At 35.2% G+C, this 144,179-nt stretch overlaps 1 protein-coding gene across 1 annotated transcript; it reads left to right on the top strand.

The window, feature by feature from the left end:
• The first annotated feature begins 37,290 nt into the window (after positions 1-37,290).
• On the top strand, positions 37,291-89,860 carry CYN (cyanase). The gene is made up of 4 exons (XM_089810366.1): positions 37,291-37,585; positions 38,471-38,542; positions 89,152-89,260; positions 89,459-89,860. The coding sequence occupies exons 1-4, from the start codon at positions 37,320-37,322 to the stop codon at positions 89,492-89,494; spliced, it is 483 nt and encodes a 160-aa protein (XP_089666492.1). The 5' UTR covers positions 37,291-37,319; the 3' UTR covers positions 89,495-89,860.
• The last annotated feature ends 54,319 nt before the right edge of the window (positions 89,861-144,179 follow it).

Here is a 144,179-nt window from a genome sequence, read left to right on the forward strand (position 1 = left end):
TACAGTAGCTTACTTGGTGAGTCATCTACTTACAACTAAGGTTTCAAGTCCATGTCACTCGTTATGATGCCACATCAGTATGCTTTTTGCCAAGTTGTCCAAAATAGCCCCAAAAAAAAGTGAGACCAATCGTCATCCATAAAGGGTACCCATAGTTGAACAGCTGATGTGGCATCACATCATTGGTTAATTTTTTTAACTAAGGGTACATTTTATTCAATCTTGGGTATTTAGCATTGTACTAAAAACTTTAAAGTCACAAGTATTGGTACAATGTTGTCAAAAAAATTGGACATTAAATCAATAAGTGTAGGTATTAAGTGAACAACTCCTATCACAACTATTGGAACGCGTTCAAGTATTGGGTCCTCTCCCCTAGTAGTGCCATAATATGGTGAAAAAAAACATCATTCACAATGCATCCAAATGACATAGAAAAGACTTCTCACCAATGCCAGCATAATACAAAGCATTAAGTAGAAATACCATATACATAAAAATGGAAGAAAGTTCCAAATTTGACTAGAATGGTGATATTAATGTTATGGGGATTGAAAATAACAAATAAATAAAAGCCTAGAAGCAATCAAGATCAAAGCTTAAAAGGTTAAATTAAATGTTCTATGATCAGATATGTATGAGAACCGATAATGCAATAATCTATCAAGATATCAAGAATTATCAAACATAACAAAGACATTAGCAAGTACAATATTGTGGAGCATTATTTTCAATATAGAATCATTAAGTGATGCCAAAGAGATGCAAATTCAACCATAATAGAAGAGTAATTCAGATTTTCAAAAAGAAAAATTTGTTATAGAAAAATTTAAGGAGAATATCTATATGGTATGAAAACTACAAGGCAATCTTTATTGTCTTTCTATGTTCAATCTATGATGTTGAAGTTAGTAGTCTTGAAGAAAAATAAGATGCATGGTTCTACAGGGGTAACAAGATACAATCACATAAGGAAAAACAGCTACAATAGAGGATAGAAACAATACAAGGCATATACATTTTACAATGATTATTAAAATATAGCTATAAATTCCTTTGGGGATGAGATCATATTGGAGATATAGAAGTTGAGAATAATAACCATAAGCATATCATAGAGTGTTAATTATGTTGTTTTTAGATGTATTAAAGGGAGCTAATGTTCATGATACAATGACAAGAACCATGGTCATAGTGAAATATATAAATAAAAATATTGAATATTAAGGACTTGAGGAATATTAGATATACAAGAAAAAAATCATACTGAGGTGCTACAAGATACAAATACAATCAGATATCCATATCATACTAAAGGTGGGAGTAGATCATGTCAAAGATAATCCTAGGGAGAGGAAAAAAAAATTTACAACAATAAATATCACCATTATGAGAGAACTATAATTATAACTATATGAGTTTATAAAGGAATTCACCATCTTAATAGTTCTATTGGTTCTAATGAGGGTTTATTTCATCAAGGTTTAGAGAAGGTTTGTAGTTATCATAGAAGACAAAACAATGCATCATTTTTGTTGATATTTTTTTTTAAGACAAAATAGTGATCAATTTTGTTAAAGAATTTAAAGATAAAAGACTAATAACAAAACCATAGAGTAGTCATGATCATCATGGAGATCAATCACAATGCAATCATGATCCATATAATGTTTGAAGCATGAAAATGCATAGTGAGTATCAAGTCACAATGGCATAAACAATATAGTTATGATAAGAAGGTTACTATTTGTTGAATAGTTGTGAAAATAAGGAAAAGTTGAAATGACATGAGACACAAAGTGAAAGATATCATTTCAATTCTATTCAATGCCAAAGGTACCATAAACATTTAGTTGAGTGCATCTCATAGGTAGTATTAATAATAACAACCTATAGTATTCAATGGTTTCATCACATGGTCAAATTGGCAAGGGTACAATCATAAATAATAGTCATATGTATGATTTTGTTGTAACAAGGGTCAAAATCTATTAAGAATGTCAATGTGTTCAAGACATTAAGGAAGATCTACAGTTGTAATACGAGTAGTATAAGATACTAGATGAGTCAAATGAATCCCTTAACAATGAATAATTTGGAAACATAAACACTTAGTATCTTAATCAAGGACACACATAGGTACAACAAGGATTTTGAAATGAAGTTCCAAAGAATCCATTTTCAAGGACTTTTTTTTCTAAAGATCACACTAAAATATGCATATAATTTATTCATGTAATTCTGAAATCTTCAAAGCATACTTATCTATGAATATCAAGCTAAGGGGGATTTCATAATCTTATGAAGAATACAAATCTTCTGATCAAATATTATTGTTATAATGGTATATTTTTAAGGTTTTAAATAATAAAGTTGTGTAATCTTTCTAAATATAAAGAAGCTATAGGAAATATATAAATATCCAAGATCATCAAGTAGAACTGGAACTAGGGTCTCAAGAACATCAAGAAAAGTGAAAGTTGTACTTTTTGCCAAAGAAAGAAACATTATGATTTTCTTGAAGAATACATAGAGGGATGTAATGCCCCACTCAAAGATCCTTGGAACAAGGATAAATAAAAGCCAATATTTATTTTTTAACAAGCATGGAATTAAACAACATCAACATGCAATCGATCATAAGATCGTAATGAAAGACTTAACCAACCAATCCAGGCAACCAACGAATCTCCAAGAGTCACTACTAACCAAAAATGATAATGCTACACAAGCCACAAAAAACATTTGAATCTGAAAGATCCCGAATTTGAAAAGTCAAACACTAGAATTCAAGAACTTCGTAAAGGGTAGCCAAATCACCTCTCAAAAATTTTTAGTCAAGTCAAAAAGTGGCCGTTGGTCACCAGAGAAGGTCTACTCATAGACGTAGGTGACACTTTACTATAGCCAGGTGATACTTTTTACTATAGCTAGGCGATACTTTTCACTATATCCAAGTGATACTTTTAATCTAGACGATACTTCTCATTATATCTAGGTGATGCTTCCTATTGTAGATGCTAAAAAATGGTTCACATCTACGATTTAATCACTTTTTCACACTAACTTGTCCCATTTTCTCATTTTACTAATTTTGATATTTTGGCCAATTGGATTTTCATTTGATTATATTTCAACAATATCCTCCATTATTCGTATCCCCTTTCACATCAATTGCATATCATTTCATAATCTCATCTACTCAACCCAAAACCATTTCAAAATCATTAGAATCCTTTCTAACCAACCCAGAATCATCCCAAATCAACTCAAAATCATCCCAAATCAACCCAGAATCATCCCTAATCAACCCAAAACTGTCCCAAATTAGCCATAATCAACACAAAACATGTCTAATATCTCAAATCAATCATCATATGTCAAACCCTAAGCATTGTTGTATCCCTCAGTGCCTTGGAAATCTATCAAATCTTATCAAACCCATCAAATATGACCTTAGTACTATCATGTCCCTCAACACTAGGTCAAATTGTCATTCTTATCATCTGATCATTGACATTGTCGAGTTGCTCAGTGTTAGATCGTGGCATTATCAAACTTATTTAATAACATATACAATGTATGTCGATGTTATTATGATCAACCTTATCAATCAATTTCAATCCTTTAGCATTTATAATGTTTTTTAAATGTTACATATTCGTAATCCATGTCATGTGTCCTTAGCATGTTATCAATCATAATCAGTCATTCAATTTGATCATGTCTTTGATCTACTCATCATCATCCTAGTCGATCTACATAATCACCACATTTCATCAAAGGATATTATCACATTTATCAAATCAAATTGGCCAATCATTTACTAATTTACCCTATAGGATTAGTTATCCCATAATCTAACCCTATGATAGTCCAATCATTGTCATCACACATTACTAATTATTCGTCCTAACAAAACATTCTCAATTAATTGATTCATCCATCGAAAACTATGGAAATTCTCAATTTTCTAATTCCTATTTTCCACCTCTAATTTTCATTTTACTAATTTCCATTTGTGTGGATATATGAATTTTTAATTCAAATATTCCACCTAGCCTTGACACATAGACATGACGCGTCATAGGTTCCCTATACACACTTGGCTAAAATATGTCATATTTGATATATTTTATTCCTTACATATGTCTATAATAAGCCTCCATCGTCATAGATTCTTGGCTATAAGTGGCTTTGAGGTGTCATATGCACGTCATAGATTCTCCTCCCTTTTAGCTATGTTGACTTCCATGCATCATAGAATCCTAAAAGTGGCTTTGAGGTGTCATATGTACATCACATATTCTCCTCCACTTTTAGCCATGTTGACTTTCATGTATCATAGAATCTCATATTTGTCATATTGTGTCATGATTGTCATAGATAGTCTAAGAAATATCATGCCAAGTTGTGCATTACAAATCACAAGTGTCCATCCTCTCATGTAATTCTCTCCTCTTGCAAGTTGGCTATAAATTGAGCCTTCTTTCTCCCATTTCTGGGCTTCAACATCTTTAGAATCTTTAGAGTCTTCAACCCCTATCTCTTAGATTCTTCACTCTTAGAATCCATTAGGCTCAAAATCATGCTTCTAGTACTCTCAATAGCATCATCATAGCATTAGTCTTTTCTTTCAATTGTATAGGCACTATGGGCAATTGGAGCTACATCAAATAGAGAAGAAAGGACATGGGAGCTACAACTAAAGAGGGAGTTTTACTTTATGTTGCTATCTTTATTTTATTTGTCTTTCATGGTAGATTAGAAGGGTTTTAGCATATGTTTATTGAGTTTTTGTGGTTGCTTATAGTATGCTAGGTTCCGACCCATTTTCTAGTCCTACACCTACTATCGCTAGGTGATATTTCTTACTATGGTCAAGTGACACTTTGCCATTATCATACGATATCTCTCACTACTATGGTTCAATACTTTTCTAGTATCACCCAATGCTGAACAAATATTGCCCAGGTTCAAACCCAAAAGGTAAAATGCTAAATTTATAAGGCAAACAAGGTAAGAAACTCCACATTGGGAAGTGCCAGAACCACTATAGTTGAGGATACAAGACACCATGCAACATGAAGTAGAAACCATCTATCCATCTAATCCATAATAACATATCAAAGAACATGCAAAAAACAACATCGCAATGTACATACATGGTTTATAAACCAAACATCACATGAAGGAGAGCATAAATGACTAAGCACCAAAACAACTAAGACTCGTGCTCAATTCCTCCCAACTATAATGGCATCATGGGACTGAATCCATCCTAGCCATCCTTTGAGTGTAACATCCCAAACTACCAACTAGATAGCCGAAGTTGACTTATGAGGGTGTTACTACTACAAACATAAGTAACATCATAAGAACAAGAATATCTAACATATTAATCCATCAAAGCATAGATACTCCAACTAGTAGAGAAACACATCATCTAACCATATGCTAAAACATCATCATAAAGGAATGCATCAAATGAAATTAACATCATCTAAACATGATATCCAAGCATTCCAGTTAAAGCATAAATCACAAGGAAACGTACTCTGGAAACCTGAAATACCAAGTGATCATCAAGCATTGGTCTTAACTAGAAATAGATCGTCTTTGTACATTGATCCTTAGCAGTGGTATAGGTAGCTACGCCTCCCAACCATGTGGAACCCGTAGGACCACTCTTATCATGTTGATGGCGATAATGATCCAACCACAAACACACATAAACCAAATGTCCATGGCTAACACTCACACTAGACAAAAAATAGGACTGAAACCAAGATCATGAGAAAATGCAAATACAATAGGTCCTGGTCAGACACTCTATGGGTCAACTATGTATAGACTCAGTGGAGAGTAAGTTGCTTGGCATTGTGAAGCCCCAAGCTAAATATTGTGTGGAATCAACTCCCTAGGGAGGTCATCATATTCTATCCTTGGATCAATGTTGGATGCTCAAATTTAATTATCTTAGATTTATTACCCAGTAAATTATGTAGTTATCAGTTATTTAGAAACTTCTTCACACCAACCCTCTGGGAAATAGTCACCAAGGTTATGAGAGAAGCCCCTCCCTACATACCCATACTCATCATATGATGAGTGCCTATAGGCAATGCATATTCCCAACCCAACGCCAATGAACATAACTCTATCGATGACAACTAGAAGATCAGGCCTCATAAGAAATTGAAAAACACACACGCACGTGCTCATGTGTGGGCAGACCAACAACGTAAAGATCATACAAACAAGGGCTAGATGAGAACACAAGCTAAACAACACTCAACCAAGTACAAGATTGGGAATACAGATGCGACAAGCATCTCAATACAAATATAAAAATGTAACAATGGTTGGATTAACATCCTATGGATAATCCAAATCCATGACCAACACCATGCCAAGAAAACCTAAGCAAACTGGGAGGCACACAAATCAAGGTGAAAACATCAAAAAACCCAACGGTGCTAAAAATCAATGAAAAGAAACTCATTCTACCCTTAGATGACTGAGCCACAGAAATCCAATAAAAGTTGGGTTTGAACACCATATGCAAAAATGGCTAGCATAACAGTGCAAAACCCCAAACCCCCATCCTAAAAAATAGGGAAATGTTCATACTTGCCTAATCAGGTAGAGCTAGCACTCATAAATGGAGGGAAATGCTAGTTCTCAACCTCCTAACATACAACTACCAAAAAAAAAAGTAGAAATGAAGCTGAAACAAAAAAACATGAGAGCCCTACTTGATAGCCAAAAGGGAAAATACGGGAATCTGAATAGTAAAATAAAAACCCCGCAAAAACTGCCAAAAATCACAATAATCCAAGGTCTCTCCAAGTTGGATCCAACGAGACCAATCTTGCGATGATCCCATGCCTGTAGCTCCTACAATGAACATAAATGCAATCCTATAGAAGAGGATTTGGAAATTTTCTCTCAAATTTCTATTTCCAAAAGTGAGAAGTGAGGAATAAAATTCCTTTTTGGATATTTATTCACTTTTCGAGTGAACAAAGGATTAGGGTAATTAAGAAGGTCACCTAGTTAAACCCTAAATCAACCCAAATGAAAATAGGCTATTCCAAGTAATTGGAATTCAACTATGGGATAGTTGTTAGGAATTAAATTAAATATGATAAAGCCCAAAATTCCCTTAAACCAAAATCACAAAATTCCTTAATAACTTTTGTGACAAATGCAAACCTCTAAATGCACAAACACGCTCACGGGTCTAATCACATAATGCAAATGATCTAGATTTATTAAATCACTGGACGATTTAATTTAAACAATTAAATATGATACGTAGACCATACAAGGATGACATTGGTTAAATATGAACAACTGAATCACTAACTCCATGTACCACTTCCAGGGACATAAATCTTGCACACTAAACAACAAGATAAAGTGCAATTGCATATAATAATATAGCTAAAGTGATAATGCATTAAATCACATTAAATAACCATTTATTTAATTACACTAAAATGACCTATTTACATCACTCACTTTCGCACAAAATGTCACAAGGCAAGAATGCAGTAAATAAACATAGCATCAAATCCAAGTATCCAGAATCTAATAAGTCCATCATATAAACATAAATAGAGTATATGTCCAAATATAATTAACCAGATATCATCATAAAGCATGATGTCACATCAATATGCATCATCATGTAGATATGATCAAACTGAACAACATAGCATCTAACATCTATGAATATGGCAATCAAAATATAGTATCTGACCATGAGGTCATCTCAAATGTCATCTAACATGAGTGTCAAAGTATCTCTCAAAATCAAAATATAACAAGGTACAGAATGCAAACATGGGAGTTACTACATCCTCCCCCACTGGGCATAGGCTTACTCCTGAAAGCCTACAAAAAGATAAGGGTACAAATCTCTCAACCGTGTAGCATCTTCCCAAGTAGTAGAAATATCATCGCTTGGGTCCCACTGGACCCTTACCTTCTCTATGTCCCGATCTGTAAGGGTTAGCCTCTGATGTTGAAGGATACAAATGGGCTCCAAAGAAAGTTTCCCATCCTCTACCTGCAAAGCATCCTAATCAAGAACATGGGTCACATTGAGAATATAATGCCTCAAAACATAAACATGGAAAACATCGTGGATGCATGATAGGCTAGGTAGAAATTCTAATCGATAAGAAACATGACCGATCCTCTCGAGGATCTCAAATGGTCTAACAAAACATGGCACCAAATTAGAGTCTTTCCCATAACAGATGGGGCTCTTCCGCAAATGCACTCTCAAAAACACCCAGTCACCAACTACAAAGTGACAATCCAACCTATGGGCATGTGCATACTTCTTCTGCATGTCTTGAACATTAACCAAATTCTCTCTAATATGAACAACCTGCTGCTCCATATCTTGAAGCATCTCTGGACCCAAAAGTACTCGGTCCTCCAAATGATCCCAACTCAAAGGGGTACACCATGGTCTACCATACAAGGCCTAAAAAGGTAACATGCCAAGAGAACTATGATACCCATTATTATATGCAAACTCAATGAGGTACAAATAATCCTCCCGCTTCACCTAACTATCCATCACATACATGCAAAGCATGTCTTCTAGAACTTGGTTCACTCTCTATGCCTAACCATCGGTCTTTGGGTGTTAAGCCAAACTAAAATTGAGTTGCATGCCCAAAGCATGCTGGAGAGATGTCCATAGTGCTGAAGTAAATAGTGGATCTCTATCTGATATAATCCAATGAGGGATTCCATACAATCGAACAATATCTTCCAAGAAAACATGTGTTATAGAAGAAGTTGTGTAGGATGTTCTCATGGGTGAAAAATGTGCTACCTTGGACAATGTGTCCACTGTCACCATGATACAATGATGTTGTCATGATAACATAGGAAACCCTATGATGAAATCAATGGATATAGTATCACATTTCCACTCTAGAATGGTATGTGACTGCAAAAGACCCATTGGATGCTGATGCTTTGTCTTCACTCTCTGGCACTCGAGACATCGAGCAATAGAATCAACAACATCATGCCTCATCCCTATCTAAAAGTATAATTGTCTAAGATCAACATGCATCTTCTTGACGTTGAGATGTGTGAAATATGGTGCATGACGTGCTTTCAACAAAATCAAGGTACAAAGGTCACTAGACACTAGTACATAAATAAGCTCCAAGTCCATCAAAGTCCATCAGACTCTAGCAAATAACCTAAAAACCTCCCCTCAAGGGTACATCTAGACTCAATCTCCATCCTCACCTCTTGATACCATGTGTCACTAGGAAAATCCTCCAAGATATGGCCTCGAAAATCCACTACCAATGACAAAATTGATATCTCATGTTGCCTCCTACTCAAGGCATCCACGATGACATTTTCTTTCCCCTTAATGTAGTGAACATCAAAGTCATACTCACATAGTAACTCCATCCAATGATGTCGCACATTCAAGTTTGGCTGAGTAAAGATATACTGCAAGCTCCTATGATCACTATGCAACTCAAATTTGTGTTCCAAAAGGAAATGTCTCCAACACACAAGGGCATGCACTACAACCACAAATTCCAAAACATGAGTGGGGTAGTTGAGTTCATGGTCTTTGAGTTTACTGGACTCATATGCAATAACACAACCATCTTGCATCAACACCACACCAACACCTTCCAACGAAGCATCCGTGCAAACCACAAAATTACCTACAGGATTAGGCACTACAAGGACTAGTGCACTAGTCAAATGCTCCTTAAGAGCATCAAATGTTACCTTACATTGGACTAACAAAACATAATTCTTCCTTTTCTATTGAAGAGAAGTGATGGGATGAGCCACATTGAGAAATCCTTCATGAATCAATGGTAGTAACCAGGCAATCCCATGAAACTACAAACCTCAGAAACAGTAGTGGGAACCGGCCAATCCATGATAGCTCAACTTATCTCTGGATCCACTACAATACCATAACCTATGATGATATGCCCCAAATACTTCACCTCAAATTGGAAGAATCCACATTTATCCAAGTTGCCATACAACTAATGATCTCACAAGTAGTACAACACTTGGCGTAAATGAGCCTCATGTTCCTCTACAATCTTAGAATAGATCAAGATGTCATCCAAGAATGCAATGACACACCAATCGAGGTATGTGTGAAATAATCCATTCATCAAACTCATAAACACCTATGGAGCATTGGTTAACACAAAGGGTACAACCATGAACTCATAATGCACATAACGAGTACAAAAAGTTGTCTGATGAATGTCAACCTCATGAATATGAAGCTTATGATATCTCGACTTAAGATCAATCTTCAAGAACACTCTCACTCCCTTCATTTGATCAAATAAGTTGTCTATCCTTGGAAAAGGATATCAATTCTTCACCGTCACCTTATTCAACTATCAGTAATCAATGCATAAATGCAAAGATCCATCTTTCTTCTTCACAAAGATGGCTGGTGCACCCCATGGGGATACACTAGGAAGAATATGGCCCTTAGCCAATAATTTCTCCAACTAAATCTGAGCTCACTCAACTCCTAAGTAGTCATGTGATAAGGAGCTCATGATATCAGCTCTGCTCTTGGGATGAGATCGATCTAAAAGTTAATTTCACGCTACGGTGGCATACCTGGTATCTTACTAGGAAACACGTCTGCATACTCATGAAGGAGTGGGTGATCATCAAGTGTCACCATATGGCTCTTAGCCTCCTTAAGGTCACTGATAGAGACTACAAACATATGGCATCCCTTCCACACACTCTACTTCAGTTGGTTAGCTAAGATCATCCAAAGTGAAACTAGTCCCTAGACGCCCACAAGCTCTACCTACCTACTTGTGTCATCAACACAAAGCACTGACTTACACCAACAATTTATGTTCTCCTGATGGGCGGCTAACCAATCCATGCCCAACACAATATCTTACAACCCTAGAGGTAGAATGAAAAGATCCATTGTGGTGGTGAAGGTACCCAAGTCCAATTCATAACCACTGGCCAAGGAGTCCACAACCACTTTAGATCCTGTGGCTAACTCAACTTGCCACCTATTAACCTGGTGTGCTACCACTAGCCCACATCGTTGAACAAGAGAGGGTGAAATAAAATATTTTGAAGCACCTGAGTCAAATAATACTAAAGATGAAATACCATGCAACGTACCTATAGCCTCGACTACAATACCCTGGTGCTCAGCTTGATGGTTATCAACTATTGCAAAAACTCAATGGGTTTTACCTGCATCTCCCATGGTAGGATCTAACCTGGCTGCACCTCTGCTAGGTCCTGCAAATTTCTTCAAAGGAAATTTCACTACTCTATTGCCGACCACATGAGAAACATGCTCCTTTAATACCGGAGCCCTTTCCACATCCACCCTAAGAAGCACTAGAATAGGGTGCACTTCCCTTGCTAGAGTTTTGCTGACTACTCTAAGATGGGCGATTCTGCTGAGACTATTGGCCTTAGCTCTGGTCATCCCCTTTCTTCCCTAAGGTACCTAAATTCTATCCACCCTTAGTCCAATGCTCTTACTGTCAATTTCCATGACAATGACCACCGTGTGAGGGTGCTAACTGGGTTTGACCCTTTCTTGAGGACTCCAACTAAGGGAACTATACATCCTACCCTGAAGTTCATGCACTATGGCTCTGAGAACCTTATTTGGCATTGAAACCCTTAGCCACATATCTCTCCATAATCCTTGCCTTTTCGCCAACAAAGATAAGTGTCCTAGGTTGATGCATCCGAACATCTCCAATGATGGAGTCCTTAAGACTTCGGACAAAATGCTGAGTAAGGAGTATCTCATCATGGTTATGGCATGAGTACCATCTAAGCTAAAAGAATTTCATCTTGTACTGGTCCACCGACATGTTCCCTTGTTTAATCTTATGGAACTCATCAGCTCGAGCCTTCTTGAACTGAGGGGATATGAACCTCTCTTTGAATCTCTCCTCTAAGATCTCCCAGGTGAGATCTACTATACTAATTTGGAGCTTTTGTCTCTCAATATTCCACCAAATAGATGCATGGTCTCTTAGTTGTATGACAACACAATAGGCTCTCAAGTTGGTGGCATACAAATAGATGGAAAAGAAACGTTCTGTATCAAGTAACCAAGTACCTCCCTTACAGTCATAGTATGGTGATTTAGACTATTGAAGGTATTTCATCATGTCCATATGGATGGAATTGTCACCATTATAGTCTCAACCTCTTTGATGTGCCCTCTACCACCAGGTGGTGTGTGAGAACATTCACACTCACGTTCCTCTTCCTCTCTATGATCTGACATATGGGAACCTCCATGGTGAGATCCCTCCTCCTGGCCACGGTCATATTGGTTTCCCTCTACATGAAGAAAGGGCATCAATGCCTCAATTCCACCATGGTCATCATTACCATGCTCTTCCCTACCATCCTGATGTTCCTCCTCATGGTGTTCTTCCTCATTTTTATTTCATTAGTTATTACCCCAACCACCAGGTCTATGTGTAGGAGGCATCACTAAGGAAGTAACAAGATAAGGGTAATGTGAAAATCATAAGAGTCACAAGAATAAGCTAAAATAAGATAACAATACACACAATGAAAACAATATCATAATGGGAGCATAACACAAAGATACCAATGTTGCAACATGGGCTCTGATACCAGATGTAATGCCTCAATCAGAGATCCTTGGGACAAGGATAAATAAAAGCCAATATTTTTTTTGAACAAGCATGGAATTAAATAACATCAACATGCAATCGATCATAAGATCACAAAGAAAGACTTAACAAACAAATTCAGGCAACCAACGAATCTCCAAGCGACACTACTAACCAAAAATGACAATGCTACAGAGGCCACAAAACACATTTGAATCTGAAAGATCCTAAATTTGAAAAGTCAAACACTAGAGTTAAAAAATCCCTAAAGGGTAGCTAAATCACCTCTCAAAAGTTTCAGTCAAGTCAAAAATTGCCCGTTGGTCACCCGAGCAAGTCTACTCATAGACCCAAGTGACACTTTACTACAACCAGGAGATAGTTTTTACTATAGCCAGGTGATACTTTTAATTCAGATGATACTTTTCAATATGTCCAGGTGATACTTTTAATCCAGATGATAATTTTCATTACATCCGGATGATACTTCTTACTATGGCCAAGCGATATTTCTTACTATGGCCAGGCAACACTTCACTAGTATCATATGATATTTCTCGCTACTATGGTGTGATACTTTTTTGGTATCACCTAATGCTGAACAAATATCACCCAGGTTCAAAATCAAAAGGTAAAATGCTAAGTTTAGAAGACAAACAAGGTAAGAAACTCCACACCGGGAGTGTCAAAACTACTATAGTCAAGGATACGTCACTCAAAGGCATGAAATACAAGACACCATGTAACAATAAGTAGAGAAAATCTATCCATCTAATCCATAATAACATATGAAAGAACATGCGGAAAGAAACATCGCAATGTACATGCATGGTTCATAAACCAAACATCATATGAAGGAGAGCATAAATGACTAAGTACCAAAAAAACTAAAACTCATGCTCGATTCCTCCAAAATGCAATGGCATCATGAGACTGCATGCATCCTAGCCATCCCCCGAGCGTAACATCCCAAACTACCAACTAGATAGCCAGAGTTGTCTTATGAGAATGTTACTACTACAAACGTAAGTAACATCATAAGAACAAGAAGATCTAACATGTTAATCCATCAAATCATAGATACTCCAACTAGTAGAGAAACACATCATTTAACCATATTCTAAAACATCATCATAAAGGAATGCATCAAATGGAACTAAAAAGATCTAAACATTATATCCAAGCATTCCAATTAAAGCATAAATCACAAGGAAACATGCTCCGAAAACTCGAAATGCCAAGTGATCATCAAGCATCAATCCCAACTAGAAATAGATTGTCTCTATACTTCGGTCCCTAGCAGTGGTATAGGTAGCTACACCTCCCAACCACGTGGAACTCGTATTCCCACTCTTGTCATGCTAATGGAGATAATGATCTAACCACAAACACATAAAACAAACGTCCATGGTTAACACTCACACTAGATAGAAAAGAGGACTGAAACCAAGATGGTGAGATATGCAAATATAATAGGTCCTGGTCAGACCCTCTATGGGTCAACTATGTAGGGACTCGATGGAGAGTAAGTCACTTTGTATCGTGAAGCCCAAAGCTAAATATCATGCAAAATCAACTCCCTAGGGAGGTCATTGTACTGTGTCCTCGAATCAATGTCGGGTGCTCACATTTAATTATCTTAGATTTATTACCCAGTAAATTATTTAGTTATCGCTTATTTAGAAACTTCTTCATGCAAACCCTTTGGGAAATAGTCACCAAGGTTACGAGAGAAGCCCCTCCACGATCTATCCTACATACCCATACTCATCACATGATGAGTGCCCATAGGCAATGCATATTCCCAACCCAACCCCAGTGAACATAACTCTATCAATGAAAACCAAGAGATCGGGCCTCATAAGCACCCAATAAAGGCACGTGCATGTGCTCGTGTGTGGGCACACCAACAACACGAAGATCATACAAACAAGGCTTGGACGAGAACACAAGTTAAACAACACTCAATCGAGTACAAGATCAGGAGTATAGATGTGGCACACATCCCAATGCAAACATAAAAATGCAATAGTGGTCGGGTTAACATCCTACAGATAATCCAAATCCATGACCAACACAATGCCAAGAAACCCCGAGGAAACTAGGTGGTACACAAATCAAGGCAAAACCTCAAAAAACCCAACGTTGACAAAAATCAACAAAAATAAAACCTATTCTACCCTTGGGTGAATGAGCCACAAAAATCCAATAAAAGTTAGGTTTGAACACCATATGCAAAAATGACCAGCATAATGGTGCAAAACCCTGAACCCCCATCCCGAAAAATAGAGAAATGCTCATACTCGCCCAACCAGGTAGAGCTAGCACTAAAAAATGGAGGGAAACACTAGTTCTCAACCTCCTAACATACAAATACCAAAAATGGAAGTATAAATGCAATTGAAATAGAAAAATAGGAGAGCCCTACCTGATAGCCAAAAGGGCAAATACAGGAATCTAAATAGTAAAATAAAAAATTTGCAAAAACTACCAAAAATCACAACAATCCAAGGTCTCCCTGAGTTGGATCCAACAAGACCAATCTCGTGACGATCCCACGCCTGTAGCTCCTACAATGAATAGAAACACAATCCTATAGAAGAGGATTTGGAAATTTTCTCTCAAATTTCTATTTCCAAAAGTGGGAAGTGAGGAATTAAATTCCTTTTTGGACATTTATTCACTTTTCGAGTGAATAAAGGATTAGGGTAATTAACCAAGTCACCTAGTTAAACCCTAAATCAACCCAAATGAAAATACACTATTCCAAGTAATTGGAATTCAACTATGACAAAGCTGCTAGGAATTAAATAAAATAAAATAAGATAAAGCCCAAAATTCTCTTAAACCAAAATCACAGAATTCCTTAATAATTTTCATGATAAATGCGAACCTCTAAATGCACGTACATGCTCACGGGTCTAATCACATAATGCAAATGAGTCTAGATTTATTAAATCATCAAAAGGTTTAATTTAAACAATTAAATAGGATACGTCAACCATACAAGGACGACATTGGTTAAATACGAACAACCGAATCACTAACTCCATGTGCCACTTCCAGGGACATAAATTGTGCACACTAAACACTATGATCAAGTGCAATTGCATATAATAATATAGATGAAGCGATAATGCATTAAATCACATTAAATAACCATTTATTTATGCAAATGAGTCTAGATTTATTAAATCATCAAAGGGTTTAATTTAAACAATTAAATAGGATACGTCAACCATACAAGGATGACATTGGTTAAATACGAACAATTGAATCACTAACTCCATGTGCCACTTCCAGGGACATAAATTGTGTACACTAAACACTATGATCAAGTGCAATTGCATATAATAATATAGATGAAGCGATAATGCATTAAATCACATTAAATAACCATTTATTTATGCAGATGAGTTTGGATTTATTAAATCATCAAAGGGTTTAATTTAAACAATTAAATAGGATACGTCAACCATACAAGGACGACATTGGTTAAATACGAACAGCCGAATCACTAACTCCATGTGCCACTTCCAGGGACATAAATTGTGCACACTAAACACTATGATCAAGTGCAATTTCATCTAATAATATAGATGAAGCGATAATGCATTAAATCACATTAAATAACCATTTATTTAGTTACACTAAAATAACCCATTTACATCACTCACTTTCGCATAAAATGTCACAAGGCAAGAATAAAGTAAATAACCATAGTATCAAATCCAAGTATCTAGAATCCAATAAGTCCATCATATAAACATAAATAGAGTATATGTCTGAATACAATTAACCAGATATCATCATAAAGCATAATGTCACATCAATACACATCATCATGTAGATATGATCAAACTGCACAACATAGCATCTAACATCTATGATACTGGCAATCAAAATATAGTATCTAGCCATTAGGTCATCTCAAATGTCATTTGACATGAGTGTCAAAGTATCTCTCAAAATAAAAATATAATAAGGTACATAATACAAACACATGAGGCACTACAAGGGACACCAAACTTACCCATTGAATGTGTTTATATCTTTTAAAAAATCAAATGAAGCTTCTCCGAAAAATTCTTTATTTGAACCCTAGGTTGGAAATGTTTAGATAGAAGGGCATCACAAAAACAAAATGTCAAGATTGGCTTTGAGTTAGGGTTTCTTGAATCCCTAAAAGTTGATGTAGAGTCAAAAGAGGGTTTTATGCCTTGTTTTTTCAAGAGTGATGACTAGTGGTAGAAAGGACATTTCATGTGTTAGTTTTTTTGTTTAAATGAGCCCCATATTTATAATTTATTAAAATTATATTTGTAAGTAATAATATTTTAGTTGCTTAATATATATTATTTTAATAAAATATAAGATATTATTTTCCTTTCTCATGATTATAAATTAAGAATGTGTTTAAAATTTATTAGGTGTGGTTTTTTTAAACACTTAATAATTTTTTTTATTTTTAATGTAATGAAAGGGGTGGGGGTTGTCTTTGCATGGGCATAGGTAAGGAATATATGTTTGTGTGATGAAAGGGATATTCCTTTCATTTTTGAGATAGCTTACATACACTTATGGAGAGGGAGGATATTTTATTTTTGTGGATTTACGAGATGATAGGAGGGCCTTTTCTCAACTCTTGACATAGTTTGAGTTGTGTTGGAGTATTTTTGTGGTTTATATTAGTTAAGCATGCTTTTAAAGTAGTTATCTACACGTGAGTATTAGTTTTAGAACCTATTTTTAGGGATTTTGTTTCATATATGACCTCTAGAGATATCCATGCATTATAGAGACTTTTGGGACTGATTTGGGTCTGTTTGGAGTGCCACATGGATAGTTGATGAGTTTTGAGGAATACTTAGGTGGGCAATTACATGTTTCTAGATTTTTTCCCCTTTTCTTCTCAACCTCTCTCGATATTTTGGATCTATATCTTCATTTTTCACCTCATTGTTGATGGTCCTTTTTTCCATTATTTTGCATTTTGTAATATTTGAAATTATTTGTATTTGATATTTACAAAATGTAACAAAATTTCCATGTTTATTCAATAGGATATACATTTATTCTCAATGTTTCTTTTTTTGGTATTGATTGTGAGTAATGATTAAAATATTATGTTTTACTTTTCTTTTATCAAGTTATTTTCAGTGTTGAATGCATAACTTGGAATACCAAAGTGTGGATCTATTTTTGCTATTGGAAATTGAGAAAAATATTAGTGGTTTTCCTTTCAAGGCCTTGGGATGCTAGGGCCTATCATAAGAATCTCTTTTGTGTAGTGTTTATGATTGAGATTGTGAGGTTTTGTGCTATTTTTAGAGGGTAATTTTGTGATTTTCTAGGTCCATATATTATTATCCTTTAGTGCATCACCCATTAAGTTTTAGGATTTCATTGGTCATAGGTGTTTGTTGTCATGTCAATAGTTTTTGTGCACCTTTGGAGTTTTCCTTTGAAGAGATATTTATGACTAGTGTGTAGGATGTTCTATGTATGTGACTTGAGTTATTTTATTTTAATAGTAATTCTAGTTGGAGTTCTAGTTGTTTTTCCATTTCAGGTTTAAAAGACCTTCCATACTTCTCTTGTGTTGTTTTAGTAGGTTCATGTCCTTTCCTATTCTTCTTGTGGTATAATTTTCTTGGATATGGAAAGCCTAAGCACCATCATTATTTGCAAATAACATATCTACAATGGCAAAATTTTCATATCTTCTATTCTATCTGAAAGATTTTTATATTTGAGTAAGCTTGCCAACATTATTTTTAAATGACATATAATATATGAATCCCTCACCAGGCATGAAAGATTAGTAGGTGATCCTCACTCTTTATTCTCATTCACCATGTTCTTCCCTCAAGTAGTCTGTATGAAAACATCAACCCTATCACCATACACCTGCACATCGCATATTACCATTTGTACTTCCACTCCTTTCTATGATAACTAGGAAAGTTATGAGTGCATCACAAGAGTCTAAATCGACTATATGGTCATATTGTAAAACTTGACAAAGGGGAATTACCATACATTATTTTCAATCATCGTATGACCTTTGGAAAACAATTACATTATACCCCAAGGGATATATTAGTGACCATATGATACTATTTATCAATAATACACCATCTTGTATTGTTTTACAAATATCATTCCATTATGAGAACCATTGTATGGATAACCAACACTCCATACAAATTTTGTAATCATTTTCAAGCATGATTATTCATCATGGATTTTATAGAACTGTTAGAACAACTTCCCTCGAGTCAATTGTGGGAGCCTCTTTGATGGGAGGAGCATTATAGTTGTATGAGAGCTTGTAACACTACCATCATGTGGGAAGTGAATGCAAGTTTATACTAGGAAAATAAGGTGGTATCACTTAGTTGGTAGAATGGGGGATTCCCAAGATCTCATTGTGGAATTCATGACTATGCTAAGAGAGATCACCAGGAATCAAGTCCATATCAGTGACACTCAATGACTCATGGATGAAACACTACAAGAATTGGTTGAAGGAAAAATATCAGAAGAACATGATTGGGCATAGTGATGGTTCAGTTACAGGAAGAAAAAACCCTCATCCATCATGCCCTTAGTCCTTGATTCCAACTTTTCATCCAAGGAATAAAGCATCGTACAAAGAATGAGAACCAACCTTCTAATAAATGAAAGAACATTTATGGTAAAATTTGAGAAATATGAATATAGAGGGGGATATATCCTATAGATATTATGATAACTTGAGAATGAGGTACCTTGGTGATAGCATCTGTGGTTACCTTAATAATAACCTCAAAAGGAAGTTAATTAAGGTAAATCTATCTTTATTTGATGGATCTAGACCAATCTTTGTCCAAGCATGGATGATGAAGACTGATACATACTTCCAACTCAATTTGACACCCAAAGAAGAAGTAATTGAATTTGCGACACTCCACTTGGAAGGAGTAGCACACAAATGGAGAAATCATGGTATGGTTACTCTTGGAAATGATCAAGTAAACTCTTATATTGAATTTACATAAAGGATCATAAATTATTTTGATGGAAATGGTCCATAACTTAATGAATTGACACAACAAAATAAAATTGAGTCAATTTATAGTTACATTTCTAAGTTCTAGAGACTATAGGCACTGGTAACAAATATTTTAGAGATACAATAGATTGTGCTATTCATGGATGGATTAATGGAGCCACTGAAGCGATGGGTAAAAAGGGTTCAACCCCAAAGATCTCTCAGAGGAAATAAAGATAGCATGAGGCTTGGAAAGATTATCAACTTCATCTTTGTAAAATTATTCACATTGAACCTCCCACGGTCTTTGGGGAGAAAGATCAAAAATTCCAGTTGAAGAAACCATCATTGGATGAAGTGATAAGGCGTGAAATCAAAAGGTGGATACTCTATTTTACTTACAAAGAGTCATGGGATATTAGGCACATATGCTTAGAAAAAGGGAAAATATACTATATTGAGGTAATATTGAATGAGGAGGAGGAGCATGAGGAACCGATACCCAAAGGGGATGATCAACAAGTTTCCAAGGAGGTTAACTACACTTAGAGGATCATCACATTGGTATAGTGAGGAGGAACCATCACTCTTGTTGATACTCATAAGTACTGCACTATATTTTTGGTACATGAGACTTTTCAAGGATAGAGGGCCATAATAATGCTTGATGGTGGCACCATCCTTAATTTAATTAAGTCATCACTTGTAAAGGGAAGAGGTTTACCTACAAAGGTGCATGTGGGATTCCAATTCAAGGTGGCGGGAGAAACCCTCCTATCATGTACCCATTTGGTCCCACAACTAAGCATTACCATGGGAAATCACACAATGATAGAGGATTTCTTTGTAGTAAATTTGGATGATATGGAGGTCATATGAGATATATAGTGGATAAAGAATCTTCATGAATACACAAAATGTTTCAAAAAAATAGAGTTATCATTTAAAGTCTATGGAAAAAAGGATATTTTAAGAGGAATGGAAAATGATGGATTGAAGGATATTTTGGCAGGACAGATGAAGCCCATCTTTTGACATGATGACATTTTTTTGGGTGGCACATTACTTAATATCAACCAAGCCTTTTAAGGAGATTCAAACTAACTACCAATATGATAAGCTATAAGCTATGTTTGGATAAGCATGATGTGGTCTAAGTATATATTCCACTTGACATACCTCCACACTAGGGCTTCCAACATACTATTGACCTAAAGGTTGGTGCAAAGTGCATCATCACCACACCATAAAATCATCCTAAATTTAAGGATGAGATTAAAATGATAATATAGGATATTCTTGAAAATGCATGGATCTAACCCAACTCTAGCCCTTTCATGTCATTGGTAGTGTTAGTAAACAAGAAGGATGGAATCCTATAGACATGTGTGGATTGCCATGTGTTGAATAAGAAGACCATCAAGAAAAATTATTTTGTTCCCAAGACTAATAAGTTATTGGATGCGTTAGATGATGCGGTCTATTTCTCCAAAATAGACCTTCCTTGTAGTTATCAATAAATCCAAATGAGGGAGAATTAGTATGTGGAGAAAATATCCTTTTGCTACCATTATGAGTTCCTAGTTATATCATTTGTGTTGACTAATGCTTAGACCACATTCTAATCTTGTATGAATCACATCTTCAACAAAAATTTGAGCAAGTTCCTATACTCGTTTACAATAGGGCATGGGAGGAGCACTTGAGGTATTTGGATGAAGTTCTCAACAAGGATAACTTTAGTAATGAATATTAACCAATTGGAAAATTTCACTCATCAGGGACCCCAAATTTGGCAAAAAAGTTTGCACTTTCAGGGTGTCCATGTCACCTACAGTTTATGAAAATTGGGTCCCACGCTTAGGCCAATCACCGATAATGATACAAAATAATTTTCATTTTAATGACTTCACAAATGGAATCTAATCTTTCCACACGAAAAATTAAATATTTTTTCTTGCAATTTCCAAGGCTTCTCTTAATTGATGCCCATACTCACCAATTTGTGGTAAAATTTTAAGTTAAGCTACACGTTAAGTACATATATTTGACACGTATCTCTATTCTAGAGACTTTCCATGTAATTTTTTTATCCTTTCTCAATTTGGGTCAAAATAGATTTGATTGTGGACACATACCTTTAAGGACTTTCTCTAAAACTTAGTGTCCTTTAAAAGTTTGGCCCAAATAAGGTTTAGATCATTGATTTAGGATCATCCAATGTTTATAACAAATAGGGTTACTATATGTTAGATGATAGAATATTAACCTAGGGCACTGCCCCTTGACCCCATATTAGGGGCACTGCCCCCAAATCTATAGGATTTGAGCAAATAAGCCAATCAAATCCACAAAGCCTTCGAATCCCTGCATGCAAAAACCTGTCATAGAAGAAAAAGACAAGAAGAGGCAAGGGTTTGCTAAAAAATGGAGATAGAAGAAAAGTTGCTCTCAAATGAAAAATGCATAAGAGATAATGAAGAAAGTACAATGCTCATCCTTATAAAGGTGAGATAGAAACCCTAAACTAAAAAGCTAGGTTGCACATTATTAATTAATAATTAATTAATAATGCACCTATAAGATAGCTTAAGCAAAATAGAGTAATAGGCAACTTAATTAATTAAATCAAAGTGATTTAATTAATAAGTGCAAACAAATAATTACTCTAACACCCCCCATTAAGTGAAGCTCAGGAGGTAAGCTAACCTAGCACAGCTATGAAAGTAGGAAAAATTGGGTCCCAGCAACAAGGCCTAATCAGGTACCCAATCACAACATAATCTCTATAAAGAGGAGAAATAGAGAAAACCACATGGGAAAAATCCTACTCCAAAAAGAGATAGCAAAGAATGTTCTAGAAGAAGGAACAAAGAGATCAAAAGAGAATCACTGAAGCATGAAGAACCGCAAAACTCTGTCAAAATGTTGATCTGTAGAACCTCCATGGAAATAGAAGGCACGAACCGAGCATGTCTATATGGTAGATGATCCATCTCACCGAAATGCATAGGTAGCCAGCCACTGCAATCGCCTAGTATGTAGGATCAGGTACTAAATACGTAGCTCACACCAACAAACCATCAACCAAAGAAGCATAGAACAACAATATAAATAACCTCCCCTTAAGGCAGGTGAGGTGACAGGCAGCTGAAAAGGTGGGCCAAAAAATCTCCTACAACACAGGAACCAGACACATCGAGAGTGAGGTACAGACACCAATAAAGGCACGTGTCATCGACACTGCATGAGGCAAAAGAGAGAGAGGGCCTATAAGCGGCAAACAACTATCCCCCCCATGGCACTTTATAAAATAGTGCGAGTACAACGAATCACAATGATGAAAAGGATCTCGAAACGCAAGAGTGGCACTTTATCTCAGTGCGTTGCATAAAAATGCTTACAATGAATATCAACAATGATTAGAAAAAACATAAGGCTGAAACAACAGAAGGTAGAGCCCAAAATGAAGCAACTGAAGCAACAAAATCGATCCCCGGACCTGAAACAAACAAGATATCCACCAGAATGCTAAAACAAAAAAGACTAAATAGGATGTGCTTGGAATAGAATCTGGAACAACAACTAGCATCACTGGAAAGAGCATAGAAAGAGCTTTCCAGCGATATAAAGAAGTCTAAAATCGGAGATCGGATGCTCAAGATACGCCTCTCGGAGTGCAAAATAGAACATCCAGCTTTGACTGCCAAAACAGGCAACCAAACTGCATCAAAACTCAAAAAATCCTACACAAATATCTTTGTCTCAGAACCAGCTTTCCGGCGCATTTTTCAGATCAAAAAAATACGTCCGTATGCTCAAGTTACGGAGAAAAAACCACCAGGCCCTCTGAAATGCATGAAAAATTATTTTTTTTAATAAAAAAATAATTAAAAAAAAAAACAAAAAAAACTTCATTAAAAAAAATGCCACCACTGGGTGGAGGCGGAGCTGAGGAAGGCGGCGGAGCCGCTGGTGGCCGCGGTGGTGGGTGGGCGGCGCCACCGGCGGCGGAGGCTGCAGAGCGGCAGCGGTCGCCGGGAGCCGCTGCGGTTAGCGGACCGCCGGCGGTTTACCGCAGGCGGTTACCGCTAACTGCTAGCGGTCTCGGTGACCGCAGGCAATTTTTTTAACTGCCGCGGCAAAAAGTGCAGCATTTTTTTTTTTTTTTGCAATTTCTCGCGTCTCGAATTGCGTGCAGAGTCTGTACGGCCCTGTATGGCAAAAAAATTTGCCCCCCAGATCAACGTTGTCCAAATCGGACAAATTTTATATCAAAACGGGGGTTTTGACGCCTTCTAAATCCATCCGTGAGATCTGTTTGGCCTCAAACTGCTCTAAAAATCAATGACCCCCCTATTTTCTCAGAAAAAACCCGAAAAAACACCAGATTTGATCCGCCAAACCCTTGTTCTCCCTTTTTCTTGAAACACTGAACAAGCTACAGCAGATCTGGCTCTGATACCATGTAGGATTTGAGCAAATAAGCCAATCAAATCCACAAAGCCTTCGAATCCCTGCATGCAAAAACCTGTCACAGAAGAAAAAGACAAGAAGAGGCAAGGGTTTGCTAAAAAATGGAGATAGAAGAAAAGTTGCTCTCAAATGAAAAATGCATAAGAGATAATGAAGAAAGTACAATGCTCATCCTTATAAAGGTGAGATAGAAACCCTAAACTAAAAAGCTAGGTTGCACATTATTAATTAATAATTAATTAATAATGCACCTATAAGATAGCTTAAGCAAAATAGAGTAATAGGCAACTTAATTAAATCAAAGTGATTTAATTAATAAGTGCAAACAAATAATTACTCTAACAAAATCCACATTCAATAATTTGGAGGAAACTATAATGATATTAGTGGGCTGAATTCAACCTTTAAGTCTGATAATTAATTAGGCTCCATATAATAATAATAGTGAAATGATGGTTACTAGGTAAGTGTACTTATGGCCACAATTTTTTTCAATAACGACATATTCAATAGGACTTATAGAATTTTCATACAATTGAAAAAAAACACCACCAATAAAATTAAAAAAATTCCTACTTTGAACAAAAATCACCAATAGAAAATAAATTTTTTCTCCTAAAATAATGTTAGATTCACCAAAATTTTATAGTTTTTTCCACAAAGGGGTTTCTTAAAGTTATCCTCGATGCTCATAATTGTGGAGTTGCAAACATTGTTTATCAAAAGGTCCAAATTCAAAATTGGAATGACAAGTATATTATATCTAGGACATATTGTCAGTGCTCAAGGGGCTCAAGTTCATCAAGAAAAGATTCAAGCCATTCTGGATTGGCCACTTTTGAAGACTCTCTTAGACTTGCACACATTCTTTGATTTGTGCAATTACTATGGAAGGTTCATGAAGGGGTCTTCACAACTTAGTGCACCATTGACAAATTTGAAAAAGAAGGAATCCTTCCAGTGGAATGAACAAGCACAAAAAAAGTTTGAAAAAATGAAGAAACATATGAGTTCTTGTTTATTTTTCACACTACTAGATTTCAATTGACCTTTCATTTTAGAGTAGATAAATCCAAAGAAGGCATTGGGACCATACTAATGCAAGACCATCACCAATTGAATTTGAAATTTGAAGCCCTTAGGAGCCAAGAGGCTATATTCCATCAACAACAAGGAAATGTTGGCCATCATGCACACCTTGATGATGTTTTGATATTACCTTACCAAGACCAAGTTCATTGTCCATATGTATCACAACAATGTGAGGTATTTTCTAGAGTAGAAGAGTTGAATGAAAGGCAGCACCAATGACTAAGAAAAATCAAGGCATTTGATTTTGATATTGAATATGTGAAGGGGAAAAATAATGTTGTGGCAGACACTTTATCATGGAGGCCTACCACATGCTCCTTATCTCAAATTTTAGTGGATTGGAAGGCATACCTATTGGTGAAATACTCCAAGAAAACCTTCATGTGCCAGGTGTTGGATGATAGGTACAAACTAGTTGATACCATCATTTATTACAAGGATATAATTTCTTTAGCACTGGAGTTCAATATTAAGGAGAATATTTTAAGGGAGATGCATGACTCCTTATTGGTTGGGCATCTAGGCATCTAGGGTATTTGAAGACCTACAGATAAATCAAGGAAAAGTTTTCATAGAAGGGTGTCAAGAATGAAATCACATCCTACAACATATTTAGGAATGTGCTACCCATCAATATAACATATTCAAACATACCTTACTAGCCAAGCCACTTCTACCATTGTCGATCCCTAATAGAAGTGGGATAGCGTTTCAATGGGTTTCATTATTGGACTTCCTAAGGTGAAAGGGAAGAGTTGTATCTTCATTCTAGTTGATTGACTGATGAAGTATGCAACTATCTTCATTATTCTAGTTGGGTTTTAGGCTATACAAGTGGAAGAATTACTCTTTCATGAGGTATTTTATTTTCATGGTCTCCCGTGTATTATAGTAAACAATCACAACAACCACTTCCTCAAAAAATTGTGGACGTAATTATCTCATCTTAAAGAAACAAAATTGTCACCAAGCACTAACTATCGTCTACAAACTAATGGACAAACAAAGATTGTGAATAAGTGGCTGGAAGGTTACCTCAAGAACTACATTTGAACACAACATAAGACATGGGTTAAGTGGATGCATTTGGGTGAGCACTATTACAATAAAATGCATCACATCTCCATTAGAATGATGTTATTCAAGGCATTGTACGATTATGAACCTTCATACCTTGTGGATATTGCTCTTAGAACAATCAGGCACCAAAGGCCAAGGATTGGCTATAGGAAGGCTTAGATACTTTGAGATCTCTTGAGGAAAACACTTAGAGGGCCCATAAGAAACATAAGATAAATTTTGAATTCGAAAAGGCTGCGATGAAAACTCCCACTCCTCCTACGATTTCTCTCACTCAGGCTTCTGGGTCTGCCATGTTGGCTTCTGCAATGACTCTAGCTTTTGCTAAGGCTACTACCCAAGCTGCTTCAGCCCATGCTACTTAGGCTTCCACCCTCGGTGCCCTTTTCCCTCCTGCTACGACAACTGTTGCGGCTCAGGTTATTCATCCTGCACCCGGTGTTCCAGTTGTTCGTGTCATGGATGTTTCTCCTGATCGATCTGCCCTCTCTTATGCAAATGTGGCAACTTATAAGGTAGGTATTTTTGCTCCTATGTGGAAGGGGCTTCATTCGGTTGCGCCTTTTGTTAGTCGTTTGGCTAAGCCTATTTCGGTATGTAATCTTCTTGTGCTTCATCTTGAACAAGATATTGTTGATGAGATCAATTCATATGTGGTGGATTACTCCTCTACGACTACTATTTTTTCATTTTAGGGGTTTTGGCCCTCTCTTTCAGATTTGCATGCTTGGATTTCCAAATATTGGGAACCAATCATTTCAAATGTAGTGCAAATTTACCTTGTGGCAAGGGGTTTTTTTATTGTGAAATTTGCTAATGCTAATGACAAAAATGCCATCTTGTGTCGTGGTTTCTCTTGGGAGGAAAGGTTCCCCCTGATGGCCAAACCTTGGTATCTGACATTTAATCCAAATGCTGAAACCTTTAATAAGATTCCTCTTTGGGTGCGGATGCCAAATCTTCCCCTTCACTTTTGGCAGGATTCAGTCCTGGAGGCTATAGGGGATGCCCTTGGGGATTTCATATTGGTTGATTCAATTTCTTCCAATGTCTATAATGCCATAAGACAAGCCATCTCCCTACGCGATGCTCCTCTGACAAGGTTAGATCGAAGAAATCACCTTCTTGGTGGTTGGGGGTTTCAGATGATCACTATATGGTTCATAAAGTATCCATAGAGGTGGATGGTTTAGATAACTCTTCTCATATTGATCTCACTTTAGCTAAGGATTCTATTGCTATTTTTGATGATTCAAATGTTGTCCCTACGATGGATTTGAATCAGAATGTTGTTTTTGACTTGTCGCCTGTTGATGTCTCTATTGATTCGATTGTTGTCCCTTTGACAACTTTGGGTCATAATGTTGATGTTGTCCCCTTTTCTGTTGTTGACTTTGTCTAGAACATTATTGCTGGTGCTTCTCCTGCTACGGGGGTTTTGGGGATTAGTGGGAATTGGCAGAAGGCTATTGGGAAGGTGGAGGATGGTTGGACATCAACTAAAGGAAAAAGGGGCAAATCCTCCAAACCTTCATTTGATATGTCTTTACATTCTCAAAAGACTAGACCAAAATGTAAATATTGATGGTCTGTGGCTTCTTGGGGTGTTTGCCCTCTTGTTGGGAACTTTGGTGTGTCCCTCTTTTTTGTCGGATGGTTTTCAACAATTGTTTTAAGATCCTCATTGATATATCTTTCTTGTCCTTTGTAAAAGGTTTAGGGCCCTTTCAAAACCTATTTTTACTTAATCAAAACATAAGATAAATTCTAACAGACACCAAATCAAGAGAATTTTTATAGTTGGTGATTTGGTATACCTCCAAATCTGACCTTATAAATAATTATCTTTCAAGGCATGCACCAAAAAAAAGCTGAAGGCATTCCCTACCATGTGACTTAATGAGTAGGAAAAGCTTCTTATGAATTGGAGCTACTAGAAGGAAGACAAATCCACACTGTATTCCATGTAGCTTGCCTAAAGAAGGCTATAGGTCCACATATTAGTGTGTCAAAGGATCTATTGGTCATCGACAAAGAAGGGAAGTTAGTTATGGAGCCAATTGAAATCATTGACACCCAAGAAAAGAAGTTGAGGACATATACTGTCAAGGTATTTTTTGTATTGGAAGGACTTCCCGATAGACAATGTTGCCAAGGAAGGGAAATAGATTTCAGAACATCCTAGTTTGTGATTGCTTGAGGATAAGCAATTTTTAGGATGGGAGGACTATAATATCCCCATCATTAAATAGAAATAAAATAATAATAATATTTGTATTTTGGGTCCCAATTGATTTATGTATATCTTAGACCCATCTTTTACTTTTTGGTTGTAGGTGTTTGTTGCAGTGTTGACACTTCTTGTGCACCTCTGGAGTTTCCCTCTGATGAGGCATTTATGACCAACGTGTAGGATGTTTTAGGTATGCAACATGAATTTTTTTTTGTACTATGAATTCTAATTGGAGTCTTGCTTGTTTTTATTTGGAAAGTGAAAGACCTTCCCTTCTTGGCTTGTACAATTTTGGTAGGTTTCAATCCTACCCTATTCTGCTTGTGGCATACTTTTCTTGGATATGATAAGTCTGAGCACCAACATTGTTTGCAAATAAAACATCAATGGTGGCAACAATTGTATATCTTCTATTCTATGTGAAAGATTATTATATTCGAGTAAGCTCAACAACATTATTTTGAAATGAAATATATTTTTGAAACCCTCGCCATGCGTAGAAGATCAATAGGTGATCCTTACTCTATAGCCTCACTACACATCACCACATTCTTCCCTCAAGCAATCTATATGACAACCTCAACCCTATCACTATATGCTGACACATTTCTTGTCATTGTCCATACTTCCACTCCCCCAATTATTTGTATGACATTTGAGCAACATACAAGAGTTCGAATTGACTATATGGTCATACTGTATGGCTTGAAGAAAAGGAATCACCATATGATGTTTTTAATCATTGTACGCCCCTTGGACATAGCAATGGCTAAAGCCTAAACAAAAACATATGCCATGCCTATGTCCAACCCCATACATACAACACAAACAGACCTTCTCAGTTGAGTCTATCAGCTATGAGTACAAGTGAGATTAATAAGTGTAACATAATTTTTACTTTTTATTAATAATACAATTTGATGTATTATTAGTTTTGAATAAGTTGTACATAACTTTTCTTTTGGTATATATATTAATGAAGGCCTTTTTAAATTTTTGTATGTGTATGCAAATATATTAAATAATGAATTCTTTTAGAGTATTATTAATTTGTTTACTATTTTATAATTATATTGTTAATTAGAATTATTCAATAATTATATTAGAATATTAGAATTAGAAGTTAATACTTAAAATAAATATCTTTATATTTAGTTTTTAAGATGAATTATTTTTTATTTTATACATACAAATATTATTTAAATATTTTTAATTCTTTTTATAAATTCATTAATGTATTTGTTTATTAGTTTTTTATATTTAATTTAGTATCCGAGTTATATATATTTAACTTTTTTACTTTTGAAGAATATATAAAAATATATAACTTAAAGACTAAATATTAATATATTTTGATAAATGATAGAAAATAAATCAAATACTAAATATTACTAAATAATTCAAAAACTTAGTAAGAATGCATAGCTCAAATACTAAACATTCAATAAAATAAATGATAGAAATTACACCTAAAAATTATAATAATCATAAAACACTTAAAAAATTGGGTTAACAAATAAAACAATAATATTAAAAATATGAAAGATCTTTCGAGCCTGAGTAGCACCAATATTGAAACATCTGTGCACTTTCAAAAAAAAAAAAAAGATTAAAAATATGAAAAATATTACTATGACAATCAAGAATTTTCACCTATAATAAAAAATTTGATTTTAAACTTACAATGCTTTATTATAAATATGAACTTATTTTTATTGTTCTAATAAATATTTGTTAGACATATTTTAAATAAATTTTATTTTATAATTATTTTATAATTTTAAATTTCTTAATAATATTCTTTTATCCACACTATTACATACATGATAATTTAAAATATTAAATACACTTTAGAAAATGTAAAATGAGAATAAATAAATATTATATAAAAACTGATAAATAGTCTAATATTCTCTCTCACACATATACAATTCTTTATTTATTTAATTTAAAAAAATAAACAATTCAAAATAATCATCTATATAAATCATTAAATAAAAATAAAAATAAATATAGAACAAAAAATATATTTCAAATAGAAAATAAATATTCTTGCCCTAATAAGGACAAGACATTCATATGTTCACAAATACAAATATGTACTTATTTGTTACAAATATAAATATGAAAATCAATTTATACACACACATATATAAACTAATATGTTATAAATAATCAAATTATTATAAAATGATAATATAAATTAATAACAATCTAAAGAATTCGATTTAGTAAATAATTAAATTATTATAAATAATAATACAAATTAATAACAATCAAAAGAATTCATTATTTAATATATCTCAATACACATGAATTTAAAAAATAAAATTCATTCATAGTTAATAATACACCAAATTAAATTTCTTAATAATAAAAATATAAAATTATGTAAAACTTATTCAAAGTTAATAATACAACAAATTGTATTCTTAATAATAAAAAATAAAAAATTATGTCACACATGTTAGTTACACTTGTACTGCCACCATAGACAGAGACAGAGTTGAGCAGGTTCATCTGAGTTGTACGCATGGGGGCATGTATGGGCAATGGGCATTGGACATAGGCATGTCATACATTATCATTTAGGCTTTAGCCATTGCCCTTGGACATTAACTACTCTATGCGTTAAGAGATACAGTAACGAATATACGACATTATTTGTTAGACCATACACCATCTATCGTACATACACCATTCCGCTGTGAGGACCATCGTGCAACTCACCAACACTCTGTACAAACTCTGTAATCATTCTCCGACATGATTATTTTTTCATGGGTTTCACAAAACTATCACAACAACTTGCCTTAGTCAATTTCGAGAGCCTCTATGATAGGAGGGACATTATAACCCTCTATATAATGATTTGTTCCATTATAGGACCATGGTCAAAACTCATTGTTCTATTACTCTTTTTAATAGTTAAAAGAAAATAATTGGCAAATGCAATTGGTATTGACATGATTGTGTTCATCTTGAATGCTTAAGGATGGAGGCTTGATGCAATAAAATGCAATTCAATAGATATTGAAGTGATCAAGTAAAATTTTTGATATTTGTAGATGTGGTGATATTACTATTAGGATTCAAATGTGTAGTATTTTTGAGTCAAACTCATTGACCCTATATTTCACGAGAAGTGGTTTACAATAACCCATCTCTCGCCAAAATGAATGTAACACTTAGCACTCATTGTATTTTGTTCATAGAGGTGAAACATTGAGCTTCTCGAAAGATCACTTATCCCAATACTACTTTACCTCAAGCATACTTAACCATAAAACTTTCTTAAAAATCAAGCCCACTTAAATTGCAACCCATTTACAATACCTTCAACAAATGTTGATATGATAAAACATAAAAGACTAAATAATAATAATTAATTAATTCTTTATAAATAATAATAATAAATATAAAGAAATTATATTAATAATAATAGATAGATAGATAGATAGATAAAATTTTAACGTCCACGAGGCTAAAAATAGCCTATGGGACAGCAAGACAACTCAAGCAAACTTAAGTAACAATGTTCGTTGCAATGTTCGTTGCTTGTGTAGGATGATGATGAGTCCACCCAATTGCTCAATGTACTCTTCGTTGAATAGGTTATGCCAAGAACTGTCACATATAGTGTCCGCAAATTTATCTCTACTACTCTTGTAGGCTTCACATTCTAAAATAAAGTGCTGTTCAGTTTCCACTTTCCCAGAATTGCAGAATCTGCAAATTCTTTCTTCCCAAGCCTCCTTTGGCCTCTTCCAACGTCCGGTCTCACAACGAAGTTGGTGACAGTTGGTTCTCAGCTGAGCAATAAGAATTTTAGCCCTCCAAGAAATGTTGGCTCCTATGTATGCTTTTTGGAGTTGATCACAAGCGGGGTTGAACTCATTTATATAATATAATTTCTTCCTTCCGATCTCGCTTCTCCAATTTCTCTTGTAGAATTTCTCCATGACAAAGACCTTTATTTCTTTATTATTTGTGGGGTACATATTGAATTGAATATTCCATTTACTCATCCATTTGATGTTTTGTTGCATCCATGTCCTTTTTCGCTGACATAGTGTGTCACTAAAGACCACTTTAGGCCATCTATCCTCTTCCATTTTTTCGATTCTTTTTAGATAACTTAGAAGGCGAACCATAGCAAGTGCCTCAGTAGGAGCAACCCCCATTTCACTTAGCATGATATCATATGGAACAGTGCTTTTGATTTTAAACTTGCTTGTGATCAAGCGCTTTTGGATTCCTTCGATTTGTTTCCATTGTGCTATAGTAGTGTTGCTGGCCCATAATTCACACCCGTAAAGAACAACTGGCAGCACAAGAAGACCGAACAAGGTTTGAATAGTTTTCCAATCCCACAACTCTGCTTCACGGCACCTGTTCTGAAGAGCATAAAAAGCCTTCCACCTACCTAATATCCTTTTATACCTGTAGCTAGACCAGCTTAGTTTTTTGCTGAAATCGATGCCAAGGTATTTATACTCCGCAACTTCTTCAAGAACACTTCCATTGTAATAAAATTCATGTTGGTGTTGTTTTTTATTATTAGAGAAAATCATAACCTTAGTCTTGTTGATATTGACCTGCATCCCCACCATTCCGCAAAAGTGCTCAAGAGAAGATAGATGATCTTGCAAACCATGGGCAGATTTGGCAATTAAAATGAGATCGTCCGCATATAGGAGCAGCTTTATAACAAATTCACCTAGCTGAATGCCTTCACCCTTTTGCATGTTTAACCACTCTTCCAATTTGTCAATATATAAACCAAACAAAGTAGGAGATAAAGGGCAGCCTTGTTTGACCCCGATATCGCTCCTAAAACATTCTGAAATGCCATCTGAAGTTCTGATTTTAACTTTCACCTCTTCGTACATCCTATGAATAGCAGCTCTGAGATGCATAGGAATCCCCAATTCTTCCATCCTAAACCAAAGCTTGTCTCTCGGGACGGTGTCAAAAGCCTTTTTAAAGTCGACAAAGCAACAAAATACCTCTTCCTTTTTCTCCCATTCTTTTTCAATAATGTGTCTCAAAGTGACACAGTGATCCACTGTTGAGTGCTTTGGCCTAAAACCAGCTTGCCCTTTAGCATGTTTATGGTTTTCTTCTGCCCATTTGCTGATCCTATTTTCTATCATGCTGCCAAAAAGTTTAGCAAAGAGGGGATTGATCATTATAGTCCTGTAGTTGGAGGGATTGTTAACATCACCACTCTTAAAAAGTGGTATTGCAAGGCTGATTGTCCAATCTTTCGGAAACCCTTCTTGGCAAATTTTGTTAAAAATTTTAGTGATGTGCGGTGCAAGAGTTTTCATACCCCACTTTAGATATTCTGCTTGGAGCGCAACAAGGTCTTTTGCTTTACCTCCACCTAACTTCTTAATCCCTGCCTCTATCTCTTGCACAGTGAAAAGATTTGTATCATCATTGACCAAAGGTGGTTGTCCCACTCCACCCTCTTGTTCATAAAGTTTCTTAGCATATCCAAACCATTGGGTGGCAGTAATATTATTATTTTCAGTTTGTTTTCTCCTTGGTTGGAGTTCTTTCCAAAAACGTTTGGGGTTATTTTTGCCCAAGAAAATTAACTCCTCTCTCCTTGTGAACATAAAATCAGTTTTTTTCTTCTTTAGGATCTGTTTGTAGGCCTTAATGTCAAGGTTAGTTTTATTTGACTCCCTTAGGTTTCTTCTAGCCCTCTTGCATTCCTTATCAAACCAAGCACTGGCTGGAAAACAATTAGTTTTAGATTTTCTATTTTTTGCTCTCTTGCATTTTGAAAAAGCCTCATGAATCAAATTTGATAGATCATAACTGTTAACACCATGTTTATACATAGGGTGCCCCATACAAAGTTCCTCAAGAGTAGTTCTGAAAGTGTTATTGTTTTCTGAAGTTAACAAAATTTTGCCCTCAGAAGGGGGGTATTGAGGGCCTTGGGTTTTTGCTCCAATTCGCCTATCCTTTGCCCAATACAAATTTACATACAGCGGTCTATGATCTGATTTGAGATCCCAAATGTGTTCTCCAATTGCAACTTCTTCAATATTTTCATACAATTTTTGCGAACAAATTACATAATCTACCACACTTGCTCCATTGTATGTGTTGCAAGTGAAAGTGCCTGACTTAGCCCATCTAGCCAAACCATTACAAATTATGAGATCAAATGTGCCACATAGAGTGATCAATTCTTCCCCAAAATGATTGTAGCCTTTAGCATCTTCGGATATTCTTTCCCATTGATGATTTCTTTCTTCTGTGAGCCAAATAGGGTTATCATTTACTTTGGAGCTGAAAATACTTGCTTGCCAATTTGCTGTCCTAGCATTGAAATCTCCAACAAGAAGAACATCCCCATGTTGCGAAAAAATAACATCATCTTTCTTTAACACAACATAGGGGTCATTGTGATCTAAGTCACACTTTTTATAAGTTTTAGATACTTGTGGAGCAAAGTAATAGGCTGCAATCCTGATAAGAGTGTTATTTTCCACAATTTTGAGCCATATGAATTGTTTATTAGAATCGGTCTTTTCCAACTGAATGGCACGACCTTCCCTTTCTTTTACTAGAACCATTATACCTCCATAACCTTTACCATTTTCCACTACCTCATTCCACACTGCCATCTTCCAGTAGCCTTCAAACAATGGGGTCTTACATCCCTCATGCTCATGTGTCTCTATGAGACAAATAATGTCTTTGCCTTCCGCAATAGGTCCTAACCCAGGCCCACGTCTCCATGGATAACCTCTGCAATTCCAACAAACTAAACTTAAGGACGCCTGGGTTAAGTTTGATTGCTATTTGTTTTGATGTGAAAGACTCGAAGTTGAGTTATTATCGCTAAGCGTGATTGCTGATCTTGTTGTATCGTTGCATGCTAATGTGTTTGTTGTCACACCTTTGTTGCCTTCTTGTTGCCCTTCATTGGAGCGGTAGCCAAAATGAGCAATAATTGCTTTTCCCTTGAACATCCAAGCTCTTTTGCCTTCATTTCTAGCTGTTCCGATTTTTTCCATTTCCATTCTTCTTTCTACTTGCTGTCTCATGGTTAAATCCTCCTCTATAACAAAGCGAGAACCCCTCAAGAGCTGTTTTTTGTTAAGTAAATTTTGTTTGTCGCTAATGTTGGGCATGACTACCTTGATTGGCCTATTTCTCTTAGCTTGTGGTTTGCCAACCCTCCAAGCTTGACAGATTTGTCCTTGCCACAACAACACATCTTGTAGGAAATCCCTCGTTAAGTCGAGGGTGTGTTCGCCTTCCCCATAATCTTTTATCCCTTTGATAATTATATTGGATGCCCTACGCTGCCTTTCCTTGACCTCTTCGTCTTGTGTGTTCACACGAATCTTTGCCTCTTCTCTTGCCATATTAAGGTGTTTGCTGTTTTTGTCCCAAGTTTTGGTGATTTCTGAAAAACTTCTCCTCTCCTCTTCAACCCCTGCCTTTCCCAACGAATTAGTGTGAAAAATCTGTCTCTCCTTATAATGAGATGACTCGATATTTGTTGTGACCTTGTTTGTTTCCAATGTAGCATTCAGATTTTTCCATTCATCCTTCATGTTCTACCATTCAAGCTTCCCTGCTAAAAGTGTTTCTTGCAGCGTTGAGATTTGAGCTTTTAAAATGTTGTTATTATCTGCAAGAGTTTTATTTGCTGCAATTAACACCAGCATATTACGATAACTTTCTTGTTCCTTAGCCTCTAGGAGTTCCAACCTCCTCTTGGCCCTCAATAGTTCTTGCACATAAAGATCTGGGCACCATGCGAGAGGTGTGGAGGTAGGGCTGTAAGTGACAGATTCGACAAAGTTGCTGCTACCACGCAAATGACTATCACCATCTAAGTGTGGAGGGGGGTACATTTTGGCAACATCTTTTTGTTTCTTCTCTAGTTTATGCAATCTCTGCCTGTGTTTTTGCTTTTCATGTGACCCTTTCAAGCGAGCAAGTCTACGTTTTTAAATGCCCTTGAACTGTTTAACGTTGACCCAAATATATTTCCCTGTCTTGCCGAGTGATGCCATTTTGACTTGACCTAAATGGTTAGTTTCAAAGTGCACTAGAATTTCTTGACCGTTTTTTACCAATGATATGGTTTGTTTTCCCAATGCTTGCATATCCACCGTTTGTTTTCCCATTGTTTGTGTATCCACAATTGGTTTTTCCATTGATCAAAGGAAAGAAGGACGAAACAAAACTAACAAGAGCAAATATATAAAACAAAAAAAGTCAGAAAGTGCACCTGGAAACCCCTGACTTAAAAGCCTACCCCTATCTTGCTGTGGGCTGGGCCCAGCCGTTGTTTTTCCTTTGGAAACGAGCCTGTCTGAAATCTGAACCTGTCTGCTGCCTGGTCCCACTCTGATGCTCCGGTGTGATGTCCTGGTCCCACTGTGCCCTTACCTGCTTAGTGCCGTGTCTTTTCTACCCCTTACTATAAACTTTACCATTTCATCACGTATAATAATGATGCTGGCGAATATTAAATCTCCAATTCTTAAAGTTGTAACATCATAATAAAATCTGAATGACATTCAATTGCACGACCAAACTAACTGAAATATTAATTTTATACAAAAATTAAACAAAAGGAAAAATTAAAAAGGATTACACTTCATCGCCACACAATCCAACGTGACTTATATAACATATATGGGAGGAAGTACTTTCATAAATTATTGTGATGGATAACAAAGAATGTTTAGTCGAATCGTTGCTGTCGATCAAGGAAGCAAGTGGAAAGACATGTTCAGATATAGCTGCAGAAACAGGGCTTACAAATGTTTATGTTGCCCAGCTGTTCAGACGTCAAGCGCAATTGAAGCCCAATACTGTAGAGTCTCTGCGCAAGGCTGTGCCTTCTCTCAAGGATGAACACATTGCAGCTATGATGCGCCCACCTATGCGCTCATACAATCCCAATATATTGCAGGAACCGTGTATTTACAGGTATGCCACATAATTGCCTTCTTGAATTATCTAAAACTTTGTATCCCGTTTTGTCGTTTTGAATTCGAGATATGGCTGCAGTAATATATTTCATTTACTAAAGGATTGCAAAACTGGTCGTCATTGTAATTGTAGCAGTACTTACTTTAGAACTGATTTATGTAAAATATTTAATATTTTTCTTTAATTTGGTAATTTGGAGTATGCGTTGTGGAGTAATTTTTAGTATAGTTGTTGCAAAGAGGGGTATCTGTTCTGTTACATTCGCCTGGGATTAATCCGTCTCGTCAATTTGGGTCTGCCACGAGTACTATTTAACACATTTGAGCACTTCATTCCGTGTTTTCTGTGGAAACTCTATCAATGTATTTAATTTTTGAGCTGATCGGATAACCTTGCTGGATTTTTTAGTAGCCTATTTGTATCAGGAGTGTGCACGAATAATTAACTTCTATTAGGTTTAGTTCAAAGATAAAGGGGTATTCATTTCATTTATAATTGGTGGTTTGAATAGTTACAGTTAAAAAAATGAATATCAGATGGACATTCTAACGAAATTTTCAAATAAGAAATTTTCAAAAAAATATATGATTACTATTTCAGGTCCTTCTCTAGTGGAGATATAGTGATCAATTTATTTTTCTGTAATAAGTATCGTACATTTGTCCTTTGAGGAAATTTTTTTTTGGGATTTTGGTTCGGAAAGTAGCTAATTGGTGATACACTGTTTAAAGTTATCCACTTGTATGTTGCATTTCATCATATCCTAGATACAGGGAGTTCAATGGGAAAAATAGTGTGGAATTTACTGGAATTGCTTACAGACCAAACGCATTTAGCTGGAACCATGGTTGCATTTCTTATTTGGGTTTGTTTTTGTGGCAGATTGCATGAGGCTGTCATGCATTTTGGAGAGAGCATCAAGGAGGTTATCAATGAGGATTTTGGCGATGGCATGTATGTTGTGTCCTACCTTAAACTGTTTGATGTGGTGCTTTTATGATTATGGTTTGCTTTGCATGCTATCTTTATTGTTTCTGTTTTATAATCATTAGTACAATCAATTCTAAATCTTACAGCTTCATTTATTAAAACTGGGATCATTGGGTCCAAATTCGCTCATTATGCTCCAACAAGTGCGATTTTAATGGAACTGTTGAAAGTTAATATCAATTCCTTAGTAGATTCTCCAATACAATCTCTAGTTAAAAAATGAATTATTACAGGCATTGGATTTTGGTTACATTGTCAGATGGCAAGGTAGTTTAAGTCCCCTCCTTTCATCTCTTGCCGTAGATACAAATTTACTTCTTTAAGAGTGTCCTTTTCAAGAAGTTTCTCAGGGTAGCAATTGCCTCTTTTCTCAAAATTATAAGTTATGAATTGTTAAATAACTTTAAGAGAAAGAGGAATACTGAAAGTATAAATGTTGATTTGTTAGTGACAAATTCTGTTAGTGGTATGATTAGTAAAATTCTTTGTGTTAATTTCTTAAATCCAAAATCTAGGTAAATAGATCAGATCTAGATTTACACTACTAGATTTATTTAACGAAAGCAAACAACAGTAAACTAGAAAAAAAAAACACAATCATACATAGTTGATATGCTCTTCAATCAGTTCATTATTCAAAATAACTTCAGAACTTACAAGAGTTCTCAGTACATGGGAAAATGGGTCTGGAACAAGTTGCAAACAAAATAGCCAACCTAGAATGTATATGGTATTGCTACCTTCTCCTTTGCTGTTAACAGCTGTAGTCTTTCTCCTTTCAGCCCTGCTGAAAATCAGAGTTATCTTCTCTGATTTTGTCCCTCTCTCTCAATGTCCTTCTCGAGAAAGATAAAATTGATTTCTATTTTAACTCTTAGCTTCCTTTTATAACAACAGTTGGGAAAAGTAGAGTCCTACTTGAAGTCTACTTCCGTAAAGTAGAGTCCTACTTGAAGTCTAGTTCCATAAAGTAGATTCGTGCTTGAACTCTTCTTCTTAGCTGACTGCTTTAATTAGTTAGGTGGATAAACTAGAGTCCTACTTGAACTCTACTTCTAACTTACCTTTCTGAACTACAATTATCAACACTTTAGAGGCGTAGTCTTTGGGAATTGATCTATACACCAGACTTATGACAGTAGTGAACAGTTACTTAGGGTCTGTTGATTGTTTTGAGTGTCTCTGGCGTTAGTGTCTATGATATACTACATGTATGATATCGATGCATTTATCTAGACTCAATGGTGTTGTGTGTATGAGGATGATGCGATTTGATGGGAATCGATCTTGATATTTTTAGACAGAAAGAGGCAGACACACATAGATAAGGGTTTGTGATAATAGCCAATGTGAAGCTCACAGGGAAATAGAAAGTCAACAACAAACCAGCTAACCATAGGTGATGGGTTCTGTCTCTTTTATATCTCAGCTCCTGGGGTTGGGGTGTCTATGATGGTGTGTAATAGATTGATAATAGTAAGTCTAAAGGATTGCAGTTCACATTACTAATACAAGGTCATAAGCCAAGAGATGTCCTATACAGAGAGCTTTTGTCTTCTCTAAGCCTGTAAAATTCACTTTTTGATAGAATGATAAATGCCAATTTGGTTTTAAGCATTTACTGCAGTTATGAAGTAGTGAGGCCTCATGCCATCTACATTTTTTTCCCAAATTGGGTTTCTTCTTCTGTAAAAATGGAATACTGAAACTATGCGAGGTTTTCTGGCTTTGCTTCAAAAAGCCATTCACAGACTAGCTGTACACAGCACACCAAACAGTTTTTATCCTCAGATAAATATTAGTAATGCTGTTCATAACTTCATGTGGTGGGAAATTCTGCAAAACTAGACCATGATGCTGCCACTACACAGTCAAACCTGAATGAACAAAATGTTGAAAATTGTGGTGTTTACTTATCAGAGAAGAAGTTAATAGGAGTAAGTGAAGTAAATGATAAACTCAGAATTACAAAAACAATTTGACATCTTGATGGAATTCTGTTAATATTGAGATATGCAATCAATTAAGGACAGGAAATTATAGCGTTGGCAGGAGCTTAAAGGAATCAGTGCATGGCTAATCTTCTCTAGCTTAAATTTTTTAGAAGTGTTTGGTTGCCACCCAATGGCATTGTGTGCATACAGAGTGGAACAGCTCCAATGATGAACCTTGAGTTGTCGTACAATAAAAAAGGGAAAACTACTATGTTTTAAGGAAAAATTCTGATTCAGAATTGGAATGCAACAAAAACAAGGAATACAGGATAGAGAGCATAAGTGTAAGTTATAGACACAAATTTGAGTGAGCATAAAGTAAGCTCTACAAGCATGGAAGAGAACACGAATATGTTGGTGGTATTAGGAGACCCCAAAAATATCTTTCAGTATAAAGAATGAAAGTGTACATGTGAATTGCCTTGATTTGGTGTGAGAATAGCCTCCTTTTATCCAACATTTAATTAGAGTCACCAATGGACTCAAGCCTCCGGGCTCACTTGTGAAACCAAAAGATACCTTCCACAAGAGTACATCAAGAGCAAATGATTGGCTGATCAAGGGGACAATGGATTAGTCAAAAGAACATCATTCTACTTAGATAATTTTAATCAATTTCTCCCTAAAGCAACACTAAAATCTGATTGCATCTATTGACCTTTTGGGCAAAATAAGAAGTTCAATTAAATCATTTAGTCACAAAATTCTGAGTCTACAAACTCAGATCTTCAAGTACTTGATCCTTCTAAACTTGTTTTTGGCTGTGGAAAACCTGAATTTTACATCTTAAATTTGATTGAATTTAAGGTGATTCTTCATGTTGGCTGACTTGGCTTAAAATACAAGTAGATGATTAAAAATGTTTTTCCATTTGCATTCATGTCTCGTCTTTTCTCAAGGTGGACCTATACAAGCAATTTCCATTGAATTTGGAAAGACAAATCTGACCTTAAGTCAGTCTGATCAAGTCCTATTGCTGGGTGATTTTTGAAGTCTAGTTGGAAATGGAATTCCAACTCAAGGTTCGGATTCCAACCTAGAGCTGGAATCTGAGTTCCAGCTTATGCTCGGATTCCGACCATGAGTTGGAAATCTTCAAGTTCCAGCACTTAGACTCATAATTTATTCTCTTAGCCCCTCCACTTGGAATTCATGATTTTGCCTTCATTTTTTAATCTTTAATCCATACATTTGAATGTAATTTACATTTATTGCTGATGGAAATTTCACCAAGTGTAATGTCCTCATTTTTGCCAGCATTGGAGTTTGAGGGATTTACCTATTATTGTGACCCTCATTGGTTAATTATTGTGGATATAGGGTCTTTTGAGGTAGAGGCTTGGCTATGGGAGGGTCTTGTCTTATTCACAATTCAGTCTGTTCCAGCTTGGTCTTCGTTTGATTCAGATTGGACTTCGTTTGGGCTTAGTTTCATGCATCTTCTATTTATGGAAAGTTTGGTGATGATTGAGAGGGACCCTTTCTATTTTAGGAAAGTGCATTTGGTCACATTGGGAAATAATAGGTGTGACTCCTGTTTCAGATGACATATGTAAAGGATAAGTATTTTGGGAGTTATTATTATTTTAGTGGCCAAATCATTATTAAATTATTAAATGAGAGCTTCTAATTGAGAGGTGTATTGATGAAGGCTCTTTAATGAAATGTGTGAGGAAGAAGCCAAGTTACATTATAAAAGAGACTTCATGGAGAAAAAGAAATTCATTCTCTTGGCTTTGATTTTATTATTTTGTGAAGTTGTTGAAGGTTTTCAACAGGGGTTTCTTGAGGACTGATTCCTCTCTGATTGCACTTTGAACCACTGAAATATTATGGTGAATTATGCTCTGATTATCAGGTGATTAATTCTGACTGTTCTGATGGTAATTGTGGTGCTGTTGTATACCAAAGTTATTAAGTTTTTGCTGAAGATTCATCTGGGGTTTGTAAGAGGAAATTGTGCAAGGAACTGTTTTCATATTGTGACTACATTACTGGTTTTGGGACAGCTATCAGACCTGGGGTTAAATCTGCCATTGGAAGCCATGTTGGATACCTCTATGTCTACCACGTTGACTGGTAATTGAATTGGTTGAGGCTGTGGTTTCCTGTTAGGGAGCTTAGAAGGTCTGCATTTCATCATTCCTAATCAATGCTGATTCATCACGGACCTGCAATTATTTCTAGAAGTGCCAAATACAAGTTTTAAGCCTGCAAATTGACTGTAGAAGGGTTGACTGTAGAAGGGCCACGTGCAAGCACTGAAGGCTGCAACCACATTTCTCCAGCTGGTGTTGGAATTGAAGAATGTTTATTCATTGTTTATCCATCATTTCCGAGACTTCTTTCAACCACCTTCAGTGTTACCAGGTTCAATAATAATGTTGAAAATTAAGTGTGTGCATCATTGATATTTTGGCATTGTAAACGTTGCAAATCTCACATAGTAAATAAAGTTGGCTGTTGGTGTAATGTCATAACTGAATTGCTCTAATCAGTTAATTAGATTGAATGCCAAGTGTTTGTGAAGAAGTGCACATTGTACATATAGAAATCATATGTATGCATTTGAAAGGGTGAAAAATGATTGCATTGTAACTTAGTTCTTTGACTAGACTTTTTGGTAAACTTTTGCAAGTGTCTAAAGTAAATTTGAAACCATTGCAAGCAAACAAAAGTAATCTGAAAATAAAGGACTGCGAGATAGAGGTTTCATGCAAAGTGTTTGACAAAATGTCAAACACCTAAAACTGAAGTAATTTGTTGTTGTTGGAGTTAGAACTGGTTGAGGTTCCTTACACCAAGTTTGATTTTCATCTTTTTGTTTCATTTTGAAATCTAATTTAATAAAGTATTTAATATTAATGGTCATTTAGATTTTTTAGAGATCTAGTATTTTAGGCAAGTTCTAGTTTTAGTTAGTTTCTAAATAATGTGGAAACTTTCCTGTTTTCAGCCTTTTAGAAAGGTTCTATTTCTTTTGAGTTATTCTCTATATAAGGAGGCTTTGGCCATATTGTATTTAATCTTTTATGAATATACATATTTGTAACATGGTAGCAAAGCTCAAGATGTTTTCTTTGAATTTTTAGAAAAAATTGAAGCTCTTTCTACCTGGAATTTTTCCAAAATTTTTATGAAAAATTGAAGTATTGGTTTGAGAGTTTTGGTGTTTGTAGATTTTTTTATGAAGACATTCTGAAAATTGTGGATTTCCTGCTTTACACATGTTTCTGTTTTCTGGGTTTCTATGATTAAGTTTTTTTGGAGATGTGTAAAGTTAGATGAGTTTATGTTTTAGTTAGGATTTTGGAAGAATTTTTTTTGGATGATTTTTGTATTAAATATAAAAGGTATTTAGGTTTGCAAAACGCTTTTTATAGTTTTTCCAAAAGAAAAGCGAAGTTTTGTACTTAATGCGCATCTGTCTTGGGATTTGTGCTAGCTCTTCGCTGAAGTTTTTTTTTACTGATTTTTGCATAGGAAAATGGGAGGATTGGTGCCGTTGACCAACATCATGTTGTAGGGAAATCAGTGGGTCAATGAAAAGAATTATAATACCTAGAAGTAGAGGATGCTTTCAATTTTTGAGTATTGGTGCTTGGACAAGCTTGTTTTGGATAACTCTACTCGTTCGATAGTAATGCACAAATACCAAGACAAGTTTAATGAACGTAACCAAGAAGTGGTTATGTTGCTGAAGTTATCTGTTACCAACGAGATGCTTCCAAAAGTATCATTTGGCAAGTTTGCAACAAAGCTTTGGGTGCACATGAAAAGTCTCCATGAAACATCAAATAAAAGAGAGCTTTCATTTTGAAGAATATGTTGTTTTCTCTTGTGACAAATGAGAAGATGTTGTTAGAAAGTAAAGTCCACCAAGATAACTGAGCGGGGAGGGGGGGGTGAATCAATTATACAGTCAAAACAACTTTTCTTATCCTTATTAAATCTGAAACATGTAATCAACAAGTGCAATAACCATACACATAACATTAGATTTGTTAACTAGAGAAACCCTTGATTAGAGGGAAAACCCCGACGGGGATGTTACCCACAAAATGATGTACTGATATATAAATTCCTTGTAAGAGGATGGACTTTGTTAGGAGCCAATGAAATACATTCAGTACATATCAGTCCCTGTTAGGAGACTTTGAATCCCTGTGAGGAGATTCCAACCTTGTTAGGAGTTGTGCCAACCCTGTTAGGAGTTGTGGAAGGTAGAAGTACCCACTGTCCAAATAGCTTCAGGGGCAAGACCATCAAACTCATTGTCCAACTGGCCTCTGTATTATTCCTTTCAGAACAATAGCAGATAATCAATTGTCTACTAGCATTTTCTGCCAAATATAATCACTGTGCTTATTCAACGCTCTGTTGCACCAAATGCTTCTCACATCTCAATACCAAATCCACAAACTCGCATCACATTAATCCCTTTGATCACTTATTCGCATATAGTCTGCACTTACAATTTGCTTTCTTACTTTAACTCATCACTTGCATATCCTTAATCACAAGGAAAACAACTTTCCTTTATACTAAGTCCTTGAAATAATATATTGAGTTGGCCTTGAGGCTTTCCCAAATTACAATTACAATAGGATCTCATTTAGATAAAACAATACACGTTACATTACATCTTCTCATAATTACATAACATTGTTGGCTCACAGTCTTCACAAATCTTCACACGTGCGACCTCGGATTTTGCGCACTCATTGACGTCATCATCATGTCTTTTATCTTTGTACAATTATGCATAACCGGATTTTATCCGTGTTAGGAGATATAATCGGATTACCAAAAACCACTTCTCAAGAACTCTGTTTGTATACTTTTTAATGTAAATTTCGAATAACTGTTATTAGTCTTCGACTTCCATATGCACTCTTAACCATAACATTAGGACACTGTAGAACATGTCCTCAACTTCGCTTGATCCCATCTTCAATCCTTGATCTGCACGATTTCGATCTCTATCTCCTGCTCTGTTAGTCTAAAGTATGTTGACATCAATGACAAACACTACCATGAATGCAACATATGATTACTCAAACAATCTCTCAAATTCTTCCAGCAATGCTAGGATACTCCCCCATAGGAATATCATCAACATTCACGTTAACAATCTCCCCCTTTGACATTGATGGCAACATAAATGAAAAACATCTAAGTTCCAAGAATAGCAAAAATATCGCTTTGTTGCAACTGCTCCACTAGTGTAGTCAACTCCATTGCTGTAGTCATCTTCTTTTCAAATCCTCTTCATCAATCAAATCAATCTCTCACAAAACCATCTCTCCCTTATTGATATACTTCCCCATTGACATCAATACTCTCTCCATTGAATGTTTTTCATGTAGAACTCTCCCCCATTGACATCAATGACAAAGGCATGATTATGTTAGTTTGCTTCTCAATATCTTCAATCATCTGAAGTGTCCAAAGACATTGTTCAATACCAACTACCTTAATGACTCAGCTCAATACAGATACTCCCCAATAGAGGAAGCATCAACATCCAATCCAGATAAACAATAGTGCTCTGTACCACTGGACTAATGCAATCTCTGTATCATTTATTCAGAAGTAGGCAGAGGCATAACCCCAAACATACTTCGCAAATACTCAAATGCATCCTTCGGTAAAGACTTTGTAAAGATATCTGCTATCTGCTCCTTTGTATTGCCATACTCTAGTTTGATCTCTTTCTCTACAACCTTTTCTATCAAAACATGATACTTAATAGATATGTGCTTCATCTTAGAACGCAACACAAAATTCTTAGACATACTCACTGTACTTGTGTTGTCACAATGTTTGACAACAGGCTTAGTAAACTCAACTCCAATATCCTTCAACATCTGCTTCATCCAAATAATCTGATTGCAATTATTTGCTGTTGCTACATATTCTACTTTTGCTGGACTCGGTGAAATGCATTCTTGTCTCTTGCTTAGCCAAGAAACCAATCTTAAGAAAAATGCTCCACCGCTTGTACTCTTTCTGTCATCCATACCGCTTGCTCAATCTACATCAATATATCCACATAGAGTAAAGTCATTTGATCTGTCATACCACAGTCCAAAATTAGGTGTACCCTTCAAGTATCTGAAAATCCTCTTTACTGCTACATAATGTGCTTCTTTAGGATCAGCTTGAAATCTTGCAACAATGCCAACTGCATTAGCTATGTCTGGTCTTGTATGTGTCAAATATTGCAAACCTCCAATCATGGATCTGTACTTCTTCTACTCAACAACACGTGTCTCATCTTGGCTAGATAACTTATGACTAGTTACCATAGGTGTACCAACAAGTTTACAACTCTCCAAATCAAATCTTTTCAACAAATCTTTCAAGTACTTTGTTTGTAATAAGAAAATACCTTCATTGTTCTGCACCCAAGAAATACTTCATCTCACCAATCATGCTCATCTCAAACTCATTCTTCTTTTCACTAGCAAATGCTTCACTTGCTTCAACATCTGCTCCAAAGGTTATATCATCCACAAATACTATAATAATCAACAAACCATTCTCAATTTCTTTTAAATACAGGTTACTATCTGCAGTACCTTTAACAAATCCCATTTTTGCCAAATATTTATCCAACCTCGTATATCAAGCTCTAGGTGCTTGTTTCAAATCATATAATGCTTTCTTTAATTTGTAGACCATATCTCCTTTTGTCAAAGGAAAACCTCTAGGTCGCTCAATGCAAACTCCTTCAAGTTGTCCATTCAGAAATGCTGACTTCACATCCATTTGATACAATGTGAATTTTTTGTTAGCCGCATAAGCCAAAACATTCTAACTGTTTCTAATCTGGCAATAGGTGTAAATGTTTCCTCATAATCAATACCTTCTTGTTGTGAATATCCTTTGCATATCAGTCTTGCTTTATTTCTCACAACCTCACCTTGTTCATTCATTTTATTTCTGAAAACCCACTTAGTTCCTATAATATTCTTGTTGTTGGGTCTAGGAACCAATTCCCATGTGTCATTCTTCTCAATCTGATCTAATTCCTCTCTCATAGCTTGAATCCAAAAGTCATCTTTACTAGCTTCATTTGTACTTTTAAGTTTGTTGGGTGGATATTTTGCAACTGACAATTTAGGTTAAAATCCAGTTGCAAAATAGGATGACCAGCCATAGCGTGTGAGACAGAGTCTCTCTTACCTTAAAGGGAAGGCTCCCCTTCTCACCGTTCCATGAAACAGCTCAAGATAAGCAAGAAGTTGAGAGATTTTGTAAGGGGTGTTACCAATATTCTTTCCTCTTAACTTTCAGGAAAGAATCCACTTACTCGCGGAGCGAGTAATGGGCAAGATGAAATCTCTAACTACACTTCTATCTAGTAGTTGGAAACAGTGATACCAATAAACCAACACCAACTCAAAAGCTGATTAAAAGCATACCGGTTTGGCTCTAAGTCCTGTGTATAAGAAAAATCACCACCATTGGGGCCCAAAGACTTCCAGAAGTAGATGAGCTCTATTCTATAAGAAAAGCCTCTACCATTGGGGTGCAAAGACTTCTAGAAGTAGGAAAATTCTAACTATTTTTCGTGAATTTTAGATGTTAACACAAGCTACAGTCAAAGCTTCTAGTCTATGTATTACCACAACTGCTCCCAATTAAAGCTTTGGCTCCGATTGCTTCTTAACTCACTACGCTCTATTATTGAATACACAATAATAACATGGATCAAAGACAATAGGCACAAATTACAGTCAAAACATCTAATTTGCTCTATCACAATTGCTTCCAGTCAAAGCTTTGAATCCAATTGCTTCTTTTATTCACTTTTCTCCCAAATTGGTACTACACAATCAAAGTTATGCTTTCACAAGTTTGGCAGAGCTTTCTTGCATACACCAAAAGATGAGTTTTACAATGAGGCGGCCACTCCTTATATGGGCAAAGGAGTTGAGAAAAAGATGGAGGAAAAAGTGGGAGCAACTCAACAAACTTTGACCCGGTCTAACTTAACAAGTCTAACTTAACAAGAGAAATTATTGGATTACACGTCATTACACAATTTCATGTAATTACATCATTTCATGCAATACGTCCTTTCCAACTTCAAACATGAAAGAAGAAGAAGAAGAAGAAAGAGTTGAGGCCATTGATTCTAAATGAATCAATCCTGTGGATTGTTGGCAAAAGCCTTGTACTTGATGATGATCACGGGATCGAGAATGCCTGTATTCTACACCACTACATTCACCATGATGAGTTTTCAGTTGTGATTTGAAAACTCGATGTGATCAATCTTTTCCTCATTCCAAGTTGTGAATTATCTTGTTAGACTTGCACATTTTGGATTTTCTAGCACTTTGAAGACCTTCTCAATCATGTCCAGAGGTAAAGTTGGAACAACTTTTTGACAAGCATTTGCAAATTTTTTTTTTTGAAACAAAGTGTTTGGCGCATTCCCACGACAACCATTGGGAAAATGGAGACCAAATGAATTACCGCTTCTTTGATTTGAAACACACCTTCTTTACTGGATGTCTTCATTCTTTATAGAAATCCTGACATATCTTGACTTACTGCAACATGAAAGTTTCAATGGGATTGAATTCATCATTGGAAGATATGGATTCTAACTCCATGAGAATATTGACAAAATGGATCTCTATGGAATAGTATATGTGGAGTATTGATTAGATACTCATGGAACATATGAAATGAATTGGATGTGATATGGAAAGTACACGCGAGGGCTAAAATGGGACTTAGGAAGATTGATGACATGTAAATGAGTATGGGAAAGAACGAGTTCTTATAAAGATGCCTTGAGGAATGAAGGTCAGGTGCATGGGAATGCGTGCAAATGATAACTTTTGACTTTAAAAGTGTGACCTTTAGACAAAAATGGGTTCTTTGGATGTCATTACACAAAGTGGATTACATGTAATTGTGACTTGATGCGAACATGCAATTAGGTTCGAAGGATGGAAATGTGTGTAAGCGGATTTGAAAAATAGGATGGAATCACATGTAATTGTGGATGGAAGATGAGATTATATGCAATCGTGGATGGAAGATGAGATTATATGTAATCGTGGATGGAAGTTGAGATTACATGTAAGTGCAGCTAGAGGGTGAGATTACATGTAAGTGCGGATGGAGGGTGAGATTACATATAATCGCATGTAGAAGTGTAATTGCATTTGAAAGGAATGGATGCAATGTGCCTTGGCATGTAATGGCGAATATGGAATTAAGCGATGCACTTGCACGAAGAGGTGGAAGGTGGAATGAAGTGAAACGTGCTCAAATTCTTGGGAAAGAACTTGCAACTTCTTCCAAATGAAGAAAAACAAAAAAAACGCAAACAAACAACGAAAATAAACACAAAAGAAACACATGCCTTTGGTTTTAGACTCAAACATGTCAAAAAGCAAGTTGCTTTCATGTGCAAATTCGAAATTGGAATTTGAGGAAATTCCAAACACTTAAAAATGAATGTTTTCATCCTATTTAAAGAGAATTTGCACTTTATATGGTATACATTTAGACAAATGTGCAATAACAAACCATAATATGCATGGAAATAGCAAGATAAACATGAATTGATGAGCAAGTTTGAAAATGTCTACTTACTTGGACATTAAAGAGCCAAAATAGCAAGAATCATAGACTTTGAAGAACAATTCTCCTCCAAATCCAGATTCTCAAATAATAATTTGGCTTCTTCCATACTTGCATTCAACAAATATTAATGAGCAATGAAGGGTCGAATTCAACATGAAAATGCCAAATACATGGTCTCCAAAGGCAATAGCATGCATTAAAATTAAAAAACGATCTCTATTTGAGCCAAAAAGTGATCAAAACTGCCCCAAATCTGGGCGTTTTGAAAAAAAATGTGGCTCAAAAATGCAAAAATATGAGTCATTTTTGTCTTGAACATGCAAAATCATGACCCCAAATGCATATATATGCATTAAAACTCAAAAAAGCCCCTCTTGTGATGGATTTCAAGCCATTATATGGGCAGATCTAAGCATTTTTGATGAAAAATGTGTTCTTGGAGGAGGAAAACATCAAGTTTTTAGCCCTTGAGTCTTCAATTTCGGGTTCTATGAGGGTAAATGCATGCTCTTGGAGACAAAACACACCCTTTGGATGCCATTACATGTAAACGCACCTTTTGGATGCCATTACATTTTTAAAAAACTTCAAAAATGACTTCCTTATAAAAACACACCTTTTGGGTGCAAACACATGTTTAAAAGTCTTCAAAAATGGTTCAATAGGCAAAAACACACCTTTTGGCTGCTATTGCATGTTTTAAATTGAAGTCGCAAGAAAAAACACACCTTTTAGGTGCTTATGCATGTTTAAATGTCCTTCAGGCAAAAACACACCTTTTGGGTGCTATTGCATATTTTGAAAAACACATGTAATATGCATGTCTCTCCTTTTGGGAGTCATTGCACATTTTAAAATGCATGTAATAACATGTTTTTTGTGTTTTTACATGACATTTTCATTCAAGATCGCACCTTTTGGATGCAAGTGCATATTTTGATGAAAATGTGCTTGTAGACATGTTTGCACAACTTAAGTGATGAATTAAGGACATGTCAATTTAATTTTTGAGGAAATATAACTCAAATGTGTCATAAATAATATTTACTAGGACATTTGATTTAAAATTCAAAAATTAAATCAAACTATATAGTTAATATAGTCACTTAAGTGAAAAATAAAAAAACAACTCAACTTAAAAATATAACATAAAGTGCACTATAGTTACTAAGTAAAAATTAAAAGGATAAAATAAATTAAAAACATAACATAAAGTAAATTTATGTTATATTTTTCAAAAAGTGAATGTCAATTTAAAAATATAACGTGATATTTTTAATTTGTGCAGTTGCACCTAAAAGGTCCACTTTTTGGGCACTAAAATGGTCATATCTTTTGATTGCCAACTCCGATTAAGCCCTAAGATATACCAAATCGAAGGAAAAACCAAAAGCAATAACTTGAGCAAAACCAAAGGACCAAAAGCCAACAAACACACGACAAAAAACAAGAAAAAAGATGTTGAAGGCTTAAAAAATCAAGCATAGGCTCAGCAAACAGAAAAATGAAAAAGACTTGATGAAAGCCTTTAGTAATAAGATTCATTATATCAATTAGAACTGATTGGTTGATCAATACTAACCAATTAAATAATGAACTAAACTCAGAAATAAAAAACTAAGTTGAGAAGTTTCGTACTGTTACCTGCATTTTGTGGTGACAAAATGTAGGACACAAGGCTCTACTTGAGAAATCAAACATAGTTCTTCTCTTTGTACCTTGTTTCTTGTCATCACAGCTTTGTCCTTGCTACCAATAATCTGATCAGTAGGATGGTTCTTTATCAAGTTCTTGTTATGTGTCACTGTCTCAACTCTTATTTCAGCTCTAGATTCACTGCTTAGTTCTTCTCTCTATTCCACAATCTGTATATCATTTTTCAAATCTGTGTCAGTTTCATAAAACAACACAACATTCTCTTGGTTAGCTTTTGGATTAGTTTCTTCATCAAAATCATAATCAAGTATTCTATCTTGAATTCCAAACTTCTCATCAACTTTAACATTTGTGCTCTCAACAATGTCTTAGTTCTCTAATCTAAACATCTGTATTCTTTACTCTTCAATGAATAACCAAGAAACATACCTTCATCACTTTTTGTATCAAATTTACCAATGTCATCTTCTCTCTTAATATAACACTTACTTCCAAAATTTTTGAAATACTTAACTAATGGTGCATGTCCAAACCAAAGTTCATAAGGAGTCTTACAAGTACCTTGTCTGATTTGTACTCTGTTCATTGTATATACTACTGTGTTAATTGCTTCTCTCCAAAATGTCTTTAAGACATCATTCTCAAAAATCATAGCTCTAGCTGCATCTGTCAGTGACTTGTTTCTCCTTTCTGCTACACCATTCTATTCAGGTGTCTTAGGGGATGAAAGCTGTCTTTTAATGCCATTTACCTCACAAAAACTGTTAAACTCATTCGAGGTAAATTCTCCACTTCTATCAGATCTTAAACAATTAATCTTTAATCCAGATTCATTTTCAACTTTGTTCTTAAACACTTTAAACTTCTCAAATGCTTCAGATTTCTCTCTAAGAAATGCTACCCACATCATCCTAGTAAAATCATCAACAAGAATCATAAAGTACCTTTAACCGTAGAATGCTCTTGTTTTTGTAGGACCACTCAAATCTGTGTGCACTATCTCCAACTTTGTTGATGTTGTGAACTTTCCTGGAAAATAGCTTTTCTTTTGCTTTTTCATAACACATTCCTTGCATACCATGTTAGTAGGCTTTACTATTTTAGGCAGATCTCTAGCAACAAATGTACAACTCACTTTCACAATGTTATCAAAATTTATATGACAAAACCTTTAATACCACAACCAATTGTTATCAACTTTAGCAACCAAGCATGTCATCTCTGTGGGATTCAGCTGAAAAACATTACCTCTTGATCTTGTGCTAGTACCAATCAGCTTACCTTTCTTATCCTTGATAATACATGTCTTCTCTGTGAACTGCAATTGATATTCCTTGTCAACCAACTGTCCAACACTTGGAAGATTATGTTTTAGTCCATCAACAAAATAAACATCATCAGTATTAGTTTTACCATGAAGAGTAATAGATCCTTCTCCCTTAATATGACAAGCCGCATTGTTCTCAACTCTAACAATTCCTCCATCACAACTGTTGAACTCAACAAATTTATTCATATCACCATTCATATGATGTGAACAGCTACTATCTATGATCCAATCAAATTTCTTCTTTTCAATTTGTGACACTAATGCCTTTTCTTCTCTAACTTCTCCTTTTTCAGGACTTTCCTCCTTAATTGCAACAAATCGTAGTTCATCACTATCATTATCACTTTCACTCAAGAATCTTTCCACACTAGCTTCTAGATCTTCATCATTTGCATCAAGACATTCTATAGATCTTCTAGGCTTGAAATTCCTCTTATACTTCTTTACTCTCTTAGGACATTTAGAAGCATAATGACCAAATTCATTACAAGTCCAACATTTAAAGATTTTCTTACCTTCAGCTTCTCTTTTCACAAGCAAGGCACTACCTTTTTCAATTTTTCTGTCTTCTTTAGTTCTTCCTTTGTTGCTGCTAGCATAATCTCCACTAGTGCTTGCGCTCTTTGTCAATGTAGGTCTAACACTCAATGCGTTGAATGCTGTCTCAATTCTAGGGAAATATCCACTCTGTCTCAGACTTATCTCTAGTGCTTTCAATCTTCCAAGAAGAGTTTCTCTTGTGAACTTATCTGAACATGGTATAACTTGTTCAATCATTTGCGCTATCTTCTTATATGCAGTTTTCAAGATCTTCCACACAATTTCATCGTCATCTTTCTTACCATCACATGCCTTAATTCCTGCAACAATCTCTGATATCCTACCAAAATAGCTTCTTACAGATTCATCTTCCATGATTTTAGCTTCTTGAAACAAACATATCCAATTTTGTAATCTAACCTTCTTAGCATGCTGATCACCTTCATAAGTAGATTCCGAAGCTTTCCAATCTCATTTTATAATTTAAAAGATTTTACTTGATTGTATTCATTTTTAGGAAGAGCTAACAAAAGTGCTTCTTTCGCAAACATATTACACATGAATAACTCTCTCTGCCATTCAGAACAATCTTCAAGCTTTTCTTCATCAAATTACTTCTTTCTTTCCCTTAGTAATCAACCAATATCCTGGACCCATGCATAGCAAATGTGTCTTTATCTTCTCTTTCCAACTATTATAGTTGGTTCCATCAAACTTTGGACTATCCTTTCTGAAATGACTCACCATAGATCTCCTTAAGTTGTTAAGCTTTTCCTTTAAGGACCTAATCCATTGATACCAATTGTTAGAAAGTAAAGCCCGCAAAGATAACTGAGAAGGGGGGCGTGAATCAGTTATATAGTCAAAACAACTTTTCTTTTCCTTATTAAATCTGAAACCTGTAATCAGAAAGTGCAATAACCATACACAATAGCACTAGATTTGTTAACTAGGGAAACCCTTGATCAGAGGGAAAACCCCAGTGGCGATGGTAGCCACAAAATGATTTACTAATATATAAATTCCTTGTAAGAGGATGGACTCTATTAGGAGCCAATGAAATACATTCAATACATATCAGTCCCTATTAGGAGACTTTGAATCCCTGTGAGGAGATTCCAACCTTGTTAGGAGTTGTGCCAACCTTGTTAGGAGTTGTGGAAGGCAGAAGGTCCCACTGTCCAAACAGCTCCAGGGGCAAGACTGCCGAACCCACTGTCCAATTGGTCTCTGTATTATTCCTTTCAGAACAATAGCAGATGATCAATTGTCCACTAACATTTTCTGCGAAATATAATCATTGTGCTCATTCACTATGCCTTAGCTGCACCAAATACTACCAGATCCACAAACTCGCATCACATTAATCCCATAGATCGCTTACTCGCATATAGTTTGCAGTTACAATTTGCTTTCTTACTTTAACTCATTACTTGCATATCTCCAATAACAAGGAAAACAACTTTCCTTTATACCAAGTCCTCGAAATAATTTATTGAGTGGGCCTTGAGGCTTTCCCAAATTACAATTACAACAGGACCTCATTAAGATAAAACAATACACGTTACATTACATCTTTTCATAATTAGATAGCACTGTCAGCTCACAGTCTTCACAAATCTTCACACATGCGACCTCGTACTTTGTGCACTCACTGATGTCATCATCATGATGTCTTCTATCTTTGTACAACTGCCATAACCAAATTTTATCCGTGTTAGGAGATATAATTGGATTACCAGAAACCACTTCTTAGGAACACTGTTTGTATACTGTCTTCTGTAAATTTCGAATAACTGTTACCAGTCTTCGACTTTCTGCATGTGTTCTTAACCATAGCATTAGGACACTTTGCAGAGAAAGTCCTCAACTTCGCTTGATCCCATCTTCAATCCTCGATCCGTAGGATCTCAATCTTTGTCTACTGCTGTGTCAGTCTTTAGTATGTTGACATCAATGACAAACATTGCCATGAATGCAACATATGACTACTCAAACAATCTCCCAAATTCTTCCAGCAATGCTAGAATACTCCCCCATAGGAATATCATCAACATTCATGCTAACAGATGTCTCTGCAGGAGCATCTTATGAAGTTTAAGGATATCTGCGATCAATTGGATGCTATCGGTCGCAAGATGGAAGAGGACATGGTAGTGATTATGTTGAAGAGTCTCCGACGGCCTTATGAATAGTTTTTTGAAAGCAAGGTAATGTTGACTTGAAATTTAATGAGTAGTACAATAAGCTATTGCGAAAAGATAGGTGGAGGCAATAGTTTGGTAGTACTAGTGACGTGGTTAGTGCGAAACACGTATTATCTACCACAAATAATGGTATGTCCACTCAACAAAAAGGACAACACACATCAGAGGAGGGTTCCAAGAAGAAGATCATCTGTCACTATTGTGGGAAGTTTGGTCATATCCAGAGTTTTTGCAGAAAGCAGTTGGTTGATCAGAAGACCAACCAAGGAGAGTCTCAGTAGTAGGCTCATGTGGCAGAGAAGTCTAAGGACAAGAAGGAATCAACCTTAATGCATTTTTATTTGAAAGTTTTTGGGTAGTTGGTAGAATGACCAATAAGGGAGGGTAATAAAGTATTTAATATATATGGTAATTTAGATATTTTAGAGATCTAGTCTTTAAGGCAAGTTTTAGTTTTAGTATGTTTTTAAATAATATGGAAACTTTTCTGTTGTTAGACTTTTAGAAAGTTTCCATTTCTTTTGAGTTATTCTCTATAGAAGGAGACTTTGTCTCAATATTGTAATTAATCTTTTATGAATATACATTTTTGGAACACGATAAACCACCCTTGAAAACTCGATAGATTCACCTTCTTCTCCACCCAATCTGGTTTTCTTTATTCAATTTAAGTCCTGCTTCATCTTCCACTCACCTTGGCATGCCTCCAATCTAGGGCAGAAATTAGGAAGTATTTGGAAATGAAATTTCATTCTAAGGTCGGATTCTGACCTAGAGTTGGAACTCGAATTCTAGCTCATGGACTGATTCTGACCATGAGTTGGAAACTTTCTGAGTCTTGAAAATTTAAATGTTGGTTTTCTATCTTTGAAAACTCAACCTTTCCTTTTGGTTACTTGGTAAAAATCCCTTCTTTATCCCACAATTTAGAATCTCCTCCTCTGCTTCTTCATGTTCAGATTTGTCCATTTTCACCTTGATCTGCATGCTGTATTCTTAATCCTTGGACTTCATGTTTGTTTTCTATACTTTTCAATTTGTTAACTTCAAGTTCATCATCTTCAAAATCAGTTCTTCTCATATGTTCCAAACTTTTCTCAAGTCCTGATCTTGAAATAGCAAATCATGTTGTCTTACTTCATCCTTTTCAGCCACCCTGAAGTCTTGCTTCATTCTTTAATTTCTTTCCCAAAAGTGGGAACTTGGAGTCCTAAATTAAACTCCTTGACTCCTCAAACTCAGATACAACTACTTTTGGCACTTGGATGCTTTGCTCAAGGCTTTATCTTTCTTCATGGATTGTCCCTCAAGTGGGTATAACTTCATCTTAAGGCATTCAAAACTCATGTCACAGGGACAGAGACTACCAAAACTGTTACTAAACTAAGGAAAGCTAAACACCTACTCCTGCTGCCCATCGAAAAGAGGGGGGGCCCATTTGCGATGGGGCAATGGTATGAAAAGGTTGCAACAGATACAAAGACAAAGATGATGGAACAACAGTTGTGCCTTGACTGTCATCAAAGAGGAGAGTAGACCCTTAAATTGTTCCTCCAAATATGATATGTGAGACTCCACAAACAAGGCTGAACTACCTTTCAAGAAGTCATCCCATGAGATTGAATCTAAAAGGCTTTGATTTAACCGCTGCAAAGAACATTGGAAAATCTCAGTTAAGTATCTCTGAAATTTGATGAAGCACCAAACAATGGATGTTTGATCTCAATTAGAGAAGAGGGAGCTGTAGGAGAGCTCTCTTGATCATCAATGCACTCAAGTATTGCATATTGACAACATCATCAAGTGCAAGGAAACAATCTGATGCTGGATCATCTGAGAATGGATTATGTGGATCTTCACATATCTCCCAAATTTTGGTCCAAACCATGCGTGGGCTCCTAATTCTTGAAATACAATAGTAGGTCTCCCAAAAGATTCTAGTGCTGATGGTTGTACCAATCAATCCTGTGATATGATCATTTATTACCCCAAACTGATTTCTTCCATTGTGTCTTTGGCTCAAGGATGAGTCAATAAAGATGAGGCAAAAGATTGAGCCACTTAACAATTTGTTAGGACGCCTTTTTGCCAAGATTCATAATTGTCCTTAGTGAGATTGCTTATAGGAGGACGAGTTGGATAATCCATAATTATAACAAACATATGCTTCTCAAATGAGTAAATTAGAGATCAATACATATGTAGCTGAATTAAAGTGTTTTCATCAAAACAATGCCTTCCAAAGTGCTAGCATGTCTAAGAAATCCTTCAGAATGCAATAAAATTTAATGTACTAGGGGCTAAATTTAGAGAGTGTGTGGATGGCTTGATAGAGTTCTCAAATAACTTTCCTACATCATAAGAATTCCAAAAATCTAAGATTGTGGAAAAAAGTTGTGAGCTCATGATCCAAAAAGCAAGACCAGACTTCAAATAGCAATTAACTGCACCTACAACATCATTGCGACAATATCTCATTTGCAAAACATGAATACCTTGGCGGAAAGTTATTGTGATAAAATAACCTGTTTTGCAATGTGGGGATAAACTTTTGGCACTTGGGTGCTAGCTCCAAGTCCTTCTATATGAATGGCTTAATTTAAAAAACTGTCACTGCTGAGAGGTGGGAGAATGGAGCACCATTGGTGATGGAAAAGCACGTCGCCTTCATGTTGCTTGACGTTTACCTCCACAGCCCCCACTTCCCCCTCGCAAGTGCTAATTTATGTTGAACAAGATCCCAAGATCAAAGATAAGGGAACAACATTTATGCCATGATTGTCACCAAAGAGGAGAGATAACCCCTTAAATTTGTCCTCCAAATCTATCATGGCCACGAAAAAGTCTGAAGTACCTTTCAAGAAGTCATCTCACAAGATTGAATCTAAAAGATTTTGATTTACCTGTTGCAAAGAAATGCCGGAAGCTCTCAGCAAAGTGTTATCATAATTCGATGAAGCAATAGAAGATGGATGTGTGATCTCAATTAGAGGAGTGGGAGCTCTAGGAGATGTCTCTTGATCATCAAGTCACTCAAGTGTTGCATCATATTCAAGCTTCTCTAATGTATCATCGTTGAAAGGAATATTGGCAACATCATCAAGTGGAATGAAACAATCTGATGCAGGATCATCTGAGAATGGAGGATTATGTGGATCTCCATAGATCTCCCAAATTTTGGTCCAAGCTATACGTGGATACCCAATTCTTGAAATATGATAGTAGGTCTCCCAAAAGATGCTAGGACTAATGGTTGTACCAACACTTATGACCCCAAATTGATTTCTTCTCTTGTGGCTCTGGCTCAAAGATGAGTCCATAAAGGTGAGGTAAAATATTGAATCACCTGTGATGTGTTAGGATGCCTTTTTGTTGAGACTCATAATTGTCCTTAGTCAGAGTGATTACAAAAGGATGAGTTGCATATCCCAGGATTACTATATATATATATATATATATATATATATATATATATATATATAAAACTGAAATGAAGTGTTTTGATCAAGAAATTATCTTCTTAAGTGCTAGCATGTCCAAGAAATCCTCCAGAATGCAAATATGGAGAAAACTAAAAGAATTGTACTTGGGGCTAAATTGAAATCGGAAAAATAGAAAAATAGAAAACTAAAAATTAGAAAAAAACTTTCCACTAAGGTGAATTTATTACAACTACATTTAACATTATTCTAATAGTGGTATATATCAAATCAAGACATGATCTCCATGTAGCAGCATGCACCCCAAAACCAGGCCATATTGCTTCATGCGGCAATTTACTTTCAGAACCAGCCCTGTTATTGCCAATCAACCAACGAAGTCTGGCAGTTCATCATAGTTGAATTGAGCAAGGCTGTGCTCAAGTAGAGATAGTAATTCAGGTCACTTGGGACTAACTGAAAGTATCAAGTTCCAATTACTTCACCAATTATTTTTACTGCTGCTCAGAGGCAAAAGACCCACAATTACTAAGATTGTCCAAACTTAGCCCACTCAAGACAGTGTATTCAGGAAATCTTAAAGAGTTGAAGATTGAATGTAGTAACAAGAGAAATCATGCTAGTCCTGCAAGCACCAAGGCCCGATAGCCTTATTATGAAGGTGCACAAGTGATTGATAAACTACTTGAATTTTTTTTCCTATTTGAGTGCTCTTTGAGGGTTTGCACCTTTGTATGTTAACATTTGTATTTTTCAGTTTGTAATTGATATTGAGGTTTCATGTTAGAGGCTGCCCTAGTGCATACTTATTTATTGTAACTTCAAGTTTCTCTGATTTGTTTAAGCTCGCAAATGGTTGGAAAGGCTCCAGGATAATTTGCCAAACACAGATATTATACCAAATGACTAGTTGCTGATTGCTAACTTCTACAACAATAATAAGCCAAACAACTTCTATTCTAAACCAAAGTTCTGATAAACATTAACAGAAACATATAATTCTGATTTGCATATTAGAATGGGGCTGTATTACAAGGCATTTGCGCACCAAATTGTTGTATCAGTCATAGTAGTGTTCAGTGAATGCTTCAACAGCTACTACAAACACTTGTCTTCTTACAATACCAATGTATGGTACAGTCTCAGTCAAATGCAGCAAACATCCACTGGATTTGGCTCTGTACAAAACCCTAGCAGCAGTATATTAGACTTCCTGAACAAGTTGCCAAGCCTTCCCGGCCTGTACAGCTAATTTGCAGCAAATCAAAAACCTATATGGATACTTCTGTAATTATCTTAGGCCCGTACAGCTTTTTCTTGGAGATCACAACCCCATACGACCCAGCTGTAGCTGATTAACAACCTCTATGGTACTTGAACATTCTTGTACGACCAGCAAACTTAAATAATAAGCTTCTTACACCCTCGGCCAGCATGTAGAAATAGAAATCTGTCAGTTCCAGTTTGAACACTCCCACCAATGACTTTCTTGAAATAAAGTAATACCTATATTGCATAATCAGATTCTTACCTTAGAGACCAAGCAAATCACAAATCCTCCTGACCGTGTCTTGCAACAGCAAGAAGAATGACAACATAGAGGGATTTTGTCCTCCAAGCCCACAAGAAAATCTCCACGAATTCACCAATTTTCATATAATCTCCAAGTATGGTCAATCACTCTCCTTGACAACGTGGGAAAAACAAAATCACTTTTTTGCCCTTTCCTATAATTTCGAGATTTTTGCTTTTTCACCCCTATTTTCCCGCGACTGCTTTCTCAACACCTATTTTATTGCAATTGCTTTTCTTTAATATTTCCATGCCATCTGCATGATTTTCCTACACTTATATCCTTAACAACTTTTATTTATGCTTCTAGTGTATTGTAGAACAAAGAGAGCCATTTAATTTAATATTTCCAACAAACTATAGACTATGCATGAATAAAGTCAAAAAAATTATATTTGACTTTATAAAAAAACTTTATTAAGGCATAATAAATTACATCAATGATTAATAAATGATCTTGTCAATATTGCCAATTTACCATTGACATACCACTGCAACTGAAAGTCCAACATGACCATAATGATTTACTAGAAATAATATGTCCAAATCTGCATCCGGACACCTCAAATCGACTTGCAATTGAAATTGCCTAGGCCAAATGGCCTCAGTCCTTTAAATGTCTTGGTTAGCCTATGGGATTATGGAGAATCAGGATAACAACGAACCCATGCAATTTGTACTAAAAAAGGGGGACATTACCTTGAAACTTTGAAGTTGAATTGTAATGTAATGCATCAAAAATCTCAATATTAATGAGAAAAATATATTTTGGAATTTATTTTTGTACATTCTTAACTTTTACTCTCCCACTTTATGCAATTAGAATGGATTTAAATATATAAATTAAAAAAGCAAAGTTATTTTCTCTTTTAAGAGGTTTTCTTCATTTTTTGATTTTTTCCTTGATTTTATCTTTGACAAATTGAAAATATATTTATCATTTGGTTTGCAAGACAAATTCTTGAGAAAGACATTTGCTCTTATGGTACATACAAAAAACCACATAAAGAAAACTAAATAACTGATCATTAAATAAAAACAAAGAAATGGAACTAGTCATCTCCTAGCAAAGCCTTGCACTCCTTGATGTCTTTCTTGTATCCCTCGGATACATAGGTATCTGCATCATGAACAACGTCATGAATTGTATAGTCCAAATCAATTATGTGTTCTGTTTGTGCACTGGTTCCCTCCAAATCTGGTCCATCATCATGAGCAGCATCCAATATAGTTGCTAGAATGGAATGGCATTCATTAATCCACAGGTCCATCTCCTTTAGATCACCACCTTTGTCTACCAGTTTGGGGAGTCCCTTCTTGAGTTCCATGCTAAATTCCTCATTCTCTGACTTCAAATTCTCAGAATACTCTGCATGCTTTATAATGGCATTATTCATTATTGAAAGAAATTGGGTATCTGATCCATTCATCTTCATAACAAGCATTTTGGTGTCCAGTCAGTGCTTTATCCTCTTGTGAATTATCATGTTTTCCATATTTTTGTTGTAAATAATCCAAAAATTCTCAAGAGCACTTCTCAGTTTATCAAATCTGTGTTGTAATATAATGGAGATGGTATCCGGCCTGATATTTCTGATGTTCTCACCTATTTGCTGATACTGTCTTTGTAAGTCTTCATGTTTATTTTTCAATTGTGCATCCTCTGATGCAGTCATTCTTAGTCCTGAGGAACTTACCTCTATCAATCTACCTTCATATTTTGCCTTGTAATATTCTTTTTCTCTGACCAATTTTAACACTTCGGCTTTATTGAATTTGGCCATATCAATTACTCATGTTTGCAAAAATAATGGGGTCAATTTCCCCAACCTTCAACTTCATCATGTGCCCAAATGCCTTACCAATATCAATGATTTTGCCTTTGTCTGGGGGGTATATTGCCCACAGCAACATGGCATTCTCATCTGGATTGAACCTTGATCCTATGTAGAACTCATTAACACCTTCTACATCTAATTTGAAGTCTATGTTTTCTGAATGCAAGAAATTGTCAAAGATTAAGGAAGCACTTATATCCCAACCTGGTAAGAGTATTACTCCTGATTCAATTAGCATTTGCCTTCCCCTTTGGGGAGTCATGTTCTACATTTCCCAATCTATATCGACTCTTAACTCTTTTGACTTAATAAACATGTCATCTGAACCAAATGTGGTATGTGTGTTCAACCTATCATCTCTATTATCTTGCAACTTTGTGGCAGTCTGGATATCTTTATCAGAAACATCTTCAAATTCCTTAATGTGTAACCCAGAGGTCATGTCTTGCTCCAATGGCACATTTTGATCAGACTCTTCTTCCACGGGTTGAGACCCCATCTCTCTCAACTGTTGCATTTTCATATCCAGTTCCTTGTTATATTTGTCGATGACCTCTTGGGCCTCATGATCCTCCTTGCTTTTGAATATATCCTCTGCTTGTCAGGCACATGGTGGTGATCATCTAGGTTCCATCTCATTTTACATAAGTGAATACATCCCTCAAAATCATATCCCTTTCTAGGATAGTGCTCCTTCCAATTGAACTCATTCAACAATTTTCTATGTACTACTTCATATTCTTTTGTGGATACGATAGTAAACTCTCCAAAACTCAAGGTTCCCGGCAAGAAAGTTTTGTTGTGCGAGTTAACCAAATGCAAATTTTTTGAGAGACTCAATTGTCTTACAATTTGAAGATAGGTAATCCTATCAAGCACCATCTTAGGCAATTTGTAAGGAGGCTTTCTTTGAAACCATAGAATCTAATGCAAGTAAAGTCACAATGTACATACTAGTCACCCCAATTATGCTGGACTATCTTTCTGTCATCAAAGTACTTAGGCCTTAGGAACTTCTTGGTCTCCATGGATATTGAATGATCATAGGGATGACCATACATCTAATAAGTTGTCTTCACAAAACATTCGTCAAATTTAACATAGTTTGAATTGATGTACCTGGAATCCCAAATGGATGTCTGTAACTATATTGGCTATTACTTCCTTTCTTTGTTCCTGGTGGCTAATTTCAACTGCTCTGGCCACATGCTCCTTGTATACCCATAGAATAACACCATATGCATCAATACTAAGTAGTACTTGAGTCTTGGTTGATCACCGCCCTTTTGAAGAGAAAAAAATCCTTCGTGCATCTTTTCAACAACATATTGAGCATACTCAAATGGCCTAGGTTCAAACATTTGGATATTAGGGACATCAACACCTCCAACATATCCACAAGAAAAGTATGCCTTGCGAATAAGGCCGAAATTATTCCACATTGAAAGGAGGACCATCATCATCTGTCAAAGGACCGAATTTCCCTTCTACCTTTTCTTTGTGAATGGCCAATTTCCAATCCTTGTAGGTTGTATCCAACCTGGTATATTCTTCCTCCAATTCCTCAAACAATAGAGGAAAATCATATGTCTGGTCCATGGAAAACACCTTTGCTAGGGCATTAGCCGATATATACACCCTCCTCTAGGAGAAGTAACTACTAACCAACACTTCTGATACTTCAATGTTTACAAAAACATTTGGAACAATTAGCCTCCCCAAATTCATCCTCCATGGGTGGTGATTGGTACTGGATTGTTCCTTCTCAAGTAGTGGAATAAGAACAATGCATATCCCCATGTATTTGTCCAAATATCCCCTACATATTTGAATCTTTCTTTGAGTTGGTCCTTCTTGGACAAGTGTTGTTTTGACCTTCTTGACTTAGGGCCACGCGCATGCATTTGATCCATCATGTCTTGGTTTAGCCTTCTGGTCAGGGTTTTCTCCTTTGTTTTTGCTTTCTTCCCTTTTGAATCTCTCCTCTTAGTTGGCCTCTTCCTTTTTGACACGCTGGGAGCCTCCATTTGAGCAATTTTGTTTTCAAAATGATCTTATGAGCGATGACTTTTGTGAACTCTGTTTCTGCAAATTCCATTGTGCTAGTTCTCCACAGCTTCAGTAATAAGGTATGAATGCTATGTGTATTGATTTTACCAAATCCTTAAGCAATCAAATGATTACAATGCCTTGTGTGAGCCTTTAAATTCCTTCGATCTGTGTATTTAATGGCCATCCTTTGTTGCCTTTTTGAAATTCAAACAATTGATATGACAACCATTAAAATTATTGTATGATATCTCGATTAAAACTGCCTTTACGAGCCATCGACAAGACTCCTCAAGTGTTATCTCAATGGGATTACCAATGCTCATTTATTGGCGCAAGTTATGCCACTACTTATCAGGTATCAACGTGACTAACATTTTCTTATCTCGCAGTGGAAAGTTATGCCGATGAGGCCATTGGCATAACCTTCATCGATTCGCTTTTTCATCATTATTGACATAAGTTCCATCGATAAGGTTTGTTTACAATTCCACCATCATCATGGGTTATTCTTATAGTTTCACATGGGCTATTTAGAACCTTATTCTATTGGCATAAGTTATCCCAATTCATCTTATCGAATATCGACATGATATGTTCATCGCCCTCCTAATAGTAATGGGTTACACTGATGATCGTTGTGAGTAATGTCGATGGTGTTATCAATGTAACCTCCCCGACTGTGCAAGATTTTGTATGTAAGTTATCATTCATTTATCGATATTACTCCCGCTGATGTCTTTTGATCCATCACTGCTTGTATTATTTCTATATTCATGCAACTTTTGTCACTTTTTTCGTCGGTATAACATTGCTCTGTCGGGTTGACCTTTGAAAGCTTTTGCCGATTCGTATTGTTACACTGCTCACTCCTTTGTAGCTTCTTTATCATCAGGATAGCCTTCTAAAGATTTTGTTGATAGTTGGTTTAATGGTATCAATATACGAATAAAATAGGTGATACCGATAGTTCTAACATGTTGAGTTCCTCTTGCTTATAACAAATTCTCCAATAACAATTGTTATGATTATGGAAAATATGCCTCACACATTCATACTTCAAGATAGGATAAGGGATTTGGTTTTTATAAGAATATCTTATAACTTAAATGTTTGTGGAGGGAAATCAAATACAAAAGCTTTGTGAGGACCTGTGTATAACAACTTGGGATGTTAGAGTTCCTCCAACATATAACAAATTCTCCAATAACAATTGTTATGATTATGGAAAATATGCTTCACACATTCATACTTCAAGATAGGATAAGGATTTTGGTTTTTATAAGAAAACTCTTGTAACTTCAATGTTTGTGGAGGGATATCAATTACAAAAGCTTGGTGAGGACCTGTGTATAACAACTTGGGATGATTGTTCTATGGGAATGGTGCTATGAATTTTGGAGTTGTGTTTGTATGAATTTTGGAGTTGTAACAAACACAAGATATCATTTTTGGTAATTCAATTTTTGTCATTTTGATGCTTCTCACTTTTAGACTCTAGGTGGTAATTAGAACTTTGAACTTATTTTCGTTGGATTCTGATTTTCAGCTACAATGATCATTGATATTCTAATTATTACATTTTGATATCTGAGTTGGCAATTTCGTAAGGCAATTTGGTATTGTTTACTTTGTTAGAACTTCCAATTTGCTGGGTGGATATTTTGCAACCAATAATTTTTAAGGATCAATTGTAAAACAATGGTTCTAGCCACAACTCTCCTACTTCCTAGGTGAGACTTCCCCCTGTTATTGTTACTCAAATCAACAAAACACTTGATTACTATTTACGCTAAGCTAAATCAGGGCAGGGCATTCATCCTATTTTCTTATTTCAGAATAGATGTTACTATTATATTACAATATTAAAGGAATAGTATAATTCACTTACAAAATATCTATTGGAGCAATAATTCCAACAAACAAAAGATTAGATGTAAGAATAATCTTCAGGATACCAGCATTTTGTGTAACCAAGAAACTAATGAAAGCTCAATGGCTTTCCTTGGCTCCTTATTAGATATTGAGAACAAGAATGAAACACATGTGTAGCTCAAAGTCTCAAACACATTGCACCTTGCATGCACAAACGACGAAAATGAAGCAGCACAAGTATGCAAGCTATTCCCTTGCTTGAGTGTCCCACGGTAATCTCAGACTTGAGAAGCAACTCAAAGTCTGCAAGACCAAATATGAACCTAAAATATAACTCTAAATGCAATATGGAGCTCAAATTCTGCAAGATCGAGTTCAAATACCTCTTGAACGAAAGCATAAGTCTCACAATCAACTCAAGAAAATGTCATCACATCATAGTTTGGATTGGCACAAAGTCTCAAAACAACCTGCCTCCTTTTATTGAAAGCAATTTAATTTACATCCAAACTCAAAGTCTTAGAGTGCATACACAAACTGGTAGAGTTTTCTTGCCTTGCCAAAAGATGAAAAATACAATGAGCACTCTCCTTTATTCATAGACGAGGGGTTGAGAGAACATTAAAATAATATCTCATAAGTTATTTTGTTTCTATTTAATGGTCACTTCTAGATATTGTAAATATCTTGTATATAGACTTTCTATTATTTGTGTGTTTCTTTTTAGAAACATCTCAATTGTAATCTCTATAAGAACAATTCGTTCTTGTTTAATAAATTATCCAATATTTTATCATTTGTCTAATATGGTATTAAAATGGAATGTTATAATTTTTTGAAAAATTTCTTCATTCCTAAAATTTTTCCTTTGGATTTTGGTTTAGAGATTTTTTTCAAAACTACATGGGTTTGTTCTAAAGAATTGTTTCCTACCCTTGTTTGTTCTCTGCAACCCATGCATAGCCTTTTAAGCAATCGGTTCACTTTTCTTGGGATAGTCATGTTATGTAGAGCTTTTTCCTTATTTTGGCATTCTTTTTCTGCAACTTGTGGTGCGAAGTCTCTGCAACTTCTGCATTTTCATGGTCATTTTTGCACTTGAGAAGGAAAAGGTACATTTGTTAAGGCCAAATGACCATTGCTGCTTGTTTTTTTTCTTCAAACCCGTGGCTGGTTTGTTTGGTTTAAGGGTCATCGAATATGTTGCAGACATTTTTTTGGGACATGTTTTCCTCCATATGCGATGCATTTCCACATTTTGGTTGTGTTTGAACTTGTCTCTACAACTCAACACCATCATTGTTCAACCTAGGGTCACATTCTGCTCAAAAACAACATTTTTTGCTAAAAATGACAATGTTTCTTTTTCTTCAAAGGTTTGGATCTGATACAACTTCATTTTTGAAGCTATTTCGAACCTTTTTCTACCTTTTTCAACCTTCATTGTGGTCCTGTTGTGCTCACACGATCTTAGTAAAAAAAATTCTGGTTTTTATGTCTTTTTTTAAAGTTTTTTGCCCCCAGCTAGGATTTTGTTCAAACCTATCAGTTTTCTTGCCAGATTCAAAATCTTTTTTTAGTTTCTTGGATTTTTCGATATCTCGATTAGGTTGCTTTTAGATTTTTTTGGGTGCCTTGTTTTCTCTATCTCGAATTTTGTGCTGGCTGAAATTTTATTTTGTTTACGGATTCTTGGTGGGTTCTTCGAGAGCTCGATTGGGTTGTCTTTGAATTTTTCTAGGCATCTCGGTTCCTTACCTTGAATTTTGTGCCAGCAAATTCCCATTGAAATCTATGTCTGTATATGCCTTTGTAACCAACATTTTCAAAATTGTGTATTCAACCATCTAGTCTTCTTGTTTTTCGTAGCAACATTTTTTTGTAAGGCAGTCCCAAATTTAGTGGCAAGAGCTATAATACTTGAAAGTAACACATGACAATTTTTGAGTGCAGGTGTCTTAACAAAATTGTGTTGGGCACGACTAAACGTCCTGAGGATGTAGTTAAAGAGAAAGATAAATTTGATGAGCAGAATTGAGAAGCTGTCATGCTCATCAAACTTTTTGTCACTAATGATTAGCTCTCACAAATTCCTTTTGGTAAAACAACTGCAAAAGTTTGGAGCCATCTGAAAGGTTTGCATAAAACCTCGGACAAAAGCTGTGAAGAACATGCTCTTCGTGATCATGATGGAGGATTAGGTATCTCTACACGAGCATCTCAATATGATCAAGGATACTCATGATCAATTGGAAGCCATTGAACATAAAATAGAACAAGACATGGTGGCAATCACCTTGAAGAGTCTCCCATCTTCCTATGAGCACTTTGTTGAAAACCTCAACATTGCTTCCACTCATTTTGATACTTCGTTTTTTGTTGTTTGTATCATGCTTCTACAACGGTATCATTGGAAACAACAGTTTGACAATGGTTCTAACTCATCTTCTACCACTCAAGCCTTCTCAGCTAAATCAACAAGCACCTATCAGTTCTCTCAATATTCTTTGCAGAATCCTTTTTCTCAGTCATCAAAAGGCTCGAAGAAGAATTTTTTTAGTGCAACTAATGCCATAAGTTTGGTCATATGAAGTTGGTGTGTCGGAAATGCTTAGCTTCTCAAGCCAAGTGTTCTCCTAATAGTACAAAATTTTTTCAAACTAGTTTTGCATCTCTCTAAGTTGAATTTGATATTCAATTGTTTAATGTTGATCGATCAATCAACTCCAATTCGTATATCAAATTCTTTTATTGAAGGCTTTCGTCAAGTCTTTTTCGTTTTTATGTCTATTGAACCTATGCTTGATTTTAGAGGCCTTCATCGTCTTTTTCTTTGCTTTTGAATGTGCGTTTGTTGGTTTTTAGTCCTTTAGTCTTGCTCAAGTCATGGCTTTTAGTTTCCCCTTCGATTTGATCTAACCTAGAGCGTAATCGGAGTTGTCAGTCAAGAGATATGACCATTTTAATGCCAAAAAAGTGGACTTTTTTGATGCAACAACACGAATTAAAAATATCATGTTATATTTTTATTTTGACATTCACTTTTTGAAAAATATAACTTAAATTCACTTCATGTTATGTTTTTAAGTTACTTTATCATTTAAATTTTCACTTAAAGTAACTATAATGCACTTTATGTTATATTTTTAAGTTGAGTTTACTTTTTGATTTTTTACTTAAGTGACTATATTAACTATATAGTTCAATTTAATTCTTAGCATTTAAATCAAATGCTCTAATAAATATTATTTTTTAAATGATATTTACATGTTATATTATTAATGTGATATGTAAATATAATTTATGTCCCACTTAAGTAATATTTGAATGAATTTAAATTGACATGTGTTTATTAAATCACTTAATAATCATCAAAAGTGGACATTTTATAATGTTATTACATGTAAAATCCATCAAAAGTGGACCTTTTACATGTCATTGTATATAATTTTCAACTTAGAAGTGTAAAAGTCATCAAAAGTGAACCTTTTAAATGTCATTGCATTGTGACTCATGTTTTGGTGTTTAACAACCAAAACATTTTTGTTTTATGCCTTTTATGAATCACGTTTTTGCTAAAAACGCCCAGAAAATTGAGGTTTTTATCCACTTTTATGCGTTTTGAAGTCACTTTTTTGCATTTGGATCCATGTATTAGCATTTGGGGAAGTCGTTTTTGCATTCACAAGTTAAAAATGACTCAAAAACATACATTTTTTGACCACGTTTTTGCAAAAACGGCCCAGATTTTTGCATAGAAAGTCACGTTTTTGTTCAAAAAACTCAAAAAATGGCATTTCCAACCCATACCTTTGATCAAGAGGGGTCGTTTTTGAGTTTTGATGTATGTTATTGTCTTTGGAGACCATGTATTTGACATTTTCATGTCAAATTCGACCCTTCATTGCTCATTAATATTTGTTGAATGCAAGTACGGAAAAAGTCAAATTATTGTTTGAGTTTCCGGATTTTGAGGAGAATTGGTCTTCAAAGTCTATAATTCTTGCTATTTTGGCTCTTTGATCTCCAAGTAAGTGGGCTTTCAAACTTGCTCATTAATTTATGCTTATCTTGCTATTTCCATGCGTATTATGACTTCTTATTGCACACTTATATATATGCCATGAAAAGTGCATTTTGCCTTTAAAAATGATGAAAACTCTCATTTTCACACTTTTGGAATTTCCCCAAATTCCAAATTCGAATTTGCACTTGAAAGCAACTTGCTTGTTGACATGTTTGAGTTTAAGATCAAAGGCATGTGTTTTTTTTTCGTTGTTTGCTTGCTTGTTTCTTTTTCGTTTTTCTTCTTTTGGAAGAAATTGCAAATTCTTTCCCAAGAACTTGAGCACATTTCACTTCACTCCACTTTCCATCTCATTACATTTCCATCTTTCCATGTCACAACACTTCACATCTCATTCTTCACATGAGATTACATGTATTCCCATCCATCATTTGCACATACATTTAATCTCATTTTCCATTTCCATTTCTACTCATCTCACTTTCCGCATCCAATCGCACGACATGATTACGTGAAAAGTCTTTTACATGTAATTGCATCTTGAAAACCCACTTTTGACTAAAAGTCATTTTTAAAAGGTCAAAAAATGTCATGTGCATGTTTTCTCATGTACTTTGACTTCACTTTTCTACAAAGACGACTATAAAGTTCATTTCACCTCAAGTCACATTGCATTCATTCATTCCATATGCACTTACACCTCCATGAGAAAATACATGTTATTCCACTTCTTGTGTCGTTACTATCATGCCCAAAATATTGGGGCAAAAACACATGGTTTTTTTTTAAAAAGTTAATTAATCCACTATGTTAATACATGTTTGGCTAAAGACACACAAGACGCATTAGGTTTTCTAAGGTTCCATATCTCATTTCGTGAGTTGGTTCAATCTCCTAGGTGCACTGGTTTCATCATTTCAGAACATTCGTCTAAGTACCTTATTACTTTATTTCTATTATTAAAACAAACTTTTATTTTAATTGAAAACGTTAAATATTACTCATAACATTATTCATGACATTTAGTTTCCTCTCTTACTACGCCTTCCAATCTAATGATCTTGACAATTCGGTTTATTAACAACATAATAAGGCATTATAAATTATTAAATAAAGTAATATACTATTCGTAAGTATATGACACAACAATATTCTATCATAAAAATGAAAACCAAAATCTCAAAAGCTCATTAGAATAATTGGATCACAACTAAACTCTAACCTAAAATTTCTAACCATACTCCTATCATCACTAAATCTATCCCTTATTCCTTTAAGAGAATACACCTATAATTACTTTTGCCAAAATTTAAAAAAAACTAAAAACAATATTAAATTAAATGATAAACTATCTCAAAACATTCTAATCCTAACTAACCCTTATCACCTTTATTTACATTACACTCTAACTAACCTATCCTTACATTCTACCACTTTCATTTTAAAATAATTAAATATCTAAAATGAAACCATATTTACAACTTTATTAAATAAAACCAACTTGCTTTAACTACCTAATCATAACTTATTACCTCACTTAACCTTAATTAACAAAACAACTAACATTTAACTACCTTATCCACTAACCCACCCCTAACTAACCCTACCACCTACCCTCCTCGCTACCCAAGGACATATCGGCCTCCAAGAATGTTCCCCACGTGATCCAAGACCTGCGTTTTGCAGCCAAGACAGCAGGTCTTGTCTCCTCCAAAAAGGTACGCATGGGGTCTTAAATGCAAGGTTTTAGGATATTTGCAGCAAGGGACAAAGTCTTAAGCATAAAGGTGCCATAAATTTTGAACTTAACTTTCTTCAATGTGCCATACTTCCCTTACCCAAAGGTCAACGTGACATCATGATTTTGTTGCTTAAAGATTTGCGTGGGATTTCCAACGCAGGAGTTTAGGAAGAAACAACAAAGTGATTGCCTTGGGGAAAGGAAGAAGCATGAAAATTAGGTGTGAACATATCACATGGTTCCTCCCTTTAAGCTTAACTCTGCCTAGTGGAAAGGTGACGTGTGTTCAAGGCAGGGGTATTAAAGCCTTTCAATGCATGAACAGAGAGCGACATCAGCCTAGGTGAACGGATTGACAAGGGGGAGAAGTAATGATTTAAAACTTTGTGGGTAGACTTAGGATAAGGTAAGGTGTAGTAGTTTTAAAAGTATTTTTAAAAATTTTTATTTCATTTTATAATTGTATATTCCTTATTTAAAATTGTGTCCAAATATTTTAAAAGGGAATCTTTGAAGAATATTCCCTTTTACCAAAGGGAATTAAAATTTTACAATACAAATTCCAGAGAGTATTTTTGCTTCAAAAGGAATGAAATTTTCCAAGGTCTATATTTCTCATAAGTGTTAGGTTTTCTTATAGAAATTTTAACATGACAAGATATACTAATGTTTTGTTCATTTTCTAGGATGGATTATTGGACTAGATTTTGATGTTATATTATGCATTCAAATAGGAGTATTTTTTTTCAATAGTTACTATGCAAAAATAAGTAACATTCATTTAAATCGGATTTCCTCTAACATCTAATCATAATCCAATTGCATAACTTCGTGTAACGTCATTGTATCTAATTACAATTGATCATTTGCATATGAAATGAATTATCAAGAGTACAAGGAATGCCATAAGAAATGAATTGCTCTTTTTTTTAAAAACACAAGTGGACTAGCCACTTCATATATATATTTTATTCAAAAATCTGATTCAAGGACTCAATCAGGAAAGAATCAGGGAAGAAAACCTGATATCGTTGTCATTACAAATATAAAGTTAACAATGATTAATACATTAGGATCATTTTCCCGAGGAGAAGTCGCCATAACAATGGACTCAAGAACACCAAAACTCTAAATCCAGTTTTGCTCCATATCAAAGTATCAACTAAACAAATCTGCAAATTTACAAGGGACAACCATAGAGAACTGAAACTGACCGGGTGACAATCAGATTCAAACACATAGACACATTAAACAAACTAATCTCATCTCAAGTTTGCACAACAGGTTCCATATCGAACCAAGAATAGGGAGAAGGTGGATTTTTCCAAGGTAGGAGATGTCAATCACAACACTAAAACATATACCTCTTCCGAGGCTAATAATAACAAAGAACTTCCATTCTTTCACTTCTTATCTCTCCAAACACAAAACGGTTTGTATTGACGAGTAGGGGCCCATAACACCCTACTTTCTCCCTCTCCTCATCATGAGGAGAGACTCTGCACTGACCCGGAGTCCAACTAGGGCCCTCCTCCCGTACATGGCCACTTCTGCCCTATCCGAGGGTGAGTAATGTCAACACAACCCTTATAGTTTTTCCATAAAACAAAATGTAAAACATGAAAGAAAAACAAATAAAAAACCCACAATAACCCATCCCTCACATGCAATAGGTCTACTTAAGCAAATAAAAAAAACAAAGCATGAAGAACAAGGCCATGAAGGATCCTACCTTCGCAAAGGTTATGGCAAATGAAGTTTTTGAGAAGAGCTAATCCTTCTTCCTCTTTCAATCCAAGCTTGACTCTCTCTCTAAATGTAGAGAATGGGGGAAAACCCTTCAACCCTCAAATTGACAACTAAATAGGCTTCTAAACTCACCCACCTAAAATGACAATAACTCCAGACATGACTTAAGTCTTCTAGGGTCTTCCAACTTGATCCTACCATTAAGACAACGTTTTTGGTGGATTGTAAACTTGGTAAACTCATGAAGATGTTCAATTTTCGCACTAAAGGGAAAATGAGATATTTAGGTCATAAAAGTCAATAGAAGGATGGAAAATGTCCCCAACCCATACACATACCCCCTAGGCACTTGGTTTGCATTAATTTTGGCCTCTAGGATCATTTTAGGACCTATAAAATTGGCTTGAAATATTTGAACTTTTTAAAACAATAGGAATGCAAACTTTCCACCAAACCCTAATTAGGGTAATTAATCTAGGTTACCAACTAATTAATCTGAGGTTACTAGCTAAATCAATCTCAGTTTATCAGGTTACTCTGCTAACCCTAATTAACATGCTGATACACATACGAATTACGAGTGTCAAGTGACACCATAAGATTCACTGTTATATAACATTAAACACCTTACAATTACAGAATGATACACATTCAGATTACGATACAAATAAAATACGAAACAAAAAGGTCTGCATCTCTTCATTATACTCAACTTTAGTTTCACATATTGAACACAGGGTCGATTATTGATTCTCTGTTAGATCCCATGGTTAATAATCTTGCACACTCAATTCACACATCAGTAGCTCAAGAAAAATCACATGCATATATTTAAAACTCATTTGGATAATTACAGAAATCAAAACATCAAACTTCCATTTAAATAACCTTTATCTCATTTCTACTCACATATTTAACTATTAAAAATTGCATAATTAAAGTATTAATCATATTCCTAATTCTGAATTCATTTACTGTAATACACCATCATTATGCATGCTTATAAAACATCAAATAACATGATTAAACATTTTAAAGTAAAGCATCACACGACATTGTTAATAAACGGTTTTTTTCCCCTTTAATTTTAAAGCTCAAAGAGAGTAAACTCTTGATAAACTAACAGATTGAAATTCTCAAAATGTGTAAGGAATTCTCTGCTTAGTATTATTTCACAATACTATAAGGTGCAGCAACCAGTTTGAAAAGATATTCGTTAATTCCTCTTTTGAGGGAAAACCTTCCCAACGAGTATTTTGAAGAAAATACTAAAAAAGCTTAAACAATCAATTCATAAAAATTAAAAGAATGTGCAGATTGAAAAACCATTCAAATTTAATAACCAAGATCATCCACATGATTAATCCCTATAGATGAAAATGATTTGAAGTTCACTTTTACTACTATCCTTTCGAATTCTCTCAACCTCAACAAGATTCTAAATTGTAATAAGACAATGTAAACCTTTTCACAAATGATCAATTTCCTCAAGGATACAAATCATTACAGAACAGACAATATTATCTATTCCAGAAAAGCTTCAAAATATAAAACTGTAGAATCTTATATTTCCTTATCACAACCAAAATTTTGTATCAAAGTTTTCTTTTCAAAATGTAGATACAAAATCAAAAATATTTCTGGTTTCACATCCACCGAGAGAGTCTTTTTGAAAACAGTTATTACATATATATACACCCTTCGGGGTTGGATAACAAAATCCAAAGTTACCCTGCCAGGAGTAGATAGTTATTTGGTTACTTAACCAAGCTAACTGACTAAAACAAAACAAAGAAAATAAAAACCAAAAGACACACAACTAAGAAATTCCAAGTGTCACAAGGCTTTGTCCACGCCAGCAGCAATCCTTCCAGCTTTCCAGCTTTCATACGTGGCGGTAAAGGATGAGATGACTGACTGATGTAGCAGATTGAGAAAAGAAATCCTCTGCTTCCAGACTTCTTTTTCCCTCTTCAGCTCCGCTATCTTTCCTTCGTGCAACTCTAGGTGTTTTTGGTTGATTATCAACATGGCTTCGACATGGGTGATGTTTGAAAAGTCTTGTTTCACAGGTGATTTCTTTTCTTGAAGCTCCAAGAATCTCTTTTGTATTTGTTTGATGATATCTTCTGTGGGTAAGACAAAGTCACCTTCTCCTTCTGCACACTGCTTATAAAACCACTTCAGGTCACCGAGAATTATATCATCTATGACCCAAAGCTCAGATAGCATTACTTTGATTTCAGCTACACCCTGCACAATTGCTTCATTTCTCCATTCAATGCATTCTCAGATCACGTGGAAAGTTTTATCGTCAAGACCAGCCACAGGGCATTCAGAGAGGAATTTCTACAGGCCATGCCCCTGTATTTCATCAATCCACAGTATCACTTTCGTCCAATTATTTTTCTCCTCATATCCCTCGATGTTTGATTCAACCTTCTTAGTGACGATTGAAGTTTCTTTACGAGTATCACTCAGGAGATTCACTTGTGTTACTGCTTCAGTTCGCACAGTCTGAACCCATTCTTCAAATGTCTTAGTTGTGGCTTTACACTTTTGTAAATTATCCAAGAACTATTGATTGGCTGGAGACTTGACATCAATAATGGCTGACATTTCATTGATTGGCTTCGGTTCAAGATGTAGAATTGCATTGATATATTGGGCCATGTTTCCCATAGCGTCCTTCATATTTTGCTTATCTTTAGCATCTTTCCATATCCGGTCTGCAATCTTCTTGTTAGACACCTCGAATATTTTCATGTCCACAACTCTATTGCCTTTACCCAGGTCTACTTTTGATCCCTGATAATCTTGAGGTGTGAGTTCTTCCTGAAGTTTATCCTGTGGAGTTTTGGCAATTTCTACCAACCATTGTCCTGTGTCCTTGTCAAAATCGATCCGAGACTCCGTTTTTGCTTTCTTAACCTTAGAAGACCTTCCAAGGCATTTACTCACCAAGTCATCCACTGGCATGGAGAGTGGTACCATGCTTCGTTTCTTTTCTACAGAAGTCTCCAACCACTTAGGTGTTGAAGGCTCCTTTCCAAGCGTGGCAGTGTTGTCAATCAGAGCCAAAGTACTCATTGATGCACTATCTCCTTCGACCATTTTTTGCTAGACTTCTATTGAGTCGAACATATTAGGGGCAATGATCTATTCTGTTACCGCTTCGGTTTCTGGGGAATCCAAGTTTATTGCGATCCCACTCTCTGCTTTGTTTTGCACAACCTTCTTGCTTCGGGTGTACAAACGAGTAGTTCTTTTAGTGCTCACTGTTTGAAGTTGAACCAGAGGAACAAATACTTCAACTTCAGCTTCCTTTTGACCTGCAACAGAATCACCAATAGCAACATTAGAGGGCACAATCAGCTTTCTTGAAGGCTTCTCTTTTTAAGCTCTTGAATGCTTTTTGGGCTTTTCTTGAATTAATACTTGATTCATCTTTTGAGCTAACCAATTTTCTGTTCTCTTCAAAACTCCTATCATGCGAGAATAAAAATCATTTTCTTCTCTCTTGTTCCAGTCTAGCTCAGGGATAGGGAGACATTCGATTTGTTCAATATATAGAGGATCGATCACTTCCTCATTATCATTTTCTTTTATCTCACTGATGTCAAGTTGAACTTTGAATGCTTGTATTTGGCTTATGGTCAATCTCGACCACAATCTTTTTCTCACTTCAAACTCATTAGAGCAATTGGCCCAGTAGTCTTCTAAGTGAGGAACGTGCCTGAGGGAGGACACATTTTTTAGATATTCCTTGGAAAATCCTACATAATTGAAGTTCTCTCTAGCAAGGTAGGACTGGAGGCACAATTTGGACATTGCTGAATCTATCAACATAGCCTGTTTGACATTAGGACATCTATAGTGGCTGATTTCTATAGGAAACAGGGCAGCGTGAGTTATTTTTAGACAAATTAGTGACATGCAGGAGTTGCCTATAGATTTCTGAAAGAACAATGTCATCAAGACAATAGTGTGGCAGCTTAAGAGGTTCTCCAGCGAAATACCTGACTTTGATGTGGGTGAATCTAGAGAATTGTATATAAAAACAACCATAAATCTTAATAGCTTGCATAGATTCTTCAAAGATCCTACAATTCTCTTGACCTCGGAGCTCAAAAACTAGTCTCCCTAGGAATACATCATTAATCCTCCGGAACTCTTTGCAGGGTTCTTTTGCTTGTAGACTTCTATAATACTGATATATGGTCATGTCTTCTGTCTAGGGCTCATGTGGTAGTTCCTTCCCATTCTTTTGACATAGCCAGGATGTAAACCAAAAAGGAGGACATGAAGAAAGGACCGAAGTTATTCAAACCTACGAGACCTAAGTGCAACCCTTCGGCTATCAAATTTGCCCAATCAATGAATTTTTGTCCCTCAACAATTTTTTGAATGAACAAATACATCCAGTCATCCTAGTGAAAAGCATGCTCATTTCCTTTTACTCTGTTGAGCAAAAACCTATGTCAGCAATCTTTTTAATGAAATGCTCAATAGTTAGTGGTTTGGGTAACCTTGAGCTTCCTAGTGCTGGCTTTAAAAGCCATGTTTGTGCCACAATAGAATCATAATCTTTCTTTCTCTTCTCATACAAGCATCCAAATTCTTCAAAAGTCCATGGCTCATAGGGTTCTTTATGAGGTATCTTAAGGAGGAACTGATTGTAACTCTATCAATTCTGACCAAAACTTCATTTCTGACCTTCTTTATACATCTGGTATGAGGATCATAATGATTCACACACTCAACAATCAACTTTGGATACCCTATGGCAGTTGGGAAAGTGGCGACTTCTATCAGACCACTACTGGTGAGTTTCTGGTAAATGGGTCCAGCTTGTGCATTCTTTACTCTCTCTACCAGTCGGGTTAGGTCTACATTGACTAGGAAAGTATCCCGTATCTCAGACAGAGAGCTTAACAAACAGGGTATCTTAGGTTTAGGGAGCTTAGGTCGGAAAAGAGTCATGGCCGCCTTGACAGGGAATCACAAACTTAAATGTTTAAAAAGAAAACTTTAAACAAGAGAAACAGGAGCAAGAAAGAAAAATATACGGAGGGAGCCGAAATGGGCACTCACTAGTTTCCGCTAAGTCAAGCACTTCCAGTTTTGTTCTTACTAGCTCGATGTTTTGGGCTCCGACATAGTAAGATAGGCAATTAAACCAGAAAAGGAAGGATTTTAAAACACAAGATTTCGGAAAATCGAGGACAGATATGGAGTGTGCGAAATCATTAATATCGGCTTGTGAATTTATTTGAAAAGACTTTCCAGCCGTTTATCGTTGATCATCTCCATCACATCAACATGCGATCTCATTTTAATGATGCTAGATAATCATTACTTTTACTTTCCTAGAAATAATTGGTACTTTTGACACATGCCGCTTAACTGTCACATTTATTGCCTTTTACATCTTTGACACATGGCAAGGAAGTGGGGCCTCCTTTAAGTAAAACATACATGCTTTGTTTAACTAAATCCCTGTGAGAAGAAAACAAGTGTAATCGTTAGAAATAAAAGAGATGAAGTTAAAGTTGAAGTTACATTTTCTTGCTTCAACTTCAACTCCTTTGCATGGGACCTATTGGGCTAACAGAGAAATGGGAAGAAGGATTCTGCATTTGTGCGAAAGATACCAGCTTGAAGTAGAAGTTGAAATAAATGGATACTAGGTTCAAGTTCAACTTCGATTTAGCAAAATTCTAGGTATCAGTATCTACAATCGGCAAGACAAATTTGGGGCTAACAGACATAAAATAATATAATAATGTCCAGTCCATCAGACAATGTCTCGACATTCGAGTCATAATGTGCCAAAATAAAATGTATTAGATGTGCTATAATGGATCGGGGCGAGGCCTCACAATTACGCATTTCATCTTATATGTCATCCGCACTTACATACAACTCATTCTCCATCTACATTCGCATGTCATCTCACTTTCCATTCCTCATTACATGTATTTACATGTAATCCATTTTTTGTGCAATGACATCTTGAAAGCCCAAGTCACTTTTTAAAAGTCAAAAGTTCTCATTTGCACGCATTCCCATGCGCCAAGCACTTTACTTTAAAAAAAAAGTTAAAGGTGCTGACAGAAAGTTATTCCGAGTTTACATCTAGCCATCATCAAGAAGGTTTTCAAAGTGTTAGAGAATACAGAATGTGCGAATCTACAAAGGAGAATTCACGACAACTTGAACGAGAAAAACTTGATCACATCAAGATTTTAAATGACAACGGACAATTCATCAAAGAGAGTTAAGAGGTTATCAAAAGATGCAAGACCATGGTTATCAAGGTGAATGCAGTGACACAAAATATAGGAACTCCTGATCCTGTGATCATCTGGGATAGCATTGCCAAGTACAAGGCCTTTCAGGACAAATCCCTAGGATTGTTTCAATTCTCTTCCGTCTTTCTTCTTCTTCTTCTTTCATGTTTGTAATTGAAGAGGATGTAATACGACTTACATGTGTAATTACATGTAATGCTAGTTGCACGTGCAGTTGCATGTAACTGAATAATTTCTCTTTTAGTTAGACCGGGTAAAAGTTGGTTGAGTTGCTCCCACTTTTTCCTCCACTTTTTTCTTAACTCCTTTGCCTATATAAAGGAGTGCCCCCTCATTGTAAAAATCATCTTTTTGTTGTAAGCAAGAAAGCTCTGCCACATTTGTGCAAGCATAACTTTGATTGTGTAGTATGAATTTGGGAGAAAAGTGAATAAAAAGAAGCAATTGGATTCAAAGCTTTGACTGGAAGCAATTGTGATAGAGCAAATTAGAAGCTTTTACTGTAATTTGTGTCTATTGTCTTTGATTCATGTTATTATTGTGCGTTCAGTAATAGAGCATAGTGATTTAAGAAGCAATTGGAGCTGAAGCTTTGACTGGGAGCAGTTGTGGCAATACATAGATTAGGAGCTTTAACTGTAGCTTGCATTACCATCTCAAATTCACGAAAATAGTTAGAATTCCCTACTTCTGGAAGTCTTTGTGCCCCAATGGTAGAGGTTATTCTTCTAGAATAGGTTAAAACAAGACTTAGAGCCAAACTGGTACGCTTTCAGCTAGTCTTTGAGTTAGTGTTAGTTTATCGATATCACCGTTTACAACTTTAGATAGAAGTGTAGTTTGAGGTTTCATCTTGCCCATTCCTCGCTCCGCAGGTAAGTGGATTCTTTCCTGAAGCTAAGAGGAAAGAATATTGGTAACACCCCTTACAAAATCTCTCAACTTCTTGCTTACCTTGAGTTGATCCAAGGAATGATGAGAAGGGGGAGCCTTCCCTTTAAGGTAGGAGAGACTCCGTCTCACACGTTGTGGTTGGTCATCCTATTTTGCAATTGAATTTTTACCCAAAACTGTCGGTTGCAAAATATCCACCCAACACCAAGCAATCTAGTTCGCAGCCCCAAGCGCATGCTATGGAGCACACTAAACTAGGTGAATGTGCCTTTTACGCCTTCATGGCTAAAAGACCTACAGATCATGTAAAATCCTTTGCCTGGTATATTGATTTAGGTGCCTCCCGCCACTTCACTCATCATCAGGATTGGTTCACAGACTTCCAACCATTCTCAGATTTAGTTATCTTTGGAGGAGAAGAGTACATTGTTGCTGACAAAGGCAATACCTAAATTTAGTCCAAAAGAAGGAAACTGATTTTCTTTGATCTGTAATATGTTCTAGGCATGGAACATCTTCTCTCCATCAGTCAAATTCTAAGACACTCGATTTGGTTTGATATGACCTTCAATTCACATCAGTGCAATATCATTTGATCAGGAAACTTAGTCCATGGTTGCCATTGGTGTTGAAGATCATGGTATTTTCAGACTTGTTGACTTCGGGGATTTTGAGGAGCTTGCTGTGGCAACCCATTGTTCCTCTATCAGGCCTCTCTAGCATTAGTGGTATGAGCACTTGAATGTGCACTATCCTTCTCAGCTTGTTTGGGAAGATCTTGTCATTGGACTGTCGCCGATTTAGACTCAGAATCTTGGAGTTCGTGAAGCATGTTAGGACGGGAAGCAACATCAAACTCCTTTTTCAAATGGCAATTCTTGGAGAGCTTCTAAGATATTACAATTGGTCCATGCCGATGCTTGTGGACCTATGGCGGCTACTTCTGCTACTGGGGCCAAATATTTTTCCTTTTTGTTAATGATTTCAGTCGTAAAATGTCGGTGTATTTCCTTCGTCAAAAATTAGAGGTGTTTGTTGTATTTTAAAAGTTCAAATCATTTGTAAAAAAAGAGTCTTGTCAACATATTATTGCTCTTAAAATTGACAATGGGGGCAAGTTTTGTTCTTTTGCCTTCTCCCATTTTTGTGATCAACATGACATAAAGCGCCAATTCACAACACCCTACACCCTTTCGCCCCTCCACTAGCATGGATCCTTCTCCTAGTATGGCTCTCATTGAGCGTCGGAACAACATGATCAAGGAAATGGCCCGGTCTATGCTTGAACACAAGTAGGTTCCAAAGAAGTTTTGGGATGAAGCTTTCCACACTGCCACCTATCTTCTCAACCGCTCTACTACAATGGTTGTCAAGAAGTAGACTCTAGAAGAGGCCTCGCCAGGCCATAAGCCCAAAATTAGTCATCTCAAAGTTTTTGGCTCTAGGACATTTTTTTGGATTTTGATATTGAATGCACCAAGTTAGATGCCAAGAGCCAGAAACTTATGCTAAATGGTACAATGATAATAAAAAAACCTATTGCTTGGTTGACTTCGAGACTAATCATCTCATCTTCAACCGTGATGTGGTCTTTAATGAGGAATGAAGGCCATTTCAACTCTCTCCTCCAGTTATGAATTTGGAGGATGAGTCTCTCCAAGCTCAAGACTTGGATATCCATATCCCATTAGGTATACTTGAGGGGAGGGCTTAAGCTGAGAAGGCTCCAATTGTTCATGTTCGTGCCTTTCCTCCAGTAGGCTCAAGATTCATTCGACCATTTGTTTAATGATGGTCTCATTGCACCTCTTGCTTCATATGTTGGCACTTCTACTTTGTGGCCTAAGCGGTGAGCTAAGACGATTGGCAATCTTCATGATGATGAGCTTATCAAGGGTAGAACTGCTCGAAAAAAAAGATGACCTTCTGACTCAGTAAATTTTGCTCTTCTTGCCAATATTTATAGTGTGTATGAACCTCAAACATATGTAGAGGTAAAAGGAATACATGAGTGGAAAGAAATTATGTAGATTGAGCATCATGGCCTATTGAAAAATAACACTTGGGTTCTGTCAGATCCTCCTTCAGGAAAGAAACCCATTGGTTGCAAATGGGTCTACAAAGTTGATTGTGCTTTAGATAAGTACAAGGCTCATCTTGTTTCCAAAGGCTTCTCTTAACAAGAAGGAATTGACTATGAAGACACCTTTGCTCCCACTGCAAAGATGAGCACCTTCAAATTAGTCCTTGTCATAGCATCTCAGTGTGACCGAAAGGTCTATTAAACATACGTCAAGAGTGTATTTCTGAATGGTGAGTTACAAGAAGTGTACATGATGCAACCTTTAGGATTCAAGGTTGCTAGTAAAGAACAACAGGTGCTCAAACTGGTGAAAGTACTCTCTGGGCATGGTACATGAAAATTGATAAGTACCTCACAGATTAGGGTTTCCAAAGGAGTCCTTCTGACTCAAATTTGTATGTCAATACTTCTGTGATGATATGATTATCACTTGTAGTTCTGAATCGCTAAGTCAGTGAATCAAAAAGAATCTCTATTAGTCTTTTGACATGACCAACCTTGGACTTCTTCATTACTGCCTAGGTGTTGAGGTCTTGTAGCAGTTACATGACATCTTTATCTCTCAGTCTAAGTATGGATGAGCTCTACTGGACAAATCTAGAACGCAAGATTGTAAATCTGCATCTACACCTATGGAGTTTGGTCTCAAGTTATCAACCAAGTTCAGTTCTCTAGTTGAGAATGAATTCGCATTCAAACAATTATTGGACAATTTGATTTATCTCACTGCTGCTAGACCTGATCTCAACTTTGCAATACGTTACATATATCACTTCATGACAACTCCCACTTCAAATCATTGGGCTGTAGTGAACCACATCTTGCGCTATGTCAAGGGAACTCTTGATTTTGGTCTCCTCTATGGATGAACCAAATCTCCTCTATGGACGAACCAAAGATGCCTGACTTATTAGTTACACAAACTCAGATTGGGGAGGCTCAATTGATGACAAGAAGTCTATTTCTAGGTAGGTCTTCAGTTTGGGCATAGGTGCTATTACTTGGACCAGTAAGAAGCAACAAGCCGTATCTCTTTCCTCAACATAAGCTAAATATAGGAGAACAATCAAAGTAGGTAATGAGGTGGTTTGGCTTCAGAGGATGCTTTCCGACATCCATATGCCTTAGGTAGGCCCTTCACCCCTCTTTTGCGATAATTAAGGGGTCCTCAAACTTGCCAAAATCCATGTTCAATGAATGCACTAAGCATATTGACACTCATTGTCATTTTATCCACTAGTTGGTTGAAGATGGATTCGTGGATTTGCTGTTTGTTCCAACTTCCAATAGATGGCCTGACTGCTGATATTCTCACCAAGTCCCTACTTTCATAGAAGTTTGTCAATTTAAGGGAGCAGCTTGGTGTCGTTGATAAGTTGATCATTAAGGGAGGGTATTAAAATAATATCTCCTAAGTTATTTTGTTTCTATTTTAATGGCTACTTCTAGATGTTGTAAATATCCTATATAATAGATTCTTTCTGTTATTTGCGTGTTTCTTTTAAAGAAACATCTTGATTGTAATCTCTATAAGAACAATTTGTTCCTTGTTAATAAATTATCCAATATTTGCCAACTATTTGTTTGACAAGACACAACCCCTATTACATCATCCTATATCAAAGAGGTCTTCCTGTCAGTAGATTGTTAGGTGTCAAGAAATCTTCAAATTTGTACATGGGTGGGAACATCTGCAGAAAATAACACTTCAACCTTTGCATTTGGTGCTATCAACAAATCATTGATTTTCATTCTCACCCATGACTGGAAAAAGTTCACGATTGCTCTTATTGGTTTGCTATCACTTGCTTGGAATCAATCTTGAAAGTATTCTAGGCTCTAAATCATTTTAAGTTTTAATGCTTTTTCACCTCCTTGTAGGTTCCATCATGTTCTTCATGCTTCATATCCTTCTGCAAAATAGGATCAATGAGAAAATTCAAGTTTTTTTGGTGGGCATTGTAGGTAGATAAAGCATATGCACTTGGTGTCAAAATAATAGGCTTTTATGTGCAGCACACACACACACATACATATATATAAGGGAAGGCCTTTCTTACTTGTAATTGGGGTTTTGAAATCCACTTACAAGTACATTTCAGAAGGTTTATTACTTGCAATTGGATTTTCAAAGTCTGTCTGCAAGAAGGAAAAAATCTTCATTTATACTTGGGAAACACTTGCAATCAGGTTTTTAGAGTTTGACTGCAAGTAGGGGAAGAACTTAGCCTTCTCTTGGCACAATGGGCTAACAATAGAGGTTTTGAAACCTGATTGAAAGTGGGGAAAACATGCATATTTGAAGCTCTTGTTTTGGGGAAAAATCTTGCATCTCTTCTTGCATCGTTTCTGGGAAAAACTTGTATTGTTTTGAAAACAATACACTCAAACTTTTAAAGACAAGAACCTTTACAAATCTGAAAAAGAATTACAAAAATGAGAACACAAACATATATACAAAAGAGGAAAAGGCTTCATAAAACACTCTTCAAGAATGAAGAACAAATGCAAATAAAGAAAGCCATACCTCTTTTGAGAAATAAAAATGTGAAGAGAATGATGTCTTGAACTTTGAAGAAAATTCCAAAATCCTTGCTGATTTGAATCTAGGGAAATATCTTCAAAATTTGGCTATACACGCAACAAATATTAACCAAACCCCCTCAATAATCAATGCATTTTCAGTCCTTCATAATCCTTTTACAAATGGCCAAGGATGAAAATCGAAATGCATGAATATAGCAGGTCAAAGACTTGTTCAAACTTTAAAATCGGGGTTTGAGCTTGTATTTGCAAGTCACCTATGCAATGCTGGATAAAAACGACAACTATAGGCATGGTGCTTTGCCTTTGGAAATAGAAGAGCTGGAATACAAAACACCTACCCTAGGTCAGACTTTATCCTTGCTCTTGCAAAAAACATTTTCAATAACGCCCTAGATCGGGCTTTATCCTTCACATTAGAAGTTGTATAAGACTTCAATTCAAAATGATGAAGTCCAAGAATGGTCGTGTTTTAAAATGAGACGTAACAAACACTTTGCGTTTTGAAATGGAAGAAATGCTTACAGATTAGACCTTTCTAAGTCTTTCTTTAAAAAAAATCCTTCAAAAATGTCAATGCTAGTCATAATGTTGGGCTTTCAAAACGATAAAACAAGCAATAAAGTTTTTAAATGTGAAAGAAAAATAAGGTAATTGGGTGTTAAAAGCCCGACTATATCATTAACATCCTATAAAAACTTCCTTGTTTCTTTTAAAACAGCGTACTCCTCTAGACATCAGGCTTCTGGGATGCCATTACAAGTTTGAGTGCTAAACAAAGCCAAAAATCAAGAGGAGTCACGGTTTTGACACCACATTGCATGATTTTTTAATGTTTTGAGTTCAAAGTATAGCATGTATAACATTTTCATTAGAATAATAAATTTCCCTTCAAAAATGTTATTTCAAATGCAATGGACTTTTATCTTCCCATTGCAAGTAACTGCTTTTCAAAACAATCTGCAATAACTCATAAAAAGCCTGATCAATGGCTTAAGAAAGTTTTGGACTTCTGATTTCATATTGCAAGTTTTTAAATTAAAGAATGAAGACTTGCAATCAGACTTGAAAACCCTGCTTGCAAGTTACTTGATATCCAAAATTCGAGTACTTGCAGTCAGGAAATAAAAACCTGAGTTTGCAAGAAAAACAAAGAAATTCTTGATGGAAATCTCCAAAAATGGCATCTGTAGGATGAGAAACTTAGGATTCAAGATATAATTGACTGCCTTCGAAAAACATCTTAAGAATGTTATTCTTAGAGAGTTTAAACTATGATTCTTATGGAAAATTGTGAAGCGTTACCCAATTTTGTGAGTACGAAATTGCGGGCAACACAATTGTCATTTATTATTGATCAGTTGTTCTCTATAATGTTTTATGTTCTTTATTCTGTATGTTTGTGTAAGTTATGGTATGCGTGTGTGTATATATATCTGTTCGCCTGTTGTTCCCAAAACTTTAGAAATTTTTGCCATCCCAGAAATCTGATCTCACACATCCCCACATCCTAGAAACACAGTGAAAGACCTGAAATCCATGCTATGCATATTCTCTTCTGTTACCCTGCTTTCCCAAAAAATTTAGAATTTTTTTGGTGTTCCTGAAACCTTTCCACGTGTCCCTACATCCCAGAAACTCAGCAAAACACTGGACATCCATTCAATTTTTTAAATCGTATCTATTGAATGTTATTGTCCTTGGTAAGCAACTCCCTTATAATCATGGACAGGTCTCAGCTTTGGGTAAGATGCAAGGGGTATCTATTATGTCAAAATCACCCAAGATTTACAGAGAGTGATTCTTGTTGTACTGTAAACCTAGAATGTGATGTAATACATTACTAAAATGACTTCTCCATAATTATTTTTACTTAGACACCCAAGAATTTCCCACTAGAGAAAAACATAGTGGATAATTCTCTATTGACTTTCTTTATTTCTTGTGGGCAATATCCTACATATCTCTATGATCAAAAACATGTACAGAACTACAAAAGGTGGCGATATTTGCTTTCAAATTAACCTGCCCAATAATATGCTTGAGCAACTTTCTCAAGTCTTTAGAACTACCCTAGGAACACTACATGACCTTATCTTCAATGGTTGAAGTTTTAGTGCTTGCCACATCATAATTAGCTTCATAAATAGAATAATAGTAATCTTACTTACTCTTAAACACTATCCATGTAATTAAATTTTGTGCAGTTATCTTTCTCTGTTATCAAGGCATGTTAGATTTATCTCATGCAAAACCCCATGTTTGCTATCAATGCTCTACCTAAAATAAAAGGTCTGTTCCAGGTGAGAATAAAGTTGGCTAGACTATTAACTTATTTGAACTGCTAAGTTTATGATCCATGGCAACTTTGTGCCATTAAAGAGACCCTCGTTTGATTTATATGCATTGGTGGCTAAGTTTCTAATATACATCGGTGGCCAAGTTCTTTGCTTAGCCTCATCAAATTTATAGAAGGAAATAAATTAATAAAGATCTTACGATCCCTTTCCCAGGTTTCACTTTGTTGCTATAATCAAGCTCAAAGAGTGTGTTCTCCTTATTAGTGATATTTTGCAAGCATTTTATGCTTCTTTAGTGTGGGTTTTTGTGATTGTAAGCAAATTAGCCATATATGTGATATTAGAATGCTTAATGCACTGTCTTATCTAAAATATCTATCGAGCACAACACATTTTGAAAATTTTGAAAGTCCATTTTTTTGTACTTGCTTTGTAGTATTCAAGATTTTAACTTCAGCATTTGCATCTTCTTTTATTATTAAATGTTAATTCTTCTATGCAATGTTGTTTGGTTTATATTTTATACGTTCTCCATTCTATACACCATATCCATCATCTTATAATCTTTCACAAGAATACGATGCATTTGTCTTTAGAGTCTTCTTTTCTTCCTTCTCTACTTAACCAATCTTCTGCAGCCAAATGGAGAAAGTATCCCAGTTTGCGAAGAGGGAAAATGATATAATAATGATCACTCACTAACAGGCTGACTTTTTCCTCACAATAAATAAATAAAAATTTGCAATTAACATTGTGAAGTATACATTTTGACAAAATTTCATTTCCTTGGGACTTTTAATTTTAGAATGTCAGCCATAGATTTCTACTGCTCGGTTGATAAGGCAAAAGGAATAGATGGAAAGGATCGTGTTGTTTTGACATTTGACGGGAAGTACTTGCCCCATGTTGAGCAGGTAACTTGACAAAGGGCCAGGAATAACAACTATCTACTTTTTTATTTCTTGTTTCTATTGCTAAATAAGTTTTAGCCATTTCAATAATCATGTCTAGTATGACTAGAAAAAATATTTCTAACTAAAGAATTTATTGTAATCTCATACTTGGCAAATTTTTATGTCTCATGCTAATTTCTCCTGTTTGAATCTCAACAGAAATCAGAAGAAAGTGCGGCAAAGTTGCTGAAATGATGAAATATAGAGAGTTCTTGGGCAATAGGCTATTTTTGCAGGCATAGTAGAAAGGTTCCTTATGGATGTTTGAAATTATCGTAACTAATGGAGGTTATGAACATATTCTTGAAAAGGTCACTCTTGGGTAACATTAAAAAAACATTGATAACAAGGGCGAGCAAGTTTCTCTGTGGAGAACCAAATAATTTGGTATTTTAAGCTGATGGTACTTCTGATTGAATTTCAAGTCAATAGAGATTTGATTATCAGAGCAAATAAGTATACACATAGTGTATGCAACATACCTACAATAAAGAGATGCCTGATAGCCTTTACTTGCTCTTGTGCTTTTATATGATACAAGTTGATTAAGTTTATTGGGAATATTTTTGCACTGTTTCTTGCATGCTTAAGTGGAAGTGGAACCTAATGTTTGCAAAAATCAAATTTAGTTTGCACTTCGTTCTAGGCAATGCATAAGAACTAAAAAAACCCGATTATGTCAGTTCGTAAGCACAGCTGCACAGTTTCTTAATTATAGATTATTTGTTCCTAATGACTTTAGTGACTGCTTTTGGAAGAAATTAGTTCGATAATTTCTGCACAACATGCTACGCAATCTCATAATGATAAAGTGAATTAATGGAGATCTCTAACAGTTAAGCTGTTTCATCAAATGTTAATTTGCTTTTTTTCCCTCAATTTTTTACTTAATGCAATGATGCTGTCTGCTGCAGTTTTAAATGAGAAATCTTTAGTAGGTAAGAACCATAAGGTATTCAATTAAAACTAATGGTAAAGAAGCTTCATCTGTGAGTCCATTGTTGGGGATGAGCAATGGAATGAAATGCTTTATAACCTTTATTTATTAATCAGATTTGTGATAAATATTAAACATGAGAATGAGTTTAATCATAAAAATTATGTTAGATCTAAGTAATCGTTTTGTGTTTGATGTGTATGTTTTGTCTCTTCTTAGCTTTTTGCATTTTTCTTTTCCAATCAAGTATTTCTAGTGAACTGTTTTAACCACATTCGGTATGTATCAACCGATAGGAAAGGCAAAACCTAGGCTGTTATAAATATGGTTACCTTAGAGATGATGGAAGTAGTCTGTCATTGGATTGGATAACCATTTTGACTAATGGTAAGGGTTTGACCTAGCTGTCAAAGGACATTTTTACCAACTATAATTGCCTTTCACCTAAAACCTAGGTTTATGAAGGACTTACATTGTGAAGGACCCAAAAATTAACTTGGAATGTATTTACATTTTATTAGATAAATTACTCATGAAGGAAGAAAACTAGAGGCGTGCAATTCAAAAACTGTAATCTCCATATAACTTTGGGAAGGTTAAATTGAGGATTATCATGCAATGCCCTTCCAACTAGAGGAAATGATAGAGGAAAGTTAGAAGAGCTGATGAACCATTAATGACCATGTAAAGAGGTAGGCATGAATAAACAAATTCACAAATTTAAACCCTAAAACAAGAAAAGAAAAAGAGTAGAAAAAGAGGACATAATTAAGCAATTATTTTATTCCTGCATGAGTTTGAATTGCTTAGATCTGTTTGCATGACATTGATCCATCCTTACAAACAATAGGCCACTATATACCCATCCTAGTAATGCATGGATTGTCGCTTAACCACTTAAAAGACCCACCACAAGTACTACCAAGAAAATATTCTAGGGGTACATCCTATTTCCTCATAATAAATATGGTGCATGATATTTGATCAAGACCTCTCTAGAAAGGCCCAACCATTTTACAAGGCCAGTAGTATACCATACACTTATGGATCAATAGTCTTAGCCACTTTTGGAACAAACACATGATTTATTTTGGAATTTGAGGAATCACCCAACCAAAATCACCCAAGAGTAGAAATGTCACCTATTATTCATATACATTATGACTATATAGCTATTTTTCTTGAGGAGATTTCATTTGATTATATTGATGACCTAATTGATTTTGGGATGATTTGAATGCTTGGTCTATTAACATTTGATTACAATGTTTTACTTTGATATATTCTCACATTTTTAAAAATAGTTCCATTGTTATCTTTATTAGGTATATAATATTGCGTTGAACTCTATTTAATTATAAGTAGTGACAATGTTGACCTCGGTGCAAGGACTCTTAGAAGTGAATATTGTGTTGAACTCTCTCTCTCTCTCTCTCTCTCACACACACACACACACACACACACACACACACACACACACACACACACATGTTTTCTTTTTCACAAGTTATACATCCTATCTCTCCTTCCTCTTTGCATCCCTATATATCCACATCTCCCTCTTTCTATCCCTATCTCCCCTTCTATTCCCATCACTCTCTTTTTACACGCACATGCAAACGCAAACTCGCGCACGCGCACGCACACACACATGTTTTCTTTTTCACAAGTTATATACATCCTATCTCTCCTTCCTCTTTGCATCCCTATATATCCACATCTCCCTCTTTCTATCCCTATCTCCCCTTCTATTCCCGTCACTCGCTCTTTTTACACGCACACACACACTCGTGCGCACACAAAGTATGTTTCTTTCCGCCTACCTCAAACTCCCTCTCTCTATCTTTCCCCCTTCCATATCTCTTCCTCTATCTAAACTTTTTCTCCATATTTCTTATCTATCTATCTACCTATATATATATATATATATATATATATATATATATATATATATATTGTCATCTCCACCTCTCCCCATCGTTTTCAATTCCAGCTATCTTGTACCATCTATCTATCTCTATTGCTCCTCTGTCTATTTCTTTGTATACATGTGCATATCTATCTCCCTATATCTATCTACCTATCTATATTTTTAGTTGTCTATATTACTCTCCCTCCATCCTTCTATCTATAATTTTTTTCCCTCTATCTATCTCTTTATATCCACATCTTTCCCTCCTTTTTATCTTTTTCGCTCTTCCCTCTCCTCCTTTTGTGCTCCTTTCTATTTCTTCTCATTCCCCCACTCCCTCCCTTTCATTCACTTCCAATACATGTCTATTTCTCCCTCTCTGTGGACCTACACTCACCATCTTTTCATCTTTATTTGTCTTTTCATGGTACTTTTAAAACTTTTTTATATAATTTTATCTCTCCCTCTCCCTATATCACATAATACACATCTCTACCATGTTATATTCCCTCTCCTTTATAGATCTCTCTATTAATTCCTCCATATCCTTCACCTTCTCTTCCCCCACCACATCCATGTCTAATTTTCTATCTATATCAATCTCTCCATATTTCTTCTTTCATCCATCTCTTTATCTCTATTTACTTATCTCTACATCTATCTCTACCAATATATCTCTCCCCCTCTCTATTTATCACTTCCTATCTCCATTTCTATTTTTAAAATATTTTTATCTATCCCTCTCCCTCACTTTATTCATTTTTCTCTTCCATCTTTATCTACTTTTCTATCCTCCCTATCTTTCTCTCCATCTCCTCTATCTATATTTCCATCTCTATCTCTCTCTTGGTCACCCCCTTCTATCTCTTCCTCTTTCTACCCCTAGCTCTCTCCACCTCTCTCTCTCTCTCTCTCCCTCTTATCCTATTGCAAACATAACATGAGCATGGTGCTAATGAAAGTTGAATATCTTATCATTTGAAAGATTTTTTTTTAGTTATGAATGAATCCTTGTAAGTGGATGTATAATTGATTTGTATCAATCACTTTTTCATTGAAGTCTTTATTGTACAAACAAAAGCATGGCCTACGAGTTGACCTCATTTACTACACAAACTTCTGAAAAAAAATAGACCATACTTTTCCACAATTAACATTCCATACCTCTTCGAGGCAACAACTAATTGAATATCTACTATTATAATATTGATAAATAAAATAATGCACACCAAGTTCCAACTAAATCAATAACAACATGTCAAGATAGCTACAAAATGGCACTTAATCCTTTTTCAAACTACTTTAAAATTGAATAATTGAAATGTGTGACGTTTATGTTTATTCTTAATTAATTTAAAACAAATGGAGCTTGTCGTGATTAGTCTCCATTTCTTCATAACAATTGTCTCTTGCTACCTTAAAAAAATGGCCAAACTCCCATAGAAGACGAAATCCTCCCATGCAACTTATTGATAAATAGATTCAAAAGCTTCAACTCCTTGAGGTCTTTGAATTTTGGAGTTATTTCACCGATGAGTTCCTTGATGAACAATTCCTTAAGACTTTAATCTGTGAAGGTGTTCGAGCTAAGTAATGGGGCCATTTTCTTGTAAGAATGAAGTATCCAACTTCTCAAGCCTCCCCAGTTCTGATGGAATTGGTCCCTTAGTGCCACAATTAACCATATCCAAGTGCTTAAGTTCCCAAATTGGGGAAGACTTCCTCCACCAAATTTGTAGTAGTATCCCAAATAGAGGAAGTTTAGATTTATCAAAATAAATGATTTTGCACAACAATTATGATCATCATATGTCAGGAGGGAATGTTTATAAAATCTAACAATCTAACAGTTAGCAGGTTCCCAATGGTCATCTACACTTTTTATACATTGGTAACCATTGATTTGGGAAAATTAGATCCTCCATCTCATATGTACGCTGCAATCTTGCCGATGGCACACCTCTTTGCTTGAATGTTGTGTAAAGAGATGAAAAGAGCAAGACCTCTCGAATTCTGTCAATAACAATTTTCACGTTTATTTGAAAAGAACGACAAATTTGGACTTTTCTCATCACACCTGAGAAAGAAAGAAATCCAAAGCCCTTAGCATGCTATCGGCCACCCTTAAATATCAAACACTAGGAAAAAATTAAGTTTGAAAATAAAAGTCAACTTTGACTATTTAACACTTTTAGCTTAGGAAACAAACCTTAGAGCCCATTTGGTTGCTAGAATACAACTATAATAGTAATTGATAATTAGAATATAATTTTTATTCTTTGTTTGGTGTGTGGAATAGAAATGGAGAAGAGGATTACATATTCCTATTTTAGTCCCAAAATGAGGGAATGGGCCATTTCTATTCCCAATTCGACATATCTAAAATTTATAATCTGTTCGGTCATAATTATAATTATTTTTCTTGCGTTTTACCCCCTCGATAAAAAACTCCCGCTCCTATTCGTTTTTTTGGTGATCAGTGAGCAGTGTTTCCTTCTTCTCTTCCGTTGGTGTGAGAACTTTTGTGATTGTCTTCAAAAGCGTAGGCTTCATTTCCTTCTTCTATTATGTGATTGCAGCTCTTCTGCTCATCAACTCATCCGTCAAAGGTATGTAACAAATAGGGTTTTTATGAGAATTGGTTTTTCGCTGTAATAGGGTTTTTATGAGAATCTGTTTTAAATTGGTAAATGGTTGGATGCTTTTTTATTTTTGGGTGAGAAGATTTAGTGTTCTAAAGTCTCTAGAAGCTGGCAAATGAAATTTATGTGTTTGCTCGTCAAAATTGGAAGAGATACTTGTAAGTTTTCAGCATTTAAATTTCAGCACGTTAATTATTTAATAAGTCAACATAGAGTATAGGAACTAGTTTACCATTTTTGCTTTGACAACTTCAATATTCCTAGGTCTGGATTTGAGTTTCCCTTCATGCTACCATATCAGAAGAAACATTCAATTAAAAAGATACTGATAGTGATAGATATAAGGAAAAACCCTAAATATTGAAGCCCTTAAGCATTGCTTCAGACAAAACACTCACAGATTTAGGTGTTTCACGTTTCCCGTGCTTTGATGGATCAATATGTGAGTGGTTACCCTGTTGTGGAAAATAATTATGAAAAGAAATCAAGATTACATAATTTAGAGTTTCTAAGGTCATAATTATTAGAAAATAGTTGTTTCAAACTGATTCCTCAAGTCTTTTGCAAATTTTTGAATTTCATTTTGATAGCTCTGCGAGCTGTGACAATTTTATTTGAAGTTTACTGTCATTTTGTTTGGCCACATAAACATACATTTTGATTTGCAAAGTATAATATTAGCAGTCTTTATATCAATCATGACGTGTTAAGAAATTGCCCCTGTATCTTACAATTTTCTTCTTGTATGCTAAAAAAATTAGTAGCAGTTCTAAGGTAAAATTTCAGTTCTTCAGTCTGGATGCACAAAACTTGACCAAATATGTAATAGGAAATCCTCTTGTGAATTTCAAGGATAGTCTCATGGGCTTAATTGGTATCTGGTTTCCCCCTGAGCTTGAAAACATCATGTTTTAAAAGTTTTGAAAGAAGCTACATCCATACTAGCACATCTATCATTTTGAACCCAAATTTTCCTAGAGAGTAGCTTAAACTAGTTGCATCATGAGACTATAGTCTGAAAATTTTAAAATGTCGCATTGTTTTCTTTGATGATAAAAGGTTTCATAGCGGTATTTAAAAAGGAATGATTGTCTCATGTACTCTCTAAACTGTGGGATAGTAGGCATATTCAGTTTCATTAGATATCACGATTCTATGCATTATAAGGTGAGGTTTTGAATCATTGGAGGATGTGAGATGTGTTGGGCTCAACTCTTCCCCATGATGTTGTGGATACTTTGTGAGTTCCACAGCAAATGCAGTAATTTCAGATGTAATTTGAAAAATATGAATATGTAAGGTAATAGTTTTTCATTTTAGATTGGTTATTCCTCTTAGGGCTCAATTTTAGGATCCCCCATTTGTTGTTGAGGTGCTCTTATCAATGAATTGCGAGCCCTCTCAATGACCAACCCATCTCTAATTCGTGTGTAGCTAATTTTCTGCCATCCCCCTGATCCCCTGAGCCAGGGTACAGGTGTTTGGGGGATCTACCGTGTTAAATTTTCAAAGGTCCAGTCTGGCTTGGACTAGAATGTAAGACCTCATCCTGTAGTTAAATAGGGTTTGTTAATTTAGGTCATGATACCATGTTAATTTTTTTTATGGTCCATTTTGGATTTGGATGTAAGACCCCCCATTTTTTCTACTGGACCTCTTGATAATTGATCCATATTTAATTTAGACATAGCTCATTTCTTAACAACTCTTCAACAATTATATTAAAATAAACACTTGAAATTTTCCTCTGTTCACAATTATTCTAGTAATTCTTTTAGACCCGATTTCCATTAAACTTAGCATTTTGAAAAGTTTCAACAGTTGCCTTGTTGGATTTCAGCCTTTCAACAGCTTCAATTATAGAGTATTCACAACTATAATATGGGAAAATGGATGGATAAGAGGAAAAGGTCGAATTTGAAATCTGTAGTGTATGCACAGAGCCACAAAGGGTAATACAAAATTGGAGAATGATGGAGCTCCATTAGATTGATTTACTATATAATACTGTTTAACTGCTTGTCTTGTTACTTGGAGTTCACAATTGTCGATTCTTTAGACATTTTTATTGGCAATGAAATCAGGCCAAGTACTATACATGCTTATTTAGGTACTCTATTGTCATTTCTCTTATGGGAACTAGAGATAATTCTTCCTCATACAATTTTGACAATTATCATCTTGCAGAGCAGGTTACAACATATTGAGTTGAACAAAATTGGATGCGTGATTAGTCCAAATAATTTATACTTATTTCCATGCCCTAGTCTGGGCCTTGGAATTTCAAATTTATTTTACTATAGATTTGACTCCATGTATTCAGGCACATAATTTGACTTACAATTCAAAAGTTCCAAAACAACTAATAGATCTTTTTTGCCAATATCTTCAAATATCACAAGATGAATTTCCTTCACCCTTAGAATTGGATGTTGGAATTTTGATTACATGACATTTTTTGACTACTATGCATCGAATATTTCCTTCGCCCTTAGAATTGAATATTGTTTATATAGCTCTTAATAATAATACGATTCATGTGACCTAATAGATCGACGTGTTTCCATTGTAGGTCATTCGATGGATCTTATTGATGATATAGAAGTCCAAGGAGTCATAGTTAGGAAGATCAAGGTCATGTGCATACTTGTCGTTTTGCTTGCCAGTCTTGCAGTATTAATACTAGCATCTTCCCAAGAGGCTAGAAGACATAGGCATAAGTGAAGAAGAGCTTCATGTCCTTCTTATAAGCGTATTATCCATTCTAGTAACACAGATTGTCACGACCAAATACGCATGAGTAGAGTAGCCTTCTTTTGCTTGGCCAAAATTCTAAGACACAAAGGGACCATTCAAGATACGACAAACATATCACTGGAAGAACAACTAGTGATGTTCCTCCACACCCTCAGCCACAATCTAAGGAATCAAAAGGTTGGCCATAACTTTGGTCACTTAGGAGAGACAGTGAGTTGACACTTCCACAAGGTCTTACAGGCTATAATAGCACTTCATAACGATTATACTTTACCCCCTGTTGCAACCACTCCTCCAAAAATTGCTGGAAAGGACTGTTTTGATCCATATTTCAAGGTAACTATCCTATTGGCATGTATTTCATTACTAGAGACTACATATAATAATTTTTAATAGTAATATTAATTATTATAGGATTATAGTGGTGCAATTGATGGAACTCATACGCCAGTTACCCTTAATGTGGACATGCAAGAAAAATATCACGATGGAAAGGGTAATTTGTCACATAATGTTTTGGGCATATGTTCGTTTGACCACAAGTTTCAATACATTCTTGTTGGTTGGGAAGGGTTTGCTGCAGATAGTTGGGTGCTTGCTTCAGCTCTCTTTGGAGTAGATCCACTTGTGGTTCCCCCTGGTATATTAATTCATATTTAATATGATTATATTCTGATTAAACTAAATCAAAATTTTAATGTTTTATTTTGACTATAACTTTAATTCTATTTATGTAGGAAAATTCTATTTAGTTGATGCCAGGTGATGGAGTATAAAAATTTAACCCATGATATGAATCAGTTTTGTCCATAATTAAACATCATTAAGGAGATTACGTAGTTCTTGGGATCAAGCAGTACACAGTCTACTGATTTGTTTTATGATGTATATTGGAGGTGATGTTTGCACAAGCTAATAATCAAATATTGTGGTTTGATAAATCAGAACTAGATCTGTATTAATTGATATGTGAAGATGCAGTTGTGAGTTCTTTCAATAAAGAAAAATCCACTGAGGACATACATTGCAAGTTACCAGTCATTGGGATCATACAGGAAATTAGAAGCGGCACTACCTTGAATCTTCGGACAGGACTCAGAAGAAAGTGTTGATTTCAACAAAAGTCCTGCTTTATGCCAGATTTTGTTCTGCTCCTTGTCCAAGAATTTACATACATGGCTGTATCAGCTTGCTCTGATCCTGAACGTAGATGCATCTCTGGCATGCCTATGATCTCAATCATATGCACTATAGTCATATTTTCTATCAGCAAAGCTTGGAATCGTTAAGATATAGAGAAAGGGACAGCGTCTAGATGTCCCAGATTCAACCCAAAATATTCCACAAAGCAGATTTCAAAAAGGGGGTTTGGATATTGAAGTGGGGCTGAGCATTATCGAAGATTGTCTGATTAGACTTAAAAGATGAGTAACTTCAAGATATTAAACTAGTATCAAATACAAATAGCAGTTCAGTTCAAGATTGCATAGTTCCTGAATTGGGACCTTCATCTTGCATTAATGGACAAGGTTGTTCTCCCACCTTCTCTAGGAGAAACTAAAGTAAGAGCCACATTGATGATGCAACACTTTGTGGAATTTGTTAAATCACAACTCTTGTCAGCCCTTAAACAGGCGTCAATGAATATTAGTCAGCATTTAGGAAAGGAGGGTGCGATGAGAGTCCTGGTTTCTCTCGATTTGATCCTTATATCAACAGATTTGAAGAGTACATGACATCTAGATTGAATTTACATTTATAGCAACTTGTCGTGAATAATTATATCTGGGAACTGGGTCCAAGATTGGAAATAAGATTGAAGTTCATCCCACCTAAGATTCTTGGAGTACCTACATCGAATGATAGTGAAATTATCTGAATATGATAGAAACTTGTTGAATGGAAAAATCCCAATGGTGAGTTCTTTGGGCCACACGAATGGCTAAATATTACACATGAGGAGCCGTCTGGAAGCAAAAAAAAAAAAAAAAAAAAAAAAATATATATATATATATATATGGAGATGTCTAGAGACGAACAGGGCTGAGTTCGTGGGGGGATATTAGAACCTTCCTGCAGCAGCGATGACCCTATAAGAAGATATTCTTCATTCCGCGTCTAGGGGTCATTGCATACACGAGTTTCGTTGGAGGAGGGCCATCAAAATTTGCATTTTTATTAAACGATCTGCTTCTAATATTTTCTTTCGTTTTTTGGCAGGTATATGATCATGTGAGGAAGTCTTCGCGCGCTAGGGCAGAAAGGGAGATGTCCATGTGGATTACAGCTTGGCGGATGAACAGTATAGCTTAAAAGCACTCACAATGGATTCGACAAATGAAGGACTTCGCAAGAGGCTCACGGGAGTCAAGATTATATTTGGTTCTGCAATAAGATTCAAACACACATTTCATGGGTTGATGAATTCACACCCAAAATTGATCGTTGCAGAGGTCATGTATTAACGTTAAAGAGAGTGCAACGCACAGGAGAGCCCGATTATGCTTTGGTAAAATTAAAACTGTTCTTGCCAGCATTGGATTAGTTGGTTTATGAAGGGGCGCGACTCTTGAAGTGAAATCGACACCTCTTCAGATGTATATAAATATATGTAAAGTAAGGAATGATATCATTTTTTTGATTTTAAAAAAAAGAGGGAGTTATTGTCTGTAATCAGGATACAATTTAAAATACATACAGAATGCTTGTATTGTAAAATCTTTTGTTGGCACCATTAAATATTCGGTATCTCTCTAAAGAAAGAATTGAGAATTCGAACAAAGCCAAGGAGATAGAGATTTTTGAGTTTCAAATTTGGATACGGTGAGGATTGATTTGTATTGAATTGAACATCAGAAGGCTGAGTGTCTTTGGTACAGTCTATTCTACAACCAAACCAGTAAGAGTTTCTATTTGTCATAGAGTTGAATTGTATATATTCTCGTCCTTTATGGTTTATCTATTTATTTGTCTATAGTTTATTAATTTGATAAGAACATTAAATTGTTTAACGCTATTCAAATTCGATTAATACAAATAGTACAGGAAACCATTTCTTTTCTATTATTTGTATCTATTGTGTCCATATAATGGTTAAAACATAATAGGCTAATTTGAATGCGCCGACACAACAATTTGTGACATCAAATTAATTGAAATCCTGACAAATATTATAATATTAATACTACGAAGTTGTATGTAAGAAATATATGTTGACTCTATTACCCAAATAGAATCAGGCACTGGTCACAACCTCGCTCTTAAATTTTGAATCCAATGTTGGCATTTCCTCATTTTTTTTTCTTAGAGGATCTAATTTCACGTTGTAATTCATTTTAATTTTAATTTTCAACAAAGTACAACTTAAATAAGCAGTCCAAATTTGAAGTTATTAATCATAAATATTGAAGTTTTCCTTAACGCTTGCCTGTTGAAGGAATCTATTTTGCAATCCGCTATAATACATTTTGTATCCGAGTTTTGGATTTGGGTAAACAGGCCTTGGTCCAGCGGAACCTAAAGTGCAGAGGATTTAATCCTGTCACGTTGGCCAAAATCAGTTAGATACCCAGCATCGAACAAGCAAGGCTCGTAGGTTTCTAACCTGTGATTTTGATAACCAACAGATTGATGACTCTACTGGGGAAGTCACAAGTAAAGTTTACTTACTCCATGACCAGTTTAGAGTTTCATTTAGGTAAAAGTCTAGAGGTGAGATTTTTGATTTCGTTTTCTTTCACTTAGATATAGATACATTAGTAAGTTTTCTTTTGTTTCCATTTGTCGTTTATAATTTTCAGATTCCAACATTCAGATTTTTAATCATCATTGTGATAAAATTTACAAATCTCTTCTAAAATTTCAAAGCTGTGCTCAAAAGTCTTAAAGTTTTGGCTTAAATTTTCATTTTATTTAATTCACATAAAATCAGAAACTAAAAGGAGATCTCTTTTCTTACTTTCAGCAATTTTTTTTTCAAGTTATCGGCATAAAACTTTGCTGGATAAAGAATCCAAATTTTCATTTCTTTCTGTTTAAAAGAAATTGGCGACCCTATTGTATATTTGGATCCGCATTTGTTTAATTTTGCAAGTGTATGTGGGGTAGAAGATCGGTAAACCCCCAGCCTAAAAGACTTGCACAACTCAATTTTGAGAAAAAGCTAAAGAATAAGAAAGGTAAAAATCAAAAGGCAAACATGTTTTACGCGGGGCATAGAAATTTTCAAGAAAGAGCTAGTAAACAACTTGAAGTTTATGAGTCAAGCCATAATAGCTTGGAAAAGGAAGAAGAAAACCCATTCTTTCACATTCCTAGAATTGATGAAGAGCCTCAATGTGAAATAACTCGTATAGAGGATGATGACGAACAAGAGAAAATAATGCAATGGGGCTTAATAATAAAGAAAATGGCTGAAACTACGAATGGCAATAACGCAATATTAGCAAAAGCATTAAAAATGCAGCCAGATGACATCCTAGAAAAAATAGGAATGTCAAAAGACCTTATTAACTCCCCGCATAAACCTTCTAATGAAGAAAGATCAGATAGATGGAGGGAAGAAAAATCAGATCAAAATACTCCGCTTAGGTATAACCCACCTCACAGAAAGAATTTGGAGGCACAATATGCTACTAGTCATGATAATCCGCTCTATGAGAATATAAGAGAGAGAAATCAAGATAACAATGTTAATAGAAATAATAATCAGCGAGCATGGAACAATGGTAGAGGAATTCAGCAAAATAGTGGGAATACTAGACAGCCTTATGGGGCAAATCAGAATAACAATAATCAAAACATTCAAGGATATGTGGCTCAAAATCAAGGCAATAGAAATCAAGTGATGCGACAACCAATGACAGTTGAATGCTATAGACAACTTGATTTCATTGGGATTCAAGGATATCCGAATCCTATTTCAAATGATTTGAGGAATGCCATCCCAAAATTTTCAGGAAATGGAATTGAATCAGCTGAAAGACATGTTATCAACCTGAAAAATGTGATTGAAGATTTTGAAGAAGAACATGAAGATGTGTTCATGAAATTGTTTGTTCAATCATTAACTGATGATGCTGTGGAATGGTATAGAAGTTTGCCAGATAGATCAATTTCTGGCTGGTGTAATTTTGTAGATCAATTCATTGAGCAATTCGGGGATCACACTGATACATCTTTCGCGTCACATGAATTGACTAACATTAATAAGAACTCAAATGAATTAGTGTCAGAGTTCAACAAAAGATTTAATAAAGTCCTTAACAGAATTCCAAGAGAAACTAGGCCTGTAGATTCATTCTTGATTGATTTTTATTCAAGTGCCTTTGATAGCAAAACTCACTATGAAATAAGATCTCATAGACCTTCCTCGCTACCCCAAGCTTTCAAGGTTGCCATGACTATTGAAAATGATAGGAAGGCCGCAGGAAGAGTTAATAAGAGGGATGATTCAAAATTGTATAACCCAAAAAATCCTAAGAAGGACGAATTTAAAGAAATAATGGACATGTTAAAGGAGATAAAAGTCAAACAAGGTAGAAATGAGAAGCCACCCTTTAATAAAAATGACAGAGTAAGATTACATGATATGCCTTATAACACAAACTGGAAGGACGGAAAACCAGAGAGACTAACTCATGCTAAAGATACACCTGATCCCTTGAAGAAAGTGAATATTGTTGATGATGGCCCATGGTGTGATGCATGTAGGCTGCCCCACGATCCTAATCATTGTATTGTTGCGCAAACTATTTTTGAAGAAGGAAATCAGGAAAGTGAAGAACAACCCGTGGTCAACACAATATCATCTGAACCAATATGGGGAAGAGATGAAGATGACTCTGGGGATGAAGATCAGAATGCTGATTATTATTACAGAGGCTCTAACCAGCAGTGATGTACTCAACAAGTCTTTTCAGATGAAGAAGATAATCCTACTTTTTGTAGATTAACACCAGAAGAAAGAAGAGCTTATACTATTGCAGCAGTTGAGCACGCTAAACATACATACCAAAGAAGGAACAAAGATAATAATACTGATCAAGGAACTCCTACTGGTATATTTGTAAGGAATCAAAAGCATATTGAAGCATCTAAGAAGCCTGAAAATCAAGCTCAAACCAAATAGAAGGAAGGTAACCAAACTTATAGAATGACCAAGCAACCAGTTGTGCAAACTCATGGTAAGAAAATATCCGATTGTCATAGTTTTATGAGTCATGCTTTATCTCAATTAAAGATTACTGTGCCTCTAATGGATATGATGAAATTTGTTGATTACAGGCATGAAACGGTGAAGATATTGTCTAATGTGCAAGATATTAACAATAAGGATGATGATAAAAGTAATGAAGAAACACCCATTGTATATCTAGGAACAACATTAAATAAAAGGGAAAATCAAGTAGACCTGTTCTATTTAACATTGTTGATAAACAATAAATTGGTAAAAAATTGTATGATTGATTCTGGCGTAGCAGTCAATATTATGTCTGCTGATGTAATGAAAGAAATAGGACTTAAAGTTGATACTCCCTTTGGAAAATGTTATGCCATGGATAACATATCTGTACCTGTAGTTGGAATAATTAAAAATGTTGAATTTCGTTTTCCATCATTTCCGCATATATCATACAGAACTGACATTAAAGTAGTTGAAATATCAGCAAGCTATGGCATGTTGTTATCTAGGCAATGGTCAAATTTGGTTGGAGGTCATGTGCAGTTAGATATTGTAGTGCCTGCCCCTAAGTCGCATTTCTGTCATCCTTGCCAAACTCTTTTAGGCCAATTTATGTTTGATGATTAGTATTATTATTTTAGAGATTATCAGATGTTGTTTTACACTCAGTTTATTATATGATGAGATTACTTGGTACTCTATATTTCATGCATGTATGATGATTATTCAATGTTTTCAGTTATCGATGATGATTAGTTAGATGGTTTATTATCACACGTGCTTTCTTATGGATACTTACCCCATACTGCATGTGTATGGTGTGCGTGTTTGTTTTTATTTATGTATGGTGTTTCTGATGTGGTTAAGGAAGGGAGTCGCAGTCACCTGCTAGTCGGGATCTACACGATGCACCACTTCCTGCCATTGTCTGTTTAGCTTAAAATATTGTGTTTGTACATGCGTGGATTTTATGCAGGTTGCAGGTACCGGGTATCGACTTCCTTGAATTGCCAGGATGAGCGTACCCTATCGCATTGTCTCAATGGTAAGAGAGGGGAGATAAACTCTTAAGTCCAATTCCTAAACCCTTTAGCCAATTGTCCTAATTGATAATCAGGACAAGTATCTGAGTTAAGTACCCTCCGAATGCATCAAAAGATGTAATTTCGTGATTATAACCCTTTTTGTTTTGATTTAGTATATGCTTTTCTATGTTGGGTTTTCGTATGTGGTTATATGAGTCCTTGATGTGTTTTCTAGTAATTAAGTCTAATTAAAAAGATTAATTAATGATTTAATTTAATAGAGAATTATTATGATATCTTTAATATTTAATTAATTGAGGAATTAATTAAATAAAAGAACTAAATTTGGAGATTAAAGTTCAAAGATAAATTTAGAACAGGATAATATTTATCTAATTTAATAATAATATATTTGGAGTTCATTTTTAAATAAATGCTAAATATTATTGTTATTTAAATTAATTAAATATGTTATCAATTAAGTTCTAAAATAAATTAAAAGTTGAAAGATATTAAATTATTAAGAATTCTAGATCGCATGATCTAAGCATGAGTTTAAATATGAGAAATAAATTAAAAGATTAAATAATAGAAATTAATAATGTTATTTTAATTTCATGAAGTGCACATGAGATTAAAGTAATAAATTAATCTAAAATAGAAGTAAGTAGAATATTAAATAAAGTTATTTAATAAATCAACTTAATGTGCATGAAAGATGAATGCAAAATAAAATAAAAGATAAGAAAGGTTAATTGGAGTTAACTCAGTTGTGCAAAGAGTCTTCTTGGGTGAACGCACAATTAAGTGCCCCGGTTTGAGGAGAAAATTTGCTTATCACAAACGTTGGGGGTTCATTCTTAGGGGAGGAATTGGAGACAACATTTTTAGAGACGAATTTGGACGCGAATTTTGGAGGCGAATCTTCTCACAATTCTTGGGTGTTTGTGTGTTAGCATCAGATTCAGGTAGGGTCTTGTGTTTTGATCATTGCTTGAATTATGCAATTTGATATTTCTATCTACTTCGTGATTGTAAGAACTTGTCTTCTCAAATTTCATTGTATGAATGTGTCAATTCTTCATTCTGGACCTTTTTGCTATTCATTTTCATCTATAAATCCAGGTTTAAAAATCGTTTAGAAGACCTCATTCAATAGTTGGAATAAATAAGAATTAAATTGGGTTTTGGGTTTTAATTAAAATGGAATTAAAAAAAATTAAAATTGGAAGGAGATTAAATTTGGAATTGGAAATCCTATATTGAAAATTCAAATGGATAAATGAATTTTTCCTATTAGACTATAGTTGCAATTGTTATTAATAATAATAATAATGTTTGAATTTAATTTTATTAATTTTTTTAATAAAATTTAAATTTAAATACAGATATGGAAAAGAGATATAATAAATTGATATTAAAATTTAAAATAAAGTTAAATAAGATTATTTATCTATTTAAAATATTATTATTACTGAAAATTTAAAATAAAATAAAATAATGCATATTCTCTTATGCAATTTGGAGAGGTAATGTTTAAATGCTTTAATTAAATATAAATTACAAAAATTAAAAAAAATAAATAATAATAATAAGTGGGAGGGTTTTACCCCCACCACTTACCATTTTATTTTCACCAGTACCTAGGTTGCTGGTGCGGTTCCCAATGCAAGCCTGCACTACGTTAATCGCAGTGTACTTGTACCTGCGATTTACTTTTAAAAACTGCCGCACGATTATAATAAAACTGGTTGCCCTATTTTTAATAAAGGTATATGTTTTAAGTTTTTAAACTTATTACGCATTCTTTATAAGTTATATAACATTAAGATTAGTATTATTAGATGACTTTTAATTAAAATGATTTATAAATAAATTTTATTATTATTTAATAATTTTTATTAATAGATTTTAATATTAAACAAATTATTAATTAATAATACTTTATTAATAAGTTTTATAATGTAAACTTATTATTATTTAATAATATTTAATTGATAGATTTTATTATTATTTGTCAATTTAAATATTAATGCATTTTAATATAGTTTTTGGTAATTATTAATTTATTAATAATTTTTGGTTAAATATTAATAAATTGATAAAGATATTAATACAAGTATAGAGATCAATAATTATTAATTAATTTAATTAAAAGTAGTTTAATTAAAGTTAATTAATAATAGATATTATTTGATAAGATTGTAGAATTATATTATTGATTTAAAACATGATGGGAGGGTAATTCTAGTTTCATTCGAACAAGTGAATGAGTCAACCTGTAGGGTAATCTAAAAATCTTTTGAACTTGAATCATACCTTGAAACGAAAAACTGAAAGTCTAATGTTTAACTCAATTGCATGTTTTCAAATCCAAACTGTTAGACTATTATGTTTTCTATTTATTGTCTATGCTTTGGGGTGTTTCGGGGTTGATTAGATGTTGACCAGTTATAGGTTGTTACCAGAGGCTCGGGGGTTATGCGATTGTGATATTATGATGATTTGTTCTCGATCTTTCTAAACCCAACCATGGTGATGTGTGATATGCTCTATGATGGATGAATTTACTAATTGTTATTGCTTTCCAGTCTTCTTGTGTGAAGCTGAGGTGTATGTTTATGTGATACTTGACTTAACCATTTTTGAGTCTCGATCAGTTATATTTGATAACCATTTTTGAGTCTCGATCAGTTATATTTGATAACCATTTTTGAGTCTCGATCAATTATACTTGGGTTACTTCCAGTCGCTTTGAGAGGACTGAAGTGTATGATTTGTTTTTGATGATGTCATTGTGTGACATGTTTTGACTTGACCATTTTGGAGTCTTCGATCAATATTGTGATTTATTTTGGGATACTTTCTGGTTGCTCATTAGAGAACCATTGGATATTGTGATTTATCATTGATGCCTTCAGTTGCTGATAGAGAACTATTATGATCATATGATTATTATTTGATGCTTGTTAGTTGCTCATGAGAACTGATGTGATTATTGTGGCTTATCTTTTATGATGTTTTCAGTCGCTTGTATAGGACTGAGGTGATTTTATTTTGATTCTTTGATTTGTGATTTCATGAGCCTAGGGTAGGTTATCTATGTGTAGTGTCGGGAAGTGGCTTGCAATGGGGATCGGGGCCCTAAGAGGCTGCCTGGAGTAACCCATTGTAAGTTGTTTTAATAAGTGAAAATATTTACACTAAATGGGGATTAAAATGAACCTAATAAGATAATTTTATGTTCTCTCCCATGCCTTGAGTGCTAGTACAGGCTAGGATGGGGTAGAGAGAACGCTTGGTTACGACCTTGCACTCCATAGTATGCCTCGTCAGTACGAGAGGATACTAGTGGCCGCAGGATCAGTAGGGACCCGGGATTCCTAAGGGATTGCTCGGGTAACTTCTACGTGACTTTTGCGATGACACTTTCCCGCTTGCATAGTAGATTCCTACATGTCTTTGTTGTGCCTCTGGGTCTAGATGTTGATCTATGTGTTGGAACCTTTGAGTTAGTATACTTTTAGGATTTCCTGGACTTAGAGAGTACTTGTGATTATGTGATTTGATATCCTGTTTGGGACTTGAGACTATCTCCTCAGCGCGGTGGGAGTGGACCATTTAGGTTCCACACGGTTGGGTGGTAGTGCTTTTACTCTTACCATTGAGATCCGTTCTGTGGTCACCGTGGCTGGAGTTTTCTTGATTGGCATTTACCTTCATTCTGTACTTGGATGTTTTATCATTATGGATGTATTGATGTATCATGTATGGTGGATGATTTCATTTATTTTACTGTACTTTGTAACATGGATTCGTGGAGGTTGATGCATTTCTATTTTTACGTATGTATATTCTTTTAAGCCTTTCATACCCTGTGACTTGTACAGTGGATGATTGAGCATTCCGAATTAATTTGCCAAGAGGCATTCAGAACAAATGTATATTATGGACATGGGACTTTCTGATTATTCTTTCATATGTATGTGATAGTTGTTAGACTTAGAATTAATTAAATTTAAAAGTAACTCAACGTCTTGGGATCCTTAAGAAATGTAACTTGCAATGTATGTTGGTCGATGATTACATGTTATTGCTTCCGCTACTATGTGTTTGATGTGTATGTTATACATTCTTACTTAAAAAAAATAAAAAATGTTTAGCAAACTTAGTGAAACTTTAGGTTAATTCTTTTGGATCCCTTGGCGGGGCGTTACAGATATGTCTTATGCTACCATCCCTGTGGGAGGCAAGGAAATACGAATCGAAAGGGAACCCCAGTCGTACTATTTGGTTGAAGACTACATTTTGGATCCTGAAGTTAACTTTTGCCATTCAGACATGGACAACTTTCAAGTAAGTATAACCAAACTTACTTCTAAGATTGTTGATCCAATCTCAATTTATGTAAAGGAAAATTGTAATGATATTTGGCAAATGTTTTTTGATGGCGCATGTAGTAAGGAAGGAAATGGGGTTGGCGTTATTTTTGTTTTTCCATCAGGTAAAACTTTTAAATTTTCTTTCTTACTAAATTTTGAATGCACTAATAATATTGCTGAGTATGAGGCGCTAGTCATTGGTCTTGATATTGCAAAAGCATATAGGATTAAAATGCTTACTGTTTTAGGGGATTCAGATCTAATTGTTTCACAAGTTAGGCATAAATTTTCAACTAGGAACTCGAGATTAAAACAATATCAGAACTATGTATGGGATTTGATAGAATTCTTTGATGCTTTTTCAATCAAATGGGTCGATAGATCAACCAATTACCTAGCTGAGATAATGGCTAATCTGGCTATTAGGCAAACAGATATCCCATTTGATGAAGTTATTCAGGTTGAAATGAAAAATAGACCTTCTATACCAGACAATGTTCAGAACTGGCAAGTTTTTGAGGACGATAATGATATCATTAAATTTTTGACTTGCCAAAAAGATTATGAAAATCAATTCATTGATTGGAATGGGTACATAGAAGAAGAAGATGGTAAGGAAACATTGTTCAGAAAGGAAATAATGCAATTAAAAACCAATAAAATACCAAAAGGTCTAGTTGCTTTAGAACAAATCTTTGACGAAAAGGAAAGTCCAAAAAATAGCAGATCTACCAAGATGCAAAATGAAATTGAGGAAATAAATTTGGGAAGTGAAATCTCTCCCAGAAAGGTTTACATAGGGAGGAAGTTATCATCAAAAATAAGGGCTGACCTAATTGCTTTATTAAGAAAATATAGACACGTCTTCGCTTGGAGTTATGATGAGCTTAAAGCGTATAGGGAAGATTTGTTTCAGCATGAAATACCTTTGAAACCCGATGCCAAACCATTTAGACAAAGACAATGTCCAATAAATCCAACATTAGCTCCAAAAATGAAATATGAACTCATCAAATTAAGAGACGCTGGAATTATAAAGCCTATAAGGCATTCTACATGGGTTTCGAATTTAGTCCTAGTTAGAAAGAAGAATGGAGATATACGGTTATGTATAGATTTTAGAAATTTGAATATATCCTCCCTTAAGGACAATTATGCATTACCTAACATGGAGATTTTATTACAAAAGGTAATTGGTAATGAATTACTATCCATGATGGACGGATTATCAGGTTATAATCAAGTCAAGGTTAAAGAATTCGAACAATATAAAACTGCTTTTACCACACCTTGGGGTACCTATGTTTATGCTAGGATGCCTTTTGGGCTAACAAATGCAGGGGCTACCTTTCAAAGGGCAATGGATGTTGCTTTCGATGGATTGATTGACTTAATCATGGTTGTCTACCAAGATGACCTTACTGCTTATTCAAAGAGAGTAGAAGACCATTCTAAGCACTTAGAGAAGATCTTCATAAGGGCCCTTGAATTTGGAATCTCTTTGAATCCTAAAAAATGTCAATTCGGGGTAATTGAAGGAAAATTGTTAGGTCATATCGTCTCCAAGGAAGGGGTTAGAATTGATCCTGAACGGGTAGCAGCCATCGATAACATTCAGATACCTAAAACGACTAAGGGAATCCAATCTTTCTTTGGGCAAATAAATTTTGTGAGAAGGTTCATTTCTAATTTTGCTGAAATTGTTAAACCTATTGCTAGGATGCTTAAAAAGGGTGCTAAAATTGTTTGGGATAGTGAAGCTGTAGGGGCATTCTCTAAGATAAAGCAAGCTATAAAAGAAGCCCCGGTTTTAAAATCTCCTGATTTTAAGAAGCCGTTCCAATTATTTTCATTTGCCTCTTACCATACCATAGCTGCAGTCATGCTACAAAAGAATGATGAAGGGTACGAGCAACCTATTGCGTTCTTTAGCAAGAGTTTACAAGCGGTTGAATTGAATTATGATATAAATGAAAAACAGGCTTATGCTTTGGTTAAAGCGATTAAATCTTTTCGACCTAACTTAGTAGGGGCTGAAGTTATCGCCTATGTGCCAAATGCTGCCATTAAAGACATATTCAGACAATCTGAAACTACTGGAAGACGATGTCGTTGGATAAATCAAATCTAGGAATTCAATGTGGACATTCAGATTACCAAATTAGTTAGAGGGCAGGGTCTAGCTAAGCTTATGGCAAAGTCCAATTTGGAGGCTGTGCAAGTCAACCAAATTAGTGACGAACATGCTAAAGTTAGTATTGGGAGATGCCCTTGGTACGCAGATATAGTGTATTACTTGGAACATACTAAATGTAGGGATAATTTGAATGAGAATCAAAAAAGGACCATTAAGTTACGAGCTGCAAAGTATGTTCTAATTCAAGGTGATTTGTATTGGAAAAATAAGGATGGGATTCTATTGTTTTGTCTAGACATTGCACAATCAGAGGTTATTCTCAAGGAAATGCATGAAGGGGTTTGCAGGGGTCATTTCTCAGCAAGGACTACAACACATAAGATATTGCGAGCAGGTTACTATTGGCCTCAACTTTTCAAAGATTGCCATGCTTATATTCCAAAATGCGAAGCTTGTCAGAAATTCTTTGGAAAATTAAAATATGATGGTGCTCTCCCATTAAGGACAATGTAGGTAGAAGAACCATTCCAGATGTGGGGAATTGATTTTATAGGAGAGATCAGTGAAAAGTCAAGTGGTGGACATAGCTGAATTTTAGTAGCCACCGATTATTTTACCAAATGGGTGGAAGCTATACCTATGAGACACTCAACGAGTAAAGTAGTTATTAAGTTTCTTATGGAAAATATATTGACTAGATTCGGAGTCCCACAAAAAATCATAGTAGATAATGGAATGTGTTTTAGATCTAATGAATTTGTTGAGTTTTGCAGGAAGTATGGTATTGCAGTTTCATACTCATCTCCGTATCACCCCCAGGGTAATGGACAAGCGAAATCTAGCAACAAAAATATTCTGAAGATCATCAGGAGAATGCTGGATAATAACAAATGTGCGTGGGATTCAAAGCTAAATTTGGCATTATGGGCAGACAGAATCATGATAAAGAAATCAACAGGTTTCTCTCCTTTCAACTTAGTGTATGGCAAAGAGGCCAAGCTTCCCTTGAATAACTTGTTACCTGTTTACAAATTTGTTACCGAAGAGCAATTAGAAGATGTTAATTTTATGGAAAATAGGCTAAATGCTTTAATTGAGCTAGATGAGGTAAGGAGGTTAGCACAGGAGCAAAATATAAATAAGTAGCAGCAGGTCAAGTTCCTTCATGATAAAAAATTCTCTAAGCGATCTTTTAAGGTAGGTGATTGGGTTTTGAAATGGAATGCTAAGGATCAGGACAAAGGTAAGCATGGAAAATTTGAAGCCTTATGGCTTGGACCATTTTTTATTTCTGATAAAGTAGGTGAACAATCTTACTTTTTGCAGGATACAGAGGGTCGTATGCATGATTTTCTAGTTCATGGACAGTATCTCAAAACATTCTTTCAGTAGGCTTGAAAGGGAAGTTGTTCAGTTTTTTCTTTATTTTCTTTATTCTTATTGTTCCTTTTTTCTTTTATTTTTGGATTTTTATATGTGAGTTCACAAACTGACTTCTGTTAATTTTTTGATAGGTCTACTCCTCCAGAGATAACTGAGATCTCGCTATGCTCACAGGGAGCATACGTCCCCAGAAAGAGCCATTGATGGAGTATAAAAATTTAACCCATGATATGAATCAGTTTTGTCCATAATTAAACATCATTAAGGAGATTATGTAGTTCTTGGGATCAAGCAGTACGTAGTCTACTGATTTGTTTTATGATGTATATTGGAGGTGATGTTTGCACAAGCTAATAATCAAATACTGTGGTTTGATAAATTAGAACTAGATCTGTATTAATTGATATGTGAAGATGCAGTTGTGAGTTCTTTCAATAAAGAAAAATCAGCTGAGGACATACATTGCAAGTTACCAGTCATTGGGATCATACAGGAAATTAGAAGCGGCACTACCTTGAATCTCCAGACAGGATTAGGAAGAAAGTGTTGATTTCAACAAAAGTCCTGCTTTATGCCAGATTTTGTTTTGCTCCTTGTCGAAGAAGTTACATACATGGCTGTATCAACTTGCTCTGATCCTGAACGTAGATGCATCTCTGGCATGTGTATGATCTCAGTCATATGCACTGTAGTCATATTTTCTATTAACAAAGCCTGGAATCGTTAAGGTATAGAGAAAGGGATAGCGTCCAGATGTCCCAGATTCAACCCAAAATATTCCAGAAAGAAGATTTCAAAAAGGGGGTTTGGATATTGAAGTGGGGCTGAGCATTATCGAAGATTGTCTGATTAGAGTTAAAAGATGAGTAACTTCAAGATATTAAACCAGTATCAAATACAAATAGCAGTTCAATTCAAGATTGCATAGTTCCTGAATTGGGACCTTCATCTTGCATTAATGGACAAGGTTGTTCTCCCACCTTCTCTAGGAGAAACTGAAGTAAGAGCCACATTGATGATGCAACACTTTGTGGAATTTGTTAAATCACAACTCTTGTTAGCCCTTAAACAAGTGTCAATGAATATTAGTCAGCATTTAGGAAAGGAGGGTGCGATGAGAGTCTTGGTTTCTCTCGATTTGATCCTTATATCAACAGATTTGAAGAGTACATGACATCTAGATTGAATTTACATTTATAGCAACTTGTCGTGAATAATTATATCTGGGAACCGGGTCCAAGATTGGAAATAAGATTGAAGTTCGTCCCACCTAAGATTCTTGGAGTACCTACATCGAATGATAGTGAAATTATCTGAATATGATAGAAACTTGTTGAATGGAAAAATCCCAATGGTGAGCTCTTTGGGCCACACGAATGGCTAAATATTACACATGAGGAGCCGTCTGGAAGCAAAAAAAAATTTGAAAAAAAAAAAAAAAAAAAAAAAAAATATATATATATATATATATATATATATATATATATATATATATATATATATATATATATATATATATATATATATATATATATATATATATATGGAGATGTTTGGAGACGAACAAGGCTGAGTTCGTGGGGGGATATTAGAACCTTCCTGCAGCAGCGATGACCCTATAAGAAGACATTCTTCATTTCGCGTCCAGGGGTCATTGCGTACACGGGTTTCGTTGGAGGAGGGCCATCAAAATTTGCATTTTTATTAAACGATCTGCTTCTAATATTTTCTTTTGTTTTGTGGCAGGTATATGATCATGTGAGGAAGCCTTCACGTGCGCTAGGGCAGAAAGGGAGATGTCCATGCGGATTATAGCTTGGCGGATGAACAGTATAGCTTAAAAGCACTCACAATGGATTCGACGGATGAAGGACTTCGTAGGAGGCTCACGGGAGTCGAGATTATATTTGGTTCTGCAATAAGATTCAAACACACATTTCATGGGTTGATGAATTCACACCCAAAATTGATCGTTGCAGAGGTCATGCATTAACGTTAAAGAGAGTGCAACGCACAGGAGAGCTCGATTATGCTTTGGTAAATTTAAAACTGTTATTGCCAACATTGGATTAGTTGGTTTATGAAGGGGAGCGACTCTTGAAGTGAAACCAACACCTCTTCAGATGTATATAAGTATATGTAAAGTAAAGTAAGAAATGATATCATTTTTTTGCTTTTAAAAAAAAGAGGGGGTTATTGTCTGTAATCAGGATACAATTTAAAATACATACAAAATGCTTGTATTGTAAAATCTTTTGTTGGCACCATTAAATATTCGGTATCTCTCTGAAGAAAAAATTGAGAATTTGAACAAAGCCAAGGAGACAGAGATTTTTGAGTTTCAAATCTGGATACAGTGAGGATTGATTTGTATTGAATTGAACATCAGAAGGCTGAGTGTCTTTGGTACAGTCTATTCTACAACCAAACCAGTAAGAGTTTCTATTTGTCATAGAGTTGAATTGTATATATTCTCATCCTTTATGGTTTATCTATTTATTTGTCTATAGTTTATTAATTTGATAAGAACATTAAATTGTTTAACGCTGTTCAAATTCAATTAATACAAATAGTACAGGAAACCATTTCTTTTCTATTATTTGTATCTATTGTGTCCATATAATGGTTAAAACATAATAGGCTAATTTGAATGTGTTGACACAACAATTTGTGGCACCAAATTAATTGAAATCCTGACAATATTATAATATTAATACTACGAAGTTGTATGTAAGAAATATATGTTGACTCTATTACCCAACTAGAATCAGGCACTGGTCACAACCTTGGTCTTAAATTCTGAATCCAATGCTAGCATTTCCTCATTTTTTTTCTTAGAGGATCTAATTTCACTTTGTAATTCATTTTAATTTTTATTTTCAGCAAAGTACAACTTAAATAAGCAGTCCAAATTTGAAGTTATTAATCATAAATATTGAAGTTTTCCTTAACGCTTGCCAGTTGAAGGAATCTATTTTGCAATCCGCTATAATACATTTTGTATCTGAGTTTTGGATTTGGGTAAATAGGCCTTGGTCCAGCGAAACCTAAAGCATAGAGGATTTAATCCTGTCACGTTGGCCAAAATTAGTTAGATACCCAACATCGAGCAGGCAAGGCTCGTAGGTTTCTAACCTGTGATTTTGATAAGCGACATCGGGTACCCAAATGTACCAAGATTTCTTGCTCCTTATCAGTGTACATGTTACCACCTAAAAGAGTTTTGCAGAGCAAACTCGATCAACAATCTGATGATGTCAGTTTTGTACCACTACATAACATATAGCAATTGAATACTTGATATGGAATATCAAACACTCAATTCCTCTCTTGAAAAGTTAATACTCATGAAGACATGAGAAAAACTCCAATGTTCCTTACACTTGTGGATACTAACTCGGTTATATTAATGTGATTTGTTGGTTAATCAGGTAGGCGGCCTTACGTTGTTCATTCAAGGATAACTTGGTGGTACTTCGCTTTGCTTGACTTGTTTTTTTCTCCTTGGTCACTTTCACTTTCAACTACTCCGACCACTAATTGCTTATTGCTCTACTACTACTCCTATGAATGAAGAAATTAGCAAATGGACAAGGATCAAATCTGATGAAAGCTTACCAGCGGCTCTACCTCCATAGATGTAATGATTCAAAGGAAAAATAGTAGATTACCACGCAAGGCTTCCTAATCAGTAGCTAGGATGCTAGTGGCCTAGTTTATAGATCCCTATCAAACATCCACTAATATCGCCATACAACTATCCATCTATTCTTACTCTTAACAATTTTCTTAAAATGAAATCTACTTTAACAACTTCAAAGGAATTTTAACTTTAAATATTGGAAGTAGAAACCATGCAATAACACCAAATGTTGTTAATCACCATGCAAGTCACAACAATGATAAAAAGAGGCAATTTTGGTATTATCTTAACCAACAATTTTCTTCAACCCTTTACAAATTAGAGCAAATGGCCTTATATAGGGGTCAAAATTACAACCAATGATAGAGATTAAGAGGTAAAATCAATGATCCACATTGAATCCTAGAAACCCTAATTAGGGTTGTCACCCCATCGGCCAATGAGAAGATGCCACATCATCAATGGACCAATGAAAAAAAGGGAAAGTGGCAACCAATGAAAAGGCACCAAAATGGTAGCCAGTCAGAATCAAACACCTATCCTACCCAAGAAAAAGGAGAATTTGCCACTTGGGCTTACATCAAATGATCCTCTAATATAATTCTACCCTTTTTTTTCATCTTCTTAGCCAAAGCAATGAACTTGGCTAGCCTGTCGTTGACTTCCTTCATGGGAGGGCAAAGTGTGTGCTTCATCTTGAGCTCAGTTGAATTCATCATGTTGCTCGCTGCTTGCAGTGTTTTCTCGTGATCCTTCTCATATTCTTTCGCATATCCGATAAAGGCATTGAGGGAGGCAAGGGTTCCCAAATGCTTCTTCTTGATGGAAACCTTCCCCAACTCATCCAATCTTGATCCAAATTCTATCTCATTGACGTTCTCCTCTTTGATATGTTCAAAATCAAGTGCAGCCCCAACATCGCTCATCATAGTTGAAATGGAAGAGTCAACACCTGGGCTGTGCTGTGCAATCTCATTCCATATCTCTTCTATGTTGCTCCCGCTGTCTTGTGGAAGGGCTACTTGATGCAACTGTTGGATAGGCTGGAAATCTCTCCAATATTTGTTTTTGGCCTCCAACTTTACAATCTTTTCGTTTGCCTTCCTCAATCTTTCTCTAACTGAAACCATGCCTTCCTGGATCTCCTCACATTCCATGTCATCCGTGATTCTTCCCAAGTTATGTTCTACTACTTCATATTCTTGGGCTATAATCTCATCCACTGCCTTGCTAACCTTTGGTATAGCAATTTGAACTTTTCGGTGACCCTCATCATCACTCTTGATTACCTTTGCCACCGTTTTTGCAATTTGTTTCTATTTCTCGCTATCTTCCTTTTCCACTAACCCTTGAATGTCCTCAACTATTCAGACAGTCACCACCTTGCCTCTTGGCATAAGCATTTGCCTTAACCATAGTGGTGCAGTGCATCTCCCCAAATTTGGATTCGGTTCGACTAGCAAAACATCACCAACAGCCCCGGGCGCCTGGCTTATTTCCTCAATATCAATTGGCTTATCTTCTTCTTTACTAGTGACTGTCACATCATCCCCATGTTGGTTCTCTGAGAGAGGAGAGTACTCAGTACTGTCACCGTAACTACTTGATTCTGTATCAGAGATCACCTCTACCGTGACCCCTTGTCCACTTGTATTATCCTCTTGACCTCTAGCCTCAATTATGCTCTCCCTTGAAGGTGCTACATTTTGTTTCTTTGCTGGAGGTTCCTGATGTTCTTTACTTTTCTCAACCTCCAAACTTCTCTTCTTGCTCCTAACTACTCTTTGTTACTGGCTACTGCCTTCACCTTTTTGTCCGATTGACTTTGTTGGACCTTCTTCCTCTAGTTTCATCTTCTCATAAGTAAGGCATACCTTCCAACTTTGTAATTGCCTTAACTTCTCATTGTACCATGACTCGATGTGTAGATCAACCGTCCTTGTAACTGCCTCTAAGGAAGGATCCTGATGATCATCCCAATCCACTAGGCCCAATTCTGTTCCATCTACTGTATCATAATCCTCTCTTAGCACATTTTCATCATCTTCTAGTTGATCGGGAATATCAAGGCCTCTCCATCTGATTGCCCTCATCATGCTCATTGACAATCTTGAGAAAGCTAGCTTCCTCACATGAAAGTCATCTTGTGCATTGGCCCAAAAATCTTCTATAGTAGGAATATGTTTGAATGTATTTCCGTGAGATGCCTTGATAAGGCCATTAGGATCGAATCCTTGTCTTTCTTTATACCATCCTAGATGATATCACTCTAACTCTTTCTCCACAGCTGCAAAGGCGATAGGATTGGGGCAAGTATCATTGCCTATTTCAAATGAGAAGGTAATCCTTGTCTCACCTTTGAGTTTCATCATGTTGTCATAATGCTCAAGTTGCCTAGCCAACTCCATCAAAACTACCTTGTTGGGTGGGTACCTTGGAAGTCTCTTGGGACAAACTATACTTCCTGCTACTCTAATATATGTGAATTGCGGAAATTGGATGAACCAACTCCCATACTTCTTAACTTTTACTTCTGCTTCCGCTGAGAGCCTTCTAGTAGGTGTCCTTTGCAATATCCTTACCGTCTTCATGGCAAAGGCGTCATAAAACATCTTATAATATTTGGTGTTGTGCAAATGAGTATGTGGATAGCACTCATGCACCAAACATTGCCCCGAGCCATTGCCAATCACTCCTAAGGCCTTAAGTCCAGGATTTTCATATAGTTTTGCAATTAGATAGAAAAGATAGGACCCCATGTAGAATTGCTTTTGGTTTTGCACTATCCTAAGTTGCAACTCTAAATTTTCACTTACGATTCTAGCCCAATCAAATTTTCTCTTTCCATTTTCAATTTCATCAATAAAGTAATACATTCAATTTTTGAATTGCATACCTTCAGCTACGCCCATGATTCGGCTGAGAAGCACAATAAGATCGCCGTACTCTAATTTGAAATCGGAACTAGTGAGCCTTGATGACCTGGTAACTCCCTTCTTGCCTTTGTGTAACCAATTTTGCTTTAGATGAATGAAATAAGCCTCCTAATTATCCTGAAATAACTTAGCCGCCTAATCCATCATTACTACTATCATGCTTTTATACAGGAGAATATTAAATACTTCTTTGACCACTTGTCCATCGATGTTGGCTAACACTCTTTTCCCTTCATCGAAAATGATGGACTTAGTAACAATATCAAATCGGGATGCACATTCCATTACCAATTCTTGACAAGGCAAGGTAGGAGGGAAAGCCGCTACGTGTACAATTCCGCTCTTGTAGATCTTCTTTGCCATGGGGGATTGTTAAAAACAAGGAAAGCCTACGAGATGTTAAAATTTTTATTTAACAACATTTTGGTAATTAAAAAATCATTAAAATCAAATCTAGCAAGCCAAAATCGATTTTCAATTCCAAATTACCAATTTCTTTTAACATATAAAAATCTTCTAGGCAAAATTTCAACCCAAGTGATGCAATTTTGCAATACAATTTCAATTTTTTTTAACACCAAATTAATCTTTTTCCTGGCACTCGAAATTCAAACTCCAATTTCAATTTCACTATAAAATTTTTTCCTTTTCACAAAAAAATTCAAGATTTTCCAAAACAACTAAATCCAAAATTCATTTTGAAAATGCTCAAGCTTATACAATTATTTCAAATTTTCAAAAAATTGTTTAAGTGAAAAATTTGCAATTTATCCTGCTAGATATCATTTCAACCATAAAAAAAATGTTGTTTTTGAACCCCGTTTGGCCTAAAGAAAAAATTACATGTTCTGGAAAATCTAGTTTCGCACTGGGTGGAAAAACAAATCAAAACACATCCCTCCTGGCCCGAAGGCATCCTAGGTGTAAAATTTTCAATCCAAAAACCTCTGCACCACTCCAAATTTGTTAAGGCAACCGAAAAAAGGGGGTCCCCAAGAATTTTGGGGCGATGGTGTGAAAACCTCACAACACAATCCCCAAGAGTTATTTAACCATCGACACTCCTCTCTTAGGAATGTGATAGAGTAGACATTTGGTATTTTGAAGCAATGTTTTCCTATCTTGAAGCATGCAACATCCTATAGTATATTTACCCAAACAAAGATTGTTTTGGCATGTGGCATACTACACAACTTCATTACGATGGAGAATGGTCTTCCATCCAAAGTGGAAATTGAAGAGGATGATGATTGTGTTGGGATAAATGCGCCAATTCTTGAGACTTGTGGGATGAATCAACGAGATAGAGATGACTAGGGGAGATTTAGAGATGAAATAGCCTGAAAGATGTGGGAAGACGACAATTTTCAAACTTAGTTGTAACACAAAATATAAACATTTATTTGCACTTTCTAGTGAATATGAATTGCACTTTGTATTTTCAAGGATCATTTTACACTTCACTATTCCATAATGTCTGCTATATGCATTATTTTAGGAGATGTATCAAGAAAGGATGTATTGATATGGTCGAGGGATTTTACATACCCTAATTTTCTACTTCCATTTATCCAATTAAGTTTAATATTGCAGCTATGGTCTTTGAAATATTATTAATGATATTTGATTTTAACTTGAGGCTGCAAATGTTGCTTGGCTATGGCTAATATTAGTTGTGATATTTGATTTTAACTGAACTGATATTTAATGGAATGGAACAATATAAGTGCAATGCACCTTCATTCATAGTTCCACACATAACACAGGGTTTTATTTTTTACCATTCCTTGAAGTTCATTGGTTTAGTAGTCAGGCAACTGTATAAATATATCTAGTTGAATATTCAGTTGAATAAGCATTGAGGCTCAATCAAGTAGCACTTTTTTTTTTTTCGGGGATTGAGTAGCATATTTTAAAATGGATGATTTTGCAATATAAGTGATCTTATGAATTGTATTTTTGATAGTAATATATATCCAATTTTTTGATTTAATAGCCAATCTGCTTTCTCAACAAATTAGAATGAGAAGCCTTACTCTTTGAAAAATAAAAAACATAGGATTAATATCCAATCTGCTGTCTCAACATCAATGCATAATATTTGTGATTACAATAATTTGTTCTTGTTCAAAAAATGCCTTCCAGCTCTATGTTGTAAACAAAGAAATTTATTAAACAACTTTATCTCTAGCAGTCATTTGTAATAGCAAGATTCACTCTTTTTACACATATGGACCGTATGACTTTACCAACATTGTCTTTTATCATCATTTACAATAGATGTGTCAATGAATGAACAATCAACTATTTCATGATACAAAATTGGTGGATATGAATGCACGGAATTTTGCGTTACAAACCTTTGCTCTTAAGTCTGTTGTAAATCCGCTCTAAAGTCTGCCACAAATCTGCCATAAATCACCTCTAGAAGTCTGCTATAAATCAACTCTTAAGTCTGCTATAAATCTGTCATACACCAGCTTCAAAAATATGGTGATGATCTCCTTGAAACGTCTGCTATAAATCTGGTGATGTAGAATATATTTATGCTCTAAATTTGTAAGATATTTTGTTGATTGCTTACACCTTAGACAACTAACTTCCTAATTGACCTTCCAATGAGGGGAATAGTATTACTGGACTACATCTATCCTTTGGTGCAGATCATAGTACAAGATAAATGTTTATTTCTACTTGACCAAGAATATGATTAGTATCCATGTGACAAAGTTTCTTCTTGTTTCATAATGATTAGCCATTCAAAAGCCTCTGAACAAGATTGTAACCTGGACAAAGCAATAATAGTCGTATATATAGACTCCCGTGTTTTCAGGTTCCATGAATTTGAATATGTGCATCATTAATTGTATTCTTCTTGTTTTTTGTATAATGCAGGGATGAAGCTTTATGATTTTTTAACTCTCCAATTGTATGTTCAATGAAAATATAAATTTGGAAAAAGTACAGACTTGAAACAGAATAGAATATTATGGTCTAGGTTTTCGAATATAGTTTTGAAGTGCAACAACACAATATAGTTCTTTATGTCAACCATTATAATTGAATTTGGTTGTTGCTAAAGGAGCTAGATAAACAACTTACACTATGATATCTTCATGACAAGCTGATGGTTTTTTTCAAGTTTTGTAGCTACCCATTGATAGCTGAGAATGTCATTTACCAATCTCTTGACAAGCATGGATGAGGAGGTACGTGTGACTACAGTTGCTACTTCGGCTAAAAATGCCAAAGTGGTGTGGTCGAAAGAGATGGAACATAAATTGCTAGATTTGTTCCTTGAGCAAATTCAGTTAGGAAGAAAAGGTGAATGGGGCTTTAAAAAAGAAGCGTGGACTGCAATACAAAGGAAGCTAAATGAAGAAATGCAAATGAATCTTGGAAATGATAACTTTAAGAATAAGTACAAAACATGAAAATAAGGTTATAGAATGATGAAAGAGTTGCAAAACATGAGCGGTTTCATATGGAATGAGAGTAGTCAATGTGTGGACGCAAGTGATAGTGTATGGAAAGAGTTGTTGAAGGTAATGTTCTCTAAACAATATCTTTATCTAATTTAACTATATCTTAATCAATTGAAATGAAAGTCATCTAATTCCAAAAAATTTCCATCATGCTGAGAAAAGATTTCAAAAATGCTAGTCTACAAGAGGCAACCCTTCACCTATTTCAATGACTTAGCACTAATTTTTGGCAACGAAATAGTTAATGGAAATGGAGCAGTAACAAGTCTAGAGGCTGAAGATGGACATCTCTTTGAAGAGGCTATTGATCTTGACGATGATGGGGGATTTGATACACACATGGATGATACTCCTCAATTTGATGAAGAAATCCTTCATTCAAACAATTCCATTGCATCTGTTAGACAAAATCCATCTTCACCATCAACAAGAAGGCCAAAGAGGAGGAAGCCAAGCATGGCTTCTTCTTTGGAGATCATATGTGAAAGTATCCAAAATATAGACCGGGGCATGACTAAGTCTCACAATATCAATGTTGATAAGAGGGAAGTCAAACATGATATATCAAGTGCATTTACTACCCTCAAGGGCATGCCCAAAGTTAGTAGGGAGACTTTGATTGTCGCATATGAATTTTTTTACTTCAAAACCTACAAAAGCTTGGGCGTTCGTAGAGATGACTGCAGAGGAGGGGGAATAATACGTTAGATATAAGTTTGGAGGAGTTTTTCAATACATTACATTCTTTATGAACTTATAATATTTTTTTAGACTATGTCCGACTTACAATCTTTTTCAAGCAATGGAGAACCTGTTCATGTTTGTCACACTTGGATGGATGTAAAGCATTCTCAACTCTATTGGTTCCATTTGTTGTTGAAATGGATGAACAATACATGTTTACCTTCATTTTGTTCAACATAATTATTTATAGTTCTAATGAATTAAATGTTATGGATTACTTGCAATAATTGTTTGTATTCCCCTAATTGTGATGTGTTGTTGTATGCACTGTTGTATTTACAAAGTAACTCATGTTGTTGTATGCACTGTTGTATTCAGCTAGTACTAGGAATTTGTGTGAAACATTGTATGTCTGTATGGGAAGAGTATTACTGAACTAAATTTGTCCTTTGGTGTAGATCATACTACATGATAAATGTTTTTTTCTACTTGACCAAGAATATATGAACAGTATTTATAGTTCTAATGAATTATGTTTTATGGATTACTTGCAATAGTTGTTTGTATTCCCCTAATTGTGATGTGTTGTATGCACCATTGTATGTACATAATAACTCATGTTGTTGCTATATGCACCCTTGTATTCAACTAGTACTAGGAATTTGGTGTAACACTGTATGGGTGTCTTTTTTAATCCAAGTTATTTGATTGTATCATCATTCACTATGATTGTAGATGAAAGAATATGATGTGCCTAATGATTCAAATTGTCGTTGTTGCGATACATTGCTTGGAGTTTATTATGACTTAGAATAAGTGTCATAAAATAAGTTCCACAAGTTTCATGTTTTATTTTATTTTATTGTAGTTGAGATAGAAATACTTACGATATCTATGCTACTTATACAACATCAACAATGAAAATATATTTCATTATGAAATCACATCTACTTGTTGTATATTGCCAGTTGTATTTTCTTGAAAAGTTAGAAGACCATGATGCGTTATTGTGTTGCATTTTGGGTTGTCGCTTATAATATTTGCCTATTGTCTTCTCAATCGTTCAAGCATTTTATTTTTGCATATGAAGAAAGAATTATAACTATTTTCTATTGCATGCTTTTAACATGCTTTTTAGAGTTATGTTTACATTGATCAGTAGGAATATTTTGTTTATATTTTGTTCATTATTTATTTTCTCTCATTATATTTGTTCATTATTTATATAGGGTTGATGGCTTCGAATACTTTGCCATTGTGTGACTATGGCGCTGGCATTGTAGTAATGGGGACCTCATGCACAAATCATAATCCTGGGCGTAATTTCTTTTGTTTTCCAAATAGTCGAAAAGTTGTTACTATTTTTTTTTATGTTTATTTTTAATGTACTAAGTTATTGTGGCAAGAACTTATGTAGTTTTGGAATGCAAGGGATAATGGCTGCAATTTCTTTCAGTGGGCCAAGGATGGCCCATCTACGCCAATTGCAATTATACAAAAGATGAAGGAATGGTTGCAAATTGTGCAATGTTCTAGATATTGCTGCCAAGGAGATTGCTTCTATGGAAAAATTTGAAATCATGTTTCAACGATGTATTATTTGTGTTCTAATTGCTATAATTGCAATATTGGTTATTGGTGGTTTGGGACCAAATGCATAAATATGGTTAAAAGCTAACACATATATTGGAGATGTAAATTGTATTGTGATTATGCATATCTAATGGTGGACAAATTAAATAATAATATGTCCATTTTGTTGTTTTCAACTTAATTATGATCGTGGATACTATTTTATATATAAATGACCAATATATGGGTGATGTTATCTATTTATTTTTAAAAAGTTGAAATAATTTAAATTCCTCATTAACTTCAACGAATAAAACAAAAATAAATATACATTCTTTGAAAAAAATATCAAAACAATATTAAACTAAAACAAATAAAATTAAAGGAAAAAAATAAATAAACTTAACCTCATTCCAATTCCAATTTTGTACAACCAAACAAGGGATTAACATATTTTCAAACAAATTTCAGGTGAACCAAACGAGACTGGAATACATATTTTCCATTCTCATTTCTCATTCCTATACCCATTCTCATTTTCAATTCTAATACTCAATTCCTATGCTTGCAACCAAATGGGCCTCTAGTGTGTGATGTTTAAACCATCCTATCCAATTGATGATTTTTTTGGCTGCATGCCCCATGTCATGATATAATAACATGCATATACCATGTTCTCATGTCATGCATCTTTATCTTTGTACTCTATCTGTGCTTAGCTATTGTAGGTTGTCCTTTACATCCAACTTTAAGAAAACAAATCTCTCCTCTATAAAATAAAATTTTAAGTAAAAATTATGACAATCTCACTAAACTTTTTGAATTTAAAATTAAAGAGGAACATTAGGCGATGTATGTTAAAAATTGGATAATACTTTATAAATAAATTCATGTTTTTTTAACATTTTTAATTTTAATATTAAAAAAAAACTTATAAATAACGTTTTATAATATTTTAAAAATAAATCAACGTAATTAAAATTTTATATAATTTTAAATTAAAATTTCATAGTTATTTTTAAATATTTTATTTCTTAAATATTTAAAATGTTATTATTAAAATTTATGTATAATTGAATTTTATTTGTACTCTTTAAATAATTAAAAAATTTATGAATTAATTTTTTAAATATATTTTTATATATAAAATAAAATAATATTTTGTTTAAATCTAAATAATTTATTTATATATTTTAAATTTTTCATTAAAATTGTTATATAATATGAAATTTTTAAAAATATTTTAAAAATAAATTAAAATTAAAATTAATATATTAGTTGGTAAAATTTTGAATGCAGATCTAAATACATCATTTTATTTCTTATTTTCAATAAAGTAAAATTTAGATTAAAAAATAAATTAGTTAATAATCATATTTCAATTATTTAAAAGAGTCCATATGACTTAATTTTTTTATTCAATTTGTTTGTTACTAACAAGTTAATGTGCGAGAATTTGGTAGGCGGGAATTTAGATGTGGGGATTGCTTCTGGTTATTATCAATGGCCATTAGTTTATATCACAATGGAAAATGGTTATTTTTGGGGGATTTTAATGTTCCTCTCTATGAACATGAAGAAAAGGGGGAAATTCTAGTCAATTGGAAGGAAGGCTGGATCTAATGGATTTTATCAATAAAGAAGGTTCAATGGATTTGGATCTCTAAGGCATTGACTTTATTGGGAGTAACAAAAGAATTGGAAATGATTGTATTCAAGCTCGCTTGGATAGAGCTCTTATATCTTCAGATTGGACCAAAGATTTTGTTTGTACTCTTAATGCAATACATAAGATTTCTTCTAACTATTTTACGCTCTTTTTAAGAGTTGAAGCTATTCAAGAAAGGAAAAAGTTCCCGTTTAGATTTGATAAAATTTGGATGCAACACCCTAATTTTGAGGCTTTGCTGGAAGATAGGTGGAATATTAATATTGATGGAACGACTCTGTTCTGAGTTGCTTCCAAACTTAAGAATGTTAAAAGAAGAGTTAGAGAATGGAATAAGAAATCTTTTGGGTATATATTTGATAATAAATCGAATCTGAAGGATGATCTAAAAACTATCCAAGACCGTATGCAGCAGGAAGGTTATTCAGAGAAGTTGGTTAAAGATGAGAATGAGAGACTAGTTGAATACCATGACATCATTTCTAAAGAGGAAACCTTTTGGAGGCATAGGTCTAGATCCATCTGGTTGGAAGAAGGTGATAGAAACACTAAATTTTTTCATCTCACTACTATGAAACACAGAGCCAAGAACCAAATTTCAAGCCTTTCTAAGGGAAGAGAGAAAATTACTAATGAAGTTGAGATTTCTAAAGAATTGGTTTCCTTTTTTTCTTTTCTTCTTACTTCTAACCCAAATGTGGATGGTACCAGACTGTTTGAGCTTCTTGAACCTATTCCTAATGTGGTTTCTAGAGAGCAGAACAAAATGATGAATGCTATTCCCAATGGAGATGAAATTTATAAAGTAGTTTGTTCCTTTGAAGGAGATAAATCCCCAGGCTCAGATGATTTCCCTATGTTTTTCTTCTAGAAAGAGTGGAAGCTGGTTGGTAAAGATGTTTGTGATACTGTTAAAGAATTCTTTGGAGCTAAAAGAATGCTGAAAGAGATTAATTCTACTTTTATGTGTCTTATTCCAAAGAAGTATGGAGCTGACTCCCCTGAACAGTTTAGGCCTATTAGCCTTTGTAACTTGATTTACAAAATCATCTCTAAAGTTCTTACTTTGAGGTTATTGGGTATCCTTCCTAACCTTATCTCGGAGCAACAAAATGGTTTCATTCCTAGAAGGAAAATTTTCAATTCAATTATTTCAGTCCATGAAAATATCCATTCTTTATCTCTATCCAATAACCAGGGTTTTATTATGAAAGTGGACATTGCTAAAGCTTATGATAGAGTTGAATGGAGTTTTCATCAAAAGATCTTACTCTCTTTTGGCTTTAATTATTTTTTTATAAAGTTAATTTTTCAGCTTGTCTCTACCCCTTCATTGGTTGTTTTAGTAAATGGGAGTTCTTTTGATTTTTTCAAACCTTCTAGGGGTCTGAGGTAGGGTGATCCAATTTCTCGTATTCTCTTTACTATTATGTTTGATAGTCTGGGCAAGTATATTGGGAAGATGGTCTTGAGAGGGGAAATTCAAGGTGTTTGACCTACTTCTCATCCTCTCATTTGTTCTCATGAGCAATTTGTGGATGATACTATTTTCTTAGGAAAAACTGATGTTAGGGGGGCTAGAAGTCTGAAAAAGGCTCTGAATCTTTATTCTTATATTTTTAGGAATTGATAAATTGGGATAAGAGCTCTCTCTTTTTTATCAATACATATGTTTTTAGACAAAGGAAAATTTCTAATATTCTTGGGTGTTCCATAGGTTCTTTTCCGAGCACTTACCTAGGTCTTCCGTTGGGGCTTAGTCCTTCTGAAACCTTTTGGGAGGATCTAGTTAAGAAATTAGTTGGTTGGAAAGGTAATATGCTGAGTCAAGTTGGTAAAGTAACTCTTCTCAAAGCTTGTCTTCAAAGTCTCCCTACTTATGCTCTGAGCCTTTTCAGGATTCCTACTAAATTTGCGGATGCTATTGATAAAATTCAAAGGAACTTTCTATGGACTAGAACTGAGATAAAAAAGAGATTGGCTTTGATAGCCTGGGATAAGGTCTATAAATGTAAGATGGAAGGAGGTTTGGGTATTAGATCTATCAAAAGTATGAATAAAACGTTGTTGGCCATACAAGGGTGGAGAGTGTATCATGATGATAAGGAATGGAGTTCAATTTGGAAACAATAGTATCTTTATAATTCTCCCTCTATTTTTGATTTTTTATCCTACCTAATTATCCCTAGTTCTTCTACGATCTGGGGTGTTGTCCAAAGTGCCAAGTATATTCTGAATAAAGGTTGTAAGTGGAAAGTGGGTAATGGATGTAAAGTTAGATTCTGAGAAGATGAGTGGCTATTGGATCACCCTTTGGTAGATGATTTTTTGGATTGTATGTCAATAGAAAGATGTAAACAAGTTTTTGGGGAATATGTGGAGAATTATTGGTCTAATAATGGATGGGTTAACATTACTGAGATCAATCAAAGTTTTTTCAGCATCCAACCTTTCTTAATGCTTGTAGTCTTTACCTTAATCAGGAGGATTTAATGGTTTGGGGGTTTGATTCTGGTGGATGTTTTAAAGTCTCTTCTGTGTTTACATCTAAGGATAAGGTCAACTCCCCCAAATGGGCTAGAGTGTGGATTAAGGGTCTCATCCCTAAAATTAATATCTTCCTCTGGAATTTGCTTCAAAATAAAATTCTAACCCTGGATAATCTACAAAAAGGAGGTATTTATGTGGTGAATAGATGTTGTCTTTGTAAGATGGATTTGGAAGATAGGAATCACCTTTTTTTGAATTGTAGATATAGTCAGAATGTTTGAGGCTCCCTCCTTCACTATTAGAATATTCGGTGGGTTCAACCTAATGACATTAATCACTATTTTCAGAATTGGATTTGTCCTATTAAAGGATCTAAAATTGGTTTTCTCTGGAAGATTTCTCTTCCCCATCTTTGTTGGGGTATTTGGAAAGAAAGAAACCATAGAATTTTCGGAAATAAAGAAACTCTTGAGTGGGTTGTGGGTCACAATATTATCAAAGCCATTAAAAAGAATTTTAGATCTTAGAATAAAAATAGTGAGGAAGTCCAAATAAGAAACCCTATGAATGGTAGATGAATTAATACTAAACACGATGACCAGAGACAATATGTGAAATGGAGATCTCCTCCTTTGGGCTGGTTGAAAGCTAATTTTGATGGATTAGCTAAAGGGAATCCTGGAGGAGTAGGGTTTGGTGGAGTCTTGAGAGACCATTATAGTAGAGTGGTGGATGCTATTTCTATTCCTATAGGTCATTCTACTAGTCATAAAGCTAAGGTGACTACGGCTCTATATACTGTTAGGTTGGCAGTGGAATATGGTTATATGAATTTATGGATGGAAGGGGATTCTCTTAATATTATAAATATGTTGAATAACAAGAGTACGACCATGTGGAGTATTGAAGGCAACATAATGGAAATTAAAGATCTTATTAATTTTTTTGAAAAAGTGATAATTACCCATATTTTTTGTGAAGGTAACAAAGTTGTTGACTGGATAGCGAATAAAGTGGTTAGTAGGGATGCTAAGATGACTTGGCATGATTACCTCAACAAGGAGACAAAGCTGATGGTGATTATTAATAATGATATGAAAAATGCCACTCAAGGAAATATTACTTAAGATTGATCAATTTATTATGATAAGTGATAATTTTATGGTAGATTGTGTGCATATCTCAATGAGGTACTATTGTATCATCATTAATTGTACTTGGCACGTACTAAGGGTAAAGCATTTTCTTGAGATTAACCATACTTTGATCTCAGTTGATGTTATTATTTCTCAGAAAAATTGTAGAGTAGGCTACACAATGGGTGGAGAGCCGAGGAAACAAAAGACGATGACATGCAAGGAGTGAAAGGCAAAATTTGCAGTATGGATATTCCCTCCAAGAGCAAAGTGATGGAGTATATTGAGAAGTTACATGGCTACAAGCCCCATATCATTGAGTATTTATTTAGGAATTGAACTAAAGAAAGGGTTACTATGCATGGTGTTACAATGAATTTGACAGAGGAATTTATTGCGGAGATCACCGGTCTTCCTTTGGGAGGGCTAAAATTTAGAAAGGAAACAAACATTTCAAATGCAACTTTCAAGAAATTTCTGAAAAATGATGTAGACGAGAAAAGGCTTGTTAAGGTTGGGGATTTCTATGAACTGGACTAAATCAAGGCTATATGGAAATATGTCTTATCCTGCATTCGTGAATGCTTCATTCTGGATGGAAGATCTAAAAGGGTACACAAATTTCATTTAATTTTTAAAACCATTTTAGGTATAAAGATAGGTTGTCTTTCCCTTTTTATTTTAAGTTCTCTCTGCTTCATAGTCTTCAAGCCCATAGGAAGAAGGATTCTAGACCCATGCTCCATGAGGGGCTTATTTTATTAATTGAAAAATACTATAAAAATAATACAGTAAAACCCTCTCCTATCTCAGAGAAGAAGCATAAATCTCTTGGTAGTGAGTCCCTTCAAAAGATGAGTGCTAAGAATATTAAGGTTAACTTTGAAGAGGGTTATAGTGATATCAAGGGCTCTAAGAAGGAGCTTAAGAGGGAGAAGAAGAAGAACATAATTGAGGAAGAAACAAAGTTTGAGAATACTGGAGATGAAGAGGATACTATGGAAATGGGGGATTTTAGCTCCAATTTGGATGGGTACTTTGGAAGTAGGAGTATTTCTGTGGTTAAGCATGAGGGGGAAAGTAGTAAAGAAAGGAATGTGGAGTCTAAAACTATTTTTGAAGCCTCGGGGCAGAATGATGGGAACCAAAGTGATCAAACTACACCCACAAAAATGAATTACTGATGTTAAGGGTCTGATGGACATTGAATCATAGAAGAATGATGAAGGAAAAACCCTAGTCATTAAAGATCAATGCCTGAATAAGGAGAATCAGAAGGAGATAATGGATCAAGAGGGTTTAAATTCTGAGAATTAGCTCTATCTCAAGGAAATCCAGGAAATTACCAATGATTCTAGGAAAAAGTCTAATGAGGAGACTAGAGAGAATTTGGTGAAGTTGTCTTTCCTTCACAAAGCCAAGTTGAAAGTAGATGCTTCCCTCCAAGTTGACTCCTGGCTTTCTAATGAGATTATGGTGCTAAAGAAAAAAATGGGCAAAATGAAGAAAGAACTAGATCTTGAAAAAATTAAGAGAACCCAACTGGAAAACCAAGTTGGGGATATTCTTGAGAAAATTGAAAGGTATGAAATGGAACTTCGACAACTGATTAAAGACAATGGGAAAAAAATGGAGATGGTGACTTCTATCTTATGTGACATGGTTGCCACTTTAGGGAAAAAGAGAAATGAGGAGATCATGTCTTTGGATGCTGTTGCAGACAAGATCCCGAGTGGTCTGAGAAAATGAACGAGTCAGATTACAAAGAAGGTAGATTTTGAGGTTCTTGGTTTTGTAGTGGAAGATATCCTTCAGAGTACAACGGAGGCTGACAAGGAATTAAATAAGGTCATTAAAGAGCTAATTTAGCTGCTGGTCTGGTTTGTAGGTGTCTGGTCTCTGGTTGGGTTGTTGGTTTTGGTTTCCTATTTTTTTGCAGTTTCAATCTGTTTTAACTCTAGGTTCTAGGTCCTTGTAAAACATGGTTTTTCACTTTGGTTAATTTTTTTCTAGTTTTAGGACCCTGTAAAACCTGGCTTTTTGATGTTGTGCTGTGAACTTCAGGTTTCAGGTCCTTGTAAAGCCTGGTGATCCTTCTCGTTTATCTTTTGTGTTTGTAAGGGGTTTCAGGTCTCCTCAAAACCTATTTTTGCCTTAATCTAAAACAAGTTATTGTTTTGTTGGACAACCTAAAAAATTACTTGTTTCCTTAAAATTTATTTAGTTTTAAAAAATTACTTAACAATTTCTTATTTTTAACTTCAATTTATTACTATTAATAATAAAAAATATAGTATTAATATATTTATTTAAAAATTAAATTAAATTATATATTGTTTTTATAAAAGTATTATAAATATCTAAGAAATAAAATATTGAAAACCACTATAAACTTATACAACATTAAATAAAAATTTATCTTTATATTAAAATTTAACAAACTTAATATATAAATTCAAATATTAATTTTATTTCAAAGTATTATAGAACTTTGATTCCTTAAACTTTAAATAAAAGCAATTACATGGGAAATTATTTTGTAAATAATACTTTTTTTTCTTTCTAAAGCTCAAAGCTAAACAAATACCACAAAAAGTACAAATATAATGCAAAGATAGGAATGCATGATGCATTGGTATAAGGCAAAGTTGTTGGCTAGATAGTCGCTACTACATCGTTAACGCTTATGTCATCCCATGATATCATCGTTTGTTCACTTTGGTTTCAAGGGCACCACACGATTTTGTTATCGAATAATACTAGCAATTGCACCTAAAAGAGGTGATATATTTTAGCCGATAGAAAATATATTTAGTATTCTATTATTTTAGGAAAAAATAGTTAGACAACAAATAGGAATGTGCATTTTCCCCCTCCTCTATCTACATGAAGGATTGCACCGAAGAAAGATATATTGCATCATTTGAAAAAAGGTGGTGTAACGAGCTCAGAGTAACCAACCCATTTGACACTGGCATTTAGCCTATACCCGTCGACTCGCAAGTCTGCATAGGCTAAAACTCAGACTATGCCTACCCAAGAAAGCACAAAAGCACCTATGTGGAATACAAGCCCACTTGCTTAAAACTAAATAAACCCAACTCCACACTTGGATACCCGAGTTCAAGACATCTCATCCAATGAGGTGTCTCATACAAGCTAGACCAAGGTAGATTTGGGTAGAGGGAGGAATTGTGGTAAACATGATTCAATCTCATGAGAACCTCCTACATACAAGAAACTAGTGCACCTTAAAGCCTAATGTAGTTATGGATTAGCTCGCTATCTACCAGCTCTCCTAAAAGAGCTCAACCAATGAACTCAATACGTTCTAGAACCTAGTGAAGGCATTCTTTCTTCACACATATAAGACCCCTCACTAGGTCACCAAGAACCAAGTGATGATCCAACAAGAGAATCCCTAGATCTCTAATGCTAGACCATTTTTACATTCCATGCAATAACAGAGTGTTCCATCGGGACCAACACAACATCAGGTTATGCTACGGAACCCTTCGTAGCATTCCATGCCACTTGAGCTCTACCTTGAGAACCCTTCATTGAATAGCACGCATGGACAATTGTAAGGTTACTCTTGCAAGAACCCTATTTCCTAGCATCCTCCAACCTTAGGAAAGTCCAGTTTCACAATTCCTTGAGCTTAGCTCTACATGAGCATATGGTACCACTAGACACCTTTGCTTCCACCAATGCAAGTATTACTTGGATCCAACTTCTACAATGCAGATACCCAAGAACCTCTCATGCAAGGCTTCCACAAAAGCCACACCAAGAACCAAGGTCATCATTTGATCCCTCTATGAATGTTTCACCTTAACACCATAGAATGTAGTTAGCATCTTGAATGAGACCCTGTCCCAAAATGTGTAATAAACCCAATAGGTTATAACTTCTTCAAACACCAAAAATCTTTATACTTTAGTTGTTTGGCATTTTGTCAAACACTTTGCAAGCAAGCTCTGATACCACTGTAATGGCCCTCCTCAAATCTGCCCTAAAAAAAAATTGATGAAAGCTCAAGGAATTTCATCAAACAATTCACATGCAAGGGACGTATGACTGATATAGTATTTCAGCTGGCTTTAAATGACTCTTTTTCAATTTGCATCAATGAGAATCTTGTGCTAGAACACTCCAAATCGACTACACAATGGCCTAACATGAGTGTGCTACTAATTTTGACAATATTCAGTGCATATATATGATCTAAGCATGAGAAATGAACACCTACAGCCAACTGGCATTTTTACAAACAGTTGGTATGCAAACTAACTAGCTGATAAATAATGATATTAAATTGCTTAAATGACACCAAAAACTATTATCTTCTTAATTGCAATGAAAATTACAATGCTCATGAAATATGGCCAAGACTTTGGCATTTACATGGATTACAAAATGATAATGCTGGTATAATGCACACTTACAGCTGAAAGCTTATAACACCCTAAAAAGCAATACGAACAAAAGAACCTGGTTGTAGATAGCTGTAATAATTTCCTTCAATGCTGCCCCTTCTGCTTTGCTTTTTTCAAACTACTTTTTCAGCCTACTTTTTCGGTTCTACTTTTTTGGGCTGCTTTTTCGTACCCGCTTTTTTAGCCTACTTTTTCAGTTATGCTTTTTCAGACTGCTTTTTCGTATTTGCTTTTTCGGATTGCTACTATGTTGAATCTCAAGACCATATCTTTCAATGGCGTCAAGATTTCCAGCTTGAAGGGATTTCGTCCTTCAAACTATAGAGACATAATCTCTAGAAAATTTCCCAATTTCTTTGATATTTCCAAGCATGCTTAAAAGAAGCTCTTCCATATCTTTTATAGTGTTCTCAAAAGGGCTCCATCCTTCGTTTTCTCAATGTGGGATAAAACATAACTCCCTTTATGTAACTTATGTCTCTCTTTTAATTTAAATATTTCCTTCAAACTATAGTCTACGCATTAATAAAGTTAAATATTTAAATTTAACTTTATAAAATAGCTTTATCAATGCATAAAAAATATTATCAATGGTAAACTAGTCTTCTTATCGATTTTAAACAATTACCATCGACATACCGTTGCCATTGGATGTCTGACCATGTACAAGATGACTTACTATAAATAGTAAGTATGCCCAAAGTTGCCTCAAAACCCCTCAGAAAGACCTGCAACTGAAACTATCTAGGCCAAATGGCCTCTAAGCCCCTTTAATGTCCTGGTTAGCCTACGGGACCATGGGGAAATAGGCTAACAACAACATCATGCTATGAATGCTAAAAAGGGGACATTACAAAATGTGACCTCTCCCAGCAAGCCCTAAGCTCCCATTCCTAGACCACTTAGATACACCTAGGAATGACACCAAGACTTTTCTACCCAACAACTATGCCAATGGGTTCAACATGACATAGCCCCCATAATTATACCTCGGATCATGTCTTTGACAAGACCCTACACCACAACCTTACATATGCCTTGGCACAAGATCGGTCCCAATTTACACCTCAGAAACATCCCAAACGATATCCTACACCACAACTATACTAGATGGAACCTACACCTAGCACAACCCCAAATTACACCTCAGATAAATCTCATATGATATCCTACACCACAACCATGCTAGAGGGAATGCACAACTAACATAGTCCTAGTTTACACCTCGACTCGGTACATAACCTCGCCTACACCACAACTGTGAGACAGTGTAGCTTGATCGACAATCCCAAGAAGCATGCACCACACCACACCTCATCTCAATGATCCCATCATTAATCTAAGTAGCCACCTTCAATATATATAAATGGGTATCCATCTTTAAAGCATCCAAGTCACCGCACACTTAGATATCATGCCCAAGCCACCATGCACTTGGATATCAAAATAGGAGAGAATGCCTCAAATAAAGAAATACATAATAGAAATCCATCCATCCTGGGGTCGCATTTGTAGAGAGTGTTACATTCTCCCCCACTTAACTTTGGACATCATCCTCGATGTTTGCACCACCATACCTTCATGCAAGAAAAGTATCCTTTTGTCAAATCTCAACATTTTGATAGGATCCACCCTTAGCCAACTTTTTGACCATAAAGGTACATCTGATACAAGATTCTAACCTTAGCCGATTTTGGCTCCCCAAGTTCTAGATCCTGCACCAAGTCCAACTCGTGTAGCAATCTTTCCTTCAAGCTCTTTGAATGACATAGTTGCCCAATAAAAGAAATAACTAAATGGATCCTAGGACTGTGGGTAACAAGCCCACATGCACCAACACCAAAGAAGAGCCACTCTGAGCTCCATTGAGAACCAATCTCATTCAGACCACTTTACCCCCAAGAATGATCTTGGGCCTTTGGGTTACCCCACAAAGTGATTAAAGAGTCATCCAAACTCTTGTGGTACCAATCTTACACACTTCCCATCTATGCAGTTTCTACAACAACCCCTAGCCACTCAAGCTTCCAAATACCTGCCAGCTTCCTTTAGAAAATTTGTCTCACTCATGCATACATTAACGAACCAACAATGTCATGACTCATGTTGGAACACACAACATGTAACACCAAAACAAAGACTTAGTCACCATCCATGCATTCCAAGACCTTTGCAATAGCCTTCAGATGAATTATCACCAAGTTACATCCTCAAGTAGCTAATCTTTGAATGAACCAGTAACAAAGTGTCATTCAGGAACTATACAACATAACCATCATATCCAATTTCAATTGATAATCTTGTAAGAAACCATTTATCCAAATCCAATTTGAATCGTCTAGTTCCCTAAGATGAACATCATTTAACGTTTCCTTAGGACTTCGGGTAGCACCAAAAATACCACAAGACATAACTCTAATCCATGGAACTAACTTAACCTGGATAGCCATACACCGACAACCTCAAATACCCAATCCAAATACCTCAGATTAGATTGTACAATGTAACAAGCTTGGAAAAAAGCTTCACTACACCAACATTTACTTACAATATTTTTCGCAAAACCATGACTCGAGCTCCCACCGCTAGCTCTTAGAAATAATATGCCACATTACCCTCAAGAAGAACCATCTCAAAAAAAGGGGAGGCCCCTACTCAGGTACACCACCTAACAAAACCACACATCAAATTCCATATCCTTAATGTACCAATTGAGAATGAGCTAAGCTAAATACCTATGAAATAGTCACACAAACCTATAGAGTTTTGCTCCCTTATTAGGTCTACACCAAATCATAATCTAACCCACTTAGAATATTTTGTCAAACCTTGAAGACTCTTAGCAATGACTAGAATCTTTCCCAAAAAAGATCCTAGACCAACACCTCAATATCACACAACAAATCCTACATCCTTCACCATCTTGATATGCACTGGGAACCTGAGAAACCAAGAAGCCCACCTGCTACTTGACTCATCCCAACTAGCCTTAGGAATTTGGTATTCATATGGAGAGTAAGATGTACATGAACACAAGTCAAGCAAGTAGAAATTCTAGCCTTCCACTTAGGGTCCTAACAAATGCAACCTTCAATAAATGACACCAACAATGGATTTGAACGTGCCATGCTCCCACATGAATATCTCACCGTGTCTAAGAGATCGCCAATAACTAAACCATTATGAGCCAACATAAATAGAACCAACAAGGAACCTAACATGATAGGACTTTGGAACCACCCAAATTCCTAGAACTTGTATGCTAGATACAAACTCACCATGACACCTAACATCAAGTAACAAAACTTGGAAAGAAGCATAGTGATTACACTCCACCATAGCTTGGGAGATTGCAAAGGTAGCAAACCAAGGTACCTCATATCAAGTCATCCAACTTAAATGAAGTATGGCATAGATACCACCTTACACCTCGAGGACTAACATAGTGATTATGTATTTACAAACGAGCCCACCACCAAGCTCTAGAACTAGCTGAATAAAACATCAACGATTGATCCCATCACCAAGCTCGATGACATAGCTAACCAAAATGGCAACATGTCACAATCAAAATTCTTAACTCGATCTTAAGTTGCAACCAAAGAATCAATATTACCACATAAAGGAAGCACACATCGATTCCAATAGATCTTCGATCATAGAGAATCTAACTCCTCCAAATGGTCCAACTTTGAGCTCAACTTACCAAACATACCTCCACATTACTGGATTCGATCCATTCCAACAGTTGGCCCAAATGTGCAAGACTCAATGCACTAGGTTGCAATGAGAACTATGACTTTGTGTAATTGTAGATACATAATAACATCGACAGTCTAGGCTGATATGCACCAAACCTAAGTGCATCACAGCCACAACATAATGGTACATACACCATCACCAATATAGTAAAAACTCATATCCCAACAAGGTCAAGAACCCAAACCTTAATAAAAAACTATACCAACCAGCTCCAACACAAAAAATAACCAAGCCCACAATATAACTAAATAAAGGAAATCCCCACTTTTCATCTTAGGACCTTAGCCCACCAAGGACCCAATGAGCTTAACACTACACCTTGAGATCTGATGGTGGAGCACTAGATGGAACCCTCAAAGTTAAGATTAAACATAAGCAACATCAAAGAACAAGAGTAGATAGCATAGGATAGAAGACACTCAAGTTGCACAAGTCAAAGTAACAAGAATCTCTTTTTTAACATTCCCCCCATAAGGATTTGTCATCCCCCATAAGGATGACCAGGAACACTTCTCAGCTCCCATAAGACAACTAAACTCACCAAACCTGACACCTCAAACTCCTTGCTCTAGGTAAACACCATGCTGAAGAACAAGAGATGGCTATACAACAAGATATCCAAACCAACTTTCCATCAAACTAGTTAGCAACAACGCCCCCCTTGCGCTTAGCACTTACAACTTGATTGCCCTTAGTAAGGAACCTATCCACATATGAGGGAATGCTGCAATCCCTAGTTCACTTGGGTTTACCTCTCTAGTACCAAGAGAATAGACCACCTCATGATCATCTTGCAACTCACTTTCACTTCTTAAGATTAGTGGATCGTCAACATTGTACATCGCCTAGGCATAACTAAAAAACTACTAGTTCAGCAGTAGACCTAGTAAGTAACAGAACATGCACCGAACTCAACCTCTCGACCTAGTGCCCCACTAGCCGACTAAACTGATAAGCCACATTGCAATATGCACCATTACTAGATCCTCAAATAGAACTAGAAAATCCTATGGCTTGAACCAACACTAGATTATTAACCCAGTGAGGCTCAAAGAAAGCATACCACCTGCTTTGATATGCTAGATCACCAACCTGGACTTTCGATCGTACATTGCTCTATCAAATTGCCTAAGAAACCTAAGTCAAACAATGAACTTCTTTGATACTAGATTTAATGGGTCCAGAGTAACCAACCCATTGAACATTGACATTTAGCCTATACTCGTCAACTCACAAGTCTACACAGGATAAAACTTGGACTATGCCTACTTGGGCAAGCATAAAAGGACTTGTGCAGAATACAAGCCCACTTGATTAAAACTAAATTGACCTAGCTCCACACTTGGACACCTGACTTCAAGACATCTCATCCAATGAGGTGTCTCACACAAGCTAGACCAAGGTAGATTTGGGGAGAAGGAGGACTTATCGTAAACACAAGCCAATTTCATGAGAACCTACTATGTACGCACAACTAGTGTGCCTCAAAGCCCCACGTAGTTATGGATTAGCTCATTATCCACCAACTTTCCTAAAAGAGCTCAACCAATGAACTCAGTACACTCTAGAACCCAGTGAAGGCATTCCATCTTCACGCATATAAGACCCCTCACTAGCTGTTATGCCATAGAACCCTTTGTATCATTCCATGCCACTTGAGCTCTACCTTGAGAACCCTTCATTTAATAACACACATGCATAGACATAAGGTTACTCTTATAAGAAACCTATTGCATGGCATGCTCCTGTTGGCATTATGTTGTATTGGTCATTAGTGACAACACTTATTTGATTCTGAATGGTTATCGAGCTCATCACTCAGTCTACAGTTTATACCGAGCATTCAGTGGTTGCCAAAAAAGTTCATCAGTTAAGCAGTTCACACCGAGCATTCTTGAAGCTACCGAGTGAGTGTGTAGTTCAACAGTATTTAATGAGCTTACAATGTTCACTGAGAAGATAGTGGTCACCAATCTTCATAGTGTCTACCGAGTTATCATTTTGTGTGATATTAAGTTAGTGTCTACTGAGTGATAGATGTGTAGTGTTTACCAAGTGACAACAAGGTAATCGAAGGATTCAGTCTCTACCGAGTGACACTATATCTACTGAGTCTCCAATGGTTACCGAGTTTGAAGCTATGTTGTGTGATTAGTATGGACTGAGCTTCTACTTCTACCAAGTGCATGACAATGCCGAGTAATGCAGTGGATGCTAAGTATCAAAAGTTCATCGAGTTAGTTTCAGAACTCGAGTTTTCTACTATTTGGCCGACTTAGTAATATTTTGTCTACTTGTGTTTTAGCCGACCTTGCAATTGTAAATATTGGAATGGTATATATGTAATTTATTGTATCATTTGCAATGTGTGGATGTATGAACAAGTATGCATGAGTATATCAAGGAATAAATATGTAACGCAAATCAGTAGTAGAGCAGAGTATTCAGCAAGGTCTACAAGGAGCAGAAAAGATATACCAGTCACAAGAGGTGATCTGTACTTCAAGATCTATTTAGAAATCAAGTTGTAAGTTAGATCTACTATTTCATCCTGAAAGGTGAATCAGTTTTCCAAATCCTTTAACAGGGTAGACTTAACAGTCTTTATATAAATCTCCTAACAGAGTGCATACTTCATTATATGTTTGTTAAACCTCTAACAAGGTGGATCTAGCAGTCTAAATTGCTCTTAACAGGGCAGATCATTAGAAGTGGTCAATGTAAGCCCTAACAGGCCAACTTTATACTATAGTAGTGAAGTTTTATGGTTATCATCCCCACCCTAGTTTTACTTTCTATTTGGAAGGTTTTTGGGTCACCAAAATACCATGTTCATGTGTTATGAATGTTTATCTTTTCATGCATCTAGTAGATTAGAAGAATGAATGGTGAATGATTTATATTGTTAAGTGTTGAATTGATTTAAGGTTTTTGAGGTTACTAATTCACCCCTTCACTCTCAGTAACCTAGCTAGTCTTGATTATTTCCAACAGCTCCAACCTTAGGCAATTCTAGTTTCACAATTCCTCGAGCTTAACTCTACATGAGCATATGGTACCACTAGATGTATTTTCTTCCAGCAATACAAGTGTTACTTGGATCCAACATCTACAATGAAAATACCCAAGAACTTCTCATGCACGACTTCCACTAAAGTTATGCCAAGAACCAAGGTCATCATTTGATCCCTTTAGGAATGTTTCACCTTAATACCATAGACTGTAGTTAGCATCTTCAATGAGACCCCATCCCAAAATGTGATCTCTCTCGACAAGCCCCAAGCTCCCATTCCAAGACCACTTAGATACAACTCAAAATGACACCAAGCCTTTCCTACCCCACAACTATGCTAATGGGGTCAACACAATATATCCCCCATAATTACACCTTGGATCATGTGTTCAACAAGACCCTACACAACAACCTTACATATTCCTTGGCACAATCTATGTCCCAGTTTACACCTCAAAAATGTCCCAGACAATATCCTACACCACAACTATACTAGAAGGAACCTACACCTAGCACAACCCATGATTACACCTTAGATACATCTCATATGATATCCTACACCACAACCATGCTAGAGGGAATACACAACTAACATAGTCCCACTTTACACCTTGGTTCGGTACATAACCTCACCTACACAACAACTGTGAGAAAGCCTAGCTTGCTCGATAGTCCCAAGAAGCATGCACCACCCCACACCTCATCTCAATGATCCAATCATTAATCTGAGTAGCCATCTTCAATATATGTAAATGGGTATCCATCTTTAAATAATCCAAGTCACCGCACACTTAGATATTGCACCCAAGCCACCATGCACTTGGATATCAGAATAGGAGATAATGCCTCAAATAAGGTAACGCATAATAGAAATCCATCCATGCTAGGGTCACATTCATAGAGAGCATTACAAGTGGAGTACATGTTTCAATGCTGATAAATTTCCCATTCTCTAATACTTAGTATGTTTGAATTTACATAGTAAATTGCAATATGTTTCCAGCAATTGACATGTTGTGTAGAATAATTTTCCCAACTTCTCCTACCATTTTAATTTCACAAATTTGCATAGTTTGAATACAATGGTTTGTTCAACTTACACCTTATATCATCTCTTAATTGTTTGTGGTGATGTTGTTTGAAAGGCTACCAAAATCATTTTGATTCAATCTTAGTTAGTTCACTAAAGTAAAATCAATTGTTGGTGCTACTTTTTCTTTTTCTTCTCTGACATCATCTTTGTTTTTCCCTCTTACTCTTCTTCCCCTTCCTCATATTTTACCCATCCTCCACCATCTAAGACCCTACCTCACAAAGGACTTGTATGACCATGTTTCTTAGGAGAATTAATTCAACCATAATATGCTTCATTACATTATTAAAATAGTTAGTTGATTATATTGCGATATTCATAGTATCATTAGAAATCAAGTTGTTACCAAGGTATCTGCTTCAAAAATGAATGGTCCATTACTTTTGATTTAATAACATGATTACAGTGATTCCTTTGTGGTTCTTTATATCTCATTTTGTACTCTAAGTATTATTACAAATGGTTATGACTAGTTCTTGTAATTCATTTGTAACCATTTTGGACTGACTCTTCATATTATGTGAAAATGAATATGTGACACCTGCGATAGAATCATAATCCTTAGGTAGAAGGGAATATGATTTGGAATTATTAAACTTTTTAAGAGTCCTTATAATTTTCCTTTTAAATCTTTTTGACACCATGTAGTAAAATGATTGTATACTCACATTTGTATAATATGAAATGTCTCTATTAGATAAAGGAGAATTATTGTTGAAGGCATCATATATTTATATAAACATAAATAGTGACACACACACGCGCACACACACACACACACACACACACACACACACACACACACACACACACACACACACACACACACACACACACACACACACACACACACACACACACACAACATAACTATGTACTTGGCAATGGATTTTGATAGCAATCTAGGAATCTTAAACTCCACTATCAAATTCATCATGACTTTTGGATGCCTATGCACATTACACTCATTAATTGATATATTATGCTGACAAGAATTTGAAACTGTTAATTTTAGTGTAGTTTCAGTCAGATAATATTGCACTAAAGATATTTGTATATATATAAAAATTATTCATATATACTTATATATATATATATATATATATATATATATATATATATATATATATATATATATATATATATATATATATATATATATATATATATATATATATAAAATTTATTATCTTACTCTTAATCTTGACAGTAAGCAAAATGTTATTGATAACTTATGAGAGTTAAAGAGAGATGTCTCTTCAGAGACATGCCTCTTAAAATCATATACATATGCTTTGAGAAGGTAACTTGAAACACACATAAAACATCTACAAGTGTTATTACAAGCTATAGAAAAGATAAAAAGATCATATTTTGATCCTATTCTAGCATGGTATCAGAGCATGTTGGGCATAAAAAGAGATAGAAATTGATTTGAATATATATATATATATATATATATATATATATATTGGTGTGATACCACCAGATGTGATTTCTCCCAAAAGTGAGGATAGATTTGAGCAAAGGATAAACGACGTAGAAAAACTTGATAGAATTGTGAGCCACAAATCAAAGATGGGATAACTATGACGAATA

Source organism: Cupressus sempervirens, chromosome 11, assembly GCF_028749045.1.
Source record: "Cupressus sempervirens isolate cs-2001-9-10 chromosome 11, ASM2874904v1, whole genome shotgun sequence".
Classification (NCBI taxonomy): domain Eukaryota; kingdom Viridiplantae; phylum Streptophyta; class Pinopsida; order Cupressales; family Cupressaceae; genus Cupressus; species Cupressus sempervirens.

Excerpts from the sequence above, each read along its gene's own strand:
- CYN (XM_089810366.1), top strand. The coding sequence starts at position 37,320 with ATGGATAACAAAGAATGTTTAGTCGAATCGTTGCTGTCGATCAAGGAA. Across the intron at positions 38,543-89,151 it reads GAGGATTTTGGCGATGGCAT|AATGTCAGCCATAGATTTCT; the intron begins GTATGTTGTGTC and ends TTTTAATTTTAG. Across the intron at positions 89,261-89,458 it reads ACTTGCCCCATGTTGAGCAG|AAATCAGAAGAAAGTGCGGC; the intron begins GTAACTTGACAA and ends GAATCTCAACAG.